We start from the raw sequence: 121141 nt of genomic DNA, 5'->3' as shown, positions 1-121141 counted from the left end.
TACATCTCCTGGCCTGTGCCTCCCCTGGGGCACAGAGCCATGTGTTCAGCTCCCAACGCTGACAGATGAAGGTAAACACTTCAGGATAAGCAAGTCTAATACTCCTTATTTGCACACCTAGGGAAAAATCAAAGTCAGCCATTCATCTCTCCTGTTCAGTAAACACAGAAGCTAACTACGCTGCACTGCATGTGGTTCCCCAGGGGATTGTTTTCATAAGACTTCATGTGAGGATTTTTGTTGCCGATTTTGAAAACATTTTGAGGTCGGATTGCAAATGTGATGTCCTCATTTACAGCCTTTCCTGAACCATAAATCAAAGGATATGTAATTAAATGAAACAGATAGTCAAAACCTTGACTAAGCTGTTTATTGAGCCTGGAAGGGAAAGGGATTCTGTGGTTTCAGAAAGATCTAATATAAAGATCTACTTCTAAAATGCAGTTGTTGGGGCTCAGGTATGGTGGCATTAATGCATGATAGTAGCTAGCACTGTATGCTGCTACTAAAGAAACCCATTTGCCAAGTCAAAAAATGGGCTGTAGGACACTGCAATAAGAAATGAGAGCTGTTCAACTCAAATAACTTGCTTAGGCCTGTGAATTATTTGTTTGGGTTTTTTCCTTGAACCAAAACCAAAATCTGTTTTGCCTGCCCTCTCCCCCAGCGTTTTTTCTAACATTAATTGTAAAAGGGGAGGTTATTTTTTTTAGAATCAAATGATGTGTTGCATCTTCTAAGATGCTTTAAGATTTAATTTTATGAAATAAAATTACCTTTCAAGCAAAGTGCTGTTTCTAGTTGTCAGTCTTCTTGCTAGAAAAATTTTCCAAATAGATGTTCGTGAAATGTTTCTGTTGGAACAATGCTGCATTTTGAGATTTTGACAAAAAGTTTCTGTGAAAAAAACCTCCATCATTCCCAAGGAGCAAAAAGTAGATGAGATTCTTGATTTTCATTTCTTATTTCTGAGTTAGTTTATATGAACTGGATACGTTTCCCTTCTTTCCCTCCATCTGCTCCTCCCTCCTGTAACATAATTTGGGCAACCCCAAACACCATGGTAATGATGGTCACTATTACAATGGTTTGAGTTGTTTTTTTAAGGGCTTATTCTATGATGGTGTTTAGAACATAAGGTGAGAGGTCAGGAAGTCGCCATCCTCCATGTTTTAACTGATGGGGCACTTTGTTGGGTCTCTGCATTGTAGCCCATGGCTCTGTGGAGAAGTGAGTGCCACTGTAAGTCCTGGGAGTGCTGGGGCTGGCTTTCTTAGTTTTCCTAGCTGCTGGAAACATCCCATTACAGACAGACTGATGGGCCCAGAGAGTACACAGGGAGTCAGCAGAGCCATGTTAGAAATCAAGTCTGGATACTCTTTAACATACTTTCCTATGTTATCTGCTAGTGCTTGATCAACTGTGTAATGCACTTGAATGCCACTTCATTGTTTTCACCATACATTTTTATATATATGTAGATATACATATACATGTTTGTTATATTTATTAAACAATTATTCATGTAAGCAAATAGGGTTTCCTGTGCTTATTCTTAGTTCTGCCTCGGAGTACTTTTTAACTTTAACCAATCCAGCCTTGTCAGGTCCAAATTGTGTTCTTCACCTACTTTAGAAATATATTGTGAGCAAAATTCCTTAAAATCCTGGCAGTGCATCATCCCAGGATAGGTATCTTTCCCTTTCTTTGGTCCCCTTATATTCTTGGACCACACGCACCTCATTATTGTTTCTTGGAATCTGCATGTAAGCAGTAAGTCACTGCAGTTTTCTTCACCACTGCCTTCTATTCGCTGCTTCTTGCTGGCAAATGAAAAAATCCTTAAAGGACCACACATAGCAGCTGATGCATTCTGGATTGTCCCTGCTGGGGACATTTCCCCATGTCCTGGCCATCTGACAGTATTGTCAGCTGTGAACAGTTGAAAAATCAAAGTAACCCTGGTGTCAGGGGGTGTGCTCTCTTTTGCATCTCAGGAAATCCACACTTTCATAGCTGCTGGTGCCACTGAGCTCCTCTTTTCTATAGCTGCTCAAGCCTCTCCATAGCTATGGATCTACAGATCTCTCTAATATTGTGGAGAAGTTTTGAACAGCTGCAACTTTTACTAAGGTGACCAATCCAAAGTCCTGTATGGATTTGGGATTATTTATTTATTTACTTATTTATTTCAGTCGCAAGAATTTCCAGATGCAAGATTGAACCTGAAATGGTTCCACCTCTCAAGGTCAGGTAGCTGATCTCTCAAGATCAGCTTTTCCAGAGATCACAGCAGGGATGTAGTTGGTGCGGGGGGGTAGGAAGATTGGATGTGTGCGCACAATGATTCCTCTTCTAAAGAAATGGCAGCAATGAAGGCAAACTCTTGCTCAGTATCTCCAGGAGGGTCAAGATTCAACAGTTGCTACTAGCAATGAACTCAAGGTATGTTTGGAGGGGTTATATTTTATCATTTGTTCCCTCCACAAACAGTGATATGTGGCTGGAGGGTGAATGCAAGTTGTCAGGATTGAGGTTGTATGGGAGGGTGTGGGAGAGCTGGAGGCTAAGCATGGAAGTGGCAGCAGTGAGTTGCAAGGACAAACGGTTCATTTTCCACTGATTTTTAAATTTGCAATGGATTGTAGAACACATATTTAAATAGAGAGAGTGCTTAAACTATCTTCCTACTGATCAATAGGATCTTTTAAACTTTATCTGATTATTAATGAAAGTTACCAGTCCCATCTCTTCAGAACTCCAGCCTGAGAAGCATGTAAGAATCATAAAGTTAAAATTCCACACACAAAATGGGTCTAGTTGGTAGCAACCAGAATTATGCATGACTTAAGACTTGGGGAAGAGGTTTTTTCTAAGTACTGATTAAAGATGAGATATTGTCAGCAAGTTTTTTCTAAAACTGAGTGCAGCAAAAAGCTCCTTCCAAGATGGAGATTTTGCAGTGATTCTATCCTGCTTATCTGTTGGTCTGTGATTAATTAGGATCTACTAGGCTACATGCTGCCTGACAGAATACACTGTTTATCTGTGCATACAAACAGAATTATAGACCAGATAATAACTGATGTTTAAAATACAGATAATATTATTGGGTCTGATAAAAGGATTTTGTTATAAGTTTAATTTATTAGAGATAGTTAGATTACTAACCCATGGGTCTTCATGGGATTTATACATGCAAATTATTTCTTAGAAATGATGGAAGTTAGTTTTCATTTCCCCAGCAGTGCAATTTTATAAAAGAATGAAACTGCATATACACTACCTTTTTCACATACAAGTGACAAAGGCTAATGTAAAATCTGAGTGCTACACAAAAGGCTGTCTTGAGGGTCTTCCCATTCCAGAAAATCATATTGAAATATATTTTGAGTTCACTTTTCTAAAGAGAACAGTATGCTTGCAAATTGATAGGACTACTTGCTCAAAGAAATCAAGCAAGTCTTTGCTAGGGGCAAAAATCATTTCAAGCTGTGCATCATGTAAGGTTGAGACAGCAGTAAGCCCCCAAGCCCTGTACTTCATCAGGTACCAGATATCAGACCATGCACTTCACAGAACTCTATGTACATGTCTGGCAGGGAGTGACTTGTTTCACTTCATGCATTTGCAATGTGTGTGTGGCACTGCAAAGTGTCAGAGGCTTAATGCTCTTGCTGTGATGCTGACAGACAGGTAGGCAAAAGGGCAGCATTCACTGGCTGTGCCTCAGTTGGAGCTGAAAATCCAGCTAAGACTAAAAGAACTGGTACGCAAAGCTCTGCAAGGGCATGTTCTGACTTGCTGCTTCTTTTTAAATGTTGCCTTAAATCTAGATGGCACAGCTGATGTATATGTCTTGTGGAGGGCTGGAGTATTACCAGTAAAGCTCTGGTGTGAAATGAATCACCCTGAATAACCAGGAGCTGCACTAGAAAAGTCCATATCGCAGAGACTGTACAAACAGTACTGGAGGCAGGCCCCATTCCAGCAGTCCTTTTGTGCTCTGCAAAGGTTTTGAGTGAATACTTACAATTAAGCATATGTTGACAAGTTTTGCTGAACAGAGATTGATTTAAGTAATACATGTAAATGTTCTGTGAAACTTGAGCCTCTGTTCCAGGCTGTACATGATCAAAATAACAATAATTTTAAAAAATACACTGAGAAGCTGGCTTAAAGAATATTATGAAGGGTGTGAGAAGGGCATCTACAGGTAGAAATTCTCACTGATCTGGGGAGGAATTATTATGCCATGTAAATGTATAAATATCTTAGAAACAGAGTGAGGGTTGGGATTATTGACCTCTAAGTATCAGTAGGATGTCAGCTATCAAATGAGAGAGCGTGCACCTGGATTAGAAAGGAAGAGCTATTTGGCTCTACAGTAGTTCTTTGAAAAAAGGTCAGGAAGGTTTCATTGTGTGAGGCTTCTTCAAATGTTTTATAGGGGAAGATAAATGAAATATCTAGTGTGTCATCTTCATCTCCTGAGTTCTCTAATGTTTGTCACACTGGAACACCTCAGGCTAGTGATTTGTTATCTTTGAAAAGCATCTTAATAATGTAGGTGACCGCTAGGAAACTGTGTGCAGCCTACCCAGCTTTTCCGTTTTCTTTTAGCTCACAGGAGAGGAGGAGTCAAGCTACCCAAAGCCTTAAGTGCATCATTGTACTTCACCAGCAGCATATATGTAGTGTCCCTGGAACTGGCTCTTGGACTCCACTGGGGTCACATCAGTTTTACACCAGCCTGAAATGGGAATCAGACTGTACAGCCCAGCATTAGTCATTTCAGCTTGGGTCTGTCCTTTTTGTTTCATAATTCTGCCCAAAGCAACTAAGCCAAAAAGCTATTAGAAAAATATGTGACCAACCAAATTTATTTTGTATTAATTTTGTGTATGTGGGGGTTTCTGTGGTTTACCTTTTTTGTAGGTGGCAAGGAGCAGGAAGCACATGGATTTCTGGCACCATATTCACATCAAGGGAGGGAAATGCCATAGATGGAGGGAGCAGGTCAGGAAGGGTGGGGGGAGAAGCAAACTACATTCTGAACATCCACTGCCCAGAGGCCATGCAGTAAAATGGTGCAAATAATATTTGTTTGTTTGAAATGTCTTAATCTGGCTGAAAGTATGTAACCCTTAAGGTAATTTTGAAAAATAACACTTTCAAAAGTGAAAAATAAGAATTTTGTTTTTTAAGTCAAATCCAAAATGTTTCAAATGTCTTGAATTTTTTTTCATCTATACCTAATTCAGACTAAACATATTGCTGAATTTAATCTAAATTGTCAAATTTGGTCTTGTTAGTAGAAGTCCCTTCACATATCTCTTTGTGGTAGTTAATAGGATCCCTGACCTGAAATTTTCACATGATTCCAGTTCATCACAGAACAGAGCATAACATCTTTGGACCCTCCTGACCTCTAAGAAAACCACAGGATAAACACTAGATTCCTGGTTTAGCTCTATTTCCCCCTGCAGAACCTAACCATTTTCACTGATAGCTATTATCATTAGCTGTCAGTAAATAGCTTATTTATTGAACCCTTCAAGATCAATGTTAGGGCCTTTAAGTGGGTCCATGTTGCACCAATATATAGCAAGAAGCCCCAGTGCAATGTGTTGTCATCTGTCTTTCCTTTACCATGAAAAAGGCAAGTTGCTATGCGTTGTTGATTCAGCTGGAGCTCCTGGGTGGCCTGTGTGCAGTTGGTCACAGGTAGATGTATTGCAGCAGTGCAGACAAAATCCTGGATTATTGTGCTATGACTGGTTCCAGGAAGAAAGGTATAGCCTACCAGCCAGCTCATGATATATAAAAAGTCTTCTTGGCCATTGGTACTGTTTTGGCACCTACAAATGGGAGAGGAGACCAAGAGAATGCTGAAGTGGCAATACTTAAACAGAGAGGAATGTCTCTGCAGCTATTCCCCAAGTCTTTTTCTATTTTGCTTCTATCCTGGCTTGATCCAACTGCTTTTTATCCAAGAGTTGATTTTTATCAATTGATGATATCACAGTTTAATAGCATCAGATGTGCTGCATATGAATGGACCAGGATAGGGCTATTGTTCTTAACTTACTGCTTGCAGCAAAATCCACTGGCCTCTGCTTTTATGTATACAATATATGTAGATGGTGGATAAAGGCCAATCCCCACCTCTCTGGTGAGTAAGGCACATTATACACTTCACTCTTCTGGTACCTAATCTACTCTAGTTTACCCAAGAAGCCACCATCACTATTGGACTTTAGGTTTGCATCACAGTACTATGTAAAAAGCCTTGCTAAACTGAGGTCCCCAGACTCTTTCAAAAGGTATCTGAGCTGGAACAATCTCAGGCTGTGTCAAGAACCAGATGCAGCTCTATAAATTGCAAACTTTTGACCTGGCATATTGTCTGAAAGCTATTTCCAGGGTATACTCAAACACTTGTGGGCAGCAGGTAACACCTTGTCCTTCAGTTTATCAGGGGATGCATCAACTCACATGGTGTCAGTTTTCTTTCACTGTATCTGAGATGAACAGATACCACCTCTATAGACACTCAGATCATGCATTCCCAAACATATAGAATGATACATTGACGTGGATCTCTGTGTCCACACAGTATTCTGTATACCTACATATTCTTTAGGCTGAGTGCCATCCTTCAGAGCTTAGCTTCTGGCATTTTCCTATAAGGAAAGGAAAGGGAGTCCTCATCTCTATAGCATCCCACTTTAGGAAGGCCAGAATATAGGTGGGCTGTGGAATCTCACTGCAAGCTCACTGTCCAATACTGAAGATATGTTTTAAAACATTCTTTGAAAGGAATGGCAAGATATTTTTTTTTCCAGTTTCCACAAGAGACTTTTCCACTTTGTTTATTTCTCCAGCTGAAGAAGTAACGAATCCAAACAAAACTAGTACATCAGAGAAATAGAATATAAAGGATCCCACGTAGAACTTTGACACTGGAAGCATTTCCTCTCTTTTATGTACTGAAGTTCACTCACCTTGTTGCTTTTATGGATCAAATGCAATGCACCAAGGAGGAGCTCCTTGCAAGCCCTTTCTGTGTCACCCTCTTCCAGCTTTCTTACATTGCTAGGCACAGCAGTAAATCACGGTGTCCTGGTTTCAGCTGGGATATAATTAATTTTCTTCTCAGTAGCTGGTACAGTGTATTTTGGATTTAGTGTGAGAATAATGTTGATAACACACTGATGTTTTACATGTTGCTAAGTAGCGCTTATCCCAAGTTAAGGCTTTTTCAGTTTCCCATGCTCTGCCAGCAAGCAGGTGTACAAGAAGCTGGAAGGGCTCATAGCCAGGACAGCTGACCCGAACTAGCCAAAGGGATATTCCATACCATAGAATGTCATGCTTAGTATATGAACTGGTGGGAGTTGGCTGGGAGGGGTGGATTGCTGCTTGGGCATCGGTCAGCGGGTGGTGAGCAATTGCATTGTGCATCACTTGTTTTTTTCTTGGTTTGTTTTTTGTTGCTGTTGTTATATTCCTTTTCATTATAATGATAATTATAATTTATTATTATTGTTAGTATTACATTGTATTTTACTTTAGTTATTAAAGCGTTCTTATCTCAACCCACGAGTTTTACTTTTTTTCCGTGTCTCCTCCCTAACCCACTGGGAGTGGGGAGGAGTGAGCAAGCAGCTGCCTGGTTCTTAGTTGCTGGCTGGGGTTAAGCCACGACACACAGTCCTAGGGGCAAAGCAAAGTTCATTTGGCCAAACATGTGGCCTTTAAGTTGAAGAGTGATTAGCTGGAGAAGTATGCTGATGTAGTAGCAGTGATCTCTGAGCTGCCTCTGCAGTAGCTGGTTACATAACCTCCCCTCCTATATAACTATAAAATGTTTGTGCTTGCAACATATTTAGATTTCTTTGCAGCTTTCCACAAAGCACAGGTCCTTCCCTGCAGAAAGACATCCCATGGTCAGTAAAACACTTGCAGAACCTGGTCTCATTGTGTGGCACATGTTCATTGTGAAGCTGTTCCATCCTTTAGAGGTGATGAGCACCTCTAGGTTGATACCTGTCAGCTGTTATCTAGAATATGAGGCACTTGGATGTTACAGGATTCACTTGCAGGTTAGAGCACTAAGAGAGAAAAACACTTTTTCTTACTCTATTAACTCATTGTGTAAGGAGTTAATATTCAACAGAAATCAGTGCTTAGTTACAGCCTTTGGATACTAATAGTCCAGATAGTCTAGAACAATAGAACGATGCAGCTGTCAAAAGGAGTGACTGAGGTACTTCATTCTGAAAATACTACTTTGTGCCTACCAAGATAGGAATCCCAACCTTCTCTTTCCTTCTTAGCCGGTAAAACAGCTCCCTCTACTGCAGCTATGTCAGAAATCTCGTCTATAACAACCTGTGCTTCAGGTTCTTTGCCAACAGCATATTTATGAGCTGCTTTCAAAGAGCAAAATAGGTGTTTTCAAGGACAGGTGAGATGGTGAACAGGTAAGGGGAGGACTTTTTGTCTTTCCACTTGCATCATATCCCAGCGGCTGTCAGGGGTGGCACAAGTCACCATGATCATTCTCTTATACAAGAAAATCTCAGTGTCTCAATGCTTTGATCACAATAATTAACAAAAAGCAGACAAATGTTTTCACCTACATACTGAAGAGATTTCTAAATTTTGTTTTTATATGTGGATAAAATATGTGAGATAAAGAATTTCAGAAGCTGAAACCATTCAAAATAGAAAGGAAAGAATTATGAATGGAGTCTGGCCTTGCATTCCAGAGAACAGAAATTCAATTTCTGACCATAGGCTGATTCCTTCATGTCTCTGGGATGGCAAACAGGGACAGTATGAGAATAAGTCCTAATGACTGTAGACTGCTCAGAAGCATTAGTAAATGTGATTTTGAGAAAAAGCAGGCCCACAACAACCCAATCTGGTGCCTCAGTGGTAAAACGTTGATGACAAGTATTGGCTTAGTCCATTAAAAAACCCCAAAGCCTAACCCTACTGTTGCTTTAATATGACTGGATTTTTCAAGAGCATTCACTGAAAAAATATGCAGACAGGAGTTTATACTTTACCTAATCAGCATGCTAATTCTCTGCAATATAAATATACACATTAGTTTTCAAACTGTCTTTAACCCACAATGTGAATCTCCTCGGTCAAATTTATAGAAGGACTTAAAAGAGAGAAGAAACGTGTCCTGTGTATGGTTATTCCCTCCCTTTAGTCACAATGCCTTGTTACAAAAACTAGCTGAAAAGGTTATCATTTAATTTCATTGCAAAGTGAAATAAAAAGCTGAAAAAAAATACACTGCATTATGACAATTCTGAAAAAAAAATTTGGAACTGTCTTTGTTGCAATCAAAACATTTCAACATTCAGAAATTAAAACATTCCATGTTTTTCTCTGCCTGATCTTATCTGAAACACTTTGTTGAAATTAGATAGAAAATGGGATCTGGAATACAAAGATACATATAACCATATGATGGCAGATAAGTGCTTTGAAATGTTTTGAGGCAGTTCAACAAAATGAAATAGTCTGTACTTTTTGCAGAACAAACTCAAAAAACTGATTTTACTTTTCCTGACTCGAAGCTGATCACTTTTTAAAGACTTTTCAAAATATTGTTATGGAGTAGACCTTGTCTTACGCTTTCTGGCTGGGTCTAGCAAGCAGAGAAGCCAGATCACTCTCTTCCTGCTACCCTACCACAACTTGTATCAGTTATAATACTAGGCTTACAATTGGCTTATACTTATGCAGACTGGCAGCTGACCCAGGGGAACCTCAGTGTGCAGATGTGTTGGAGAGTGTTGCGAGAGCAGAGCCTTTGAAAAGAAGGGATGGAAAGCCTTAGATGAAATTCTGTGACTTCAGTTGTTTGTGGGGTGGGAGAGGTTCATGACAGAGACTGATAAAAGAGAAATAAACAAAAACCATGTGGCTGCCTTGCTATGTCTCTTTCCATCAGCAGAGATTCTGTGGGGATTGAGAACTAAGCATGATGCCAACTCCTTGTGTCAGTTCTGGAAGGAGCTGAAAACAAGTGTGTATCTAGAAGTTGGGACATCTTGTGTTCCTCACCTTTTAGTCTGTCTAGGTGAAAAGTATCACATGTAGCTCTGGGCCTCATTTACAAATAGTTCCAAATCATTTTTTTGCAGGAAATGGCCCCACAAGTGCAGAGCATAGAAGGAAAAAGAGTGTAAGGAGGGCAGCTGTACTGGTTCCTCTTCCAGCCTGGCAACCTATTGTAGAGATCCTTTCCCAAACACTTCTGAGGGAGGAAGAGATTGGATACAGCAGTGGCTCCTCATCACTCAAGCACAATCACTGGGCCCAGGGCAGAACAGACCCAGAATGAGGGGAGAAGCATAGAGATTTCACCAAGGATTCTTGGACAGAGACATCTATAATGTTATGTGAGTGTCTGAGAGGAAAAAAAGAAAAGATGGTTGCAACCCCAGCAACTAATGAGGCTTTGGAAAGAACAGATGTGAGCTGTCAGTGCAGAGCTGGTGGGAAGAGAAGAAAAATGCTGTTACTAAAGAAGTTTAGGAGAGAAGACAGGCAATGGGGAGGAAGGGAAGGTCTTTAAGTGGGAGGAAGGAAAAGGAGACAAGAAAGAAAGACTCCACATGGGAAGAAGAGGAGTAGGGACTCTGAGAGGTTGAGCGAGAAAGAGATGAAAAAGGGGGATTCGTTGCAGAAAGAGCTGTGTGACTATGCAATGCAGTCTTCTGATATGATCTCCAGAGCAACTGAGTTTCCATGCCAGTTCCAACTAGCTGACTAAGTGCAAATTATGTGATTAGCTGATCCCCTCTGGGACCTTCCTAATAAATCGGCGATCCTCAGTCAGGCCTGTTAGCTTAAGCTGATAACTCCACAAAATTGCTGTGCAGATGCAAGTCCAGTGTGGGGCAACTGTGAATAAAAGTCTGAATTAAGTCTACAGTGAAGATTTATTGTGTGCATTTTCAGACCATTTACTGCAATGTGACAATGATCTCAACTGGAACTATGGGCTCCTAATGTAGTACAGATAACATTTAAAGGAGAAAAATTAATGTTAGAGAGGGAGGAGGAATGAAGTTATGCTATTGTGGTCCCTGCAGCAAATAAATGGGTAATAAGCCTTGTACTTCTTGTGCTACTGGTTTTGACATGGAGAGTGCCTAATGAAGCCTTATTTTCTGCTTGAATGCAAGAAACAGACGCTGTTGGGCTTGCAGAAGGTCATTCAGTGATGCTGGTGATTCATGGTAGCAGGACAGTGATCTCCTGAGAGCAGTCATGAAATCTGAATTTGCTAACTGGAAATAATGATATTGTGGTGGAAGTCTCTCATCTGTTGCCAGAGACTCTTAGCGGAAGCTTGTTCCAAACCATGTTTACCACAGATGTCTCCTTTCCTTTCTCTCACCAAGATCCTTTCCTGGCACATAAAGATGAGAAGGATCATGCAATTTGCCACTTCTCTTGTCCAAACAACAAAAATTTTGGAAATTCTGATTTTACCCAGAAGAGGCTTTAGGAGAAACAAATTAGCTGTGTTCACCTCAGTAGTGATTAAATGTCAATAAAAGTTTTATTATGTGAAATAGAACTTACTGACAGCTAGACCCGTACTTGAACTTCTCCAACCTCTGCTGGAGTCCGTGAGAGTTGAACTCAGGCTCCTTGTTCCTGCAGAGGCTGGGAGGTTGTGGAGACATTGTTTGTGACAGACTGTGGGGACAGAACACAATTAGGGACTTGGAGGGCAGTGCAGGAGGAATGTGAGACTGAACGACAGGCTTTTTTTCTCTGCAACTTTTATAAGATGTTCTAGTATTTTACTGGATTTACTTAAGTGGAGTCAAATTCACGGTGCAAAACCTTCAAATGCTTTGAAATGGAAACTGCTCACAATGTCCCATTTAGCTTGTTTTGATCACAGTTGAAACCTAGCAAGAGGTTGCTGCCTCTGAAGTTCAAAGTGATTCAGAACAGAACCTGAGAAATATTCCAAATATTAAAAACAACCTCCTTTTGTTTTGTTGGTGCTTACTAATGCTTGCCATGGAAAAGCCTGCAAGCCTTACTCTTGATATTGCATGTCGGCAGCTAGCATCTTTATGACAGTCCAGTTCTTATAAAAAATCACTTTATTACTCTTATCTCCTTTAGCAGTTATACAGACTTCAAGAGTTTTGTTTCTGTTGTGGTTTGTTCTGGGGTTTTGGGGTGGTTTTTTTTTTCCATGGGAAATGAGAGGAACGGTTGGACAAAACTTGTACTTTAAGGTCAAAAGAAGGAAGCTGGCTTTGTAAAGCAATGAGTTAGTACCCAGAAGAGCAGATTTTTTGTCGCAGGTCTGCCAGATCCTTCTTCTCAGTGACCTATAGCAAAGTACATGGTGTTCTGAGTCATAGATGTAGGCTACAGAGATTATCACCTGCTTCTGTCTGCTTCACTTCTCTCTCTTGGAGACTCCTTACCCCCTGGAGAGTCCTTACACCACTATATGACTAGCTTAGCTGATCCTGAAACATGTGCTGTATTGTTGCAAGTTAGTGTGATATGCTGAGGTAAACCAAAATTTCTGTTAGTTTCCTTGATACACCAAGCTACAATTTGTGGTGGTGCAGGATGCTCATTTCTATCAGCTTAGCTGTCCATAGTGTACATATGTCTGAGAAACAAATAAGTTGGACAACTCTGCCTCTTATTTTAATCTGTCTGTATGTTTGTGAGTCAAGACCATCAGCAGGAATCCTCCCATCTTTCTAGGGCTGATTAAAAGTCAATATTCTTCAGTCTATATATGACTGAATTTGAGTGAATTTTTTTTTACTCAACTCTTTCACAAAAATACTGATTTTCAAGAATCCCACGGAAATCCAGAAGCAATGTTGCCTCTGTCAATGCAGAGTGTGTTACACTTGTTTTACTTCAATCTCCCTGTATGACAGTCTGATCTGCTGGTAGCTGAGAAACTGACACTGAAGCCTTAGTCCTGTTTCATCATATCTCAGTAGGTAACAGAGAGTAGCTGTACTTGTGTTCTCCCAAGTACAGAAATAACAGGAAATTTTGCTCTTCTATTGCACAAGAAAACTGGGTATTTCCTATTATTTTCTCATCTTACTGGAATGAAAAGGTGAAATCCAGAAAATTGGTAGTGGAAATAGAAAAAAATAAGATTGAGTTTCTTGAAATGTTGTTTCAGTTGTTTCAGTAGTTTAAAAACATTGCTTCACTTTGATCTTTTAAAATGCCTGCACATTGTACATAGAAATTAAATTTCAAAACAAAATTTCTCATTGAGAAGAAAAATAAAATTAGAAAAAACTAGTCACCCTTGCACATATTTTGAGGTTCCCCCCTTTGAAGCACTGTTGTTTTCCAGCAAAGCTGCTTCATGAAGAAAATACAAACAACCTTTAGACCTGTTTTGTCCTTAGGATTGGAAGAGGATGCCAAGGCTAATCACAGTATATTCTCCTCCTCCATTGTACGCTAGTGTCTTCTCTTCAACTATGGCCCTGGAAAATCAGACTGAAGCCTACGTAAACCATCCGGCAGAAGGCTGGGTGCTGTAGAGGGTGTGGTATCCTGCAGGGTTCAGAAAATTATCAGCTCATGTCCCAAAGCATGAAATTTGATTAACCTCTTTTTCTCAGACCACATCACTGTGGTTACGTCTAGCCGTTTAAAAACACTGTCTCAGTGCTTAGCTCTGTGCCCCCGCAGCAGTGAACACTGCCATCTGACTATGCATTGCATACAATAATCTCTCTTTAGATTTATGTCACAAGCCATTGAATTTCATTGACAGCCCCAGTTCACATCTCATGAAACATGAAAGGATGGCAGGATAGCAGGTTAATTTTCTTCTCCTCTGTAACAGATTATTATTTTTTTTTTAGAGTAATGCTCGCCTTTTCGAGAATAAGTAAGCAGAACCATGCTTTTTCAGTTTTCAACCCATATATGGACTGGATTTACCAAACAGCAGCTTACAGGGAAAAGTGAGAAGGCGAGTGAGGCATGGGAAAACAGCTATCAATTTCCTCTAGCTGTGTATGTATCAGTTCACTGAGGTCTGTGGAGCTGTTTATCTTTTACAAACAGAGGACCTACCCAGGACTTTGTAGAAGGCAACATGAGATGATGATAACCATGCTGCTTTGGAAAAAATCCAAGAGAACTTCATGTAGGAGTAAGTCAGCATCTGAGTGACATTAGCAAAGACACGTCCAGTTGCCAGTTGGAGAAGAACATGTGTTAGCCATAGCTTATAAAGAAAGAAATCCCAGATGCAAGTGAAACAGATCAGGGCTTGCAAAACAAAGCTAAGAGGAAGGAGCATGAAAAAGGAAGCCATGGCAGGAGTGTGTTATAATCTACCACCTGAATGTCCGGCTGCCTTCAATTACATAAACCCTTTGACAAGAATGGAAAGTGCTTTTGAACACCAGCAAAACAACCACAAAGATTTCCAGGCAGATGTTAATGAACTTTGTACTGAAAGCAGTGAATGGAAGTACTAGGGGATGTGGAGAAATGAAAAGCAGGGACACTGGAAAAAACAATTCTGCCTTCTGTTCTGCCAGCATATACCTTACATGCTGGTAAATCACTAGTAATTTTTCAATACGGTTGCCAGCTTTTGAAGGTATTTGTACAGCTCCATTGCCCTGCAGCATAACCATCTCACAATTTTTAATGCTTTGTTCTTTCACATGAAGTTGGGTAATACTATAATGCTATGTAATACTGCACAAATTCTGATTGTACAGAGAACTGATACTTTAAGCTGCAACCCAAGCATAATGTAGCTAAGACTCAGTGTTACAATGTCTAACTTAGATGCTAGGTCATAAAATGGAGTTACAGTCCTGAATTAGGTGATGACTCCCTACACAATGCAAATCAAGCTAGATGCCTAAAAGTGTGTTTTCTGTTCTCCTGTCAGATACTCAGCAGAACCTGTTAAGCTGCACAGTAACACAAAGGCAGGAGAAAGGTCAAAACTGTGCTTTCTAAAGAGGGTTAAACAGCTAAGTGTGAACTGGATTGAGGCACTGCTGGCATATTGCGCAGCCAATATCCATCTATTTCCTTGCTGTGATATTCCACCACGCAGGTTGGAGAATGCCTAAGTGGTGAATCCTACAGTTGTGCCAGATTGTGCAACAGTACCATAACAACATCCACTTTACTGAGAGAAAAGCTGTATCATGCTGTTTGAAAAGCTTGTTCAAATTCTAGTTCATACTTTCCATGTTATTTTTCTTAATTTTCCTGGTAACCTCCATTTTTCTACATTATTCTTTTTTTTTTAAAGTTCATTTAAAAATAACTATGAAACTCTCAAATATACCTACCTATATGTATTTTTTAATTTTAATTTTAATTTTTAAAGATAGAAAAGGCTTCAAAAGCTGTTTTAGTACAATGTACATATATGGATTCAGATTATTTAGGAGACTAATGAAAGCATTTCAACTAGGCTTTAAGAGTGTCCGTGATACGTGTATAGAGCTGATTAGTACTTTATGACTAGCAAACTAACACCTCGTCAGTACCACCTTTCTTTGTGGCTGCATTACAGAATAAAAGGTTAAAAGAAAGGTTAGGTTTCAGCTTCTCAAGGGATACACATTTATATTCTTTAGCAGCATTGGAAAGATTCATATTTGTTCTTACTGGAATGAGAGTTAAATATAAGTGGACTGTGTTGCTTTCAGAAAAGACAGACTTTGTGTATCAGTTCAGCACTACATGAGAATAAATACCAAAAAACAATTCTCAAATAGAAGCCAGAAGACTGGCAGAACATGTTGTTTGGTCCTCTCTGAAGATCTGGAAAACCTGAGCACTCTACTATTGCTCTAGCTTTTGGCTGCAGTGGAGGTGATTGTTAATTTCAAATAGTTTGTATGTATTAGGAAATAGGTTGGCAACAGAAATATTCCACAATCCCTCCTAATTTACATCCTACTACTCTGGTTCCATAGCCCACTGTCTATTCCTTCATAACGATCTTTCTTTTCCTCCTCTTATCAGGTTTTAAATTTTCATACTCCGCTAGCATGATATGAAAAATCAGGTCTTTGATATCTGGCATCTGGCATTTAAAAAAAAAAAAAACATCAAGGTTACCTTGCCACTGTTTTGATAGTTTTAACAAGGGGGAAAAAAGCGCCCTACTTCCTGTGTTTCTATCCTCCATCCAGTGCTACAATGCTATTAGCATTTCTGTGTTCCTGCTTAAAATGTCTTGACATTTTTTCTTTATATGTTTCTGAGATAGGTAGTAATTCTCTCTCCAGAGGCATCACACAAAATCTCTCATTTATTTTTTCATTGTAGGGTCTGCAATCCTCATAGATTTTACAGGTTGTGCTTATTAGGAGGTATGGTCTGTCTGCATAAAAGCCCAGTGACTTTGCTTTATTTTTCAACACATTTCTTTTGGCATAATATCCCCTAAAGATGGGTTATATGTCTTCTTGTTCTCACAAGCCAAAAGTATTTCTAGTCTATCCACTTGGACAGCTTGCTTATGGTCTGCTTTTTTCCTATGTGCAGATTTCCAAAAACACTTTTCAATACAAAGGAAGAGAAGGAATAATGTTTTCAAATGGATCAGCCCTCCTTTTCTATGGAGGCTAGTGAAATCTGTGTGTTTTTAAACCGTTTTACATGTTGATCTCAGTGTAACGCTCAAGTTCATATACACAGAGGTACAGGACAAGTTAGTAAATACTAAGGAGATGCACAGTTCTTTTTAAAATGTGTCTAGACAGCCACAGCAGGCGGGTCCTGTTACTGCCCCTCCAGTATGTAAAATGGGTTGTGTGTGCTTCTGAAGCAAATCAAAATGATGCCAGAACAAAAGGGTCCTGAAAGAGAAGTCAGTTTGAGTTTGTTCTTATCGAATTAAAAGTGAAACAGAGAGTTGGGGAGGTGTAAATTGGGTTATATTCAGGGTGTGTGCTGTAATGGGGCAGCACTGGCAAACTGTTCTCTCATCCTTTGCCCTCTTATGACCCGTCATTATGAGAGACTGACTGTATTGCATAAAACAGTATTACTTGGGAAAAAAAAAGTCTATCCCACAGTTCTGTTTCAGCAACAGAAGATTCTGGACATGGTGGTCTGTTGGGGAGAGTAAAAGCAGGCTTCAGCAGTAGCATGTGTGTGTCTTATGACAAAGAACAAACTTGAATATTATGTTGTTCATCATGATCAGTAAACAAGAAATTTGTTGTTAAGAAACTGCTTACCAGAACCTAAGCAGCACTCTGTAAATTTCAAGGAAATCATTGACCGCACCAGCTCAACTTTTTCTAGGCTTTATGGGGTTAGGTTACAAGCATGGAAACTTTCATGCGTTGAGTATGCAATGGGAGAACTTTCTTATTGTTCCTGGAACACAGCAGAAAAGCATGCTGAGAACTGGAAGAACAACTTAGCAATAAAAAAGGTGAATACAACAAATAGTTCCCAGGGTATGAGCTTTCAGGCAATGCAAATTAATTCCTCATCCCATCTGGTCTGCAAGTAATGGGTGAACCTCTAAATAACCAGAGTTTGGTTAAGAATTCAAAAACTGGAATCTCCCTGCAGTCACAATCATATGACTCTGCTTTATCTCCAAAACACCCATTCTCACAAAACCCAAGCAGCAGAGCCCTCGTTAGTATATTGTATTAGATTTGTTCCTGAAACTAGAAGGACAACAATTACCACAAAAAAATTAGCACCATCTGCTGCAGTCTCCAGGTTGTCTTTGAACATTTCCTCTAGCATGCTGAACGAGGTCATGGTAATATTTGCTCATGAAGTCCGGTTAGACTCTATTCCAGCGTGGAAGGCTGGCTTGGAGCAGGTATCACATTTAGACTTGATCCTGGAATTATATCAGAATGCATCACGGGCAGAAACTGTTTGCTGCAGAAGGTACACCGGCTAAGCAAAGACATCCTGGCATAAACAAGTGAAAAATCAGTATTACTGACCAGAATTATGTTTATGAGTTAGCAGGCTGGAAAAGCCTGACATTTTTCTGGGCATGTCTAACTGGCATGTTTGCTGCAGATAACCCAAGCTGCCACTGACTTGGCCAGAGAACACAAGACTAATATTTTCCTTTGTATAAACTGTTCCTGAGCTTTTTTCCCCAAAGTATTGGAACATGCTTTTCATCAATATAGGTTGGCATGACTTCTTTTTCTATCCAGTAGGGGAGGGGGGCAAGATGGAATTGATATTTTCATTTCTAAAAATAAATATCCCAGTTACACAGCAAAAAAATTGGAAACTTTCACTCAACAATAGTATTTAGAGTTTCCATTTGCTTTGGCTTCCTCCTCTAGATTCCAGTGTTGTGGAAGAATATTTGCTATATGAGCAGTACAGATTTGCATGAACAAAAGCTTATCATGCCAGTCCAGCTAGTCAGCAGAGTATGGCACCCCCTGATGAGAACAAGATCCATTAGTTTAAAGAATGAAGTGGGGTAGGAGGGACTGCTCTTCTTAGGGCATTGAAAATCACAAGGTGGATAATCCAAAGAGAAGCAGATCCCCAGGGCAGCCCCTGTAGGTCATCACAGATGTCTCCTCCTTGCTTGTGCTTGATTTTTTCATATAAAGGCTGCTGCTTTGGCAAGTGTAGGGAATGGGATGATTGGTGGCACAATGACAATTGCAGTTGTGGGCGCTATCATCTGCCACCTACTGAACAGTAATTAATAAGGTCTGCCCTGAACAATACCGCTGGCTTGTCGAATGCTGACATGTGCAATGAATTCTAAAGGGAAGAGACACTCGGTCTGGGGTCCCACCCATCCACTTTGCCTCCTCTTCCTCATCTTCTCACCCTACTTAGAAGCATTCTTTTTTTTTTCTTTTTTTTTTCTTTCTTCTTCTTTTTTGGTGTGTGTGTGGGTGTTGGATTTTTTTCACAGCAAAGGTTACAGTGTATAAAAAATGACTGCAAAACATTTTGTCTCTTTGGTCTATGTTTCCAACGTCATGGACTTCACTGGTGTGGTATAATTAGAGCTCCATTCTGAATTCACGAAGAACAGGATTTATTTCTTTATGTTGATGCTTTGCAGCTATGAGGGTTCTGTATGTTGCTGAAAATCACTTGTTGCTTCACTTTCTAAGTGCAGCTTTCTTTGCTCAGTAATCACCCTCTCTGTATTTTGTCACATAGTTTTCAAGTTTCATTTTACTACAGTTCTTCAAGAGACATTATCAGCCAGAGCTAAAGGAAAATATTTCTTCTCTTTAATCTGAGGGAATCATTGTACTGCTGCTGGGTTAAAACATTCAGAGACACACTATTTTTAAGTAGCGATCCATTAAATTGCTGTCACATTTTCAAGGTAACTGCTGTACAACACTGCCAGATCTGCATGTGGTTTAATTAATGCTCATCACATAGTGGGGTAAATCAGGTGGAACTCCCCTGAGCTTGGTGTGGTTATCATTTTCAGAGAGCCTAAACTGATATTTGTACAACTGAACATGATATTCAAATTCTGAGTTCTGCTACAGTATGTAAATCTAGATTAAATTAATCACTTATTAACATCTAACATCCCAAATAGACAAAGATTTTTATTGCTTTACAGATGTGAAACTCAGAACAGCATTAAGTGTGTATTTATCTCGCACAGTACTGTGCTACTCTCCTATACAGATACCCTGAGCTAGCAACATTTGAGCAAGCTGCAGGGACCAGAAGCAATAAAGCCATGTAAAAGTGGCACTCAGTTAAACTGTCTTGCCAAGTGATAGTCTGCATAGCCAAAGTACAGTCCAATATCAGCCTATGTTAATGCAAGTATTACACTGCATCATTTAGAAGCACTGGCTTGCATGGTGGTAGCTGCATTTTATGATGTAAACATCCCCAGGGTTATACAGGCTACTGCTAGACTGCCTGACAAAATGCAGACGAGCAAGCATGTTAAATCATAGCAATCTCCTTGACCTGACCACATTATATGCACTGCTAAGACCTAGGGTGCTTGTAGTTCAGTTCAGTGTGACATAGACACAAAGCAGGTCAAACCTTGGCTGTCTACCTGCTCCATTATCCCTTAGCAAACACAGTGATGATGCTTTTCTAGGCAGAATATAGTGACTAACTTATCTTCTTAATGTGAAGCATACTTGGGCCCATGCTGAGGATTAATGTAGTGCTAAATTTGTTCCCTCATCATAGAGTAGCCTTACTACAACAATATGCCCGAATACTTTGAAGAGAAAGTGAATTTAGGCTTTAATACAGGAAATTGTCCATGTAGCTATCTATAAAGGCAAAAGTGGGTGTGACTAGAATTAAATTTACATCTATTCTTAATCATGCTGCAATCATTGCTTTCCATTATCAGATGTATCAGGTGTAATTTTATCAGATGAGTCCCATGAAATTGTAGACAATGTGCATTATTCCATGGCTGCTTGGTAGGATTTGGAAACAGATGCTATTGACCCACCTCTGTGGAATACAAAACTGGATGAGAAGGAGGAGATTCTGCCCTTCTCCCCCCCCCGAATTTAGACAGGAATTAACTGTCCTGAATTTGGCTACTTTCAATAAAAGTGAGAAAGTACGGAGTATGTTCTATATACATGCACACATATACATTTTCTTTTTTAGCAGTAGTGACTCATGACAACTGGAAACCCGGCACCTTTCCTTATCCCAGGTCTGGCGTTGAGCCCACTCTGTATATAAAAGGAGTGAAAAGCTTTTCAGTTTCTCCCATCCAATTCATTATTCAGGAGTGCACAAGTTGCCACATGTGTGCTGTTAGGAAGTCCCAGCGCAGATGGAAATAGATCTTGTCACAAAATATAGGCATTCATCACTGGTGATGCTGAGCTTCCCCACTTAGAGAATGATTAGCTGTCTTGAAGTTCATTTACAAACTGATCAAAGGCGTGAAATGGGGCTGTCTGGCTAATGCCTGTTTATTCCCTTATGCCATTTGAAACAAATTGGAGGAAGACCAAAGGGTGAAGATTTTTGAATACCACAGGTAAGAAAGGCCTCCTACTCTGAGATTTGTAAATCCGCTTTTCACTAGAATAAAAGGCAACTTTTTTACAATTACATTTTGGATTCACATGGTGTATGGATTCAGCATAGCAAAAAAAATCCCCAAACCTGGGGTTAAATAATATATGATCAGGCACTACTCAGAGCAGCCACTGACTGTATAAAATGTGTGAGAAATCCTTACAAATTGGTTATTTCTCATGATATGTAGAATAGTACAAATAGCTGGACTGGTTCTTTGTTTCTTTTTCTGATCTGGACAGTGCTAAGGACTTGAAACTTCCCTGGAGTTCACTAAGGTGCTAATGGAATATAGGCAGGATTGAAATCTCTGGTTTGAATTTATGAGGTTTGAGATTTATAATAATTCATCACTGAAGACTATGTGTCCAGGAGAACAGGGAATGGAGAAATTGAAACCTTCACAAAAAAGGGTTGCAGTGTCACTTAGAGTACTAACTGGCAATCTCTCTGTTAATAACAAGAAGGATTATGCTGAGTGAAGCCACCTCCTCAAATGTGAGTTAAACGTTAGTGGTGTTTCCTAACCGTCTTTTGGATTTGGTTGTTCTTAGATTCAAAGTAGGAGATAATTTTACTATAACCTTAATAAGTGTTTGGAACCAGGGTTTTGGTATTGGATGTATCTTCAGTGCAAACATCCATAAAATTGGATGTCTTATGATGTTTTATATATTAATTTTAGAAGGCATGGACTGCACAGCACCCATTGCAATGGAGTCCCAATCCTGATGGGAGACAATTTGCACAGTGCAATCAAATAATTGTTGTGATAGCAGACAGAATAATACATGCAGCAGAGATTCTAGAAACCTTTTCATACTAAGAAGATATCAGTGCCTTTCCCTATTTGATAGTGCCATGACACAGCAATATACCACCTGCCTGCATTTCACCCAAATGGATACAGACTCCAGTTTTCCAGTTCTGTTTTGCTTGAAACAGTGTCTGCTCAAACGGATTCTGTGGTTCATCTTGGCAGCTTGGAAAAGCTTCGTTCAAAGGGTCCCTTTTTTGTTAATAGTGATTCTTTTTCATGGCTGTCTCTATGGCCCCTAGTTCCAGCTGGAGTCTGAAATGGAAGTACTGTGTTAACGCTCCACAGCATAGGCTGGGGTTTTCCAGCCCAGCCAGATGCTGGAAGTCCTGGAAATCTTGCAAAAGAGCCTCCATATATCTGCCAGCTCAGTTGTTGCCTGGTTGTCTACAGCTGTGAAGGGCTGGCTTTGATTGTCTGGATGCCCCCTACCATGCCTGTGTTCACACGTTCAGATTAAGATGGTTTGGTTGTGATCTAGAGAGACAGACAGACAACTTTTTTAGATAATTTCCCAATTTTTACCCTACCCTCTCCACTTAAGATTAGTACTGGCAGGTTGCAGTGTATCTTGAGAATGGTAAGGCACAAAGCTGTAAAGGCTAAGGCTGGAAGCAGATTGTCACTTGAAGGGGAAACAGTAGCTGTGCATTATTCTCTTTTAGACTAAAATCATATTAAAGTTTACCAACCATTTTTTTCTGGGTAGCTTTTTCTTGTGCCAGATCCTTTATGCTGGTCAATGTACTGAGGAGGCAGAACTCTTCATCTTTTCCACACCTGGCCTTTTATACTTGTAAGGAGAGGGCTAATGATAACTCTGCATTGAGAGTTCAAGGAACTTTAAGTGCTCTATTTATCCCCACTGTTCTGAACAATTGCACAGATCAGTACACTGGCTTGTAATATTAGCTTGGTACACAAAATGCTACTCTCATTTCTTTATTCTAACATTTTTTTGCATCTTTTATCCAGCAGCATGTCAAGTGTCAGGCCACTGCTGCCTGTAAGGTGAAAAGAGTGTAACTGCTGATTTGTTGGATAACACCAGGGATGAGTGAGTATGGGCTAACAGCCATAGACATCAGTAGTGCTAAATTCTGTTATACTTGTTAGGTGTACAACTTAGAGGAGAAAGGAAAAAAAGGAAGCAAACAACATAACCCAAGCCTAGGTGGGAACAGGGAAAAATTGTTTGTGCCAACCCTCCTCGTCTCTCCCACTTTCCTCCCACCATTTTAGTACCAAATACAACCCAAACCTTTGGAGTGTCTGAGCTATTAGAATAAGATGTTGTTTTGTGTCTGGTTTCCATCTGGGTCTGGAGGCAGAAATGCCATAATACCACAAGACAAGCCTCTTGCATGCTACTTCTGATCATGGACAGGAATCTGGCCTGCCCCCCAGAAGGGCCTAGATGTGTTACAGGATTAGGAGGCATCCCCCAGAGCTCTGGGAAGTAATGCAGTGTCAGGCCGTCAGCTCCTTAGACTGTACTTTCCTGGTTACTGGGCACGCAAAAACTTTCCCAAGCAAATCTATGCAGCACATTAGGCTTTCCAAACGCAGAACCAGGCCAGCTCGTGGCAACTTCTCTGAGTGGATCATGAAAAGTATTGCCCAAAATGCTTAATAAAGGTGTGTAGATCTTGGCTGTTTTCAACTGTCTTCCAATTTATAGCTCTCCCTGTATGTTGTTGTTAAAGTCACAGACAAGTATATTAATATATGAAAGAGGACCCTTGCATGGAAATAAAAATGGCATTTCTGAAAACACGTGCAAATCAGTGCAAGTTTCATGGAGTATGCAGATAAGAAGTAAGAATGTGTCATGATGTTGGTTACGTTTGTTAGTTTAAGAGCATTCTTTGGGCTTCTGTATATAGCAGCAAAATCCTTCTTTATATCTTCCCTTACCCTGACAAAGTGCCCTCATTAAGGGATTAAAGATGTTACTGCAATACTATTCATAATGTATACAGTTTGCAGCCCCTCACATCTGTTTTCTGCACTATTTATCTAATCATCAAGACCCTTATTCATATTTGCCTTGGAGATAACAGGGCAGGATACCAAAGGATTCCTGGGCTGAGAGGAAATGACAGAGGGTTGGTGTAATGGACTAATTAAAGACTTCAAGGTCAGACTAGAGAAATCCAGAATTCTGTGGTGTGGAGAGACTCACAGGATACACAGCACTATCCCATTTTTAATGGCACAGGCGCGATCAAAGCCACCTGGTTGTTACATCCTTTAGGAACATGCCTCTGCCAGATCACCCAGCTTCTGATAAGTGGCTGATGTTCTCAGCCACACATTAAGAGAGATGACAGGCTTTACTTTGCATGTGAGGAATTATGAGGAAGCCAGGCAGCTTGTGAGAGCTGAGAGCTTGCTCTCAGTAAGGCACTAACAGGCCACATGTGAGTGAGTCAGACTTTGCTGTCTTCTTGCTGACCTGTCAGTTGTTTGACTGTCTTGGGTCGAAGAGCTCTGATGGCAGAGTAAAATACAGTATGAAGATGAAGTCTGTATTCTTTTCAGTATGTACTTTCAGATATGCCTTCCTGTATCACTTCTACTGCTAATATGTAGAGTAGAAGAATGTTCACATATATGATTTGTGATAGAACTGGGCTCAGTGGCCTAGATCTCTGGGTGGTATTTACGTTTCATTTCAAAAATTCCCAGAGAATGAGAATTATAGAAAATTTCACTGCATAACAGTAAACATACATTATGAAGACAACACTTTCAAATTATTTCATGTATCTGTTCACCCAGACATGTGTATGTGCTGCATAAGATGGATGAAATTAATACAAATTATCAAGTCAAAACTCATTAATTTAGAAGTTGGAATTATGGAATAAGATTTCCCCCCCTGAATACTTTTCAGGTGTTATTTACTTTGTTGAAGTCAGTAGATAACAATGAAACTCTTCCACTGGAAATGCTGCAAGTTGTTCTATATGGCATCTAAATACCATTTGTGAAGTAAGAGTTAAGTGAAACACAAGGAAAGATATACAAGGTGATATTTAAACAATAAGGATCTGTGTAATAAACAGTAGTTACAGAATGCTGGCTATTTTTGTGGCCAGTGTGACAAGCAATTTGATCATCAAAAATAAAAGCTTCTGAGCTGCTAGGCTTAATGAATTAGAGTCATACTCAGAAGGGAGGGCTTGTAGCAAACTCAGACTCTTTGTGAACTGACAGTGGGATACTTAAAACAAGTGCGAGGACATTTCAGCTGTCTAAACATTGCCCAATGTTTTGTAGAGATCTTTATGGAAAAGAGTTTTAAAGAGACATTTGAAGAATTTTAAGTTCACATGCTCTTTTTCTTCATCTGGCTAGTGTCACTAGCGAATCAATTCTAAACAAATGACTGTTTAAGTGTGTATTTAGAGAATTGAGAAGACTTGCCAAAATCAAAGAGATCCAAAGTTTAGAACAAGATGGAGCTTCAGCCTGCAAGAGCAGTTTATCCAGCCTGCAGGCTACTGCAACTTGTCTTTTTCCTGGGCATGTCTCAGCTGTAGAGATAGTGCTGAGATAGACTAAATGAATTGTTTTGGCAGTCAATTGTTTTCTTCTGTTACAGACCAAAAGAATATCTTACTGAAGGGCATGTGATGGGTCCCCTTGAAAGTCATATCCTATAGTACGCTAAGTTCTGCTATGAGACTGGAGACGCATATTGCATGACTAGAATTCTCACATGCTCTGCAATGTTACTGACTGTGCTTATTTGGAGGATACCGGCCTCTGCTCGCTCGATGGACGTAGTTGCAGTTACCCAACAGACCTTGCTTCCATAACTGGCTATGAAGCTTGTCTGCTTGGAAAGTTCCCATCTCTGCTTTAGAGCACTCAGAACATAAATCCATTTAGGCCTACTGCAAGCTTCTGTTACTGTATCAACAGCTCAGTTTCCTTATGGATTTAGGGGGAACTGGTAACATGATCATAGACTCCTCTGACTTGGAAATATAGTAGGAACAACTGGAACTGGCTACACCCTAAGCTTCAATGGAAAATCCCTTTTGACTTTGCTCTAAAGTTCTGCCTTCTTTCAACTTCTCCCCACACTATATCTCCTTTATTTACAGTTGTATGAATCAAATGTCCTTTTCTGAACTCTGCTGAACTAACAGAAGTTTGATAGTACAGATTCTCATCAACTATTCAGACACATTCCTGTTTTCTGATCTGGGTATTAAGAAGTGTTTGTCTGCCACTGTTTTCCCTCAGAAAGTGAACTGGCATAGTGGCATGCTGAAAATTACCTTAAGGCCAGGATATAGAATGAGCTTATTTTAGCCAGAACTGGCTATTGTCCCAGACTAGAGCTTCTGAATTTTGGGGGGGGTGGGGGGGTGGACAAAAGAGACCCAGGGCTGGAACCCAGAGATGGGCTAGCAAATGGTCCCACTGCAGTAGGTATTGCAGCTATTTATCTACTTCTAAATCTCCTGTATGCTTCCTGTCATCCATGCACAGAACCTCTGGAGATGGTTTACTTATGATATCATTGTGGAAGAACATGTTACACTAATTCTAGTCTGATTTTGATTGTCACAAAAGTAAAGCACACTGGGATTTGTACAGTTCTCAATGTGCCAAATGGTGGGGCCAGTATCTGAAAAGAGCTCAATTCTGCACCTGCTTTTTTCCTTGCTTCCCAGGTGATCAAGAGAAAGTCAGTTTATGAATTTGGATCTCCTTTGTAAAACACTTTAAAATCTGTGGATGAGAAGTATAAGATACTGGTTCACAGTGGTGAGAATATGGAGTATTATATTAGTAGCAAAGGTGACTTTTGTGCAGTCTTCTGTATCTGGACTGAAGATTAGGACCTGATCAGAGATGTGATTGGTTAGGTTTTCACAACCTGGCTAAGTCTCTGTCCATCATGCCCTGACAGACCCAAGGCATCATTGAAGGGCAGAAGGCAGCTTCCTTACGTTCTGTTACTATCTAGTGATCTGAGGAGAGATGGTGGCTGGCGTGAATGGCCATGATGAGCAGCACACCCTGCTGTCTGTCACAGTCACATGTTAATCAGGGTACAGTAATTTGTGAGAGCACTAATAAATACAAATCACTCTCTAGAGGACTGCAATACATTATTTTACCTCTCAACAATAACAGACCTTATTATCTTGCAGGGAGAAGCTCCTGTCAGGGCAATCAAGGATGGCCACTTTTAATGAAGACAAATGATCTCCTTCAAAGGAGCGGCAAGCCTTGATTTGGCTTAATGGCTCACTAGTACGAAGCATGGATTTAATCAGAGCTCCAGCTTCTGTCACGCAGGGGCCTTGAAGTCAGGTAATTGGAGGCAGGTGCTAAGTACAATTTAAATGAAATGTCTAGTTAATAAGGACAGTTTGAAGCAAGCAATTTATACCCCGCCCCCAAGCACTAGCCCTGTCAGGGATGTGAAGGCAGCCAGCTGTGCTCAGGAACCAAATGACTTAATTTCTCAGCATTGCCTTTCTCCCAACACTGTGCTGCTACTTTTAGCTTGCCAGATGTCCCAATTGGAGTGATCCTCTTTCAGACAAGATGGGCAACTGAGGGACTGTCAAGCTCAGTATGCTTTGTTTTGTGCTGGAAGAGGCAGCTGAACCAAAATCTGGACAGAGATGTGGTCCATAACATTCTGGCTTTTAAGGATCCCAAAGTCCAGGGAGGGAATGAGAAGGAACAGAGTAGCAGTGTTTCCCTAAAATGTGTATCATTGTTCACCCCAAAACTGTGGATGTGAATGAGGGGATCTGACTCTCCAGGAGGTATTGTGCAGGTCATTTTAGATGGTCACAACTGCTATGTTGAAATTGGAGTATGTATGACCCACAATGCCTCTCATAATCCAAATTGAGGAGCCTTCTCAAGAACACTGTGGCCCCTTTCCTACCTGCTAACCTGTTATGTTTCCTTCCAAGAACATCATCACAGTTCATATTTATATTTATATCTTTTTCCTTTTTGGTCATGATGGGGCAGGGAGGAGAGCAGATCCTCTGAACTTGTGGGTGCCAGCAAGAAACTTTGTACAATTCATGACATGTACGGTTCCATTTGGAACCACGTAGGAATTGTCAGCATCCCGAAGTCTTGTGCTTTAAAGGAAAGTCTTACAACATTTGTGGGTGTTTTTTTTTTTTTTTTCCTTGAAAACCCAGCTCACAGAGTCGTGTGCTTATGAAGTAAAAAATGCTTGTGGCTAGGGAAGAAAATCTGAACATGTTGTCTAAACAACTGCAACACCAACCCAACACCTCACTGAAAAAGAAATACTTACTTTTAAATGAATCTTACAGTTTTGAAGAAAGGCCTCTTATTTTCAGGCATTTGATGCCAGCAACGCTGAACCTTAAAGAGAATATAGGGAATTATAGGAAGTGCAGTGAATTATCACTAATAAATTTGTCATATTCTAGATTTTTCAGACATGAATCAATAGGAAACAAAACTGGGTTTTAAACGCTAATTATCAGTTACTTAAAAGCAGAGTCTAACAGGCAAAAGCATAGTAAGAGCAGCACTATAGGTACTACGAGATCTCCCTTGACCCTTTTAGGTCTTTCTGCCATCCCTTGAAACTAACAGTTAAAAGGTAGTGCATTCATAACAAAAACAAGATTTTACTTCTGAGGGAGAAAGTAATTAGCCACTGGGTGTGGAATTATTTTCCATTACCAATTTTTTAAACACAGGCTGGAATGCAACTATGCCTGTAGGGACTACATGACTGGGAGAAACCACAAAATTTTACTATAGGGAGATTTCTATGATCAACTTCTGTGAGACTCATTTCTTAGTCAAGGAAGTACACACAGGCAAGCAAGGACCATTGATGCAATTAAGGACCCAGATATCTCTACGTGCTTTCTCAGGATGCCATGTGCTGTTTTGCTTTGCAGTAGGGCCAGGCAACATGTGGGGCTGCCTCTCTGTAGCAGGAACAAAGTTACTAAACCTGAGCCATGGTAGGTGCACCTATTTCTGGGAGCATGACATAGCAGTGATATTGGAAATTGATTTCTCTCCATTGATATTTTATTATAGCAGGACTGTTCAAGATTAGTTGCCCTCTAAGGAATCTTTTTTAGAGAAGAATTGAAGTAATCCCTGGCTCAACTTGCTTATTGAACTGCTTGGAAACAAGAAGTCTTCCTGGGGGCCTCTGCAGTTTTGTCTAGATTTCGGGAAACCAAAGAGGTTTTGGCTTTTCAGATACATTTTGAAATTCATTGTTGATTTCTTTTTTCATTCTTTTCCCTTCATCTGTTTTTTTAATTGGGAAAAAAATGATGAGCTATAATTAACAGATGAGAAATAGAACAATCCTGAGAAGGCAAATGGATCAAGAAAAGAGTCAGAAGTAAAATACAGGCCTTTTAGATTAGACGTTACTGTTGAGCTGATCAGAGTCCTGCTACCCTTCTGCTTTATGGCTTGAATTCCTTCCAATAGCCCCAAAGATGGAAAATTTCCCACTAGTTACAAAACAACAGGCAAAATGTTCAGATGACCTTTCAAATTTACAGCAACATTGAGGTCATGGATGTGATTGCAACTCAGGTAGCTGCAAAAGAGCTGCCAGCTATTAGAATTACTAAGTCTAGCTAAGTTGAGTACCAGAAGCAGTGGACGTTCAACAGCACGGGCTGCACCGCAAGCTGAACAAGGCTGGCTGGTGTGTGAGCAAATGCACTGTGTCAGTTGTGATCATGTCTGTCTGTAGTGGAGGAGAGAAGCAGCATTCTGTAAGTGGCAGAGGTTTGTGCTTCCAATCCCATAGTCAATTCCTATTCATGTGTGTGTATAAGTAGGGTTTGTCATGGGTATGCACGATAATGAATGCTGATGGGAGGGACAAAAGAAGGGTAATTTGATTCTGTACCAAAAGGGGAGGGGTTACAATGTCCACCTTGCCTTTTGAATGTTGGTTGGTTTTGTGTACCTGTCAAAGCAAGATGTTTATGGCAGGAAGAGAAACTACTATTCTGTCAGAAAATGAAGCATTGGAAATGTTATGATACTGTGTTTAGTCATTGGCCAAGTTGAGGAAAAAGAGAAGTTCCCAGAAGAGGAGTTTGTGATATAGAGCACTTTCGTTATGTGGGGAAAAACAGTGGAGAAAAAGCCCAGGCTGGGATTATAGTTCCCCTGCCCTCCTTGGGAAGCAGAATTGGGACCATGTAATCATGGAGCAGTGAATGGTTTGTGTGTGTTCTGTCTGCAGTCATGAACTACTTCAAAAAGATGTACACAACTCTTAGAGACAACTAACACCTTAACAATAAGGATATTCCAGTTCTAGATTGGAAGCTATTTTGGTAGGCCAGGAGGAGAACGTAACACTGATAGCTTCAGTTGGCAGGAGACAAGACTAGGGTTACCTGCTGAGTCACATAAATAACGCATAAGACTGACTCCTGAGCTGAATCACCCTGAGACTGTTGTCAGCTTGTCAGGGCACCAAAGAGTAAGGTCAAACATGTTCGTTCTTCTGCGTGCCCTTGGCTGCTGTGTACAATGTGCACTCTATCCCCAGCTACACAGGACAAACCAGCTTTGCTATTCTTATGGACAAGGATCTTTTCATTACAATGTCATTTGTGAGAGCTGGCGCAACAGAAACTAACTGCCATGCTTCCCTAGGAGTGAGGTTGCAGAAATAAGGCACTAGGCCAGAGGTTCATTGATACTGATCAGGATTCACTTTCCTAGCTCTGGGAGTTGCTCACTGTGAGGCCAAGTCATTTTGTCTCAGTGCGTACTTCAGTGTCTGTAAAAAGCCCAGAATAATGCTACCAGCCTCTCAGAAGTGAAATGATTTGAAGCCCTCTGTGAAAGGTGCTATACAAGCCCAAGCTGCCATAGTCAAGCCAGCCCCAACAATACCTCATGGAATGTGTGCCTTTCATATTTGTTCTGGGGCCCTGGAGAACAATGCCATTTCAGGACAATAGGTGTCTGTGATTCATGGTGAATTTCCTTCCCTTCTCTCATTAAAATCCATTCATTTCCAGTTCAGCCTCTTCATTCTCAAACATACATCTTGGATATTTGTCAACTTCTATTCATTTTACTTAGTCTGTGCATCTAATCTCTTTGAGACTAAACATTTCCTCTCGTGGCAGAGCCTTAAGAGTGCTATTCTGCCAATTGGGATGCATTGAGGAGTGCCTCTTGGCAAGCTGGCTCATTCTTGGGGAACACACATATTTGAGTAGTGAGACCTCAGGCATTTATGCTGTGCAAGACACCACAATGCTCAGCACTCAGTAAAATTCAGAAAAGAACCACTACCTTGAAAAGCAAGATGCTTACTGGCAAGTGTTTTTCAAGATGGGTTTGGAAAGCTGGCTTCAGTGCCCAGTTTAGCTCACAACTCCCTGTGCAGTTTCAGGCAGGCCACTTCATCTCAGAGTCCATAGCCTGTAAAGCAGTAACACAAACTTCCTTCTTGTGCATGTTATTGTACCTCCTGCCTGCTCTGCTGGGTGTTTCAGGTAGAGGAGAGCAGAACTGTGATGGTAGCGTTCCCTAGTAGGAAGTGAAGGGGGATTGACTCCTTTCAGATTAAACTATCTATCAGCAGTGAAATCATAGCAGCTTTGGCTCAGCAGCGATTCAGCAGTGTTTCATCTACTGACACAAGGAAAGGCTCTGTCCTCAGCTCCTCACGTTTGCTGTTTTACCCTGTTCTCTTTGAAAGGGAAAGCTAGTGTATGTGACTGGTACTCAAGGAGGAGGTTTCTGCTGCCCTGACTCCAGAGATCCTTAAGAGCTTGGTGACATCTGGTGGGAACTGAAAGGATAACAAGCCTTTTGTGATTTCACTCCCAAGTAATTTATGAAAACAAATCTTAAAAATATTCCCGCAAAAACAAGCCACAAAAATTTCTATTGATTTTATGCTCAGAATCACAAGAGTACAAAATCAAAACATGATGCTATAATGATGCAAACTGAGCACTATCAAAGGGCTTGATATACTGATGGGACATAACAGAGCTGAAATATGAGGAATTTGGCATTGGATTTTTGCAGGCATGTAAATGCCATCTTTTTATCAGCCTGATCAGAATATCAGTATAAAAAGCAAATGATGCAGGTCACATTTCTTCATCATGCAGTGCCAGCCCCTGTGATATAACTAATCTCCATCGTATTTAAACTTTGCATGAAGCACATATATGCCTTAGCCTGGAAAGTACCATTGTGGGTATGTTCAGCAACCCACTTGTGAGCAGTTAGATATTTGTGCCCAGAGTTTGGATTAGGTGTGGGTCTGACAATGGGCACAAAACTTCAGTGAAGGGAAAGGTAATGAAGTTAATGTTATATTCAGGCTAATTCTGGTAAGGAAAGTGGAAATGGGTTGCCTGAAGTTCAAATTAATTATCCCATGTGATCTGCATGCAGGTGCATGTGAATGAGTTTTCCCATTTTTTTCTAGATCTTTTTAATCTTGTAAACATAAGCACTATTGCCTTTGCTCTCATTTTGCAAGTGCACTTTTTGGATCTAGCTGTGTACAGCATTTGTGCAGCTACACAAGGTGGAGCAAGTAGTAGTCAACAAAATTTTCTCCCAGTGTTTTTTAGATATTGGAACAGTATGTCCCGTGAAAGAGGATACCCTGAATTTGCCAAGGGTTTTGTGAGGCCTTTGATAAAGCGAGAAGAGTCTGAAATGTTACCAGTCGATCTCCTTTTCTCCTTCATCCCTTTTTAGGATTTGTAATGGGAAAGAATGGATACAGAAGGAGGAAATCAGTAAAATGATGGTCTAAGTTTTCAGAAGTGATCGTGAAGGCTATACCACAGATCCAGCTACTACTGAGAATCCAGAATGTGGATACAGAGCACTTCCTGAAATTCAACCCTCCTTGAAGAAATCTGAACTGGAACCTTAAAATCACTGGTAAGTTTAAACAATCACAGCCTGTTGCTGCAGCCGATTTATCTTTTCATCCTTCAGTAAGAAAGAGTTAGGTTAGAGGACAAAGCAGGGTGAATTTTCAGGCTGAAATCCATCAGGTCCAAAGCAGATATCCTCTTAGCTACTTAGGAGAAAGATTTTCACTCTAAGGATTCAGGTTGCCTGCCTTGAGCTTCTCAGACCTCTGCCTCCCTTCCCATGCCAGCTCGTCTCTGCAGTGATGTCATGACATGTAGTATCACTGCTGGTAACCTTATTAGAAGAGCCAGTTGTCCAAAGACCTTCATATAAGAGGCTGCTTGCCATTGTATGAGCTCTGGCCCTATTGTTTATGACAGCACTAGGTGACCTAATTCACTCCAGTGGGTCCATCACACATATCCTCACAGGGTGATTTTCCCATCTGACAGGCCATTGTCACCATCCCTCCTGCTAGTACTCTGCTAGCCCTAACCTCATAGTCATGCAAGCACAAAACTACACACAGATGGGGCCCTTACTGAAAGCTCATCTAGTTAGTGGATATGTACATGGGCATAGTGGGCACAGGGTGTGAGCTTAAAGCTACTTGGACAGACCTTAGGCCTTTAACATAGCAGACTGTGTGGAGTCTTTGGAGTTGAGTGTTGGGTAAGCCCATTATTTTATCTTCCCTGATCAGCACCAGGGCAGGAAACTGTTCTGCTGATACTGAGGTGTTCATGGTGTTATTATGACATAGTGATAAGCTGTTAAGTCTATACCCAGAAAGACAGCCATGTTCACCACCACACTATACACGTGGCATCTTTTGAGGCAAAAAGATTCTCTTGCACAGAGCACAGACAGGAATGAAGGCAAAATCCCCACTGACAAAATTTCTAGTAGCTGTACAGGGGCACTTAGTTGAATGTTTTTGATTCTGTTCTGTAGAGAGCAGCATTACATACATGCATACTTGTGCACTCACACACAAACGCACACATTACTGTGTCTTAGGTTGAGAAGTGAATGAATGTCTTATTTTATTGTAGTTTATTCTGTGATTTGGTGGAGGGTGAGAACAAAGAAAAGAGGACATTACTCCAAGGAGCTAAAGAAAGGTGGGAATTCTTCCTGCCTTCCTCATTTCCTGCGTAATTTGTTGGCAGCCTGCATCCATCATCAGCCTGCTCCCATGGCATTGTAGGCTGGTGAATGCATCCACACTAATGCGGATGCCTGTTCCAATCCTGCGAGTTTTCTCCCAGACCAGTAGAGATCATGTGTGTTTGTGATATGAGATGGATTGGGAATGGGTATATTCTACCTCTTGCAGAAGCCAAGGCAATTGCAATATACAGACTTGGTACCCCCACCTGTCGAAGAAGTAGCTGAGAATTAAAAGCAGATCGATCACATCCCGGTCAGTGTTCAAAGAACAGCCTGATAGGAAGAGAAATGCTGGAGTTTTGGAGGGAAACCTCAAAGGGAATTGAACATGTGTAAACGCTGTGGCTGAAAGCTGTGGAGAGGACAGGGTGTCCTCACTTTGGTGGACAGGGAGAAGAGCAGCCAGAACACATCTCATAAACACATTAGTCACAGATCATTTTGGTGTAAATGGTGGAAAAGAAGGGATGAGGGTGTGATTAAACTTTACCAACCTTGCATTGATAAGGAGCGGACAAGTGAATGGGATCAAATGTGCTTTGATTAAGGACCAGCCTTGTTGGTCAGCAGCAGTATGGTACAGGTCCTAGAAAAGCTAAGTGGTAACCTAGACTGTGGTAAGAAACTTCATTGTCTGTTCCGAGTCCTGTATATGGATTGGTTTTGAAGACTTCTCAGGGAGCTGATCTGTGTAATGATTTTGAAGCAATTTGGACTGAAGCTACAAAGAGCAGCAGCTTTGATAAAATGTTCTCTTCCCTGCCCAAGGCTGTAATCACTTCAGCTGGCTACAGGTCACTGGCCAGTGCAGTCCTGACCACCTGGAGGTAGCCTAGCTGCACTTTGGATTCCTCAAGGACTTTACAAAAAACTGGGAGTCAAGATGCACAATCAGAAGTGGGGTGTGCAAACCTGTTGCCCTATTAACTGAACAACTAAGAGGGGAGACTATTGACAAAAGGGAAGGAAGGAAAGTTTTATTTAATCAATGTTTTTAACATATTTACTTGTTGGTGGTGCTCCCACCTTATTCTGTGTCCTTCTCAGGGCTCTAAGGAGATAATTGAGTTTCACCAGATGCTTTGATGGAGCTCAGCCCTGTCTCATGTAAGTCCCCAGGAGAACTCCTTGGATAAATGAACCTGGCCTTTTGAGTCGCTGACAAAGTCTAGCAGAAGAACATAACCCAGCAGCCACCCACACTCTTAGCTAGGGATCTAACTGAATGTTGATGAGGAGGGGAGTAGGTGGAGGAGGCTCCATGAGATTGAAAATCTCAGCAGGAGCTGGCATGGGGTGCTCTGGAAGGAGCTGCTGTTGCCTGGAGCAATGTTGCTCTGAAGGAATTGAGCATTTCTATTGAGCTGAGAGGCGTGGTCATCCCACTGCTGCTGGCATCCCAGGCTTTGTCCAGATTCTGATTATGGGAACAGTTTTAGATCTTTTGATCTAAAATTGCTGTCAAGCAAAAGGAATGATGTTCAGTCCCTGCTAAGTGGCTTAAGTTAGGTGATACTAATAGAATTTCTCGCTGTTCAGATGGTACATTAGCAGAATCCTCCTCTTTCCAGGGGCCAGGCACATGCGATGGAAATAGCTCACAGTCACGTGAAATGTTTCCCTTAATGAAGCAGAAAAAATTTCCTAATGATAGAGACGGATGTTTGCTATGTGTACCCTAACTTACACACAGCAGTGGAGGGGAATGTGTGGTAACTGAAAAGTGCAAGCGTGAAGAATATTCTATGCTTTGTATTGTCTTTTCCTTGAGTACTTCATCAACACTTCACAAGCCTTAGCCATGACTCCTGCATCTCCTCTAAGATGGCAAAACAGTAGACAAGGAATGAGGCATGATACTGTTAAGGAACTTGTCTTACAATTAATTATAGATATGATGAAGAGAGGAACCCAGGAGTTCTGGAGGAATATGTGTAGTGCTATACCAAGTTAAATAAACTAATTTCTAATGTCTTTAATCTTTAATTAAAATCTTTAATTTTGGAAGTTGAAATTCCCCAAGAGTCATTCAATTATTTCAGCTTAGGATTCCAAAAAAAGTCAGAAAGCACTGTCTGCATTCCTGTTGAATACACAAGTACAAGTTTTGCCTGGTTTCAGTGTGTAAAATAGGTTTGAGGTGGAGGCAGGATAGTTTAGTGAGAGACCAAGGTTCAGTTCCTGCCTCTGGAACGATGACAGCCTCCTGATCACTGACAGTGTTACCAGTAGATGGTTCCTTTGATGACATGGTGCTAAACTTGCAGTAAAATCTGGAGCCAGCTGAGTGAGGTTTGGGATTTCCTTGCAAAGACTCCACAGTTTTGGATTTGTTGTTTCACCCAATATTTCAAAAAGTGTGTGAGCTAAGTTTCTGTCTGCTATAGGTGTGCTTTTGCGTGTGTTACTGGTTGTGGCAAGACTGCAGGCCAGGCATGCTCTCTCCTGATGCTGTAGCCCAAGTTCCTGCTTTATCAGCACTTGTACCTATACAATAACAGGAGTTTCCTTGCACTCATGGTGGGGATTTGCTTTGTGAATACTAGTGTTGCTATAGTTACATCTCCCTAATGTTCATTATTTCCCATAGTGTCCTTGTCACTTATCCAAGGATGCTGGCATTAAGCATTAAGCAAGCTCACAGCATGTCATTTCTGCCTTGGGAGTTATTGGTAGGTGTATTGAATGGGCTCAGATGTACTGCAGCTGGTGCTTTGCCTCAGCTGAATCTACTTCAACCATGAACAAAATGGTCAGGGAAACAGGAGCTTTTTTACAGCAGTGCGATGGGAAAGGAAAGCCTACAATCACTAGCATGCCTTTCCAAGAGGGTTGAACAAGAAGGAGGAGAAGGAATTGTCATCTGTCAAGAGAACAAATGAAGGGAGGGGAGGGAGCACAGGCAACTTCAGTTCATTGCTAGGTTGTGTAATGAGCTGGGGTGCTGGACAGCTACTGTACAGTCCCCATTGTGTCTGTCGCCTGGTTGGGGGTGTACTGCTCTCGGGCATTTTAGCTGGGTTTTGTTTTTTGTTTTTGAATGATTTAATGAGCAAGCTTAATAGCTGTAACACTCAGAGCAGGATCTCAAAAAGTTCACTGTCCCTCAGGCATGCATGTATATCTGGTGCTGTGTAGAAGGGGCAATGAATTCTGAACAGCCACACGCTTCCTATGGGAGGGAGCTATGTACAGAACTCAGTTACACAAAGACAGTCACCAAAGAGTTAAGAGTAGCTAAGAAGTAGAGCTGGTCACTGGCAGATCTTGCAGACTGACATGGAAGAGATACTCCAGACTCTGCATCTTTTCTTAAACTCCCATATTGGCTTCTCAGGCCTTGATCAGTGTGTAAGTGGTATTAAACCAGCAACTCTCTCATGCTAGTAGGCACGAAAAAACTGTATCACCTAATTTCAGTAGACATGCAGCTGTTGGATGGAATCTTGTCCTGTCTCTGAATCAGTATTGGCATGTTAAGGCCACTGAGATAATTAAGAAATAGGAATATCTGTCATATAAGGAGAAGCTGAGAGAGCTGTTGTTGTTTAGTGAGGAGAAGAGAATGCTCGGGGGGATCTTATCAATATGTACAAATTCCTAGATGGGAGGGAGTAAAGTAAAGAAGGCAGAAACAGACTCCTCTTAGTGGTATCCAGTGACAGGACAAGATGCAATGGGCACAAATTGAAATACAGGTAGTACCATTTAAACACCAGAAAAAACTTTTTTACTCTAAGGATGGTCAAGTATCAGAACAGGTTGCCTCAGCAGGTCAAGGAGTCTCCATTCTTGGAGATATTAAAAACTCAGCTGAACACAGTCCTGAGCTCTAGATGACACTGCTCTGAGTTGGGGAGTTTAGACTAGATGCTCTCCAGAGGTTCCTTCCAATCTCAACTATTTTGTGGTTTTGTGGTTCAGTGTTAATTGTTCCATGGTATTGGGCCTGGAGAACCATGAATGAAGTATGAGGTTCTGTTATTCCTGGTGTGCCTTAAGTAATTGACCGAGACAAGAAAGATGGTACCTGAATGGCACTACAGAACACTCTTCTGGTTTCACAAGCTTATTTTTAAACCTACAGAGCTACACCAGTGCAAGATTATGTGCAAATCACACTTTACTGTTACACATATCTTTATAAGTGCCGTGCCCTTCCATCACTCACATTACTGGACATTTAAAAGATCAATCTCATAGTGGACTGTCACCCCCAGTCTGCTTAGACTGCAAGGGTGAGGTCTCTTTTCAGTGTAGAGATCTCAGCTGGCAGACTCTGTCCGTGGAAAGGTTGCCCCGTTTTGGTCTTTTGAACTATTATATGATTTTCTCACAAGAAAACAACTCCATTCAGCATTTCTATTGTCCAACAGAAAGAAGGTTCACCTCAGAACTTTTTGCTGCACTTTTATGTAAAAGCAAGAACTTGCAGGTGGCATAATCACCAGTAGAAAGTGGGAGCTGCCTACAGGCTCTCTTTTGCAATTAGCTGGCTATGTTTGTTCTGCAGCTAAGAGATATTCACAGCACAACACAGGCCTGAAGGCTAAGCTGTATGTGCAGCACAGCACAGCACAGGCTTGGGCCTACTCAGATTAACTGTTTTGTGGATCACATTCCTTGATGTGCAATGATCAGGATCATTACATGGAGATATGTGACACTGTCTCCAGTCCTCCTTCTGCAGATGAATTTGCAACATACTTGACAAAAGAAACCAGTTTACAGGGATTATCTTACCCTAAATATACCCCAACCCAATTAAATTCAGCTGCTCACAGTGTTTCATAAAACCAGTTCTTGTAAAACTCCAGGAGGATTTCCCATTACTCATAATTTTCAGTAAATGAAGAGCGAGCTTCATTCCAAAAGCACCCCTGCTTTAAGGTCAAGAGCAAGTTTATTCATAAGTTAGGCTCTCATCAGATTTGGACAGATCCTGTCAGATTTCTAGATACCCCTTCCTGAGGCTAACCAAGTACTTCATTATCATTACTTTAGGATCTATAGGACCACCAGCAGTATGGCTATATAGTTGTCAGCAGCATGCAGCACCTGCCTGGCCAGGCAGGCACTTGCCGGGCTGGAGCGAGAGCACTGCATCCTGCCAAGCCCGTCTTGGTACCACCTTTGAGTGAACCTCAGTGAAAGGTCATGGAGTGGTTCTTTGCCAACGGCTCGAGTGACTAATTGCGATTAATGCTGTCGCAGTAGCGATTTGCCCATAGATGGCAGTATTTGCCGTTCTTTTGCAATAGTGGCGGTATTTGCTTTTGCTGTATTTGTTCCATCAGGGAAGATTCTGTTGTTCAGTAAGGCCATAAACTCCAACCGAAAAGACAGTTAGAGAAAACATACTGACACATCTCAGGCTTTCTAAGAAAATTAAAAGGAAGCCTGATTATATTAGTGCAAGTTGTAAAAATACAAGTTGGTACTTTTTAAAGTCAGTTATTCAAACCTGACAATGTTCTTGTTGCCAATAGCACCCATTTCGGCATGTGTGGATATTTTAAGGTATCTTGCCATTGCAAATGGGGTATTAGAGTACACGGAGCCGTCAGCATGATGTAGTCCTGAGTCCATGGAACTCAGTGAAGATGTTAAAGAAAAGAGCGGGGATACTGTTTTTCCCCTACTCACATGATTTTGTAACTTAATAACTATGAGATGGTTCTCCTTGCTATACTTGCTTTTAAATTGAGATAAAATGGTAGACGTAGAAAACTTTGCAGCAGTCTCAATGGCAGTAAAACAGTCGCTTCCCCAGAGTAAGATGACAAGATGTGCTGTTCTGTGGACAGAGCTACTGTCTGAACATAGAGTATCACTGACAACGTTTTGTGCTAGAGTATGAGTCTGAGGACTAGCAGATGTTTACTTGTTTTGAGTGCTTGTTATGGCAGGCACTGCTTCCAATAAATGTGTCCTTTTTGTTTGCATTTGTACTGCAGCTTGTCCTGATTGGTTACTAGGTGGTAGGGTAACATGATTTAGAAATACAAATAGTGATCTCAGTGCCACTTGCTGAAGTAAGCAGTGTGACCACAGGCACAGATTGAGGTTCTGTACCATAATACATCTCTTGCCTGTTAGGATGCATGCAAGTTCCAGTCAGACCACTTTATATGCTAAGTAATATCTCATCAGAAATGGGCCAGAGCAGTATGATCCTATTTTCTGACTGAGGAAAGACACTTTTGTGTGTAGGCACAGAATCAGAGCTTATATCATCTGGGTTTAGTTCCCAAGTTTTCAAAAAACTCCCTAGACCTTGGACAAATCACCAACCCTTGCCTCACTTCCCTGTGACCAAAATGGGACAGTAGATCTTCCTTCCTTTCCAGTTTAGCCTGACTTGTCAAGTACCGCGAGCTCTTTAAGGAGTGCGTTATCTCTTGTTCCAAATGAATGTGTATCAATGAGCCTTGATGTCCATGGGAGTTTTGCATGAATGAAGAACACAGAAGTGGGACTCTCATTTGTGCTATGTACAGGGCAAAATGGTGTATGAGCTCCTGGATGTAGCCAGATTCTGCTATACTTAAAAGCTTCTTAACAGTCTTCTAACTGTTCTCAGTTTATCTACACTTTGAGCTCAGTGGCCCCATCTATAAAGGATATGAGTGTACCCCAGTAGTGCAGTGTAAAAGAAGAAACCTGTGAGGCACAGAGAATCCTGTTTAAGTAGTTTGGCTTATTCAGGGTCTGCAGCAGAGCTGGAAATTGAATCCCTGAATCCTACCTTTAAAGGGCAAGCTGAGAACAGATGGTTCCTTAGCATTTCCAAGACAGCATATACAGCAGCCACATCTGCTAAGCACTTTCTTGTGGTGACTCATTGTTTATTTCTCCAAACGGTGTCTATTGTAGGAAGAAGCTGTGTCTATCATTTCAGTGCTTCCCTCCTCAAAATTTATCTGCTGTCTAGGCTGACTGTCAGCAGTGGAGCTCATGAGCGGTACTAGTACTGAGGTAACCAGGCTTTAGCTTCAAACATGTGCAGAACCCTTGCAAGTCTGCAGTTTTCTTAAAATGTTTTCAGGTTGTGAGTCAAGAGACTTGCTCTGTAGGATCACTTCAGGACTGTAACAGATGGAGGGCCTGTCACCCAGCATGTGGTAAATTGGATCTATCTGGCTCTGCTCAAAGTTGGTTTGAGAGGCTCTGAGATTTTCTGTGGGTGAAAGTTTCTTTGTTATATAACAGAGTATGAAATATCTAGAGGGACATTTCTGTTTTATCTTACTCTGCTAGCAGTCTTAGAGGACTAGATCTGTGTAAAAGTATATGTCTCATCCAAAACAAAGTTCAGTCTGAGTAAGGATGTTGTTATGGGGATCATAACTATAGTATCTGTTTAAAAGCATTTAATTATTATATTCCTAAAGGATAAGAATATGGGATATGGCAGAGTGTCTCACAGGTCAGTAATACTTGCTTTAGGGGAACGTACGAAAGGTACCATCATGACAAAATCTGCCTTTAGAGGAAGTTTAAATATATGCCCCAGTTAATAAACTATTATTTTCCCTAGAGCTCTTACTGGTTAGTAGTTAAGTATTAAAGCTGCTTTTTCATAAAAAGAAATTAAAATGAAATGCAGTGTTTTCAGAAATCTTTTTAATATCCCTGTAAAACAGGAAAAACTTCTGTCAAACAGCAAAAACTTCTGTTGAACAGCTGCAAAGATGATGCACAAATGTGGAGGAACAAATAATGCCATGAAGATTGTCTTCTAAATCCAAAATGCTTGTTCTAAACCACAGAAAAAACACCTTTGCAAAAAGTACAGGAATATTTTCACTGAGAAGCTTTTCAAAGTTGTTGTGGTACAAAAAGTGATTTGTGCATTCGTGTGCAGTGTAGTGTATTCATTGCATAGTAGTACATGTGCAGTAATTAAAATCAAAGTGAAAGGCCAAATACCAAATGAAAGTAACAAAGCTATGAACAAAAATTTGGTTGATGACATTTGACAAAACTGTGCAAATAGTCCTTTATATGCAACATAAAGATAGTAAATGCAGAATGTATGGAGAGTAATGCTTCTGGGAAGGCTCAAATTCAATGACTTTAAGACCAAACATTGAATTCTGTTTATGTTTATACCAATATAAGTCCAGGGTTACTCCACTAATTTAGCATTACTCTGGATCTCTATCAATATTTTTGAAATTAGCATCTGGCTCACATCATAAATTCCATTTCTATCTTTTCCTGACTTCTAGCAGACTATCTGAGGGCAGAAAGAAAAAATGGCCCTTGACTTTAATTATGATTGTACTACAGTGGCTTTTTCTACAAGTCATAATTTTAATTTGTATTTAATCCCTCATTCTTTCTGAACCATAAACCTCTCATTCATAATGAAAATAAACAGCTATTTTATTGTCTTGTTTCTACTGCAGTCTTATTTATATTCAAATGCCGCTTAATATTTTCTCCTTTCCTGAAATCAAAGAATTTTTAAAAATATGTACAATTCAGTTAAATAAGTGCTGTTATAATTTCCTATGTTTAAAAGTTACTCTTCCAATGCACATCTAATAACTTCACTTCCATATATATCACCTTCTAGGTAAAGGACTTAGAAGTAGTACTATAGAAAGAAGTACAATCTTACAAACTTGAACAGCAGATTTCTGCTCAAATCCACTCAAACTCACACTAACAGGAACACTTTTAACAAGAGAAATACACTGTACAGAGAGTTATTTACTCTAATTTAAAGATCTGATTCAGCCCCTACTAAAACCAGTGGGACTTCCCATAGATTGGTTCAGATCCTAGATAAGAATTACAACATAGTTAATCAATGGAAAGGATCAGGGGAAGATGAAACGTATATGCATGTCACAATGCACACACAGTCATTCCATCTGGCTTAGTACTGCATTCCTTTTTACATGGATGCAGAATGAAAGAATACTTATGCTATCTACAGCTGTTCATATTGCTGGGAAAAAGTAATATTCCATCCAATTATTACACAACACTCTTCCTGCTTTGAAGAGAACCAGCTAGGGTTCAAAGGCATCCTATTTTTCTGTCAGTTTCTTGATTTAAGATGTCTAGTGATGGTGGTATAAATTCCTGGGCTGGAGTGATGACTCGAAATGGTTCTACATTGTTCAAGCAACGAAGGGTAAACAAACTGAGTCCTTCCACACAAAAGCATAACTAATCTTCCACCAAAACCAGCAGAATCTTAGATCTTTATAGTTGCCCTCTGGAAAGTAAAGTTAATTCCAAAGGCTGCTATCTCCTTGTCACACTCCCAAAATATTTTCCTAACAATTAATATGTTATTACACAGAACACGCAAGTTGTCCATGGCAATTTAACAGCAGTGTTGCAGTGCTGGCTGGCTGTTTCTCCAAACTGTGAGCCAAGATTTAAATGACTTACCCAGGACATGTTAAGCAAGGTTTTGAAATGCCTTAGAAATCAGAGTAATCTAACAAAGCATGTAATATAACACTTGTCTGTGCTGGCTTGACATCTCTTTAAAGCAATTGTTGAGTGGTCCCTGGAGTCCAAAGGGAATAGCAACAGGGAAGAGTCATACTGCAGTCAGTAGGAATGCATTGCTTGAAGGTTCTGAAGGACTTCCAGCACAACTTCATAACAGAATAAATACTCATCCTGTACGCAGAGACACCAATGTGAAACACCTGGTTACATTCAACATAAATTCCAGAGAAAGAAGGATGGACTGGCTGAAGTGCTGTTTATAACATCAGCATCTTTGTAACATGGATACAAAAACTTAGATATTTAAGAGCATTCTTGTTCTTTTTGTAAAAGTTCAGGAATGCCTTCTTATTCAATGCAGTACCTGTAAGCATGTGCTCAAGTCTCATTTAAGTCAGTGAAGGTTATCTGTTTGCTTAAGTTTAGTCACATGCTCAATCATTATCCTGAAGTAAAATATATCAAAGCATGTGCTAAAATATTTGCCTATAGGAAGAATTTATCCTAGTCTTGTCTTGCTTTTCTTCCCACCACCTGTTTGCTATAAATTGAGTTAGCTGCATCTTGTCTTTTCCTGTGTGAAAACTCTTTTCAGGGGTAGGTTTAACTCAGTAGTAGATGGGTTTACTGAGGTGATGATAACAGCAATAGCAAGAATTCAGCTGAAAGCCGGAATTTTGCAGGGTAAGGTTTATGGTATCTCACCGGTTTTGTTGGTATACCTGCTTTTCTTTTTGCTTAAATAAAGGGGGCAGGGAGGTGTCTGGTATCTGTACTATATTGGTTCTTTGCTTTTATTTCAATTAGTTAGTAAGGGACAGACCTTTCATATTTAAATCTAGACACCACTTGCCTGGAAGGCTGTTATTTTCCTCAAATGAGAGGGCTAAAATTATGCATTAAGCCCCAGATTTATCAAAGCATATGGATATGTACCACTAATTGAGGCTTTTAAAAATCATAATCTAGTTGAATATTGAGAACTTACCTTAGTTTGGATCATGCCAAAACGCTGATTTCTCAAATCTCTCACTATCTGCTTGATGCTGAACTATCAGAAGAGAACAGTTTTTATTTTGTTGACATGCAAGTTATAAAGAAAGATTTAAGCATGTTCAGATGGGGAAGCTGTGACTCAGTTCTTCTACAAATAGTATATTTGTAGTTATTATCTTTGTTGTTTAAAACAACAAAAGCTGGGTTTATTCCATTTTGTTAGGATGAATTCTACCAGGAATTACTCTGGTCTAAGATACCCCCACGTGTTGTTGACATCCATACCGGTTTGTAATACTTAACGATGATCTGTTTGATACTTACACATAAATCTTTTTCTATATAGCTGAGCAGAACTTCAACACACAGCAAAATTCCACTTCTTCCAATGCCAGTGCTGCAGTGAGCAACAATAGGTCCTGTACTGTGAACTTTTCTCATGTAACAAATAAATTTTACAAGCTGCTCAGCCAGTTTGGGAGTATTGTGGTCTGGCCAAGTGGTAAACTGCAAATGACTTATAGTGCGCTTCTCTTCTGTCTGGAAGAGAAAGACCAGAAATGTTAAAAATGATCAGTCCTAAGACTGATTTTCAAGGAATTCCTCTGATAAATTTTCCTTCAGCCTCATTCTTAGTCAATTGTTTGTCTATCCTACAATTCTTCAGCTTTTCATACTTGACCCTATTAAAGTTTATTTTAGGTTTTCAGAAATGCTTTGAGAAGACAGAGGCCTAGGAAATTTACTTCATATAGTTTTGATAAGAGACTGAAGTTACTCTGTTGCCCCAAAAGGATGTAGTTGTCTTTGTTGGTTAGAAAGGAAAAACAAAACATTTGTTAAATTAGAACATTCTGGTACTGTTTACTAAAATTGTTTTTGTAACTGAACTAAGCAATGCTAATAGAAGAGTCGTAATATGATAGCCACTATAGTGAGATCGTAAATGATGTTCTGGCTATCAGATATAAAAGAAGAATTTGTGATTAGATACCCTACCATACAAACCAAATCAACTAAAAAAATTATTACAAGAATAATCATAATGTAGATAAAATAAAGAGTGTTCTTAATTGAATGGTCCTGGGACAATACTTCTTGTTGCCAGCTTGCCAAAACACATTAAGCTGAATGCAAAAACTACCTAGATTTTTACCATCCAAAGAATTTGGATGGATTTCTGCTAAAGTAAACCTGTGGCTTTCTGTAGTAATTTGATACTGGTCCAAGACAAACATAGCAAACATTACATGTTCATTGAAACAATCACATATAATGTCCCATCTTCCCATCTTAATAATCTTTTGGGAAGACTCATACCAAATGCATTACTATGCTTCACACTCAGTGACATAAGGTGAATTGTGTTTTCTTCATATAAAGAAATTGTTTTCTTGATGGAAAAAGACACCAAGTTAGTCTGGCACAAGTATTAATCTTTTAATTATTCCATTAATTAATATGTCCTGCAGAAATTTTTGCAATTAATTAATATGTCCTGCAGAAATTTTTGCAAATTTGCCCCAATTTCCATGTTCTTACACCTGGATTCTGTATTTGTTAGCTTTCTAAAAATTTGCTGCTAGATTTGTAGTTTCATGTGTATTCATGTCTTTTCATCAATGAAAGAAGTATCATTTGTTCTAAATTCTAGGATGAAAACCACCTTCTTCCCCTCCTTCCTTCCAGCCACCATTACAGAATATGAATACATTCTGGCAGCTGTTACTGATTTGATTTGATGAGAACACTAAGCAATTCTGCAAAACACTGAAAACACCAGCTCTATGACTATTAAAGGACTAATTTTTGGACATTCTTATCCAAATGTATGTAATGTTGGATCCATTGCTTGTGCAACGAGCAAAGAAGCATCATCTTGTTAACCCTAATTTCATGCCTGTTATTCAGATTTTTCTGTTCCTAAAAAATACTGAGCAAACATTAAGAAGAATCAAACAATAATACTAGTATTTACTCATGTAAAATATCTGATCAGTTTCATCATACATGAAAGCATTAAGCCTACTCAACTTACCTGCTTGTTGATAATTTCTATTATTCTAATTACGAAGTATTCCACAATCTGGTAATTGTCTAGCCTGAGATGGAAATTAGCCAGGTCTATAGCGTCATGGGGAGGTTCAGGCCAGTATCGATGACATTGGACTTGCCCTAGCTCCACTTCTTTTGTCATCATGGCAATCAGATCTGATTCACTCTCCCAGACCATTTGCCAGAAATCAGCCATAGTGGATGGCAGAGGCCCTTGGGTTATAATATAGAAATGTTCCTCTTCTCCAACTTTCATTGTAATGTAACTTGCATTAATGTAGCCATTCTTTTCTCCCAGAGGAACTCGTGTCTTATCATCTGTACAGAAACAGAAAGTTGCTATTTCAGCTGTAGATCTGAAACAGAGTTCTACCATCTCTAGCACTCAGGAGATGGGGAACCTCAGCCTCTAGCAGTAAAGTATGCCTCTGGATTTTAGAATACATTTGGCTAGTAACACTAATATTAATCACTGCTAATAGGAATTCCCACAGATAAATTGTATGGTTCGCTGCAGCTTTATTTCTCTTAAGATAATTGCATAACACTGGCAAGCCCCCTAATTACCAAAGAATTGTTTGGCAGCAATTCAAAATAGTGTATCCAACACTGCTTTTAATGTATGGCACAGGAACATTGTCACTGGATATTTGTGTTATAAAACAGGAAACTTCTGAGAATGTATACTGTATCACTAATATAGAGAGGTAACTGTGCTACAAATTTTGCATGTGCTGTCCTGCTGCTGCAGTTTAAACAAGACATTGAGGGTCCAGAAAGTGTTCTCCTTCTGTTGTGATACCTCTCAGGAAATCATTGGGCAGTACATTATTTTTTGGAAGTCCTTGTTAACTGCGGTCATTCAACTCCTGGACTCAAATCTTCCTCCTAAAATGACTTCTCATCAGTGATGAAACTTGTTTCTGACTCAGATCAGAGCTGAGCACCTGAAAGCTCTGGTTGGATATTATGCTGTGTCACAAGCAGTAGACCTACCTGTACATTTAAATAGATTTAAAGAACTGCTATTTTAGTTCAAGTTACACTTGCCCACAGAAATGTAGATCAATATCTCTGAGAAAGAGAGAAGGAAACACCAAGACAGCTGGCTCCCTACCAGACCAAGTCCTGCCTTGTGGAAGACAATACTTCAGAAGATTACATACCGTGCAAAGCAGGCATCCTTACGTGAACTCTACCTCTTTTGAGAAAATCTCAACACATTTCATTATTGCTGGAGCTCTCTGTGACTAAGAATGTGGTGGGATTTGCACCTCCTACATCTCAGTGTTATAACTGTTTTTCTGTTTTCTGATGTCTTTGTTCACTGAATGTATGTTCTCATTAGTGTGCATACTTACATGGAAGAATATCTCGGTATCTGTTTTTATCCTGGTTTTCTGGTGCTTTGCCAGTTGTGCAGTCATCTGTTGGTTTCACACATTCTAAAGCCTAGATCAAAGAGAAATAGTCAATCCATGTTGTTCACATCCTTTATAGACAACCTTTACAGAGTCGATGTGAGCAAACTTTACTGCTATATGTGACCCAAGACTGGCAAATAGACTTCTTACAGAAGAGAATCAGTACATCATTCTCTAAACTTCTAGGCAAGGAATTAAAATTGCTTTGTATTTTCTTCAGCCTGAACAAAATTTCTGGGATTTTCAAGCGAGATTTCCAACCCACATCCCCAGCCCCTGTCATTACAAATCCCTGTTGTATATTGCTGTAAAAAAGATGTTTGCCACTCTACAGTGTATATGGACTGAAAATACACATTCAGTTCTTTAACATCTTCATGAGTTACTACAGCTTTTACTCAGATAAAATATCCAATGGCTTTGGTAACCAGTGCTTTCCTTATTAGATCTTTATGTTTTCTGTGCAGACGCTTGACTCAGCTCATAGTGTGTTATGCCTACATCACTAACAGAATGGAATGAATGGAAATTAATACATGCCCTTGAGCCTTCAGGGAAAGTCAGCAAATCCTACACACTTGAGCCTGTGGGATTTTGTACCCAGAAAGTCAGAGATATAAAGGCAAGTGAAAGAAACTGATAACGTTGTATGGAAAAGTGGTAGCAATCTGCTTCACTGGTGATGAGTACATCCTTTAAAGGAAATTCCAGTACTGTGTTGAAGAGTTATGAAATAATCTGTTCTTTGGGAATTTGCTGATAACTGAGTACTCTATTTATATACTGAAACAAGAGTTTTTATATGCCTTCCTAATTTTACACTTTTTCATGATTTATGTGCCATCAGATGTAATTATGTGTTTTCATTATCTATGGAGGTACATTACTTTTTAATTTCACAAAGTTCCTGACATTAATAGCGTCTTGTGGCAGTGAGTTCCATGTATCACTGGAGCACTGTGTGAAACATTTTCCTTTCATCAGCTAAGTGTTTCAACACTAGTGAATCCCTAGCAGCATGGATTTCTTGCTTTAGTGCAGCCTCTAGAATAGTTCTTAGGCAGATGTTCACCAGAGCTGATGGGGTAATAGGAAGAAGTCAGTCTAGGAAAAAGTGATTCATACTCTACTTTTGTGTATGATTTATTTTTCATTCCAGGTAGGCAGTATCTTTGGACAGCTAACAGTGTAAGCCTGACCTGCGTGGAAAGAGAGAGGTCCAAATACTGTAGCATCACCCAAACAGCAGAGTAGAAGCTCCATTCTGGCTGGAATAATTCTCTGCGAAAGTGGAGTCAGTAAACATATACAAGTAGATCTCCCATACAGTATGCAGAAGGCTGCTAAAAGTCACTTTCTTAGCTCTGCTAACACTCAGATCTTAAAAAGGAATCACACTTTACCATAAACTCCTTTAACACCTCTTGATTTTCAATCCGCAACTGAAGGCCTCGAATAAGACCTGTGATGCCAGTCCTTGGACCTACTCCAGTCAGTGATGGTTTAAAGTTAATTAACTGTGTCAGTTCATCTCCGGAAGCAAAGGTTCTGCCTATATATCAACAAAAAGACAAAGGAGTTTTTGATTATTGTTGTTCATAGTGCAAAGTCTTGGCTTTAAAAACTAGGGGGCTGCAGTACGTAAGTACATTTTGATGCTTATACTGTGGAAGTGAAATGTGAAAAAATATTTTTGGCTTACTTATGTTCACAGCAGAAGGAAGAATAAGTCAGCACTATGGATATAACCAGCACCACATTACATGTAATTTGGAAGCAGATCCAACTATTGCAACTTATTGCCTCATACAGTTTCTAAATACAGTCTGTTCTAAATAATCTGTTCTTGCAGAATTGTAAACTTTAATGCTAGTATATATTGGTATAGGAGACTCTGGCCACATCTTCACAGGGAATCATCTTCATATTTCCAACGCTTTCCTGAAAATTAGTATTGCCACACCGCACTGCTAGGAATAATCACTGCATATTCTTCATCCCTGAAGTAAGAAAATATATTCTGTTCTTTTCATCTTACCTCACACTCCCCTTCAAGAACAAGATTTGAAGTATCTGATGCACCAAAATCAGAATTCAGTTTTACTAATTAGTTGATCCTTAAGTTGATGTGTTCTGATCCAAAACTTGACAGATTAAGAAGATGGATAAACATTTATATCTCCAGAAATATCACTACTCTACTGGAGCAATTGAAAAACTTTTGTTACCACATAGAGTAAAACCAGCAGCTTGTTCCATAAAAAATAGTGGTTTGAGGCAGAGGAATTATGCAATTTGTCCTTTTAGTCATAGGCTACTGTTGGCAAGGAATAACTTGCCAGCTGTCTCAAAGAAAACCTGGTGATCTATTCCACAGGTTTGCTGTAGGCTGAAGACAAGGAGCAATGCTCTGTTTTCCTCTTGTAAGATGTCATTGCTACTCTTAACTAATCTCTGTTTACAAAGTGTTGTGCTTGCTATGCTTTCATCTGGGCTGCAACTTGCACCTGCCTTGCCTGAGCTTCTAAGACACTTTCTGTTCACTTTCTGTTCTCTAACCCTCACAGATGCAAGGGTGTTTCTATTAACTGGTTGAGAGTGCCAGTGAAGACAGATCCCTCTCCAGACAGAGCATGCTATTTCCCATATACCTCTCTTTCCTTCCAGATCAAGTGGAATAAAAACCCCAAACTTTGAGCAGGCAGTAGAGGATAGATTGGTTATAATTTTCTGTTTGCTAGCCAGCACAGCTTGGTAGTGTGAGGGAGATAACTGTGGTTTACTTCTGTTAAGAGCCGTCAGCAATTCATTGCTGCCACAGGGCAAGAAGAAGCAGGGAGAGACCTGTATTTGAGAATCTATGGGATACTGCAGCATCCTCAGTATGATTCCTTTCACAAATTATTCTTGTTTGGGGTAGAAGCAGCTTAATTTCCTATAGGAACAACAAGGCAGATTCCTTCTGTAACCTGTCCTCTGGTATCAGGGAGGCTTAGCACCTGAGCTGTGAAAGTGCTTCAGTATGTGTTTAAGCACATCAGTTCTAGAGGTTTTAATGAAGTTGTTACATGAAGTGAAATTCAGTGACTCTGGGAACAAAGTCTTGAGATAGAATTTGACCCTTCATTCTACATTTTTGTGTAAGCCCTTCAATAACTTTTTTGAGGAGGTGTATGGGAACAGTGTGGGAGAGAGGAGAATGATTTAAAAAACCTATTGCATCCAGTGATATCAAGTACATTTTGTGGTATGTTCCTAGAATTTGTTCCATTAATTCTCAAAGCCTTATTTGTCATTGCTTTTCATATGTGAAAAAGGCCATTTACTACATCCAGTCTGTTTACTGTATCTCTTGTAAGATAATCCATCTGCTTTTATTTTATTCATTTTGGGACAAACTAAGAATTTCAGTTTTTTAATTACGCACTGGGAAGTTCCCACAAATTTGCTTCTGACCCAAATTGCACTGTTCATTTTTTTGTTCAGCCACTGAGCCAATGTGTCATTTCTTTGCACTATCCAGTACTGGATGATTTGAACAAATGTCGTGATGTTGCTCAAATTAATTCAACAACTTTCTTTTCAACTTATTTGCTCAGTTTGTACACCTAATTGAGTATAATCAAGGTATTCAGAGATTTTCCTTTGGGGAAGGACATAATATATAACATTACAAACAAAAAAAAATCCCAACCAAAACCCAAAACAAAAGACACAAAAAATAAAAATAAAAAGTTGCTCATCCTTTTGAAACTGGAGTTCCAAAGCAGAGGTGCTCAGAGCAGTGGTGAGTGAGTGATGGCCAGCAGAGCTGCCATCCCTGGGTTCAGTTAACTACATTCAGACTCCTGTTCCTTCCTTCTAGCAGTTCTCCAAAAGAGTTGGAGAGCTCCTGATGTAGACTTTCTTCTTGTGGATGTTGCAAAGGTTTGATGGCCTTCATATATAGCAATGTTAAAAATTGTGTCCTGAGTGCCCTGGTCTTTGAGACACAAAGAGCAAATCCTTAGCTTGTATACAAGGGATTGGTATTGTTCTCACTGTACATATATGGGGGACCTGGCCTATAATGTTAAAGAAACAAGAGGAGTTTTTGCATGGTTACTTCTAGGTAGAATGGAAATCCTGTGGGGCGTATCATCACCTTCATTGTTCCAGCTGTCTGACTCAGACTGCTGATTCTCTCTTCTGCAGCCTTCACATTCTGCATATTTCTGTGACCTGTAAAACAGCATTAGTTAAATGGTCTTATGGAAGTGGCAGAAGCTTTGATAATCTGAACTGCACAAAGGTTTTGTTTTTAATCTATTTTTGATCACTTTTAACTTTTTGAGCAACTATTTTCAAGAATTAGTGTGAACCTTGAAGAACATAAACTGAAGGAGTAATAGTAGCATTTTGTCTGGAGTAGTGTTTGCAAATATAGCTAGTGAAAAAGACTTTTATCTGTATGCGGTACTTTAATTTTTCAAGGAGATAAGAACATACTTTGTATAAAAAGCTGCCCAAAAATTGATTGGAAGTAAGGTTTGTCACAGTCATAGACAGTTTTTCATGTATGACATTTTTCAGTTGTTAGGCAATCATAGCTAAATAGGCTTTGCTTGTTACTGTTTCCTAAAGTATTTAGAAAATTTTAGAGCACTTACTTAAATATGTTTTAGATAGAAGATATGCCTGCAATCCAGAATACAACTATAATGCATGCAGAATGGCTCAAATATTCCTCTTCTGGCTAACTCTGATACCCTCAGACCTAACACTTGGCTATGTTAGTAGGCTTAAGCATATCACAGTCTTACATTATCCTATCCTATGTATGATCATAATACATAATGTTAGAAATAGTAAAAGCTACACTTAAGAGGGAAAATAAGATAATAAGTAGCAGTTTTGCAAATATCAGTAACCATTGCAGGCTGTGCATGTTCAAGTTACACAAAGCTCTTGCAAGTAGGAAATAGAAATACCAGAAAACACTGGCAGTAAAAAGATTCAGATTACAGGACAGGGGCCAGAAAACCATCTTATTTGCAAAATGACCAGAAAAGATACTTGTTATTCCTATATATGATAACTTTGTATTAGCCATACTACACACATTATCAACACTCCATTATTCTTTGTTTTCCCATTGTACAGTAGATTTAAAATTTGAAGTAAAATTCTTCTCTTCTTGTACTATGTACTTTCTTTGGAGTAACGTCCTCAGATTCTCTTGATTCCCAGATGTCTGGAGTTCAACATCTGTATTGCTACAGCCATAGCACAGAGTCCAGCCCAGGCTGCAAGACCTGCTTGGAACACTTAGTAAAACCCATGGGGACCCTGCCCACACCAACATGACAGCACTACCACTGTTCTCCCTCCTCCTCAGCTAGAAAGGCTAAAGCTAGCTTATGCATGCCTGCATGAGCTGTTACACGTAGAAGCTTCTGTTTCATTTGTCTTCGTTGTGTGGAAGCTGTTTAGCAACTCTTACTGCAGATAAAGCTGCATTCCAATAGAACTGTATTTCTATAATTTGGGACACGAGTGTATTTGCATACCGTATTAGGACAGGTCTGGAAATATAAGAATAAATTATCCATACTATCTATTTGAATAGTTTTTACTGCATTTGAAAGACTTACCTGTCTGAAATGTTACTGATGATATCCTTACAGTCTTGTCCAGCCAGTCTTGTCTGACCTTGCAGAGGGGAATTGTGTGTATTTTCAGGATCCTGCAGGTTTAAAATAAGAAAGATCTGTGAAAAATCAGTACACAGAAACATCAAGAATATAGTTACTTTCATCAACATTCTTTCTTATATCTGAGAAAATGTGTCCTTCACTCAAGAAGGAAAGGAAAAATAGAATAGTTTCCACCTTCAGAAGAAGGTACGTAACTTTGATTCAGCATTGCAGTATCTACTAGGAGTAAAAAGCCACATCAGCTGTATTTGTGAGTTTCATAACAATAGTCTTCAGACATCTCTACAACTTAGCATGCATGACAACTTTGAAAAGGTTCATGTTAGTTATATCCTCTCTGATCTCATAAAGAAAATGCAATCACAGGAATCATGAGTCACACTCTACTTTTCACCTCCCAGCTCTTGGCAGCAGAAAGCACCAGTGTCTGAGATGGAACTGTTGGTAATAATTTCCTTTTTTTATCTCAGATACAACGATATCAGCTGTCAGAAGCAGGGTGCAGCTGCTCTACTGAAGAAGCACTCAACTAACAGAGAAGGCAGACCCTTGATCATCCTCCATATGCAGTAGAAGCAATAGTATTGGTGCCTGTTTTTCTGTCATGGAGAATGATAACTGGGTCCTGCATTTAAATAATGATGCAGGACATCTGCCGTTAGTATGTGGAAATGGCTGCTTCTCAGTTGTAATACTTGATAGATAATTATTTAAATTTTAGTTGAGAGTGGTGTTTCTTCTTCTTCCCCTGCTTAATATTCCAGATGAACTCAGAAACCACCCTGGCATGTTACACAGTATATACTACTGAATGTCCCACAAAATCTTAATGGGAGCTGCCACTTATACCTTATTTTCTTACTTTTATGCTTATATTTCCCTATTAGAATAGGGGAATTCATGGCTGCCTATTTAACCACTAATTCATTTAGCCAGTTTTGGCACTTACTGACTACACTGATTGATTGGAGAATGCTACGTGGATTTTTGGTTTCTATTTGCCAAGGAAAGGTATTTTATTGCTGCCTTTTTGCATGTTTTTTTCAGTAGCTTGTCATTTTCAAAGTCTACATCTCTGGAGTAGACGGCAGCTGTGCTCTATAAAGTAAAGCATAAATAGTTTCTATTCATAGGAGACAGCTAAAGGCAAGCTGGAAATAAGAAGAGAGAGTTAATGGAACCAATTCAGCAAAAAATTTTAGCATGTGCTTAAAGTTAGGCATGTGCTGTGCTGAACTAGATAGACTTAACCACGTGCTTAAAACTAAATCTATGGCTTAATACTTTGCTAACTCAGGGATCTAATAAGGAACCTGTAACCTTACTACTATCTCCTAATTCTCATTGATATTATTTCTTGTGTGTACTTCTTTGTCAGATCATAGACGTGACCTTGTTTTGATACTACATTTCACTGATGTCTAACAGTTTAGTTCCAACACGCATTCCAACAGTGTACTTAAAACTTCCTCAAACAAATTCCTCTTCAAGATTTTCTCAGCTTATTCACATCAAGAATTTCCTCCATTTGTCTTTTTCTAGTTTGATTATATTGGTTGAGGCAGGGTTTTGGTTTTTGATTTGTTCTGGAGGATAAGACGACCTGTATTTCTCACATTTTCTGAGGAGAGGTTTTACAGTTGTAAACTTAGAAATAATAGATGTTGTAAAATTTGATGTGGAATGTCTTGCAGTACTTACTAAGATTCAAAAACATAACCATGTTTGAAGAAGTTTGGGTGCCTTGGAGTTATGAATATTAATGGAAGACAGGTGAATAGAAATCTTTTAAAGTATATTGTTTTAAAATACTGAAAGGTGGGTAAAATTAATAAACCATTCATTCCAATATTATAAAGCACCAGAACTAGACTTGCATACGCAACCTTCCTTCCCCCCACCCTTTTAGCATATATATTATATGAATCATATGGTCTTATCTCAGTGGAATCCCATGACTCATTCAAATGTTAGCAGTTGCAGTCATTGCAGCACACTTCCCTCACATTAATCTTTTTTCATTAAGAAGGTGTGGTTCTTGCCTGCATTGCAGCAAACCCATTTTGTAAACAAACATGAGTACATTGCCTGATAACTTCTGGAAGCCTGATTCAGATTTACCTTGGTGCACATCTGGTTGAATTCTTCTTCTTCCTTGAAAGTGAAAACAGTCTGAGCTTGCAGGCTTCCCTCAGCACTGTCTGAATACCAGAAAACAAAATCAAAGTAAAATGCCTATAAAGCATGAAAATATAGTTCTATTTCTTCTGTGTCACCCACACCAGGGGAATTTGATCTTGGAAGAAGCATTGAGATACAGTGCCAGAAACTGGCATGGAATATCCCTTTCATGGATGCTCTGAGAGGGTTAGTACACCACAAATGCCATATATCACCACTGAAGAAGCCAGCATTATTCAGGTTGCCAGAAGATACAGTGAAGTAGACCCCTGTATCAATAGCAGTTATTAAAAAAACCTGAAACAGAATTTAAATCTGCCCTCCCTAACCCAGCCCATTCCTTTGAAGTGCTACGGGACAAATATCATAGATTAACTTTGATGCCAGTGCTTCTCTAATACCATTGGGTTTTGCTGGTCCAGGAAAACAGTTTAAACTTTCCAGCAACTGTGTAATTCATGTGAGATGCAAATAAATGTCCCTACAGCTAGTTCCTTGAATTTGAAGGGCTGGAGAAAAGGCTACTCTCACTGAAGTGAATGGGAATATTTCCACAGCCCTTAATAGAGCAAGAGCTTCAATCAGCCTTTTTATAACTGGCTGTCCTTCCATTTTTTTGCATCATTAACTGCTAAATTAAACTAGAATAGAGATGGGACAGTGAACACCCTTCTTCCAGGCCGGTGCTGAGCGTAGCTTTCTCATCCTTCTGGAAAACCTTTGCTCTTGAAACACACAGGGTAGCTTCCAGTAAGTGAAGGAGTGTCCAGAGCTTGTGATACACGCTAGGAGTTCAAGAGCATTACGTTCAGTCTAATAGATATTGAAAAAATTGAGATCTTTGAACCATAGAGGCAGCTGCTGCCTAACAGCAGAATTGCCTAAATTATCTATGCAGGTAAGTTTGCATCAGTAAAGCTGACTAGATGCATAAATGTTTGCTGTAAAATATGTCCAAAATCCACAGTGAGCTCTGCGTCTCTTCCTAGTCAGCTGGGGAGAAAGCAAATAGCAATGACAGTGGCTTTCTTGCCTGAGAAGATTTGAAACAAAGCCTCCAATTTGTAACCAGCAGGCCAGAAGGTATATTAAGGAAGTATTCTATATTATTCCTACTGAAATTTCTCCACATTATAGGAAACATTTCAGTGTTTAAAGAAATAGAAAGTTGAGGAATATAAACCCATAATCTATTGGTAATAGTATACCCTTGCTTCCACTCCCAGCTTTAATTAGTATTTAAATTTTGGGCATTCAGTAGAGCAGAGCCTGCAGCACAAGTTTCTTCCATTAGAGTTAGTCATCTCTCTGAGTACTACCCTATGCAGGTGGGTGTGCTCTCAAATTACTAGCAATCAACCTGGGACTAGAGGCTTCTGGATTTGAACACGAACAAGCTCAGAAGGGAGAGGAGCTGTCTGCTAGGCAGAACAGGAGGTGTAGTGCTTCCAAGAGATAAGGTAGGAGTGCTGGGATATGAAATTTGTGGGAAATGTATTTTCACAGCAGGGTCAATAATTGGCTGTGATTCTGTCAGTGAGTTGTATAAAATTGGGTAAAATCAGACTAAGAACCTTCATGACTTAAAAACATAAGCTGAGTTAAAGGATCTTTGGGGGTCTTGCAGCTTTGCTTCTACTATTCCTAGACTTAAAATCACACTTAGGCATTTCTTCCCTGTGGTCCTATGTCTTGAGTAGCTTAGCCAGAGCTGCAGGTCTACAGCTATGAATCAGGACTAACTGTAAAGTTAGTAATATTGAGTTGTTTTGCTAATAGGAAAGCTGAATTCAGGCAACACATAATCCCACCTTTATCATATACTGAGAGGATGTAGCTGCTTACCAGGCTCTGCTTTTGTGTTTGGGGGGGAAGGTATACCATTGCTCTGATTGCCTGAATAAGCCCAATGCAAAGCCATGCTTCGGCAGACAGTGAGTTGGACAGTGCCTTGAGCCTTGCGCAGCAAATCTATGACTGTTTGGCGTGGCAGTCCAGACACGAAAGTCTCATTCACCTGAAAAATACAATGATATGTACTTCCAGATTCCTGTAACAGAAAGCTTTTTTTAATTACATATCCCAGCACTGAGCAATCTTTATATAACTTCTCTGCACTTCATGTGTCCTCATCCCCTCCCATTTTAGTAACTTGCTTGATCCTTTCCTCTCTACTTCTTTATACCATGATTGCCAGCAGTATACCACAAAAAGTACAGTCTGCATCTCTTCCGAGACACTAAGAGGGCATTGTTTCCTCCACTCTTCAGATGGAAGATGGAGGAGAGATGTATGTAAATGAAAAATAGAAAAGCAAACAAAAATATTGAAACTCCTGGAGGGGGAAGAAAAAATAATTTGGGGTAAAAAAAAAAAAAAATATTATTTATGTTAAAATAGTAAGATACTAAGATAGAAAGATTTTAAATAAAGATTCAAAAGCTCTAATTCCAGTGCTTTTTGCTTGTCTTGATAATACCTAACTGGCACTGATGATAGGTTCCTCCCAGTATCCTGGTGAGCTGTTATATGCACACTTGGTCAGTTAACAGTCATTTCCCTGATTTTTCTTCATGCCACCTCCAGCTGTAGAGAGGCCCAGTCCCACAGGAAGCTGAACTCTAGGCAAGAGGTGGGGAGGCCCAGAACAGCCCTCTGACACCCAGGAGCTGAGCGATACCATCTTCTACATGTTAGTTACTGTGCCAAGGAGCCTCAGGTTTCCAATCTGCACAACCTTTATACTGAACAGAATGCTCATTATAAAGTAACTAGAGAAAATGTAGGCCAAAACAATGAAGAACAAGCATTACCTTAAGTAGGATGTCACCAACTTGAAGCCTCCCATCTAGATCTGCAATGCTGTCTGGGCTGATGGCTTTTATTAGGATAGCCCTGCCATTTCTTCCACCTACCAGTGCAAATCCTAGGCTTCCATTTTCTGCTTTTTCCAGCTCAATCTTAATGATGAAGTCCTACAATAGAAAAGGATGCAGTCTAAAGTGTAGTTTATTCAGGGCTGTGTTTTGTTTGCATTTTTAATACCAAAGAATCCCATTACGCTTCACAGTCCTCACTAGCTGATGTAGATTAAGGGATATATCCTTCTCTTGAAGAGGTGTATACAGCTTCCAGTGATTTAACATAGCAGCTGCATGTATGTATCAGAAGGAAAAATAGTACATACATCTTTCCATAATCTTTTTTAATAATTGCTGGAAGGAAAAATAACCTCTTAAGAGCAAGGAAACATGTACTTTTCTAATCCTTTAATAATATATCAAATACATCACCTTCATTAACAAACAAGTCGCTCGTCTCCAGCATGACAGTAATGCAGTACATACTCCATTCTTTTATTGTTCTATAATGAAAATCTTAACCTTGCAACTCCAACATACCCATATGTTTAGCCTTAGCACTTCATTCAGTTTTAAACTCAGCTGGTTTTTTTAGGGTCAAGTATTATGTCAGAAATAGCAGCAACCTAGAAATGTTTATGACTTGCAGCATGACTAGTTCCAATGTTGCAAATATCATCCTCAGAAATTATTTTAGCAAGTTGAACAGATAAACCATCATGGATTAAACGGTGCGGAACAAGCAGTAATAGTGATGACTTAATCAAAAGTGAGAAAATTGTTCCAATTTTTCTGCCAGGTTGGAGGCCTGATTTTAACCAGAGACAGCCCTTTTTTGCAAACCACACTCAAGAGAAATCTAGTAAATCTACTCTCATAAAATATCAGTCCCCATGTGGGTAATTTCAATTCCAAGTAACATTATTTTCTGCATGTTTGCACAAACAGAAGTGATGTTTGCGCTTGCAAGAATTTTGAAGCATTGTATGTTAAGCATGGAAATTACTTCTTTTTTTCAAAGAACACACCTGTGTATTTTAAGGATTCATCGTTTCAAAAATGTCATTATTCTTGCCAAATTCAAACCGTTATGGTTTATGTCAATGCTTCACAATTACGATTACACTTATTTTCCCCAAAATCTCATGCTGTGACATTCTGTATCTTTTTCCTGTGCTACTTTCTTTCTAAACTAAGGATTGATCTTGTAAGCTGCTAAGAGTACTATGAAAACCTAATGGAGGGACTAGATCATAAGAGTCACGCTTGTATTACCACGCTGGTAAAATAGTGATATTATACATTGAAAAACAGCAGTAGAAGAATCTGACTCCAGGAAATGCCCAGCGCATTCTAGTCCATGAATGCTGAAGCAATTCAACACTTCATAGGACACTCTCCAAATGCATTATATTCACATTTTAAAAGAAACTGGAGAGGAAACAAATACATTAAATACCACTGTTGAAAAAATCTCACTCCATATAGCTAACTTCACTTGATGGACCATGTCACGCTGGATAAAATTGTCATTTACCTTACATTCTGGAGAATCAGGAGTGTTTTGCTGAGCACCACAGTTTGTTTCCTCCAAATGTTTCTCTGTGAAAAAGCAGCAACAATTTTTATACAGTTGTACTGGTAAAACATTCTATAGTATAACACTAAAAATTGTATTCAGAGACATAATAAAACATTTTATATTTGACATGTAAAATACAAAAAAAATTCTTGTGGACTTATGTGGCCTTACGCTCCTGTAAACTGTAAACTGAGCCTTCTGCACATTATCCCTGTAGACTTTTTACCTCCCAGTGAGCAGGTTCCAAAGTTACAGGGTCAGAGACACCAGACAGACAACAGGTAATGTATAAATGTTCTCAGAAACTCTAAGGGAGGCAGTTTTGTTTATGAAGAACTAATCTTTCCAAGATGCTGCCAATGCCACCTACAGACTTATTTTCTTTCAAAGAGAGAGCACAAAATTTTACAAACCCTAATGAATAATACAAGTTCCTTACCATGTTGATGCAGCAGATGCTGTTCTTGGGAATTCAGGTTTCCATTTGAGAAAGAAATATTGGCTTTCTCTGTCTCAGCAGGTGGCCCTAAAAGCATACATGTAAGTTTGTTCTGACAGGCCTCCCTGCTAACCTTCATATACACAAGGGAATGTAAACTCTGTGCTTAGATTATTAAACAAAGCATCAATATCCAATATTGATACTATATGAGGCAGTTCGAGATGCTACTGCATGATTAAGTTTGCCAGTTTGCACAGTGATATAAATAATTTTGTCATGAATTGCAGAGATACTGCCTCTCAGTCATTGCTATTTTTAAAATTGTAACAACAATCACAAATCACTGAGTAATTCTAGACATGTGGCAATGATTAGGCAGAGAAAGAAGCAGGGTGTGTTAGTGTCTGCAGAGATGGATATGTAAGAAGACAATGTGCATTTCTTGATGGTCCCACTTCTACCCACCCACACCCAGTTTTGGGGTTTTGCTTTATCATATCTTGGTGATCTTAGTTGTCTTCCAAAAGTACTCTTAATGTATGAATTATAGAAAGTGATGAGTGTTCTGTTGGTTTAAAAAACCAACCAACTAACCAAAACAAAACCAAAAACCTCCCTGCTGCATTTGCAGTTTTAGTATGCATTTTTGTAACTAAGAGAGTCTATAAAATGAAGGCTTGATTCCTTAATAGGAAACTGTTATAGATTTATCTATAAATCTATCAGAGATAATAGCAAACAGAACACCAAATACCAAATTTCTATAGTTTTTAAGTGCCTTATAAAAGGCAAGAATCTTGTTTTATAAGAGAGGCAGGTAACTGTACCATTGTAGAGTTCATAAATCTGTATCAGAAGTGGATCAGATCTGGTAACCTACTTTGAAGGTGTCTTGAGAAATCTTGGAATCTGCAAAGCTCATCGAGCAAGGATGTGTAAGCAACGTCCTACCAGGATATGCATTTACCATGCTTTAGTTATATCACAGTAACTGAGAGTACACATAACTTTATCTGTGTCTTGTCATAAATTCAAAGCAGCTTGTTCTCCAGTAAGTGAAATAAAAACAAATACATGGCTAGCTGTTGTAGAGTAGGAACTCTGTAACTAGCTTGACTTGGAATAATTTCTTCAGGTAGCCATGTGCCAGTATTCAGATGACTGTAGACATATGAGCAATTCTGGTCCAGGGTTACATTTTCAGGTCATCTTTGCATGATTAAAAAAAGATTTGGATATCCAGTCAGGTAAATGAAACTGCGGGTTAGGCCTGACTTAACACTCCAGCCAAACGTACACTGAAAAGCATTACTTGCATAGCTAACACACTTTCTATGCAGTGATGTAGACATGATACCTATCCTTCCACCTGATGGTGCAGATGCAACCTCTGCTTGCTGATACTTCTACTGCTAGAGCAATTCTGGTCATTTCTTTGTAGGGCAGATGATCACTGAAGTTTTGTGTCAGTTATGGTATTAAAATCGTCCCCTGACAGGAATGCTCTTGTATTAACTAAGGGATATTGGTGCTGCCTGTTTCTGATTTTCTATAGATTTATTGACAACAGTTTAAAAAGTTGGTCTAGATGATGAAGTAGTGGGTCATATTAAATAGTGGCTCAAAAAGTGCTGAAAAAGCCCTTAGAGAATAGTTTCAATCAAAACAGATGTTAAAATATGACCACATAAAATTCCCATTTAATAACAACAAATTAAAAAAATAGAAACTGACTATGCAAAATGCAATAAATAATTTTTTTTACAGAGAACTATAAATTTTATTTCTATCTTTAAAGAGCTACCGAATTTTCTTCAGACCCTTAGAATGGCCATAACAGAAATACTGAATGCCAAGTTACAATCTGTTAATAACTTTTTAAATGCAATGAATCAATACCTTATGCTTGTGTCCAAAATCAGAAGCAAGTTTTGAAACAAAACCCCAAAATATTAGCCTTACTTACTATTTTCGTGCTCTATAGGAACCACTGGATTGCCATTTCTGGGGGCAGAAAAAGTGAAATATGTGAGCCATTAAGACCTGCATGCTTTGTAAAGCACATATGAAAAATATTTGTAGAAAGTCAGTTGTCTAAATTGTAGTTGTACTTCTATGATTTTATTAATGGTGCTTTCCTAAAGAGCATTTATATCAGTATATAAAATATTTGACTGTATTTAACAGTGAAACATTTTATTTAAATGGGTTGGGGAAAGAAAGCACATGTTAAACCATCTGACCCAATACAGAACTGCTTTGTGGTACATTTTGAATTAGGTTTCAGTTCCCTCTTTATAAAGTGGGAATGATCTTTTGTAATCTCCTTTACCCTATTTCTGTTTGTTTCCTTAGATTGTAAATTCTTACAATCAGGGTCTGTTGCCTATTAACTGCTTGTACAGCAAGAAGTATAATGAGGCTGCACTTTCTTCATCTGCTAGACCAGTGCAAGTTAATAAAACATTGGTAAAAGTTTGAACTACATTAAGATAGCTGCAACAGACATACTATCACTCACTCTGTGTAACTTAATTATTCACATACTTTTTGGTTACTATTTGACTGCTCCTCTGAGATCTTTGGAAGCTATTTCTGTATCAGTCCAGGACCTCTACTGGTACTATATCAGACTGTAGAACATGATAAATCTAAAGTGCAGCCAAGAACTGATGAGGGAAATTCTTAACTGCAGGTTATTGATCAAGCCTGGGATGACTTTTTGTTACAGGCTGCAGATTAAATGGTGCATTTTGAATACCTTTCTAAAATGTTTGTCTGTTGGAAGTAACTCACAGTTTCCCATCAGAGGTAGTTTCTTGCCTATAGTTGTGAACCTGAGCTTGTATGGAGAAGGTTGGCACTAGTGGTGAAAATACAAAGATTTTCCCTAGAGAACAGGATATCTGAAAATGATGGTCAGCCTCACAGTTAAAGGATTCACATTTGTGTTTGGACTATGAAGTTTGAAGAGGTTCAAAGAGTTCTCATTTGTGTTGTATGAGTCTACTTGTACTCACTGTGTTAGCTGTAATTACAAGGAGTTAAGATATCTTATGGATGTTATGTATCGGGTTGCAACATTCAGACCTTTGAGGTAAAGCATTTTTCTTGCAGTTTGTCTTGTTTTTATTGTTTGACTTGTTGATGTAAAATTTAGAAACCTGCTTCAACATTAGGATTGAGATCGAGTGTGTTCAGATTTACCTTGTGGCTTTGATTTGGACATTCTGGGTGGCAGCTTCACACACTCTCACTGCATCATCCAGGCTAATGCCCTCAGTCCACAGTCCACAGATGTAAACAATCTGATCTCGTGGCTGCAGACTGCCTTCCACACTGGCAGGAGAGCCAGGCACTATCTCTAGCACGTAAATACCTTGTAACTTGCTTCCAGCTCCTCCTGTCAGCTTCAAGCCTAGAATAATGCAGAGAAAGCATCTTTTGTGGCAGCGTGTTTTGAATTTCACTGTCAGTGATGTACAGCCTAATGGAATAGATGTGGGTCATTGAAAGATAGGCTGAACAAATCACCGACATTATAAATAACAGTCTTGCCCAGTTAGAAGGGGTGTAAGAGCTGGACTGGGAGAGTGAAATGCAATTAGATGTTAAAAAAGTATGGAAAAAACTTAAATGGTATTGTCCATCTCTACATTTCAGCTATTCCATGGTGCTTTATTTCATCTGATGTTGAATAGTCGTTTGAATAAGACACTTAGCTGCATAGCAGTAACTCCCTCATTACCAAAGTGCTTAAGCGCGTTGCAGTCTCTAGAGTGCCATAGGGTATGGAGGCATACAACAGCTAAAGAGATACCTATAAAGTACAAAACTGAATTGTGCAACGATATTCAAGCAATCTCCAAACAACCCAGTTTCTGAACTGGAAACAGGATGCTGTACCTGAGCAAATACAGCTATACCGTTTCCTAAGTCTACGGTTTTATCTATGTGCAATACTCACCATGTTCTGCAGAAATACCAAGATACTCACACTGTGGGGATTTCTTTTCTCACTTTCATTGCACAATTTAGATAAAGCCTTGTGTCTGTGGTGAATCAAGGATTTGAGTGGAGATTTTCTGAATAGCAAACTATTGCCCTAAACAGTGGCTCATCCTTCTCAAACTTTGCCTTTTTTTCCCCTTTTTTTTTTTCTTTCCCTCCAAATAGATCTTTATGTATCTCAGCAGGTAGTAGATATTATTATCTAACTACCATCAACTTCTGTATATCAGTAACATAAAAATATGAGACTGGAGATGTGCCAGAAACTTCAGCTGATTGGGTGATAATACAAAGATAATTTTTTCCAAGTATCTTCACTGGTCTTATAAGAGATATTAGTCCTCCCTTTAAGGCCTTGCCCAAAATAAAGCTCTCCATTCCTTGGTCATGGGTGATGGAGGAGAGCATAAAGGTGTCAAAGTCACTCAGGATCATATTGATCTAAGACCACAGTTGCTTACGATTGCTGTAATCCCTGTCCAAAACAGCATGCATAGTATTTACTACACACCTAGCTGTCCATTGGCACCTTTTGTGAGAGTAATTTCGGGAATCTCATCTGGCCTAATAGAGGGACGCGGATCACTGTCAGCACGACCAACCACAAGGTGCAGATCAGGAGGAGAGCTTTGCAGTAAAGTCAGGGCTTCATTGCATGGTAAAGATGTGACATCAATTCCATTCACCTAAATGACAAACCAGTAAAATGATGTCATAGATCTCATTGACCATCATGTACTTCTCCCTCCACTCTGAATTTTGCATATGAACTTAAATTAGTTTTCACTTCCATGTTACTGCTTTGCTGTGGTATTTAATATCAGTGAATGCAACAGTTAAGATTGCAGTAAGATTTCTTCTTTGAACTTTCACTTTTCTGAAAGCAGAGCTTTCAGAAAAATAGCTCTTATTTTCTTGAAACTCAAGGTCTTGTAGCAAAAACCAAGGAGGACAGACTAACGCAACAAACTGAAGATGAACCAGGCTGAAAACAGGCTTTATTCATGCATTACAAAGGTCATAACTCCTGCATCCTTTGTATGTCACCTATCTTATTACGTTAATTCAGTTTATGTCATTTAATTGGGAAGGCATTTAATGTCTCAGTTGTCTTGCATTGCTGCTAGATGATTCATGTTATTTGCCTGGTCACACAATCTATTCAGTCTGAAATTTGTCCTACTGAAGTCAGCAGGATTGCATTTATTATATGATTCATTTGCACTTGCATGCCTAAATATGTGATAAACTGGAACCTACGAAAGGAAGAATGCTGAAGCTAAATGGCATTGCTCTGCAAATATTTTCTCCTCTGTATAAACTCAGAGAATTACTGTACCATAATGATTCTGTCTCCCCTTCTTAGTCTTCCATCAGACAGGGCAGGCTCATTCAAGATTTCATCAACGTACAGGCACGTGTCCACTTTGTTAAGAACAACGGAGAATCCATAACCGTTGTTCTCCGACTTTGTCAAAGTCACAAAGATCTCTATTTCCTATTAAAATAAGCACAAGATATGTTTGATGTAGGCTTTTCTATTGCTTCATTAACACCTTCCATTATGTTTTATATGCAGATAGGAATCAGATCCTCAGATGGCATAAATAAGAGCATACATAGGGGTTTCTCTGATCTTTCACTGCCTTATTCCAGAATTAATTTTACTTCTTTTTACCTAGTGGAGCTTTATGGTGATTGATTGATAGGGCCTACTAAGGCAGAGAATGCCATCAGGGACTGGAGTTTTGACATCTGAAATGTGTAAAGAAAGGCTTGGAATCTTCTGAGCTGACAAGCATTACAATAGCAGGGTGCAGAGATTATTGTTGTTATTGCTATTGCTGTCCCACTGAAGGAAATGGCTGGAGCTAAATTGTGTCCTCAGTGCTCTCAAATTAGTAGGAATTCAGAGCTCATTAGTGTCAGCAGGAATGCAAGATGTTCAGCATTTGGCAGGACTGAGCCTTATATTTTGAATAGTAATTAGTTAGCACAAGGATCATACCTTCTTATCAGGACATTACAGTAGTATCACTGTAACAAAGTGATTTTCCACATGGGTCTAAAACACGACAGAAAAAAACCAAGTAGCTGACTCCAATTAATTTTAGAGGCTAGTAGAGGGCTTTTAGGCCTTTGTATACTGGGAATAATACTGCAGAATGCTGGAAAGTTGAAGAAATAGTAAGATGGCAAGAGCAAGGAGCTGGCCTTAAGGCAAATGGTGGAGAATTCTGGAGAGCTGGGCATAGTGGAAGGTCTGCTTTACTTGAAGATTGTGGACATTCAGGAAAGTAAAAACAGCCATGCAGAAATAGCATAGATAATGAGTTAAAATTAATATTTAAGAATGTTGCGTTCTTAATATTGTTTCTTTTCCCTTGTCATATTCTACCTGTTAATAATCTGGTGCCTATCACATACCCTAGTGTAATCTTCCTTTTCTTCCTTCTCTTCATCTAGTTCTTCCAAGTCTTCCCATTCATTCTCACTGTCATGTGTCTCTCTAGCAGGCAGGGATGATGAGAAGGGACCACAAACACGTGGTTCTGGGGTCACCATAGTTGTGGAGAGTGTCTCGGAGCTTCCTCCCCGTGAAAGTGACGTCACAGACATTGAGCTGGTAGTGAGATACTCTTCATCAATAGGGGTTAGAGAGAGAGTTTCAGGCATACATTTTGTGTTCAATAGGTCATCATCACTCTTATTAAATATGTAGCTGGAAAATAAAAAGATTGCAGTGCTGGGGTTTTCCTCCATATGCTTTATTAGGTGGCCACTGAAAAGTCTGCTGCTTATACATGACCTTATTTTAATTTTAACTGAAGTACTAGTTATGGTATTAAATTGCTGTCTGGGTCCTCCAGTGTTACTATAAAAATAAATAAGTAATCAATATTTTGCAAAGCTAGTTAAAAAATTAAAAGGCTTTCAGAATTTGAAAACAGCCTTTGCAAAATCTTGCACTCTTTTTTTTAAGGCATTAATTAGTACTTTGGTTGCTTCTTGAAAAGGCTAATAGGACAATTCCTAGACCATTAATTATTTCATCTGCCATAATTTAATTAACTTACCTGGTAAGTGGTATGCACATTACAATACTACTACAATTTTCATATTTGCATTTTTCTTGAGAAAGGAATGCCAGCCACATCCCTGGCTCTTACCCAGGTCTTTCCCTGGTAACTAGAGCACAGACAAGAAACATGAAATACAAAATGATTCCTGTCTCTCCATAAAAAGTACAAGTCCTGACTTGTCTTTGTAAGCTTGCTTTTATTCTTATGCTTGCCTTGAAGCGTAAGAGTTGTCCTACAGAAATCAATGGATTTGTTCAATTACTTGAATTAAAATTATTATTGATTTTATTCCACTATATTGGAGACACAGTATTCAGCACTTTCGATGTTCAAGTCCGGACTGTAATCATATGTGTCATCTTTAATATTGTTTTGGCTGTTATTAATGAACTCTAATAGACTACTATAGCAGTGTCTCCTATTAAATTTACCATTAAAGCTAATAGAAATGCTTGAAACACTTTTTTTTTTCAAAAGTACATGTTTTCTTCCTATCAATCTTTATTGAAATATTGCTAAACCTCATTCATCTTAAAAACATTTAAAATGGCATAGCTTTTATTAATGCTTCACATAGCAAAGAAGCCATGCCATTTCATATGTAACAGTTGCCTAGGATCTTTCACTCTCTGATAGAACTGAACTGTGTCTACCATCTCCCAAGCAAACATACACGACTAAAAGAAACACAAATTGTGTCTTCTATGAAATCACAGAAGTTCCCCAGTGTTAAGCTCTTGTTTCAAAATTTTTCTGTGGTCAGAAGGAAAATAGAAAGCACAGTAGCAAAACAGACATTTTGATTTGGATATACCTAGTAGCCTTCAATGTTATTTTTGAAATATTGACGAAAATAAAAACTTGTAGGCTCGTGCTGTGTGCCCTCAGTGAGGGCAGCAATCTAGTCTGTTAGTTTATATCTGTGCAGGGAGGAAATGAGAACCTGGCCATGTCCAGTATCCCAGCAAAGCTGAGAATGAAGCTGACAGTTTGTACTTTAATAGCTGGACAAAGATACTTACAATACTGTGGAAGAAGAATGGAATAATTAAAAGAAATGTTTAAGGATAACAGCAAATGCAGTCTGCTCCTTTCTTTTGCAGACAGGAAAGAAAAGAGTAAGTTCAATGGACATTGGTCAATGTGGGCGTCATAGAAGCTGTCACATGCTAGTGGAGTGCTGACTGACCTTCAAAGGGTGTGAAAGGTGTTTGGCAGAGCTACGCAAGCTCAAGGCAATGAGCCAGCAGTGGCTTAATCATAGCACAGCTTCTAGCCCATCTCCACATCACCATGGGAAATAACTTGAGTCTTGGTCCTGCAGGTGCATACATGACCTCCACTGACATGCTTGACTTTCTTTTGGAGTCTCATGATCCCTGCACCCCGACTTTATGGGTGAAAACTATGGGTTAAAGTTTTTCAAAGCAGCTTCTTCAAAGGTTCTTATTGGTGGTGTTAAGAAGAGGGAAAGGATTTTTCCATATGAAACCCTGAGCAGGGAACTTTTAAAATTCATATCAGAAGTTTTCTACGTTTGCATTAAAAGTTTTGAGCAATCTGAAGAAAAGAAATTTCTTCATTAATCAAAAAGAATTCTTTCATTAATGCCTATTTGCTTCTGGGGAGTTTTTGTATGTTTTTAGCTGGAAGGATCATTTAAACTAAGATTACATTTAAAATATTGTTTAAAATGCATGCTGTCTTAAACTGCTCTGGCTGCTTTTGAAAATGCAAAAGCTGAAACTAAATGATACTGAGAACGTACCAAACAAAAACATTTATTTCAGAACTTTCTTTTTGGGAAGATTCCAAAACTTTTCTTGAAATTGATATTTTCCAACAATAAACTTAGTTTTGTTGAAACTGAATCTCTTGGCAAATGTTTGCTACAGACATATTGCTGCTTATTTTATTCTCAACAGTAGAGAAGCATATATGTAAGCAGGAGCTTCACTCATGAATGCGAGTGAAGCTTCTTCTCTCAAGAGAGAGGAGCTAAAAGTATGAATTGCCATTATGGCCCCACTTGACTTTCAGTCAGCTAGTGCTGTGACTCCCCAGAGACTGGAACCTCTGACTGGTTCTGTGCTTGATGAATGTCAAGAGTAACAAAAGGATTTCAAGTCACTGTGTGGAAAAATAGAAATTAGTTTCCAGATAAAATTACTAAAGCTGTAAGTTAAAGGTCTCATAGAGACCTTTAACTTGTCTTTCCATCAATCCTTTCTGTTCTGATAATTTATATTCTTTTGCACTGGGACAGATGACTAAAATGGAATGGATCATCATCTGTGTGCCAGTGTCTGGTATATCCCAAAGAGTGTAAAAGGAGGCTGAGTCCGTTTGCACTGTATTTTATTGTATAACTCCTCTGGCTCAGGGCTTCTGTTGGCTTCTGAAGACTGGAAAATAACATATTTTTTTTTCTCCTTGATCACAGTTTGTCTTCTGAGTTTTTTTTATTTTCTCTGCAAAAATTTGAAATTAAAAGATCATACAATAAGAAAGAAATTTTTGGTGCCTATTTAAGTCAACTCTGAGAAAATTGAAGTTAAAAGATCATATAATAAATAAGGAAGTGGCTCCTATTTAAGCCAACAAGAGGCTATCCACTGTTTTCAAACTGCAGTCAGCTTCAGCTGGACAGCATAAATGATTGCAGTAGTGTGGCACTCATACATGGGTCTTCTAACGTAGACTTATGCAAAATTCTGATAAGATGAGAGTAAATAGAGACAGCAGATTAGGACAGTCAGAATAAGATGATAAAACAAACTCTTCAGTAATCAGCAGTGATTAGAAGCAGATAGCCCTGTACTTAAACCTAAGCAATTTACCCTCAAAATTCTAAAAGCCGAAGGAAAGGCTGCAGAGCAGGTTTCGGCATTTCCTACCTTTTGGCCCATCCAAATTCACATGATGAGCAGGAGTTCTGCTTCATTTCTTCCTCTAGGGAGTGGAAGACTTCAGAACTGGCAGCTTCTTGATGAAACTTCCAAAGACGCTTATAGAAACTTTCCCTGGGAGTCATAAGTTTCTGTATGGGCTTCTCTTGAAACTCAGCTTCCTGCTCTTCATAAGTTGAGCTGTCCTCTTCAGGAGGCTCACTGAAATCTGCTGCCACTGGAGAATCCAGGCAATCTTCGAGGTCTGGAGAGGTGCTACCTCCATCACTGGTAGACTGGTCCATGCTATTTCCTACCTCTGTACTGCCTGGCATTTCTGCCACAAACTCCTTAACTGGAGATGGTGCTGGCGTCTATCAAAATAATAGAAATGTTAGTGTAACTCCTTTTATCTCCCATCTGCTTTCCTTGAAGAACAAAATAATTTGAAGATGCAATATCAATAAGCATCTCAATGTGAAAAAATCAGATGGTAGCTGGAAGGGAGGGAACAAATAAAGGGAGGTACTCTTTCACTAAATAACTGATTTGTCTTTATGCTTATCTTCCACATTCTTCAGGAGTTCCAGCCAGGGAACTACTACACAAGTTCACTTTTCCCAATGAATTCTTTGCTAGAGGTGGCCCCTTTTTATTTCATTTCATTTCATATCATGCCTCAACTTTGTGTCTATTTCTCTTCATTGTGTAGAAGTGGCTTCCAGATCTGACTACTGTGTGACTGACCATAGAAATCAGCAAAGGGCGCATTGCAGGAGAGCAACAGGAGCCAGTTTATTATCGGGAGATGGTCCTGACAGTCATTTCTGTCTGCCCATGGACAGCTCTTATAGGGACAGGAACCATGAGTGGACAAGAGTAATGCAAATGCATGTTCATTGTAAGAGTGCTTGTGTATGTGTCCATGAGTTGTGTTCAGGAAGCAGCAATAATAATGCTAGCACACCTAATAGCACTGGTTTAGTCTCTGCAGTCTCTACTGTTGTTGGTTGGTTGGTTGGTTGGGTTTTTTTCCCCTGAAGATTCTGGTAACTGTCAATAAGAAGCTGAGTAGCCAGTTGAAACCATTATTTCATTTAGTTAAGTTTATTAAGAGCTAGCCTGGATAGGAAAAGTTCTTTATTTACGAGTTATAATAGCTGCAGGTGAGAATATCTGCAGTTTGTGGCTGAGGATCTAGTAGAGAATTTTTAGAAGCCTCACTAGAAGATCTGCTTGAGTATGTGCTGTCTCACTCCAATGACAGTACTGCAATTCAAAAGTTTTTTGATTGGGATAAACATGTTTCACATCTGTCAGATTTCTATTATTTTGGTTGCTAAGGAAGAATCAGTTGAACTCTAGGGGTTGAGTTGAGTCCAGGAAGGGAAGGAAATGGAATGGAATAGAGAGCCTTGGAGAAAAGGGAAGGTTGCCTTGTTCAAGACTGGATAGAAAACATAGTAGCATTTTTCCGGGTTTACAGAAGCAAGTTTACTCACAGAAGGTTTGCCTTACCAGAGCACTCTGCTCTATTTCTGGAAGAACACCTTTTGGTGGTCTGCAAAGCAGTAGTGTGACTTCCGGAGGAGCTCCTCTTAACAAGTGCAGGACATCCTAAGCAGGAAGAAGGAATATTAGATTTCTTACGGAACATGGTTTGTAGTGCATATCATTTTACCAACTGGGATGCAGACAATTTTTATTGTGAATGCCAAATCCCTGTTATTTGTGCCTCTCAGCAGTGTCTGGGGGCCAAAATTCACTACTGTATGATTTGTCTTATAAGTGGGCCATATTTTTTATGTGACTGTGTATCTAAAATAAAGTCAGTTCTGTTTACAAACTTTTGTTCCACCAACAGACACATAGGTTTAAATTAATTCTTTTTCTTTTCTTGAAGAAAACAGGATTTTCAGACAAATTCATTCAAACTGCATGTGGCAGGGACACATCTTCTGTCAATTATATCAACACAGCTCCACAGACTGCCGTATTGACATAACCAAAGGCAGACTTTCTCAAGCCCCTCCTTGACACATCTATTCAGTGGCATTCTGTTTTCAGCTACAGTGGGAGATGAAATACTTAATCTGGAGGTGGGGAGGAGAAATGCTGTAGGCCAAAACACCCTGTCTTGCCCCTCTGCACAAACTGAGTAAAAAGGCTGTAAGTCAGAGAGCAAGACAGTGCTGGAAAAGGACAAACTCCAGGTCAGAAAAAAAAATCTAGTAGAATTACAGCACCCCCCAGGTGTCTGACTTACAGCACCGTGTCTTTTGCCCTAGCTATCTAATGATACGAATGACCTGTCAGTGGGAAAATTGCATGATTTCATCATTTCTGTTTGTTACCAGTCTTACCTATTCAATGCATATTCATATACAAAACTCAGGGATTTTTCATAAGGTGAAAAGATTACAATGAAAAAAATAAATCCACATGTAGTCCTTTTTTACAATTTAATTTCTTCATGTGAGTATAGAATTTCTCATTCTAGGTAAAAAAGTTACACTGGATTTACCTCACCTGGTAGAGATTTGAATCTGGGGCATGGTATTTAGCATGACATTACAAAGCACAAATGACCACAGGGAAAAAATGTTCCAATTATGCATAACAGCAACAAAGATTCCAACTAATTAACAACTGGTGTGCATCTAACAACAGACTTTGTGCATCAGTAGTAGAAATTTATAAATTAAATAGTGGAAGAAATTCTCTGTAAGAATTCTATTAGGAAGGAAATTCTCCATAAGAATTCTAGAGAAGAATCCTACATAGAAATCAGATTCATTGTATTCAAATTCTGACTCCCTCTGGTGATAATTAAGTTTAAATGCAGTTTCATCCCATTGTCTTTATTAATGTTACCCATCCCGAGTCCCAGTGATAGTACTGCCTGGTACCTGATACAAGAGTCCTTGAATAGGTTTCCCATTCACAGCTAAAATGATGTCTCCAACTTCAATTTCACCATTCTCTTCAGCTGGCTGCCCTGGAAACAGTCTTTTGATCCTGACAATAGCTCCTCCAAGGTGTTTGCAATCATGTCCTTCCATCTGCAGGACACTAAAGCCGAGGCCTCCAGAATTCTTTGTCAATTTGACTTCAAATGTATTATCTGTTCAAAGCAGGGATTGGAAGAAGAGTGGGAGCCGTGACATATGTACCCACTAAGGAGCTAATGTAAATTATACCCTCAGCAGACCTTTTCTCTGTGTGCTACAGAGGTAGATCTACTGATACGAATGGCAAAAGAAGGGTTTGGTGTTCCTTTAACTTATGTGAACCCTTGAAATCGCACAGGCAGAATGGGGAGAACTGGATTCTATTCCACTGTGTGTTCACAGACTTTATGCCATCTGGTACAAGCCCATAAAGGAAGAAGCCTTTTGTACCAACATAAAAAGGTCCAAATGCTATCTTTTTCTGACATTCTTCTGTAAGCGTTGGGTAGATCTTAATATTCTGTAGCTGCCTGATGTTAGTTTGGGTCCTGCACTAACAAGCATAAGCTAGAATCAGAGCTACTGCTCTTTCCAGATGCAAACAAGAGACCAGCCCTTTCCCAAATACCATACTTGCAGCTGCACCCTATTCTGCTAGGGACAATGTAGAGGAGTAACTGCCCCATGGGAAAGTATGATTCAGACTTAGTGTTTATGAGGCAGCCTTACAGTACAAGATACAGCATTTATTTGTTGGCTAAATTCAGTGAAAGTGATCTCTGAATCTTCTGCTTTTAAGAAATGAAGTGAGGCAGTCTCCAGTCCTGGCCCTGGGGCAGCAGTTCACCCTAGCTTCATCACTGACACAGCATCAGCAGTTGTGCTGGCAGCACTCTCTTTAGGTAACAGACTGGCAACGTCAACTCAGCTGCTTCCTGCCTGAGACTGCTACAGAGTACAGACAGGGGTGTCTGCTGCCAGCCCCATCTCATGAAGGCTGGGAGATACAGTATTTATGCCTAGGATAAATCGACTATATCTAGCAACTGTAACTAATGTTTTGTTCAGAACTGATTTTTGATAATGCCGTTAATATTGCACATTATATTTTTATTACGTATGCAGTTTTCCTTCCAACCCACAGAAATTTCATAGAATTATTTTCATTCATTCCCTTCTTGCACATTGTAAGAAGTCACCCTGAGTTCCTTTTTTATCGCTCACCATCTGTCAAAAAGCAGTAGTCCTTGGTACCATCTGTGAAGGATGTTGCCACAGAAACAACTGCACATTGGTCCTCCTTTCTGTCATTAGCAGTCAGGCATGGCTCTGCCAATTGGTAGTTTCCCCTTTCTAGAACCAGCTTGGCAATCTAAAACAATGATGAACAGGTTCCGGTTACACAGTACACAGTGACCCCTAAGTCTTTCTACTTTTCTTTTTAGGAGAATGGGGTTGGATGTGCTGTGGGAGGGGGAAGTTTCTTTTGGCCCAGCTTTGCAACTGTACTTCATACTAAGTGCAGTTTATTCTACTGGGTATCTTATTGAGCTCTGCTGTTGTACAAACCTGGCAAGATTTCTTAAGGTGTTCCACAGCCTGTTTGTGGGTGATGCCACAGAGGCTGATGCCATCTACTTCCAGCAGACGATCACCTGAGGCAAAAGAAAACAGACAAACAAAAAAGGGTCAAGTTGCTTTGATGTTCAAGTTCAATAGGTATAAACCTTGAGGCTGCCCAGGTTGCAATAGATCTTCATGCTTACATGTGTCAAATTATACTACTTCATATGAAAGCAATACTGCTCGTTGTACAGCATTCTATAACTAGCACTTAAAACATACCAGGGTATTTCTGTAAGTAAATGCAGTGATAATATCTGGTTATCATAGCAACACTGAAAGTAGATGTCAGAGTCACTAGCCTGATGTGCAGCTACAGAGAGTAACTGTACAATGTTGGTATGAGACTCCTGGCTTTTCAGTGGGATATCTGCATGTAGTACAGGGACAGGCTGAGGAACGATGGACTGCATATTATATTTCACAGTTGCATGACCTCCAATCCCAAATGTGTTTCATTGTCCCTGTGGCAAGCATTCCACACTAACATTGAGTTCTGCAGCCCAGAGTTTTATTGCCAGACATGTTACCTATCTTTATTTGTCCGTCCTTATCTGCTGGTCCCCTGGGAATAATTGACTTCACATATATCCCACCGTGACGCACACTAGTGTTAATTCCACCCTGCAAAACATATGCCCATAAATTAGAGTGGAGTCTTCACATGTTCTTCCTGTGATAAAAATCAAAGCAACTTACACATGCATTGCAAAGCAACTGCTTCAGGAATTACGGTTTGGTGTTTTTTTTTTTAAAGGAAAAAAATGAAAGAGGATGTTACTCCAAAGTCCCTATTATATTAGTTGTAATATACTTCCCTAGGTAGTAATCTTGTTTTATTTTCTCAGGAAAATGCAATGCATTTCTATGTGGCTATATAAAAACATTTAGTAAATGTTCATAAATTTTTCCCTATGCTAACATAAAGATGGGGTTGCACCTTTCACTCAGTCTCTAGCCCAGCTTCCAGACTATGCAATAACCATTCAGCAATTATTAACCTTTCAGACAATATATAAAGCACGAACCTGAACTTGTGCAGCCACTTGAGAGCTTACAGCTCAGAGGAATTCCAGATTAACCTAAAAATCATGTTCTGTCCATCTACATCCCCTGGCCAAATTAAAATGAAAAAGCAGCCCTCAATTTCTTCTGCAGGCAATGAAATGGTGGTTGCTTCCCACTCTATTTCAGCAAAGACTGTAAAGATATCTCAGCCTGGAGGGGTAAATTCAACTTTGATATCCAGGACAAGGAATTATTATTCAAATGTGGCAGATAGAGTTCTCCATATATTTAGAGGACCAGAGGAGGCAGCAGTGAAAACTATTTCCTTATATTAGGAAATGAAATTGGCTAGGGCCCTTTCTCTGGCCTTCTGAGTAAGAAGCATGGCATATCTTGAGTCTACACAGCTAAACTTTCAGCCCCCCAGCATGGGATGGCTTCTGTTATACTGCTTGTTGAGGCACAGGCGAAAGCCGTATCGGGGACTGTCAACAACTACACAGTGCCTGTGGGCCACTGCTTGAGCCCATGCCATGGTCCTGTGCAATCTGGTTGTACAGACACAGCCTTTGAGTTCCAGGAGCTCTAGGGGAGCAGCAAAACCAGTCATGACTTGGAGAATTGTTTGTGTTGCTGCATTTTCTAGAGGCTCTAGCTATATCCCTCCCTGACCAAACTCTACATTCAATGGTAGGTCTTGTTCTCAAATTGAGTAAGGATGAAGAGGGCTTGTACTTCCACGTGCTTTATGCTGGCACGCTTCTTTCAAAGATTCTGCGGGCAAGAACTGGGGGATGAACAGAGCCAGTACTTCATGCTTTCTCTGTCAATCCATCAGACGCTTAGGTTTGAAATGTGCCATGCTAACAGTTTTTGTTATCAACCTTTTATCTTTGTTCCACATAAATACACTTCCCTATGTGTTTCTTGGTCGTGTAACAGTTCGACAGACACACGGAAAGATTAACAGTAACACTTGCAGTCACACTGATTCCAAAAGTCCCGTCTTCTTTAACAAGCTCCACAGTATAGATTTCCTTTGAGTTGGTTTCAGATAGAGATGGTAAATGCGAAGAATCAGCTTCCTGTCTCAAAAATATGAACACTAATGAGATTACAGCATCTCAGTAAAAAAAGGAGGGCGGGGGGAAGAGGATAAAAAAAGAAGAGAGAGTTTCCAGAAGATATAAAGGGTTTCAGCCTGCTGTCACTGTAAGCCTGGAGTGGTACCATTTATATCCTTGACATTATTTCAAGCTTACACTAATGTTACTCAAAATATAATCTGTCTAAATGTGCATAGGCTGAGTATAGGTAAGAATGCTCTCTAATAGTAGGAAATTAGACACAAAATGTTGCTGTTCTGTGTCTGGTTGAAAACTTAAGAGACTGCAAGAAAATAATCAAAATTTTGTACCACCACTGGAAAAGGGAGAATTTTTAATAATGTTTTGTGGAACGGTTTCCCCATTTTTCTAGACATATTCTAGACATGTCTATCATTTTGACCTTTCCAATGTAATTTAACAAGCAACATCTTCCAAGGTTTTCTTTCTCCTTTCCTAATTTTTTTAATTTCTCGGTTACTTTCCATTCTTAATATAGCTGGCATGTTGTTAAGACACATACATGCTGGGCATAATATTACTGAACAGCATCAAAATCTCAGTTACCTCCACATCCAGGCTATCAGCTGAAGGAACTGGAATCCTAGGGCCCAATTTTGGTGCTAAATTCCAGGAAAGAGCCTTCTCAAGTTCATCTACATTTATGTCCTGTTCTTTGGGGACAGCTGTATGACAATCCTGAATCTTTTTTCTCCCACTGTCTACACAAGAGATCTCAGATCCACTAGTGCTGTTTCCTCTTGATAGATTCTTTTCTTCATTTAATCCTTCTTCATACATGTCTGTAAAGCCATACCAAAATAAAACATTGCTGAATGCAAACAGTAAGTGAACTTGAAGGCAAATATTATTATACCTCAGCACAGGAAGAAAAAGTAACTTCCTACATCAACTGGTTGTGAAATCAGATCTATAAAATGAGTCAGTCATTGTAAAATGGAGCTCTGTTATTATAAGTGTGGAGAAATATGTTTGCTTCGTCACTGCAGAGGACTATGACTCTCTATCAGAGAAAGAAATGCCAAAATTCCCCTGGTGTTCAGCAGTGCAGCCCATAATAGATTTTTTCACACTGACTGTAGAACAGAAATCATATGATACCTACTAGAAGTTGACTACTTTCCCTGCTAGCCTATGGTTATTATAACTGGCACTGAGTAGCAAGAAAGTACTACTACATCTCACTGCCTAATAAATACCAGTGTCCTGAGTTAACTATTAGCATTTCATAGCCAGCAAAGGCATTTGCCTTTATACCTTTGGGTTGAGAGATGATGAGCTCCACTTCATCAGGAGAATTCTGTATGATTTTAACTGCAGTATTAAATGAAATACCCTCGAGACTAATATTATTCACAGAGATGAGTCGTCCTCCTTAAAAAATAAAGGATAAAAACAAGACAAAGCACATCTAAATAAGGAAATAAATCCAGAGTAGCTAACTTTAAACTATGAAAGTATCTTAATTCTAATTAAAAACTAAGGACAGTGACCTGGTTTGATATTTCCAGCTCTGTCTGCAGGTCCCCCAGGGATAATTGAAGCGATAAAGATACCGAGGTCTAATTTTCCTACATTTTCTCCTCCAATAATTACAAAACCTGCAAAAATGAGATAGTATGAGAATGCAGAGACACTGGCAGTATTAGAAAAGATGAACCTTAGGAGCACAAAAGGCTCTTACTCCAATGGCGTAAGTTTTATATGTGGTCTGGAGAATGGGGAGCTCTGATTTACGTGGCATCAAGGTCTTGATTTGGGAGAACTTTAAAGTCACGTTATAATTAAAGTGTGCTGGTGACTTTGGTGGCTATTTAAATGTAATTTCTCAATAAGAATACTTTCCTGGCTTGGGACTTGTAAAGATTCCAACTACTTTCTTACAAGAGTCATAAACTATGTGGACCTTAGTATTTAACACCTGCAGGAGGAAAATGGTATAAAAGCTCATAAGATAAATTCAAACATTGTTCTACATCATGCAGTCTAGGGCCCCTGAGGTGGGCCATGTAAACTTATAATGGATATGCAAGAGATGTCTAAGAAAATTATATCTATTGTCAAGTAGTTCAATTTCACTATCCTAGTTTAGAATATTCTGCCTATTGCAGAAAATATTCTTCTCACTGGTAGAATAGTTGAGTTTGGGATCAGGATATTCCACGCAGACCCGCACCATTTAGAAATCTGATGTTTAGTTGTATTAATGATCAGCTGTGAAACCTGATAGTCCTCTGAACTCATCCACGAGAACAGGATACAGCGCAATAGTGTATTATATAACAAAAATTTTATCGAAATAAGAATCCAGAGGTCAGGAAACATTTTGCACCCCCACAGGCAATACCTGAAAGGTTTGCAGAACTTCATCTCCCCCTGTGTAAGGTCTAAGATAAAATCACTGCGCATGTATTTCAGATACAGAACTAAATCCTTTTTCCTTTCATTCTACTCTTAGCACTTGGTCCCCTTGACCTCTGTGGCCTTAGTTAATCTTCTGAAGAAACTGTGGTCTTGATTTATGTGCTCAGTCCTTTTCAGTCTCAGAATTTCTAAGTCCTTCACAAAGATCAGTAGTCTTATTCCATAAGAAGAATAAATGAGTTGAAGAAGGTTACAGTCTTGCCCAGCTTGAGTCAGCAAGTATCAGTGTTAGCACCAGGATCTGATAGTCCCAGTAACAAACATAACATTCATGTTCCTTACTTACCAAATCCATTCTTAGCATCACGTTTTAGGCTGACACAAATGATTTCTCTTTCTAGACCACTTAGCAAAACTTCCTTTTGGATGGCTGGTGATGCAGGTGCTGCAGAAACAAAACAGCTAGAATAAATGCAGATTAATGCAGGGAGACAGTAGATTCATATAGTATGCAAAACTGGGTCTTCAAAAATTAGAAATATATTTTGTCCTTGTTTTCAACATTACCGTTGCTTCTGAATCAATATAATTCAGGAAGGAACCTCAAACAAGTGTTTGGAAATTTGCATTCTTTGGAAAAGTATATGTACAGTAGCTGTGTAAGCTCTTCCTATAATGTTCTTTCCTGGGAGACTATGCATTTATCTGCAACTTTTTTAAGATCAGGGTATCTAAAGTGTCAGGCATGTAGTGCCCATTGGACGTGAGAGTGATTTGGACACAAAATCTCCTATGGGTTCCTTTGGAAACTTTAGCCTTCGGCCCTGTGGGCCCTTTTGGCTCTGTAGGTGCAATCCCATCAGCACTGATTGTGATGGTGACTTCTGTAGTATTAACACTACTTAACGTTGTGCAAGTGCCACAGTGTGTTTAAAGTACAGTTCCAATTTTAAAATGGACTAACTAAATAATCATAGCTTCATATTCTATAGATCTGCTCACTGTGTGCATGCGATATGGCTTCTGTTAGAAAATTAGGTGTCCAGTTCTTATTCCAGTTAGTGTCATGCAAATGCAGGAATAGAGGAAGGACCTGGAGCCTATGTTGTCTCATTCATTATTTATTGAGTTGTAGATCTCAGTTGCAAACCAATTATGACCTCTGAACATAGGTATATTGCCCCATGCGAGAGTCCTGGGTGTACTGAACTATGTCTCTGAAGAGCATTAGGCACCATTGATAGAATAATTTTATCATGAAGTCCCTTACCACTGGTCCTGATGGAAAGCATGAGTGAAAGGGAAGAAAACAGCTTGTCTTGCTAAACTCTGGGTTAATTCCCAGGACTAGAAGTGCAAAAGGATATTCTTTAATCTGTAAGTAGAATATGTTTTGGTCTCCTGCTATTGAAACAATAAATATGGAAGGGTACTGTCTCTCTCTATGATTATTATACTCACCACTGATTGTGTTCTGAGTTGAATGGATAGAGAGGTAGTCATAACTCCTTTGCTTTCCATTCAAATTGATGTGCATTTCTGACTGGGATAGCCCTGACGTGGATCTGCACGGCAGGAAATGAAGACTGCATTACAATAACAAATCAGCAATGGTATTTAGCACTTTTCATTGTCATTAGTCTGTCAGAGCTAAGTTGGGAATGCACATGTTTATAGCCTTTCAATGAGTATTCTGATTTCTGGGCTACATTTCATTGTAGGGGAGAGGTAGTTTATCCTTGCCAGCATTTGCTTCCAAATAACAGCTGCCATTAGACCACTCACATCATGACTGATTTCCCCCTGTGTTTTTCTCTGAGCTAAGTGCAGGCATCAGGAAAACACAGCATAGCCTCAGCATGATTCATTTAGCCCTGCTGTCCATTTAGACAAAACCACATCTGAAAGTTTTTCTGGTAGTTCATGTTCTTCTTAGCTCTATTCTAACTCTTGGTATTCTAAAAGGCACTAGAATTCATCAAAGGCCTTGAGACTGCATGCAGCTATAGTAACCACCTACACTGGTGAATGTACCAATGCAAATGAAAAGGGAAAAGTTCTTACACTGTTCTCTATGATTTGCACCTTTAGACATGGAGGAATCAATTAGGTAAGACCTGCTCAAAACCAGCTTCCACTGTGCATTCAGTTCACATACTGCCATTTCCAGAGAAGATACACAGACATTAAAGATTTTACTTTTATTCTCCATTATTTTTATCCTTCTCCATAACCCAGTAAGTGGTTCATTCCTGAGTCTGGTACAAATTTAAATGTCACTCTTTTTCGAGTTCTTATCTGTTAGACTGTTAGCTTCCTGCCTGTGTTTGCACTACTACTGGCACCGTGGAGCCCCCAGGCCAATAAAGACTGAAAAAACAAAAAGTCTGCCTCACAGTTTACCATAGAGGTTTTCAAGGATATAGTCTATGACTGAGTATTCTTACACACGTTTAAACCTACCTGCCAAGATTGCTTTTGTCTCTAGTCCTGTTGTTGGTTTCCACACTGAGGTTATCACAAGATTTGCTCATCATCCCAGCAGAAAGGTTTTCCAGGTTTGCTCCATAGAGCACATTCTCTGAACGAGACAGTCTCTGAATCAGGGCAAGGTGTTCACGCTGAGCTGCATATGCAGAGTTTGGTTTGTCTATTTCCACAAATTTACTCTCCTCTGAATAAGAAGGGAGAGAAGGGGAGGAAGGAAAAATAAATCCACTGATATTATCCCATCTTTTTAAGCTCAAAGGTGCTTCCTGTCAAACCTTTTGAAAATGCCAGCAAAAAAGATTGACATCACAGATTCATTTGTTCTGGTATCCTTGAGGATATCTAGGCCTTGGAGTGAGTGGAAAGGGTTTCCAATCCATTTCTTTCATAGAAAGCATACACTGTATTTAGATTTAATTTCTCTGAATTATACTGCAAATTCACTTTCCACAAAGACATGTACAATTCCACGAAATGTACAATTCTGTATAATTTAAACCTGAGTATCTCTGTAAAGTATATTTTGTAAGCATTTGGTGTATGAGAAATATCTGTCTGTCAGAGACTGAATTAGCCAGGCTGGTGGTTTTCCATCCTTCACAGGCCCACCACTCCAATATACATATATCTAAGAAGACAGGAGCTCTGCTAACACATGGTCTCTTAAGTTCAGAGAGAGGCCAAGGAGCTGGCTGTTTGCTCTGAGTGATTTGCACAAGTGAAGTTGAATAGGGGACCATCTTGGTGGCAATGCTTGCCATCCAATTTTCCACCTCTGTGTGAAATCTACTACTTGATTAATGACATCTGGGCTCTGCTATATATGAATCTATCCTCTCAAAAATTTTTATTTCCCTGAAACAAGATAGTGCTGGAGGAGGCATTGTTAATTTATTTAGGTTCTCAACTGGTGGGCTGGAGAGGGGATTTGAAGGAGAGAGGGACTGCAGGCAACTGGAGACACTTCGGAAAGTGAAACAAGAACTCTGCTTGGTACAGGCTAGCACAAATATGGGCTTTAATTCTGTTTGTACGTGACAGCTGACCTCCCATGTTTTTTCCTAACAAATAGTAGCCTGAATGCAACTTTCTAGAACACTACTCTGCAGCATTAAACCTAGGCTCCTCTTTCCTCAGTGACTTCGATCAGCGGCATTTGTTAAGGTATCAGAAGGCTTAAGTGTCCACAGTATTAGCACTGTCTAAGAGTTGCCATGGTGATTTCAAGGTAGGGGGTTGCTAGCAAGTTTTGAAGAGATGGTGACTTATACATCTGAACAGTACAGCAGAAGCAAGAGTTTCCTTCATGCAGAAAGAGCCTTATAATCTCTTACAGCCTCACTGTGGTGGCAAAGGCAGAATTTTGAACTACTGTAGGTCATTGCCTTCACAAAGTCTTTTTTCTGGGACAGCAAGCACACACCGAACCTCAGAACCTGCAGTCACATGGTTTGTGTAAGTCTGGCTTGTTTCAGTGATTTGGGGTGCTTGTAATCAGGACTTGGGTTATAATTTTCTTAGCTCTCAATCTTTTTGTTCTTGTAGATATGGAATATAGTAATTTTTATTAAAATATATTACCACAAGCAACACAGGACACAGGAAACCTTAAGATTCACTATTAGCACTCATTTGTATGCCACAAATCACAGTCCCACTAAGTTATGTTTGAAGCTACAGGAGCCCAAGCCACAAAAGGTGCCTTGAACCTAAATGTCATCCTAGCACCTTTTTCCATGTAACAAATTTGTGCAGGTGGAATTTCACCTTTCATGAAATAATTTTAGTGGGAAAGAAGCAATATATCAATCATTCTGTTATATCCTATGATATAATTTGTTGCCAACATGCTAGCAGTTTTACTAGAGAAAGGAGTATCCCAGCAGATAAGGCATGACACTTGATTCTCCTGCTATGACTTACTGGGTCGAATACTCAGTGGTTGTAAATGGTCATGATTCTGTTCAAGGCAGTAGATGAGCTAGTGAAAACTCATGTTGCTCCACTGAAGTCAAGAGTGATGACAGTCATCAGCTTAGGCTGTTATTTCTTATGTGCCTTATTTTCCCCATAATGATCTTCACATATCTTTACAGAGCATGCTGAGAACTGTGGGTGAGAAGTGCTATGTAACTGCCCTGGGTTGAGCAGAACCTTGTCTTAGAAACTATGGAAAATCTGAAGTCTAAGGAGTTATTAGTCATATCTTCCACAGACATGGCAAAGTCTAAGATGATAGCAGCTAGCAGCTACATAGTTGAGTGGGCATGACTGATGTGCCTTTGGTTTAGTGGTTTTGTCCTGGGACTGAACTGTAGGGTTGAACCCCTGTCTTATGCAAAGATAACCAGTTAACTAAATTCAGCTCCAGCATATCTGGGCACTACTGTAGTTACTCTGTGTGTGGAACATTTCTCAGGTTACATTTAGGGTAAGTCTGATACATTTCTTCAGAATTCTCAGCAGGCTTCCTGAAGGGAAGTCTAATCATGGGGTTTTTTTTAAATCTGAGTTTAGCTACACAGTTGTGATCATCAGAGAACCCCTTTCCACCCCCTGCACGTGCCCACTCACATACACATGCTAAATTAGACTTACACACCTCTAACCTCCAGTGAAGTAGGAGACATTATTTTGTAGTCTGCAAATGAGGAACTGAAGCACAGTGAAACTGATGTGGCAGGTTCTGAGTCTCAGCTTCACTGAATGCACCTTTCCTAAAACCTAACCTTGTCCTATGGCCTGAACAACAAAAGTGCATTTATACCTCACCTGATGAAGTTTGCCGAAGTTGCCTAGAATTCATCTGTGCATTGAATTTGTGCTGGGCAGAGCAGAGGTCCAGTAGATATTTACATGTCTTTGCTGTATCAGTAATGAAGGTGTGTTTCTTGCCACTGAAGCTGCTTTCAATCATGAATTTTTTTCTCTAAAGGGAAAAAAAACCACAGCATGCTTCATATGTCAGTCATTACACTGAGGCACTGAAAGTTCATTTGTTTAATCTTGTTGGTTTGTCCAGTTGTATTTATGCCTGGCTGCATGCCTTCTGAGTGCAGTAAATGCCTATCTTAAATTCAACAGTTGTTAGTGAGGTGTTTGCCATTGGGATCATAACTGCCCTATGTCAAAAGTCAAGAGCCTTTGGACATTGACTGCATTGAGAGCAGGTTGATAGAACTGGAAAAATTTGACCCTACATGTGTTAAAAGGATTAAACCAATTTAATGTGAAAATGAAAATATCTTCAAGGGGCAGAAGGGCCATTTTGGGAGAGCAAACAGACTGGGAAATGTCTGATGCAGGTTGACACCTACACTGTATGATGGTAGATTGATATACCTCTGATGACAGGATACCATTTAGAAGGGGTCACAGTCTTGTCACCAATACTGGTTTGTTAACACACATCAATATACTAAGAGATGAGGATGGGAATAATGAGATCTGGAAAAAGGGAGACATGATCCCAGGACCTAATGTGGGTAGGAAAACAAAAGAAAAGAGAGAGAAGAAAAGATGAGAGAGGAATGGATATGGAATACGCCATAAAGAGGTTTGACATAGTCTCTGTAACAGTCAACACCAGATTATTCAATTTTATAGTAATTTGACTCCAGCCTTGGCAAAAAACCTCCAGAACTAAACCTCACTAAGAACTGAGTATCTTGGTATCCACATCCAGATCCAGCCTTGATTTTAGACTGTTTTCAAAAAGGACTTGTCTGTACAGAATGAGTCTAATTCTGGCTCTGAATGCAATAGATTTATCAAAGTACAGGCAGAAGGGGAGTAAAGTAGTAGAGTGGAGAAGAGATTCACTTGGTTCCAACTCACATGAGCTGAAATTCTCTCTGTTTCACGCCACTGGAATCTTAAACTGGCAATTCTTGTGTGATTTTTGACCTCATACACAATGATGCCTTTGGCACAAATTCCCAGGATGATGTCCCCTCCTGCTCCTTTCTTCTCTTGGGACACACGATAGAATAACACTCCATATTCAGGAAGTTGCTGAGTCACCTTGTAGAGAAAAAGTGCATTTACCATGCATTATTCAAAAAGAGCATAGGAAGAAAAGATAGGTAGATGGGGGAGGAAATGGTTTTGAGTCTACTGAATATTCTTTCACTCTGTCAAGAAACCTTTGAAAACCCTTACCAAATTTTCATACCTACTGCCTCACAGAATCATCACCTTACTTTGGTGTGTCATAGAACCATTCCATGCATTCATTTTCCATGTGTAAAATTGAAATAACACTTTCCCACATACCTCATTTGAAGAGGTAGGAGGATTATGTAGCTTTCTGCACAATAATCTAAACATTACAGTGGCACTGAGGTACTCAACAGTACTGCTACTTGGCACTTGTGTGCATTTCTGAATAGAAATCCATGCAGGATTAATGCTCCTTGACTACTGTTAAACATTGTTTCTTTCCATTTTCTTTTCTGTGTCTTTGTTTCCTTGAGCAAACTCAGAAAACACGAGGTACAGCAAATATGATGACCTTAGTAAAACTGCTAATACTTTGTTGCCAGGACTACTCTGACATTGTTATGGGCTTGTGTGGTTTCTTTTCTACAATAGCGATGACCAATTGGAAATATTACCTGCAGTGACACCACAGCTCCCAGCCTGCAATGAGCTCACTCAGGTACATACACCCATTCCTTCATGGCTATCTTCTTTTAAGAACAGACATTATAAATTCCCATTGCCAAGAATCTTAAGTTACAGGGTTTGCTAAATTGCACCTCAGAGTCTCTCACCTAAATATAGTGGTGACTTTTGAGGGAATTTCACTGTCCCAGAATTCCCTTCAGTGTCAGACTTTATAGTAACAGATCTTCAGTGTCTCTTCTTTCTTGCACAGTGCTCATTGCTGGGTGAAAAGTTAAATAGGATTATACTTCAAAGGACTGAGGAGCCAGCTTCTGCCCCTGCCATCTAACTGTGCAGAGGATACTCTAAGGAACTCACCCAGAGGTTCTGGGTGTTGTTCCTTGTCTTTCTACCTCCTGCACTTGGCCACAAAATGTTAAAATGTGACTCAAACCCTTTACAGAACTATGGAATATGAGGAAGGGTTTCTGTCCTCTTTTGTGATCTGCAGATCAATATAAGTTTATTCTAAAACTTTTTTTTCCCTGGGAAGCTAATGTAGAATCCTCAAATGACTTTTCAAACGTGAATGGAGATTTTCGGTGACCAAAATAAAACACTTTAAGAAGATCTGTTTTTCAGAAAGTATCCAGAGCACAAATGTTCAGGTCCTGAAAACTGGGGCATCTATAATCACTAGCTGAATGTGGGTTTTAATTTTTAATCCCTTTCATATTTGGAATTTGCATGTTCTTGCCATGGGGGCTATCTTTCTCACTTTGTATGATGTGTTGTCTCCTTCTACAGATTTATTCACTGAAACAGATACTAACAAAGCTGCTTTTCTTCATTGGATTTGCCATGCATGATGGGACTGTCATTAAGGCTAAGCTTCAATCTATTTCTTCAATTCCACTGACGGTGTTAGATGAGGAACTAACATAATTAAACAGCAGCTGAACTAAAATGATGCTATAAATAAAAGCATGTGGCACTGCAGCAAAATGGCTAGTGATATTTATCCATTATCTAATCCCTGGTATTTTTCATTTGATGGAAAGCAGAGAAGTTTGGGGGAGAAGGAGAAATTGGGGGGGGGGGGGGGGGGGGGGGAATCCCACATCATCATGACACTCTAGAGACCTAGAGAAATAGTCATGTGAAAAAATATATCAGATAACTCCTTCCTCACTTCCAGGGTTCACAGGTACTTTCAAACAAATAATGACTACATGTTTAGAAACTGGCTGAACAGATGCTGTAGTTTTCAGAAGTCAAGAAAGTGCTTATTCCTATGTTTTATAATAATCTCTAATACATTCAATAGGTGTATTTATAATCATAAGGAACCCAGCCATGTTGGTAACATGCTGAAAATTTGTATCAACCCTTAGGATGTTGAAAATACCCTGAAATGTGCATTAACCTTTTATAAACTATCAGTAAAAGGAAACTTACATGCAAATGTGGTGTAAGTTATTTAGAGTGACAGTATCTATAGCAGAATGAAATTGTGAGGTTTGTGTTGACTATTCAAATTTGTTCACCATATTTAAAATCCACTGTATCAGACAAGAGGGAAATAATAGACAATGGTAAACGGAGAGGGGCTTTCTATCTCAAAATAAATAAATAATGTTTGGGGTATGGCAAGTTACCTTTAAAAATTCTAGTTCAGCTTCATCCTCAAACAGGGAACGATTCATACGATGTAATTTAGCAAGCTCTCGCTGTACATACGTGAGGGTCATTTTCTCTATTCGGCTTGCTGGAATGTAGTCTTCAACACGAAAATAGCTCTTTCCATGCATCTTTAGGAGAAAAAAATTGAAAAAACAAGAGAGGAGCCTTTTGTTCTTTCTTGACTTTTCTTATTTGGTGCATTTCCATTTTCAGGGTGACCCGTATGCTGAAGTCACCCTATTGCCATTTCCTAAAAGAAGATGGGGAACAGCAGGTAGTGTCCTGATGGCCAAATGTGCTGCTTGCACCTGTGCTCAGCCAGGTGCTCAAAGCACACACTACTTCTCTGTGCAGAGCGGAGAAAAGAGCTGGGCCTACAGGCATTCCTGAAGTCTTACACGTAGAGCTGACAGCTACAGCTGCATCAGTACCACCTACAGTGGGGGACCCAATGCCGGGATGGATCTGACCAGATGGATCAGACCACTCAGAGTTCAATTAATGGAGCTACACTGACTTATATAACTGAATATATGGCAGAGAACATAAATGGGTATTTTCTGTACACTTCAAAACTAGGGTAACTAGTTCAGCTATATCATCAGCAGCCATCCTGTCTTTGCAGCTTGTGGATCTGAGCCTACACACAAAATAGCTGTGAATATTTATTTTTCTCTTCCATGTTTTCTAATCTCTTTAAGCCCCTCTGCATATCCAAGCTCTGCCTATGTTGGAAATTTTCTACAGATTTTCTGGAGTTTCTGGGCTGTGTTATCAATTATGAAAGACCAAGAGTCTTTCATCACTCTGCCATATTTCCTGCCAAATTCATCTGGCTCATTACTACTCCTTAATCAGGCAAATTTTGCAATTTTTTAAATTATAACTGAAATGTGATCACTGAAGCATTTAGCTGAAATTATGTGCTATTCACATTTCTTTATTAAACTCTGTGACAAACAAAAGCTGCAAAAGCTGTTGAGAGAGACCTCTGAGAAATATTGTATTATTTATCCACACCTCAGAAACATAATTGCCAAACTCTGCCTGTAAAGCCAAAGCGCCGAGTTTCAGGGCAGTCTCATCATTGCAATATAATCGCTCCTCCAAAATATCTTTACGAAGCTGCAGGTAAAACTGATGCCTTGTCAAGCCATGCCTGGAACACAAAAGGGTTTAGGAACACAGGAGGAGCCTTGAACAGTCACCCTAAATGCTACTGTTTTTCCTGCTGTCAGCAGAACCATGTACTTACTGGATAACATTAAAGTGGTTGACAAAGAATTTTATCCTTAGAAAGAGTGTGAAATTAATGATGGATGTTTTCTTCTTGGGTTGGTCATTCCAGCCATCTGGGGCTACTTTGTAGAGTTTGGTCTCCTCATCCAAAAAGAAGAATTCTTTACCTGAAATGAGAATTTGTGGTTCTGTGATAAGTCTGGAGATAGTTCAGTGGCTCAAAGCTCTGCTGTCTTCATTCAGTGCATCACTAGCCATAAAAAATAAAATGTATCATGGATGTCAGTTGAGATCTACTTCTCTGTGTCATGGTTTAACGTATTGCTTCTTTGATGGAGAACTTAGGATAATACTTAGTGTGCAGTTTAGGAGTACAATTGTTAGATGCTGGATTGGTGTGGTATCTATGGAATCCCTTAAGAATTGATGGGGCTTGCATTCTGCTCAGCATTCAGGTTCTGCACCCCATTGTAATCCTCACACTCTACACACAAGGTATGCTTCTTCCTAGTGCCTCAGCCGTGCTTGCCATCAGAAATGGGCTAGGGAGATGTGGGTCTTGTAGACAAAATAGCTGAGCCTGTACTCCAACTTATATCTAGGAACAAAGGCAGTCAGCCTTCCTCAGTACAGTGCTTCCTGGAATTTCTGCTGGGGCTACATGGCTCAGTATTATTCCAGTGCAAGGCTGGGACACAGCCTTTTCTGCATAGGAATATCAGCCAGTAACAGTATGGCTGTGCTGATGCACAGTCCTAGGGTAGATACACTTTACATCAGTGCAGTACAGTTTAAACCAATGTACCTTACTTTTGCTTAAGCTTTGGCTGTGCTTTCCTCTCAGGATCTTAAAGGAGCTTACTGGAATTCATTAATAAATTGACTATGGAGGCACTGAGGGAGACAACTGTTATTGTAGTTAGCTGTGTCTCATTACCTTTCAGGTAAGCCAAGCCAAAGTAGAAATGTTCCACCAAGTTTGCATACGCCACCACGGTATTGAAGACATCTCTTGCCTTGGACTTGATGTCACATTGTACCTCAAGGCACTGCCCGTTGAGTAGAATCACATTGAGATCCCTTTGGGACAAATAGGATTTCCCTTTTTTAGTCTAAGAACATGTAAAAAAGAATGAAGAATGAGTGTCAAATACAAGCAATGCAAGTTCCACAGCTTTTTATTACTGAGGCCCCCTAGTCTCCTGTCTCTGCATAACCTGATAGAATTGGTCACAAGACTATGCTGTTTCCTGCCTCCCTTCTCATAAATTAATATCCCAAACATTTCTAATTTTTAAAAACCCCAGCTAATCCCAACAAAACAGCTGAGCATACTCAGACTCTACAATCACCAGGGTTATTCTAGATTTGAGGGTAATTCCAAATTTTCTTTGCCCTCATTTTTACTGCTGTATGCTGTCAGCCTTTTACCTTATCTTAATGAAAGGTAGAGGATGTGCCTGCAAACTGGAGGAGTCCAAGACATTGGCACTAGATGTCACATTGCATATTTGCTGTATAATCTTCGTCTCAAAAGTCCTGTGCTAAAGTGAGCATTCTTAGCTGACAAGGATAAATTAAGCTATTTTCACACCAACAGAAATAACTACATAGCACTGAGAATTAAATGATCTCCTTTCAAGTCTCAATACCTCTGCAGGAATCCTAACTTAACCTGGGAGGAGGACATGGCAAGAATACTGGGTTGGGACTCAGATGCAACTTACAAAGAGCCCCAACTAAAAGGTCACTAGATTAGTTCTAATTTCTATATGTTCATACTTACCACAATTGATCCAGGCAGCTGTAAGGTCACTGGTGGTTCACTAGACAAAATAATAAATTCTGGACCTGAAAACTGTAAGGACGCAATTTAGAAATTTAATAAATGTCTCCTTAAAGTAATGAAGATCTCAAACACCAGTACCAATGAAACCCATTTCTGTTGATCTGTACGCTGTAGCTAATTGACTTCAGTGTCTAATAAGGTGCAAATGCTGATTGAAGACTTCTCTCTGGGGTCTCTCCTGTGTGGACTCTCTGGGGTCTAATTTAGGGGTAAGCTCATGCTGAAGCCTTTTCTTCTAAAGGCACTTAACCAAGATCCATATCCTTTGCAAGGCACCTATTTTCATAACACTTACAGAAACTTAATTTCTTCTGAGACCTTTTCCCATTTGATTCCCAAATTACTATGAGGACAGTCACAGACATGTACACACATACATACACACCACTGTGATTTCATAAGCCTAGCTTCCATAGGGAACCAGACTAAAATGCAGAGCTGCTTTCTTCCTTGTAATGAAGGTTGACTGATATTTCTTATTAGCAGACATTGTATTCTTTTGCTTTAACTTCAACAAACTTTAACAGCACAAGATGCTTTTCTTCTTGCTGAGCATCCACCTCAAAAGATTTTGCGTATTGGTTTTTTTTTTTTTCAGATTCACCTATGCTTTTAGATCCTTGAAGAAGACAGAAATAACTAAATGTTTGCAAGTGGTAAGATGTGCATCCTGCCAATCATTCTCCATGACTTAGTACCTTGACCCATTTAGATCTTTTTTTGAGAAAATTTATGGGTTTTTTCATAATACTAGTATTGTCCTGCCAACAGACAATGCAGTTTTGTATCACATATAAAGAGGGACTAGCACTTTGTTGTAACAGTTGCTGGACTCTTTCTGAGGAACTTAATTATTATCCCAGCAAAAATCATATTAACAAAATTTAAAGCTCAATTTATATATAAAAAGATAATTTTCTGAAGTATCTAACTGAAACTCTTGATTGAAGTTCTACAACTGGTCAGTCTTGAGCTTTTGAACTGGGAACAGGCGAAAGGACTCACCAGCCTGAAACCTATCCCTTTAACTTCCACAGCAGAAAGCTCCATGAGCAGCAGCATTGTGGAGTTTTCTGTGATTCAGTTATTTCTGGATTTTTGTGATCCAACTGCCAAAAAAACATTATCCTTCCCATTTAAGAGAATCCTACAACAAATCAACAACTAGAAATAGACCCTTAGGTGAACTATTGGTTTGGCACACTCGCTGCTAACCTATGCTTTCTTTCCAGGTATACACTGTAAAAAAAAAAAAATTAACTAAGTCCTTTGAGCACCGTTGACCAGCAAGTCTTTGGGTTCAGTGTCTCTGTAAATGTTTTTGCTGTTCTGAAACTCCTGACAAAGTGGTTGATGAAAACAGTCTATGTGGTGTTTCATGCTTGCAGAAATCACACATGTAGGTCAGAGAGGGTTTGGTTATAAGCTTTTGCTTAGTCTTTATGGACAAGAGCTTTCACTGCCTTCAGTTCTGAGTTTTCACACTGGATCATGCCTAATTTGGAGTCTGTCAATTTAGAATACTCATCTAATGAGACGACTCAGTAGCTAATACACATGTCACTGGTGAACGACAACTGGATGCAAGGTTTCTCTTTAGTGACATTTACATTTTTAAATCAGCTTATATGTTTTTCATTAGTCACCTTTTCCTTCCTGTGGAACAAACATTTCTGTGATGCAGCAGCTGCTGTGTAGTCCTTTGTAGACACAGAGAAGGTGGAACCTAAACTTAGCAGGTTCTGTCTGCTGTTCTTCTGAGTTCCACCAGGGATTTCTTCTACAGCACTGACCGACCTTCAAAGAAAATGTCATGGTGAGCAATATATATAGCATGCAATCAAACCAACACAGACTTGAGGACAAAGAGCTTAAGGTACATTGACTGGCAGAATATTATGAAATCCAGGGCAATGTCAGTTATCAGTTATTATATGTTTCTTTACAGAAAAAGAAAAACAATTTAACAGGGATAATATTACTGAAACTCTTTATAAATAAATCTAAACTCTGCTTTAATTCAATAACAGTCTTTTTTTTTTTTTTCATTTGGTGAGCCAGATCTAGCTGGTTTATGTCTGGTGAAGCCAACAGGCAAAGAATTTAGCCCCGCACCTTTCTGGGAATTCTACAGGATGAAGTGAACTCCTCATTTCTTACTTTCTGAAGCAAAAAAGCGTTTGTTGTTATGTTATTCAGAATTTTCCAGGAATGGGAACTAAATTATTTGAATAATAACTCATTAGAATAAATTAATGTCTTAGGGAACTGAGGGAATTTTGAATTTAATTAAGAGAAAGATGTGTGAAATCTCAGATCAGAAAGCTCTCTTTATACTATACTTTTAACCCATAAAGTAAGGGTGTTTTCCACACAAGAAGAAACATGTATGCTTAGAATAAACTTAAAATATAATATATACTCTTATCAATGAGGAAAAAATTATTATGTGGTACAGAAGGAAAGGTTTTGTTGAGGTGGATATTTGTTAATTACATTTTTAACAAATGCCAAAGTCACACGGAAGCTTTTTTGTTATCCCAAAGTTTTATCCTTTTCTTTTGCATCTTGCAGAGTTGCTTCAGGGAACTATTCAGGGAGTTTCAAAAGGTTTTTAACAAAGTTACTGGGGTAGTTGCTGATCTCTTCTCCCTGGTATCCAGTGACAGGACACGTGGGAATGGTTCAAAGCTGTGTCGGGGAGGTTCAGACTTGATATTAGGAAGCATTTCTTTACTGAGAGGGTGGCCAAAGACTGACACAGTCTCCCTAGAGAGGTGGTCGATGCCCCAAGCCTTTCAGTGTTTAAGAGGAATTTGGACATGCCCTTAATAACATGCTTTAACTTTTGCTCAGCCCTGAAGTAGTCAGGCAGTTGGACTAGATGATTGTTTCAGGTCTCTTCCAACTGAACTATTCTGTTCTGTTCTATTTTATTCTATTCTATTGTATTCTATCCTAGTTTACATCCTTCTGTCTAAAGAATATCTGGATATTTTTGCTTCTATCAATGCAGCCTCATAAAGATCAACATTTAACTAAGAAATATGCCTAAAAATTACCTGAAATTACTTTTCTGGATATAAAAGTACTACTATCTCAAAACCCAAGATGCTTTATTAAGAAGACTTTCTTTTCCTGTGGAAAACATTTCCTGTTATTAGTCCTGTGAGGTGAGAGATGTCAGACTTGACAGCTGTGTCTTCTTTATATGTAGGCCATAGCCCTGCATATACTTACAAGCTTAACTTTATGAGACGTAAATTATGTCATTTGGACTGCTTACAGAAGTGAGCATGATTATATTAGTAAGCTTTATAGATAGTAAACCCATCACTAAGTTTTGTGTTGGTTGTCCTCCTATATGGGAAATTGGTGGTTTCCAAAATAATTATTTCCGACTCCACGGTTTTCATGGTACTTATAATAGGATGGTAACCTTGGTAGAAATTCAGTTGCAGATGCTTACAACCAAAAGTGGGGTTTACAGTCCTGAAGTTCTATGGGAAACAGCTTGCTGGAAATCTGGAGAAGAGAGTTCATCTTTCAGCGAAGGAGGGGAACAGTTTCTTGGCAGCAGGATTTTAGATCAAGGATATCAAGATGATACCCAGGTTGGTGGTCAGACGTGTGGCATTTTTTCCAAAATACTCAGGAAATAAATATTCTGTTACTGGTATCATTGCCAGGTGTGTGATGCATATATATACACACGCATATATATGTATGTGTGTGTAGTTAGACAGGTAGACAGAGACTTCTTTCTTCACGAAAGCTGCCACTATCCTGTAACCTGTTTGTAGTTCTGTCTTACTGCAGGTTTATAAGTGTACTGGGGTATATCACATCGCTCAGATTATCATGGCTGATTTACCAGGAAGTTCAAACTGTTTACTTGGGATACATTTAATTGGAAGTTGATCTAAATGCAGCATTTCCTGTGGGCCTGAATTGCTCATGTCATGGTTAAAAGAAGAAACTCCTGTTTAACTGGGTCAAGAACTCAATTTAAATGGGATGTCTGTAGGGATTACATGGTGCTTAAGTATGGGATTCTGGTCCTTGTGGTGCCTAGAGGCTAACAGTACTTAGATCTCTTCTTCATTTGGAAACAGCCATGACTACAGCTCCACTATGCTAACACCCAGTCTAGAAAAATTTTGTTTGGCAGCAGTGGTGTTTCCCTAGCTTTTGAAAAGGAGTTAGTATCAGTTGTACAATTCTCAGCTTTCCTTGTCTATGTCTACAGGGCTGCTGTACATGCCATGGCTGAAATGAGGCTAATCCTCATGACAGAGCAGAGGTCTTTACTGCTTGTGTTGTGTCCCTGGGTTACCTATGACTCTTCAGTAAAGTGGCAGTGCAGGGCTGGATATGGCTGACACGAGTGAGACAAATCAGTCTAAGAACTGAGATGGAAATGCAAATAATCCACTGAAAATGATGGATCATATACATGGTCTGTCATAACCACTCCAGAACACATCAGGCCTCTGCTAATGTGACAGCAAGGCCAGACCAGATCCAAAATCTGAATGTAGACAAATACAGACTCTGCAGAATGCGTTGCCAGTGAAAGCAATGACTGTTCATACCTTCTCAAGAGGTTTTTCCCTTCTACACTCTCTGTGGAGCTGCTTCCCAGTTGTTTCAGTCACAGCGAGCTATTGCTGCTTACCTGTCTGATTCTGATGGAGACACACTAGGGGCAGCTGTTCCAGGAGGCCAGTGACATCTGGCAGGACACAGTGGTAAAGAGTGAAGGTGGAAAACTTCAATGTGCTTGTTTTGTATAGATTGTTCAGGGCCCAAGCTCCGTTTCACTAGTGTATTTGGACTGTTTCCCTTGGAGCCAAACCGAGTTTAGGTGCACTTTAATTCTACATAAACAGTATCTATTACCAAAACAGGTTCAGATGGTGATCCAGGCATTCTCTGATAATGACATTGCCACACTAGTTGTCTGCTTCACTTGGCAATAAAACAGCTTCCATCTTTTAGGAATATGAGTTTTGATTACCTGTTTATGAAGAGCTTGTAGCTACTTTGTGTCCTTGACCCACTAAGGGTGGGGTCCCATGACCTGTGTGTTTGTGGAACTCTCCCTGAAATGAATAAAGGAAATTTCACAATTGAAGCAACTGTAGCAGCTCTCAGCATCAGATCTTGGGGCAATTACAACAAGAAATTTAGATTGGCTACTTCCTCTCTTGTGTCCTTGCTTGGGCATGATAAATGGCTATTTGATAAGGCTAAGCGTATACCACGCCAGTAGTTTTCCCAGTTCTCTAGTTATTGTTACTTCCTCTTCATAACCCTTCATGTGAATGTAATTTGGAAAATAGCTGTGTAGGTACAATGGCTGTTATTTCCATATGTATGGGGGTTATTTGTGAAACAGCTTTTGCTCTTCAGAAATTACCTCTAGTACTCTTTGTTCTTCTATTTCCAGGCTTAAAATCGGGGGGGAAGCCATGAAACTTCTCTGGCTTAATCAGAGTAGGATAAAAAAATCACTGAAATTAAAACTGTTTGTAAATATTCCACTGGTTATTTGCTACACTGAATATATTGTGAATGTTTTTACATCATAAAAATCTGGTGGGAATATAGGATGGTTTGTGAGTCATTAGCAAATAAGATTTGTACAATTTTTCACCTTCAGTCATCTCTGCTGCTACAGAAATGATAGGCATTGCTTTGTCCAAATATATGAAGGCTGAAATTTAGAGATAGAACCAGAAAGGGTTATGCAATTTGTAGTTCCATAAACTTTTCTTCTCAGAAATGTTTTAAATCCTTTAGGGAAGGGTGGGAAGGTTAAATTTTTCTTCACTTGGATCATTTCATTGATCTTATTTGAAGAATTGCATATCAAACTATTACATAGGCAGAATGATAAAGGTGATAAGCTGAACTATGTGGAAGCAATCATTTAGGTCAGCTTTTTCTCCAGATAAAATATCCACGAACTACAACCTGACACCTCACTTTGAATTCCAACATGAAAACATGAAATTGAATTCTAGTGTACCAACCACCAACTGAAATTTTAAAAACTAAAAAATCTACAGTCACATTGCTAAAATATGCACAAACATATTTTTTCAAGCTGCAGATGGTAGTGAAAAATGTGAGATTTGAGATAAGCCAAATACTCAGGGCTAGTTACTAGAAATTCAGTCCTGTGTTCTGAAATGACATGCTTTTTAATGAGAAAGCCTTGCAAAATTCTCTGCTTACACTATAGGTTTCACATAATTGTATAAATATACTTGGACAAGCACAGAAAATTCCCCTTAGTTTTTCTGTGTCAGCTGTTATGGCAGTGGGACAAGTCGGCTAGTTTCAGTGGCCAGACTGCCATGCTTTGATCACAAATCCAACACATTCCTGATGTTTAAGTAACATGTGGCCTTCAAAGAAGTTGATCCTGTAGATGATTAATTTATTATATGTTAAATGAGCTTCTAAAGTACAGTCTGGATAGAGATATTGATCTCCCTTGATAATGGCGCTCTACTAGATGGTAGTATTTCTTTTCAGAGAATGCATTTTTCTAATGCATTATCTCATGAAAGAATGTCTGCGGCAAACAAGCTCTCACATTCTATGTTTTCTCCTGTATTTTTAGAGTTTTGTCTTACCAAATCCTGTGTACGAACAGCTACCAATGTTTCAGTGGAGACTGAGACATGCACAAATTCACTGGAATGAGCCTTTGTCAAGTTTATGACCAAAATTTTTTTTAAAACGATTTACAAAATAGGCTCCTGAGTTTAACTTCACTATGTGCCACTAGGTATGTGACTGACACCTATGTGTCACATAGGGAGCAGCTTCAGTCTCAGGTTTTTATTGCTGCTGATATTGATTGCAAGTCCGGAGCTTCAGAAAAGCGCCTTTCAGGAGGAGAGTATCAAAAGCAGTTGTATGAGAAACCTCGCCTTCCTCATCTTTGGGGCTAAGGCTTGGGGCTGAGAGGCTATTACATGTTTGGGTTTTTTTCCCGGGATACATTCACTTTCTCTCTGTGAATTATCTCCTGGCAGACTTGTGATAATACAGTGGGCACCCATTTTTTTTTCTGCCATTCTTCCTAGGGAAATTAGTCCCTTGAGATCATGCTCTATGCCTTTTATTTTTGCCTAGTAAAGTTTCAACCTTTCAAATTTGGAAGAGTGTGGATAATATGTTCCTATGAATTTCATGACAGTGAGCAGCTGGATATCATAAACCCAAATTAATGCTCCCCAGTGAAAAAAAGCAAGGACTACTCAGCAGTTTTCTGTTATTTATGGCATCAGTGATCTAACTAGTTGGAGTGCATACCTTGTTGCATCCTAACTGATGTAGTGGACACTAGGGTTATTGCCTCTAGGGAAGAAATTTCTGGGATAAAAAACCCACACATGCTTACAGAGCACATTTGAATCCATGCCATGGGAGGACCTAGTACTTCATTTCTCATGGAGGCTTATAGAGGGAGGAAGTAAACTCCAAAGTACAGAAGTAAACTTCCACCTCTGGGTCTGGAAGCTCAGGAGAAGTGCCCCAGGCAGGATGGAAAAAAAGGTTGAAAGCAGATGGGAGGGTGGGTGACTGTGGAATGGAGAACAGAAATGAGCAGGAGTCTGAGAATGAGGAGCTGGCATGGTAAGCTTGGTTTTTTAGGAGATGCTGATGACATTTGGCAACAGGAACTTTTTGCTCTTAGGCAGTGTGAACGTCCTGCCTAGGTGTCCCTAGCTCAGATTCCAGTTTAAACATGAAGATACATATGCACAGCAGTACTCCCCTTCCTGCTGAATTCCCATCTTTGCCTCATAGTATCCCCCTACACTGTGATTTAAGTGGTTTGGGAGGGACTCTGATGTCTACCAGAGTGTCTTCACTGAATCAGTCCTCTCCCAAACAGTTTCTTTCATGCTGTTCCTGCCATAGAAGGATTGAAAGTGGAGCTAAAATTCCAACTCTGGTATCTGCAGACAAAGTAAATCAGAAGAGCAGCATTGCAACCTGGAATTTAGCACAATGAAAACAACACACTGAGCAGGAAATGCACAATGGCTTTAGGACAAAAATGAAAAGAAAACAAAGGGTTGTTTGGTTGTTTTTTTTCCTCTAGATTTTAAAATTAGTCCCTTTGTTTTTGAATGGGCTTGAAGAAACATGAATCCCCACCATTCAAGTCTTGGGTATTATTCATAGATTCAACTGATTTCAGTGCTGTCATATTGTCATTGCCTATCATATGCATCTGTGGGGTAGCTCCACTGTTTCTCATCTGTTTCAAGACCCCATGTGCTAGAAACATGCTGTCAGGCTTTGTCTGTGATCTGCTGAACAGCTTCACCTGGCAAAGGGGGCATAAAGAAAGAGGTGATGCTGCTGCATGGTAACCAAGGAATATATAGCTTTACAGTAGGACACAAGTAAAAAGGAATCAAGTATAAAAGGATCTTTCTTCTCTGCAGCTTAGCACAACTATACCTCCCTAGTCACATAACCATAAGTGCATGGGAGCACCTATCACCTGACCATACATGGGTAGTCTCATAATTCATAAACATAATCTTTCAGGAAAATCTTACCTCTCCTGTGTCCTCGGTTAGACAGTATCAAAGACGTACTTTCAGAAATACTATTAGAGTCACTGTAGTCCACAGAGAGTTGTCTGTAATCTTCTGTTGACCGACTGTAATTCATTAATCTGGACCCTTTGTCTGAAAACAGAAAGAAAACATGTTGAATCACATACTTCAATTATAAATCATTGTATCTGCGTGATAACGTAAATACCATTTGGCTTGACTAATTTTTATATAGTCCATGTCTGTCTGTCTGTCTTCTAACCCTGACTTTGATTCCTTAAGGACTGAGGAAATCTTGGTAACTTCATTCTATTACTTTCATAATCTTATTCTGACACAAAATAGTTCTCATAGTTGTCCACAACCATTCCAAATAAACCAAATCTAATATATTAATTCTATTTTACATGTTTAACTGAAAGCTTGCAAAGTGCAGATAAGCTGCAAAGTTCTCCTTCCTTATATTCTGAGGCCCAAAACCTTCAGCTGTAAAGTATTCTTTCTGTGTGCAGGGTGGACAGTACCCAGCCACAATCCACTACTAGAGTCAGCTGCAGAAATTCCATTAAGGGGTTATCCTAAGTCATTAGGAAGTACATATTTCTGTTGCACCCTAACTTTACTTTGGTTGCTTTGTCTCCTGTCTTTTTCTAGAGGCTTTGAAGGTGATCATTTTTAATTAAAAAAAAAAGGAAAGAAATGAAATGCTGCCTTGAAAAGTGTGGCTCACATGTTCTTAATGTAATGAACACCCTGTTTCATTGAAGTCCTTCAGCAAGTATAAGCCATGTGACCTGAATCCCTAGAAAACACAGAGATCACCCCACATACATAATCACTAGATCCAGTAGAAGGGAAATGGCAGGAATTTGTGGCTAATACGGAGTTGAAGATGGGACCATCCCTTTTGGAAGCAGCATAGTTTTCACCAGCTTATGCAAGTGTGAATCTATAAGCTCAGTTTTTGAATAAGTGCGTGAGCCAACACAATTTGAGGGGTGGTTTTTCTGTATGTTTTCAAAAGAATCTCCTTTTCTTACGACCAGTAATACCTAATAGAAATATTCCACAGGTATTTAAGCATGTGTTTAATTCTAGCTGAAGTTAATGGAACGTATATGTGATTTGCTGAATAGGAATTGGATTGTTCATATGCCTAATGTTGAGCATATTCAAAAAAACCCTGCATAGCTTGGGCCAAACTTCCCCTTGCCCCAAAATCAGAGACTTCTGTTGAAGTGAACTGTACAATAAAGAGATTAGAAAAAAGAACTATCTGACCCTGAAGTCCACACTTAGTTACAGTCAGAGAATTACTCTGAGGGATAATAAAATCTTGATCTTAGTCAAAGGAAATGTGAAATTAGTGTATGCTGGTTTATTTATATAGTGAGCAGGATTTGGCCTTGTGTCTTGAAATCACTCCAGCAATCCATGTGTGAATTTATAAAACATCTCTTGAATAGAAAAACAAAACTAAAATAGAAAAGAAACCATAAAACTTTGCTTGAGTAATCAAATAGGAAGGATGAATATATATTCCTTAATGGCAAGAGGATAACTTCACAGAATCCCACTCTTTACCTTCAAAAATACACTGGAGTATACAAAGTACAAAAGCAGTTTTGAAAATTGTTTTTTTTTTTTTTTAATATGCACAGGTTTTATGCAAAGTGGTTGAAGAGTCAAATCTGTGCAAGCTGATTTGTTATCATTGCTTAACAGCCCTCAGACTACTGTCCTTTGAGGAAATAAGGAGCAGAAACCTTGCTGACTTGCCTGAGTCTTTCCATTATGAGGTCATTTATATGTAAAGCAGTAAATATCCTATCCAACACTACATGTAATCACTACAGCATGAAATTAAACAATTCACCTAGCTTGGGAAAGACTCAGAAAAGGCTGGCTGTATCCTTATGAGATAGTTCAGATTATAAGTCTTTCTTTACCTTGGTGAAAATTCATCTGGGAGGACAGCGGTGAGGTGTCCGATATTTTCTCATGCAGTCTTTTCCTTATCACGTGACTTCTGTTAAGCTGAGAGGCTGTGCTGTCTTCGGTGACTACCCGCTCTGCCTAGAAGACAGTAGTACTGCAAGTCAATGTCATATGATATGTGGACTTCAGACTCTCATACTGAAGTGACCCTTGCCCTCTGCTTGTCAGAGACTGCTGATTTGCTTGGTATAAGCAACTTCATCTTCTCAGATTAACACAAAGCAGGATTGAGTTTTGATGGCTTCATGCTCTCATGCTAGCAGTGTTTAAGAGGGGACACTGTTACAGTGGGAAATAGAATAACAGGGTGCAAGGGAAAAGGTCATCTAAAAATGGTAATGAATACTAGTTGAAAACAGAAAAAAGTATTTGCAGTGTGTTTTCTTCCAGTTTCATTCAACTTGTCAACAAAAAATGTTTGTTGATATTTCAAATCTTGAAAAAGACTCAGGTGCTCATGTATTAAAGACTTCACGTGGTCAGGCTTGATTGCACAGCAAATGTTCAGTTCCACTGAAGGACAATGAATGAAATTCTCAATATGATGTAAATGTGATTTCTTTGAATTTCACAAAGAAAGTCTGAAACCAGAGTGGCAATGGGGAAATCTTTTCTTTTGTGTAAAGTCCATTCCTTTGGCCAATATGAAGTCTCTGTAAAGGTTACAATTTTCAGTATTAACCAAAGAAATGAAGATACTGTAAGCGCAAAAGCTGGGTTTGTATAATTTCCCAGAAGTGGTGTGAGAGATGGCTTCATTGCCTCATTTGCTTGTACACATGCCCACTCAATTTCCTGCTTAGAAGTCTAGAACCAAATCTCACTTCCTTAATTCATACAAGCATTGATTTCAGGCAGTTGCTCACCTGTATCCCATGTTGCTGCTCCCCTTTCTCACCAAAGGAGATGATTAGAGTATGAAAGTAGTACCTACCTCACTGACACTTCCCACAGCAAACTGGACCATTTTCTTTATGTAGACATCTGCTGGTAAGGAAGCAGATTCCTTCTGATATGCCTCACATGCTTCCAGAATTGATTCAGGAGAAAGTCTTTTATGTGGCAGATCTTCACATAGTGTCAGCAAGAGAGTGTGTAGTTGGTCACTCAGCTGGAGAGACTGAGTCAAAATGGAGGTACTGTTAAATGACATCTCCCAGTGGTCTGAAATCCTGTATAAACTGGGACCAGGAATGTCTGTAAGCCTTTCACACTGGGTGAGAAATGGGCACTGAATACCTTTAGACTTTGGGAAAATTCCCTACAGGCAGCATAACAGCACTAAATAGAGTCTCTAATGGGATCCAGGATAGCCTTGGAGGGAACTGGCCCTTAAAGGAGGGTCATCAGCCTGTATAGGGGCTTCTTGGTGACAGACAATGGCTCAATCTGCTCCACAGCTTTGCTAATTAGACTGTGAATCTTAAAGATTCATGCAAGTAAGACATGTGGCAGCATTAGCTTCAAAAAGGTGAGGAGTTATAGCAGCCAAAACTGTTGCCATAGAGACCAGATACTTGAATTTTAGAGTCATTTAGCTTATAGAGCCTTTTCTCTTAGACCATGTATACCCATGAAAGGGGGGTTAAATCTACTAAAAGCTTGTGCTCTCCAAAAACATGCAATCAAAGGCATGGATATAGAAATGAAGCAAAATGTGTGCTACAAATCTTTGAAAGTATTCTGGGTAAGCAATAAATGCAAAATTTCAGCTAGCAGAGATGCTGGTAGAATTTGCTCAGAAGTAAGGAGAGTCATTTAGTTTTATTCCAGCATCCCATTCTTTGAAAAAGCACATAAATGTGCACAGCACCACGATCATGCCAACATGATGTTTTTCTTTTAGCCCTTCGTGTCTTAGAATCATACAATCATTTAGGTTGGAAAAGACCTTTAAGATCATCGAGTCCAACCGTAAACCTAACACTGCCAAGTCCACCACTAAACCATGTCCCTAAGTGCCACATCTACATGTCAGGAATGGTGACTCAACCCCTTCCCTGGGCAGCCTGTTCCTTATTACAGTCTTGGATTAAATAATCTTCACTCTTAAAAGCAAGGTACAATTCATCTTAATGGGAACAATTCTGGGTTTTGAAGAAAAAGAAAAAAAAAAAAAGAAAAAAAAAAGGGAAGTAAAGATGAGGCCTAACTAAATTCCTCATTTGGATGAACTGGTATTTTTGGTGAAGTCTGGACCTTGACACAAGCTTTCCAATTCTTTCTAGTGGTCCAAAACATAAAGCCCCTCTTACTGAGACTTCAGATTATGCCTCTCTGTCTTTGAACCTACCAATATAAGACAGAATGAAAGAAACGAAAAATGTTTGTGTTACTGGCCTGGTTTGGAGGAACCTGGTAGTCTGCTGACCAATAGAGGGTCATTCCTAAGGAATACACCAACATCTGTCAAAACAGAAGAGGAAACCCTTTATGAAGTCAACATTAAATACAGAAAAGCCTCATACTAGAGACACCATCTTTTTGTGTCTTTGGTCACAAAATGGCAGAAGCCAAACAGGTCATTTTTCTAAAAACTAGACAAGAGGAAACATATATAAAAATACAACAGTGACTCTTGGCTTATTGACTAGATGGCATGCAATGAGTATTGTTCAGCTTGAGGGGCTGAGCCAGACTGCCTTCTATCCAATGATGCCATGAGTAGGAAAAGAAATTTGAGCTCCTTTCTTAGTTTTGAAGCTTTCCCATTGGCAATTAAAGGTCTCCCCTGCCTGTGGGACTGACTAGCAGTCGCGTCCAGGAAGAGGATTACTGGAGTAAGGGCCATCCATTCCAAGGCTTCATATTTCTGCATAGCGTCTAAGTGATCAGTTATGTGGGAGTCTGAAACCACTGTGTTCTGCCTAAGGGAAGTATGCACTGATGTGGTCCTGGTGGTATTTAAAACTTTTAGGTACCTGAGTGTTGTATCTTACTCTCTTGCCAGACAGACTTATTTGGCAGGGAGAAGAAAAGTAAATTGTTAACAAAGCTGAACATATTTCTGATTTCCTGGGAGTGCTTCCACTCTCTGATTGTATAGATACTGCAGTTCTGCTGCTTCTGGGACTACAATTACCATATCGGGTCAAACACCATGTTCATAGAAATATTTTTCCTTTCTGTGGGCCTTTACAAAAATACATTTTTGCAGACCTTGCAGACTGATGTTCAAAACTGATTTTGATGTTGACATGCATGCTAATCTAATGGCAAGCTGCAAGACACATGTAAATCTTCCTAACTGTAGCCTAATTTGTTTAGTGTTATTAGAAATGGAGTTTGACAGTAGATACCTGATATGCTGCATTAAAACCCACAAGTTTGTCTTCATGAGGTACTGTCGAGATTTATTTTGTAATATACCTCACCTTTGTTAGTCCGATGCGCTGGTTTTTACTTTGCCTGTGGAGCAATTCTGGTGCACTGAAAGGGACAGCTTCCACCTGAGATGCATTGTTTTGGAAGGACAAATTTCCTTCAGTAGACAGTAGTACTGACCATGGACAAATCATACAGATGGCAGGGTCTGAAAAATGTTGAAGAAGATAATGGAGTTCTTAATGTTGAATTCACTGTGCTCAGAAAATCATATTGCTGGCATCTCACCGGCATAGCCAAACCCATCACAGAAGTTTCCTGGAGATGTACCCAGAAGTCAGTGGAATCATACTCATTTATGCCTGGCTGATTTTGTCAGCTGGAATTCAGTGATGGTTAAAGACTTGATTTCCTTCTCACATAATTTCACACATATAAACAATATATTGATTCCAGTGGATTTCTGAAGCCTAAGGCAAGACAGCATTACATACCATGTGCAGATTCTGGAGATCTTGACATTTTTGGTAGATCTTTTTAAGCAGAACACAAGAGAACATCAGAAGAGTAGAACACTCCTTCCAATAAAGCATGAATACTTTGAAGCTGGCATTTGCAAAAGACTTTAAGTTAGCTTCCATTAAGTTACATGTCCATGGTACAAATCTCTTCTCTGTGGCAGTATTTTTTTGTTCTTCCTGCTGCTTATGGTCAGTCAGCTCTGCATTTTAGTAACCTCTCTTTCTCTGTATTCTATCTAGCAAAGCCAAGTTACTTTGCCAGAAAGTCAGTGCCAGGAGTCAGTATCTTTTTATTTCCATTGTACAGATGAAGAAACTGATGCAGAGCCCGGCTTTGATGACTACACTGTGTCAGTCAACAGAAACTGAGGTAGCAGTAGAAACAAACTTCCCAAGTCCCAGTGCTATAACCTACGAAGCTTTTAAGTGGAAGCATCATTTCCAACTAACCTGAACTTTTGGGTTTTTTTTTACCAGAATGCAAATATGAAAACTATCCAAACTAAAACTTAGACTAGATTCTACCAGTAATGTGAACAGCCATGATATTTTAGCATTATTCACATTCAGTCTTTCTGTCTGCGTGTCATTTCTGTTAAAAGAGAGGCGATGTTTCAAACAAAAGTGGTTTAAAATGATAAATGTAGACTCCTAAACCTGACAAGGTCCTGAGGACACTACTAGGCCTTAATGGCCCTGACCAGCTTCACTTGGGACCTACCCCCTATCTCTGGCCATAATCCCAGGCTCCAGTTAAGCTCAGCCTGGGGCCTTGAGTCCCTGCCTAATGTATGGTGTAGGAGTGCCTGTCTCCAGCTCAGCCACAGCCATGCCTTGCCTGACTGTGGACCTCATTGATCCTGACACACAGACTGACTTCCCAGCCTGTCCTTAGACTTGCCTTGTCACTGTGGACTTGCCTGGTGATTGCTAGGCTGTCTGACCCTGGTTGCCCACACCAGACCTGATTCTGACACAGCTTCCCAGCTTGGCCTCAGACCTGCCTTGTCACCGCAAACTTGTGTGGTGGTCTGGATTCTCAGCTGTCAACCCCAGACCTGCCCTAATCGCCTTACTTGGGTACTGTGGGATAGGGCCCTGGCTGGCACAGCCCCTGCCCTGCCACCCTTGTAACCATGCTTGGATCTGGGCTCCCTGTCCCTTAGGGAACAGCTTGCCCTTGCTGTTCCCTGAAAAGTTGTATTTGAAGGTATGTCAGTAATGGACTGGATTCTTCTTGTAAAGGGCTGGGTGCTCTTAAAAAATACCACTGCAGAGATCCACTGAGGTCAGTCCCAGTGGTCCGAAGCAAGAGTGGAAGGATGAGGATGTGCAGTCTTCTGCAAACACACCGCACTTGCATACGTACGTTAAGTGAATTTCACCAAAGACATCCAAGTGATTTCATTAAAATATTCATTAAAAAGACATGACAAAAAGCATCTAAGATCAATCTGTTTACTTTAGAAAGAGGAAAAGCTGCATTAACTATGGCAATATTTAGATATAGGGTTCCTGGAAATATAGGTAATTTAAAAAAAAAAAAAAAGAAGTGTTGGCTGTTGAACCACTCTCTTCAGCCTAAACCATGAGAACAGAGACCATTCAGATCTTCATAGGAGAAGAGCTCAGAAACATGCCCTAAATGCTCTGGTATTTTAGCATTTAAAAATTATATATTAAAAAATGGCTACTTAGTTCTTATGCATGGTGACCTTTACCCCAGGAAAATGGATGGTAAAAATGGGTAAAATGTTAAGCTGGGAACTCATGTACACCTAGGAGGTTGGTACAGCCAGAGGACCCAGAGAATCAATACTCACTGGTATTTGCAACAGTTGTGGCATTTACTTCTTTACAAAATTAAAGGTCTTAAAATCATCAGCTAGCCTTCTCTTTTGCTCCTTCTCCATTTTCTCTAGTATTGTGAGCAAATACAACTAGCACATGCTTGGAAATTTTTCTGGTTTAGAAACAGGTAGCCAGCTTGTACTTTAGCCTCGACAAAGATTACCTGGCCTTCTGTAATGTTGGCCAGCCAACAGTGAGCATACCTGCCTAACCAGTCAGTGCGCAAAAACATTGGAAATATTGCTATAGCAAGTAGTGCTGACCATCACCAGTTCTAGCAGGATTTATTACATCAAGCACGGTGCAGCACAAACGCAGCAGTACTAGCCCTGAGAAGAGGTCGATTCCAGAAGCAATATAACTGTAATTAAGAGATGTGGAGCCAGAGATATGTCTTAGTCAACTGGGATGATGCTATGCAGAGGCAGTTCACCTTTGCTGCCCTCTAAGAAACTGGAGCACTGGGGATTCAGCTTCAGAATGAGTCCAACTTGGCATCACTTCCGGACTTGAGCTCTCTAAAGACATGTTTGAGCAGCCTTGCACTTGACCTATAGATCAGCTTGGTCCTACATCCCTACTTCCTCTTGTTTTACTCTTCATCTTCTGATCATAATACCGTAAATTTATCTGGTGCAGCATAGGGAATATAGGCTGATTATCTCAATTCAACAGGCATCCAACAAGTCTTGTCTTTTTTTTTTTTTTTTTTTTTTTTTTCCCCTTTTTAAACAAGAGATCGGGGGAGCGTAGTGTCAGCTTAGTGTCTGGCACTGAGTTAATAAGCTGAGCTGAATCTATCCAGGTGGGTATATCTGCGCTGCACTCCTTTGCACATTCCTGGTACCTGTCTTGTCTGAGCTGTTCTATCCTCTTGTTACACTAGATAATAGAGAACTGATGGTATAGTCAACCTGCTATAGTGTTCCAGTCCATTAAAAACTAGTTGGTAGTAAAAGTTTACCCCTCCAGCTATAGGAGAAGTTATATATCAATTGTTTTCAGTATTTTGTATTTTGATTCTACATGCTCATGAGGTAAGAACACATCTCATCCATTCTCCCCTCAAAAGGAATATCTGTTGTCATAAACAGTTCTCAAAATGTGACAGGTTGCTCAGCTGTGCTCTGTTGTACAGCTGGCCTGCTTGGCAGGCATTCATCATGATGGCTTGCCTAGCCATTATGATAAGTCACATTATTATCATCCAGGATAAAAGTCTCTTACTAGCTGAATGAGGAGCCATGTGGATTTGCCTGTCCTGCACTGTCAGTACATGAAGGACATGATCCTAGCTGGCACTGCACTTCTTGTGTGTATGTTATTCAGACTTTAGGAAGGACTCTTCTGTCCTGTTACACCAGGTATAGTTGTACGTAGATGAATTAAGATCTGATGTGTAATTTGGAAAAAAAAAAAAAGCCCTGTGTGAAGATCTCTTATGTAGGCAGAGCAGTCTGCATGTAATCCCAGCAGCACTGAAAGATTTCTCATTTTTATTAGCAATATGCTATTATTGCCATTAGTGCTTTTTGTCTCAAAAAAACCCCAAACCCTCAAAAGAGCTAAAATAACTCAAGATTTAATTTCCAACCGTAAGGACTATAAGAAGATACTTTTCACCTCACCTTTGTGAAGGTCCTCCAGAAGCTGCACTGTGGCCAGGTACAATAGTGCCCATATTTCTTCTTCCTCCAGAGGGCTTCCTTTTGCCCACAGGACCTCGGCCAGTGTCACACAAGAACTGCTCATGCCTGCTGCAGTAGAAACCAGATTTTGGACACTCTAAAGTAGACTGAATTGCTCAAAGCAAGCCATGCTAATTACAACTGTACCCTTCTCTCACAATAAGAAATATTTTATGAACCACCCTGCTTCTTTGTTCACAAAAGGTAGGTATCGTTCATCCCTATCTTAATCTGAGTAAGAGTAAATAAAGGGGACTGAACTAAGTGACTTCCTGTAATCTTTTTGAGCCCTTTTTCTCATCATTCGAAACCAATCACAAGATTCTGTGGGGAAAATAGTTTTTACTCAGGAGATTCTTCATTAATATGTACTGTTCAGACTTTGTGAGTGGTTATCTGAATGGTAGAGCATTGATTTTGCTGCTTAATTGGATGCTCTTCTTTATAAAAACATGACAGAGTTAATCTAAGAGAAAAAGAACAGCAAAACAAAAGAGATGCACTGTAACATGAAAGGTTTATAAACACAGTCCAACAGAGCAATTGAGTTTCATTCATTGCTCAGCAGATTGATCAGTAAAAGCTTTGTAGACTCTTACTGAATTCATTGATGAGAGATTTTTCTTGGTCAGATACCTGAGACTCAGAACCTGCAGTTCATCCATACCAATATACATATAAACTTGCTTTGTTTCACTAAACCAAATTAGAAGATGATTCCCTCTGTGAGCTGCTGAATAGCAATTTAGTGGCTCCCAGCACACTGTCTTATCTGACAGGTATGTAAGACCTGGCATACTGCAGAAGAATGTTGGTCCACACACTCCCTGTTTTGTCTCAGCTGCAGCGCAGCATCAGATCATTTAGAGAAAGGCATCCTGTAGTGAATCATAATTTAATGTTTTACCTATTGGAAAAGTACTTTCCTAATCCCAGCCAACTAGAAACTGACTTGTGACTTGAAGTATCAAGGTTTCTTTTTCTCCGAATGTTTTATCATACTAAATATTGTCAAAGAAGGATTTGTTCTTCATAAATGGGTCTGATTTTTCTATTTCACCAGTTTTACATTTCTGCAATTTGCTAATCTAGGCAGAGCTGCTCTAGGTCTACACATCTGTAAGGAAAACTTGAATCCAAGCTTAACATTTTCTAAAAATTTTTGAACTTAATTTACACTTTTGCTGTTACTACCCTGTAACAGTGAGCTCCATAGGTTCATTGTATGCTGTGTAAATAGGGGCATAATGAGAAAAGTTGGAAGTGATCCATCTATTGCTTTGAGGTTTTGACATTGTCTGTAGACCACCAAGTGAGGACACTAGACCCTAGGATGCTATTGTCATGTATAGGTTTATAAACGCCACTATAAAATGACTTCACTTACAGCCCGAAAACAGATCTTCCCCTCTAACCATTTCTTCACCCTCTGTGCACAGCCCACTTAATGCTACCATTTGCTCTTTGCCTGCAATAGAATTTACTGTGTCTTACAGCTGATTTCTTTGCCAGCTTCCCGTTTATTATGCAGTCTTCAGGTCACTGCAAGAGCATTACGATGTTCTGCAGGCCCCACTTGTTGCTGATTAATAAACTACTCAGACTTTGATTCATGGGGTCTTGTCCTGGCTCACTAGCTTCCAAACAAGGAATCACAACATTGAAAGAATGATCCCTTGCTGCAATCCCTACGGGATTATGGACCGACCTAGTGACATTTTAAACAGAACCAGAGTCCTAATTTTAGTCTCTGTAGCTTCAAAGGATAGTAAAGCTTCTTAAGAACCTAACCTTAATTAGAAGAGACAGACAAATCTTCTTAATCTAAGCCATCACCATTTCTCTTAATAGTAAGTTACTGTGATAGCATTTCACTTAACCCTGTGGTACTGGGACTAAGCAATCAATTCACGTCCCCAGAGCTAGAATCTGTGTGACTTCTCCATATGGGTAATCCACCAGACTGTACTTAGTGCTGTTTTATTTGAGACTGTGCTGGAGGAAGGAGCGCTGCATCCTCTATTTTAGATAGAAGTGCTTATACCAAGTGATTTCAGTGCTGACATTTCTGACTAGCTTAAGTTACTCAATAAGCAACTATCCAGAGTGCAAGTGTTACAACTTTATAAAGCCAAAGTGAAATCAGCAGTTACACCAGAGCTGCTTAACATTTGTAGTGAATGTTTTTTCTAAGAGTAAAAGTAATGTCTCAGATCAATACTAAGTATGAATTAAATGAATTCTGCTAGCAATGATGTGCAAACTTCTTAAAAAAATTATTACATTGTATGGCCATGGAAATCATAATCTCTTTAAAGTGTAATAAATTATTGCTTTAATGCAATGTAGAGTTAAGCAATGTGTTATTTTACAAGCAAATTGTCAATTGATTTTTAAACACACTCAGAATGCCCTGTAATTTTGGGCTGTGTTTTTGACTTTTGGTTTTCAAGACCAACATGACATGATATTTGACAAAAATATAACTGTGAGTGCTTGGGGAAAAAAATACATTTCATTTCCACTTATAGCCAGGCTATGCTATGTATATGATATGAGAGTAAAAGTGATATAAAGATGTTGTTATCATTGTAGCACTGCACATATTCATAGTCCCTCAATTTAATAAAAGCTGTGATCCAGAACCAAACAGTTCTGACCTTCAAACAAGCTATAACTGATAAGGCAAAGCAGACAAACTAGGAGGCAAGGAGGAAAGTTAACAATAACCTTGCAAAAAGGGACTTGATTGTTCGCAGTAACACTACACATCAGGAAATGATGCTAGATCTAGTTGAGCCTGCAGGGAAAAATTAGAGCAGCGGAATGTAATCACCCACTTTGGAGTTCGGCCAGGATACAGAGGTTAACGTTTTTGTGCCCGGAAAAAGTAGCAATGGGCTTTCAGTGCCAATTCGTGCTCTGAGGTCAAAGACAAATCTTCTGCTGACTTCTGTGGAAGAAGGTAGTGCCATCCAAATAGGCAAATTAGCCTAAAATATCCTCCCCATTCTATCTTTGCAACATGTTCATTCATTACATGGACTGTCTCAAGCAAATAGATTTTCCCCTGGAAGAATTTAATCTACTCTTCTTGCATAGATATGAAAGGTACACTGAGGTGAGGATAAGCCATCATTTTGCCACAAATATCCACCTATTTATCACATTTCTTTCTAAATTATTTTATTCTATTTTGGTACATTTTGTTTTATCATATGTGCAAGCTTTCGTCCAAACAGTCATTGAAATCTAGGGTCAATGAAAGAAATTGAATTGATTGTAAAAGGTAATGAACTACAGCTTTGCATCTGAATTTAACACTTAATAACAACCACGCATTAGTAATTTCATATGCCAGGGTCACTTTACGTGCAGTTTGACTTTATTAGATTTGGCAATCTTATTTAGTAAAATGTAAGGGAGCAACTTGGCTTTTGTCAACCTTCATTTTTACTTTTGCTGCTTTGTTGACTGTATGAAGACAACAAAAGAGCTAAAAACTATTACTTTGTAGGGAAACTGACCTTCCCTTATCAAACACAGTCATGTGAATTAAAAATCCTCAAGAGGAACAGGGCATCTGGACTCCTAACTAAATGACAGCCCTTTTCATGCATGCCTATCAGAGGGAGTTTACTGGGGAGTTGGTTCAGCTGTAGAATCAGTTTCTATAGCATCAGTCTTAATCCATTGCCTGGATGATGCTGAAAAAACAGATTAAAAAGGGAGATCATAGGACACAGCAGCGAATAAGATGGTGAGGAAGGAGAAACCATGTTTAGGTTTTGAAAATATGGTGTCAAGTTTGTTTCTGGTCAACTTTTAAAGGCATGAAGCAAGAACAGATTTGCCCCATTTGGGCATCCTGAAGAACAACCGGAAATTAGAAATTTGGCAAAAAGTTTATTTAAAAACATAACAACAACAACAACAACAACAAAGGATTAACCTTGGGTAAGAACCAAGCATTCTGTGAACTGGAAAGGCTTCTGTCAAACCAGAAATGGCTTTCAATTTTTCCTGCCTGGAAGCTGTTCTTGCAGAGGTCTTGTCTTTCTTCTGACTGAACATCCAGTTCTGCTTCATTACTCTATCTGTATATTGCAAAATACCTAGCTGGAAACTTAACCAGCTTTTGAATTGCTGAAGGGTGTAAACAGACGTAGATTTTGTAAGCAGTTGCGTCTGAGAAAGGTGTATTGCCTCTTTATGGTTTGGACATAAATGCCCATCACAGCCCCTCTACTAGAGATGACTGATTTTGACATGAGTGAGTCAGAGAGAGGCAACACAAGTAGGTCCTCTGACAGATCTGAGAGGTTGCTAGCCTCAGCCACTAACCTCACTAGCAGAGTATGAGTGTAGGCTTGTACTGACAGGCAAGTGGGGGGGGGGGCTTGGAGTGTAACCTCTTCCATTTGCACCACTATATCCAGAAAAAGTTGTCTACTCATAACAGTACATATAAGCTGGTGTAAACCCACTGCACATGAAGACACATGAAGTTGGCTAATACTGATTTTGCTTAATTTAACCACTACACTGTGTGGAAGTATCTGAATCTCCATTGGTCACTTTCAAGGGCAACTTTAAGACCAGGAATTGTTTCTTCTAGTGCTGCATTGAAGGACACACCAATAAAACAACACACAAGTCTGTAAAAAGATGGTCTTTAGCCAACTTTCTCTAGATACAGTATTTTTCTTAGCCTTCTATCCCTTTCAGGTGTTGTACTCCAATTTCTTAGCTATGTCTAACAGTCCCCTATAGGCCTCAGGTGCTGCCTGATAGTCCTTTACCTCCTTTAAATAAATGACCAAAACCAAGGGTACCCAATCCTGCTTAAGTATAGCCAAAGGCAAAACTTCTTGTATCAGTGGCAGGAAGATGAACTGGGAGAAAAAAAACCTCTTTTGGAAGAAGGAACTTAGCCAGAGGACCTCAGGTGCTATTCTGCAAGATGTGAGCAGTCTGTTTTCAAATCTAGGCTGATCAAGTTCCAGGAAAGATAGGAAGTTGAAGGGACATTTTCCTAGGGTGTTGGAGGGCTAATAGACTGATTTTAAGGGCTGAAAAGGGATCCATAGCAGACAGATTAGCAAAACAGACTTGCTAATTCTTAAAGATCTTTTAGAATGAAAAGCAGCTGGAAAAATGTCAGTTTTGTCAGCATCCTTTTACTTGACATAAGGTGCTGGACAATGGGTTAATTAACATATCAAGTAATGTAATTTCTGAACACACCAAGGTGAGGACTTTGACCTAGATAAAATCAGTCTGTCTATCCTATCCCTTGATTTTCCTCTGTGGCTGCACCCGTCAATGATTAATAACATACAGTAACATGTTGCTTTGAAGTCCTTTATGTTTAAGAGTAGCCCAGTGATGAATTTGTATCTTTACATCATGTTGACACAAAAGTTCAGCAACTTCATCAAAAGGGACTGAAAATTCACTGAAGACTAGAAGTAAATTAAAACACAAATTATATCTGACTAAAGGCAAGACAAATGCTTTTTTAATATCAAGTATCCCAAATACCCTAAGAAAAGTTCTTGCAGTGTATCTCAGGACTTGCTGTGCAATAAATCAAACTTGGAATACAAAATTAGGGGGATTAAAAGTAGGGCCCATATTAACTTTTGGACTGAGGTACAGTTTTGAAATCATCAGTGATAATTCCAAAGTAAATTTACAGAATTTATAAAGAGTCTGTCCCAAGCCTAGCAGTACATTGATGTGACATGATGAAGGCAGAACACTTTCTGTAGTCACAGGTGGAGAAGGAACAGATGCAGCTAGCATCAATCTCACTGCCTCTGACCTCCCTGAGCCATGGTGGCAGGGACAGCAATTGGCATTAACCTGAACCAGGGCCAGAATCAACTCTCTGCGTTCTGCAGGTGGTATCTCCAGGAAGATACTTAACTGATCTCCTTTATGCATTTAAATATTATATAGTTATAAATGTGAACGTAGAGACGTTTTGAAATTGAAAATTATCCTAGTATGGATACAGATTAAATATTTGATGTACAGAATCATTTCTTAATTGAAATGGGAAGATAGGGCTTGCTTTTTATAGAGGCACAAGATTATTGCATAGTACATGCATATTAAACTGATTCTGGGTCTCTATAGACAGGTTGGGATCAGTGAAATAATTCTGCCTCAGTGAAGAGTGTCTACACTTAAATATTCTTAAATGAACAATTTTCACATGAGGATCACAATCTTTTGTTGCTCAACACTGCATGTTGTTTGCTTCTTTAAAAAAAAATCGTAGGACTAGGTAGTTAGGCGATACTGAAGAAGCACTGAAAGCTGGGACCAAACTGTCTGTCAGTGAGAACCCTAAACCTGTTTTGTTTTGCATCTGATTCATAACAGTCCACAAAACTGTAATATGAAATTGGCTACAGAGGAAAGAAGATGATCAGTCAGTAATTGTGAGCTTTGGATAGGGTCTGACTGCATCTGTTGTGTTGATGACAGTTCTGGTTTAATACTTCAGGTTTTATTTTATTTTTGAAGAACAGTACTCTTCCATAAGACAAATTAAGCTTATAAAAAATATAGTATAGAAATTATTTACTAAGAAATGACACCTAAATATATTGGCTTTATAGGCACTATTCATCTATAACATTTAAAATTGAAAACCCAAGTAAATTCTCAAACAGTAAATTCTCAAAATATATTAAAATGTAGTTAAAATTGAATTAAGGGAATGTTGTTGCTATCACCAAACTAATGACTGTTACTGATAATCTTAGGGGAAATACAGAACAAACTGTATTGAAAATAAATGTAATATAATATCTTAATCATAACTGTATGAATATTTTAGAGAAACGAAAAAGGAAAGTATCTGGGGAGATTAGGTGCCCACACCGTGTACTTTAGACTTTTTTAAATGTCTAAATTAAACTCTGAACTTCTTGTGTATATAATGCATCTTAGGGCCACTACCGTAACCCTTTAAAGTCAGTTCTTGATACATGCTATCATTCATGACAACATTTTTTTTACCTGGAAATACAAGCATAATAACTGGATAAAAAGCTGGATAATTACTAATTACTTTGCTTAAGTACAACCTACTATATTTCAGTGCTGCTTGTCCATAAAATACCAATAAATTTTAGCTACATGAAAAGTTGGAAGAGACTGAAAAGAGCATTTTTTTGAAAGATCTAGTTTTAAATTAATTTAAATCATAACCTGATTTATTTACATATATTCCATGTACAAATTTCATACTCTGACTCATTGTACACTTATTATAATTTTGGAGAGAATACACTGTATTCCTCATACCAGAGAGATGAATCTTATTAAGTATGAAATTCAACCCTCTGAAGTATGGGGTGGAAATTTATGGGTTTATAATTTGAATAAACACTTAAAATGATGTTAAAAAATTCTGTTCAAATAAAGTAGACAGGCAGAGCCAAATCTGTAAACACTGACAAGTCAATAAGGGAGTTGCCTTGTTGCTAAAGCATGACTTTTCCTTAGAAAGATTATGCCAGAGAAATTATAGCTGTAATGATACAGCCTTCATTATACAGTATTTTTCCACCTTCTTATGTAAATTATTTTATTTCCTTTCTAGAAACATGCACTTTAATCAATAGGAGAATTAACCAGATTATTGCAAAGTATTCAGAACTCAAGGGGGATAAAATTTCATTGCTGAAGAGAGCCATATTTCATTGCTAGGAAATCACAAACTTCTCATGGGTTGGGCCAGTTTTTAAAAAGTCCAGTCTTTGAAGGAGAGAGGTGAAATCTCATTCCTGAGCAGTGTGGTTATGTGCCTCTCTGTAGTGAATTTCATGAACTGAGTGGTAAGGCTGTTAAAAGGCGTGGCTTTATTACAAGGTCTATGGACATTGTTCCTCAAAGACACAAAATGTTATTGATGCCAAAAGAAAATGTAGAAGAACACAGCATCCTACAGAATCAGAATTACAGGGCTAAATTCCGATTTCCTCTTTACTTCAAGGGGAACCTACCTGTGAATTTCAGAGGAGAATATTACAGTCTGCAGTCAGGTTGCAAATATATGTTCTTTCAGTAGAAATGTATAAAAACTTCTCACTGGATAACTGCATTCAAAAGAAAGTGGTGCTATGTTTGTTCTTGCTAGGCTTATATGACCTATCACCTCCACCCTGGCTGATGTCAAACGCCAAGGACCTCATAGAATATCTATCTATGATAGACAGCTACTGCCATTCTTTTATTTTTCTCATGTACCTGTCATTAAAAGCTCATTGTACAAAAAAGCATAACGGGCTGGCGGCCTAGAACTGAATCTGATACATCTAATACACAATCTACATTCCAGTGCTTCAGAGATTGAAGCTTCAAAGACATGCTGTCTGCTGCTGCAGTGCCAGAAATAGTAGGACAGTAGAACTCAAGTACCATAGTAGTATTTCTCTTTTATTTTGATTGGCTTATCTCCTTTCTTAGGCATTATGTAATTCTCTGCAATGAGGCAGCCTTGTTCCAGACATAGGAGCTGGGAATGAAGAGTCAAATGATGTGCTGATGCTGAGGTTAAAAGGTAGCACCACAACACATGTAAAAGCACCGGAGCAGGCTTTACTCTAGCTTCTTCAGGTGCCAGAGAAAAATGAAGTTTTAGCCTATACTGTCCAGGTTTCCCAAAGCCTCTCCATAGCTTCTCAAGCAGCTAATCCTACTGTAGTCAATGCTGCTGTGGTTTGCCTGTTGTTAATATGTTAAACTGGTACACTAAAGCTAGAGTTTTTGAGTCCTGAAAGTGTCACGGTTATACCTTTGTTTGCAGTAGCAAGATATCCAAAGCTTCTGATCCTAATTCTGATGCTGACTGGCTCTATCACCTGAGAAGTTCTCAGTGCCTTCTTTCACCACATCACTGAGGATGATGTGGTTTGCTATCATCAGTGATCCACTTTAGATGTAAATAGTAAATTACCATTATTTGTTTTCCTCTGGAATTTCCATCTAAAAATTTCTAAATTACTAATGTTTACAAAGCATATGCCAAAACTTCCATAAAATACGGCTGCTTTTATTTTAGAAACTGCAAACTGTAATGCAGGGACTTGCCTAAAAACACAGTAGAGAGCAGTAGAGAAGAAATTAGGAAACCAATTTCTTAATTGAGAGTCTTTAGTCCCAGGTTGTAATCACTAGAGACATGTCTTTCTGGTGTTTGCAGTTCAGTGCTGTTTCCTAAATAATAGTACTCAGTATAAATCCATGAATTAATAATGTACTTAAACATGTTTTCCAGAATCATGTGAATGGTGTTATACAAATGAAGACTTATCCCTGCCATAAGAGCAGTAGCAATTTAGTGCCTTCTATTCCTTTGCCTTCAATAGAAAATAGAAATAGGCTGAGGTACTCTGAATTTTTATGTGTGAAATTCTGTCATAGGTGAATGTTACTAACCCCAGAAGAAGGCAGCCTTCTAATCAGGATTAGCTAATGACTTGAGAGAAATGAAATGAGCTTTAATGTAAAAAAACCCAGGGTAAATATTAGATACTGCTGTACAAAGCCAAGAAGATGAATGCTTTAATACTTATTTAATTGATAATGAGATTAAGAGAAATACGTAAGAACCTACCTGTACACGTTGGACAGATGCTGCATCCAGAATAGTCTGAAATCTTCTATATTTTTGCCCAATACTGATTGTTTAGATCATCATAGTTGTAAGTGTCACATTAAACATATTCAATACTTGCTTGGACTTCTCTTTCTTGTTTTTTTCTCTCTTTCTTTCCTTCTGTCTTCTCTCCTTCTCTGTCTTTCTCTTTCTTCCTTTCTCTCTTTCTACTGCTTTGTTTATGTCTCGTAACTAAGCACCGTGTGGTCTGGCAAGTGGCTAAGCAAGTAAACAGTAAGGTTCCTTCTCTTGCTTGCAAGCCAAGCCTAGCAGCCCCTGGTTTGAAGTTGAGGGCAACGTCATGTCTGCTGAGGCTGTTTACACTCCCTCCTTTTCTTTTTTTTTCCTTTTCTTCTTTTTTTCTTTTTTTTTTTTTTTTTTTAGTTCACCTGCCAGGTAATAAGAGTCAGCTTTTACGAAGTGGCTCAATATAAATCTCTGGGTCCGTCGACATATAAGAACTCAATTGGATTACCTGACGCACACAGGAGCATTAGATCTAAAGCCCTGTGGACTGATGTCACTTTCAGCCCCCTGCCAATCCAGAGAGAAGCAGTACACCAAAGCTGAGACTGATGGACTAAGGCAGTGAGTGTGTCTTTTATGAGCAGCAAAGTTCTTCAGACTCAATAAACAGTGTGGATGAGATTTTGATGGGTCTGTCTGGAAGAAAAAAGAACTGAAAGAAGGGAATTTGATTGGGTTTTTAATATTACTCAATCTCAAAAATTCTGGTTAATTATTGCAGGGTGTAGCTGTGCTCAGAGCAGGGCAAAGGGGGCTCATGGGATGCTGTAGGGCAACTGTGAGCTGGACATAAGAAAGTGAAGAAAAAAAAACACCTGAGCAAAACAAAAGAAAATTCTATTGGACTTATTCAATAAGCTCTTCACATTAATTGTTCCTCCATTATTCCCAGCTCTGTTTCTCTTGGCATTCTATTTTATTCCTTGCATCTTCAAAACAGCTTTCTTTGGGTTTGAGCTAAATTGAAGCCCCTTTGCCTCCAGAAAGTCTGAATTCATTCACTTCCAAGTGTTTAAAAAAAACCCAACAAAACAAATGGAAGAAATTATCAAAATGTATGTTATGTATTGCAATGGCAAATATCCACTTTTATGATAATGTTAGTATTCAGATAGAGCAGAGAAAATTTTATTTTTAAAGAAGACCCTCAAAAATTGGATGACACAACAGAAAATATGGTATCATACAGAAGGCCAAAAGCTAGAAGAAAATATTTATATCAGGCAAGCATCTCTTCTGCTGTCCATGCCTATGGTAGACACAAGTCAAGATTATTTTACTATCAGAAGCTGAAATCATCATTACTCTAGATCCTCATACTGTTTGATTTATCAGCTGACACTCCGCCATGTTCTTCTTTATGTCTTGTCCTTCCTTGTACTGTAGGACTGTCTCCACTCCTGATTCTTGTCCTCCATAAGTGCTCTTCTGGATAGCAGTTGGAGGATCCTTCATTTTCTCCCTCCAGCTTTGTATAAGCATTCCACAAAGCTGCATTTGTTTACTCTTTCTCCCTGTAATTTGTCCCTGAGCAATGTGGTTTGCAAACGCAATTTCAGCTACAATCTTTATGCCAATGCCTCATAGATGTCTCCATTGTAGATTTCTTTCCTGATGTCCAAATGAAAACCTTGGATTGTCCCTCTTTGCCTAACTTCATGCACCTAGTCATTTAAGTTCAACATGGCCCCCCCAAAGCCCTCTTATTTCCATATTTCTCACTTCTTTTTCCTTAGTCACATGCCACTGTTATCCCTAGCCCATACCCTGGGTTTCACATTCAGTTTGGTC

General features: G+C 39.3%; 1 protein-coding gene across 6 annotated transcripts; it reads right to left on the bottom strand.

Annotated features, from left to right (window-relative positions):
* Window positions 1-41638: 41638 nt before the first annotated feature.
* Window positions 41639-119732, bottom strand: FRMPD2 (FERM and PDZ domain containing 2). Of its 6 annotated transcripts, none has more exons than XM_030030467.2 (47): window positions 119282-119732; window positions 109585-109713; window positions 105635-105792; window positions 104601-104666; window positions 103195-103380; window positions 102212-102338; window positions 100263-100394; window positions 96689-96773; window positions 93315-93465; window positions 91606-91677; window positions 90757-90931; window positions 89836-89986; window positions 89601-89739; window positions 88556-88708; window positions 86127-86312; window positions 85062-85218; window positions 82263-82473; window positions 81261-81364; window positions 80146-80244; window positions 78929-79036; window positions 78693-78809; window positions 77982-78217; window positions 77289-77393; window positions 75831-75924; window positions 75247-75332; window positions 74902-75049; window positions 73636-73850; window positions 72245-72343; window positions 70736-71100; window positions 67183-67477; window positions 66095-66253; window positions 65267-65441; window positions 63952-64162; window positions 62711-62748; window positions 60742-60828; window positions 60258-60322; window positions 58673-58834; window positions 57705-57876; window positions 55800-55879; window positions 53616-53707; window positions 52088-52203; window positions 49386-49534; window positions 47920-48010; window positions 46542-46876; window positions 44828-45043; window positions 44496-44558; window positions 41639-43678 (listed from the first exon to the last, which is right to left on the bottom strand). In XM_030030467.2, the coding sequence occupies exons 2-47, from the start codon at window positions 109706-109708 to the stop codon at window positions 43607-43609; spliced, it is 6627 nt and encodes a 2208-aa protein (XP_029886327.1). In that variant the 5' UTR covers window positions 109709-109713; window positions 119282-119732; the 3' UTR covers window positions 41639-43606. The 6 variants fall into 6 exon arrangements, with proteins under 6 accessions (XP_029886327.1, XP_029886331.1, XP_029886330.1 ...); XM_030030471.2 differs by having other exon boundaries at window positions 44496-44553; XM_030030470.2 differs by having other exon boundaries at window positions 57756-57876.
* Window positions 119733-121141: the final 1409 nt, after the last annotated feature.

This window comes from Aquila chrysaetos, chromosome 11, assembly GCF_900496995.4.
Source record: "Aquila chrysaetos chrysaetos chromosome 11, bAquChr1.4, whole genome shotgun sequence".
NCBI classification, from domain to species: Eukaryota; Metazoa; Chordata; class Aves; order Accipitriformes; family Accipitridae; genus Aquila; species Aquila chrysaetos.
This window is presented reverse-complemented; position numbering and strand designations above follow the sequence as displayed.

Bases quoted from the DNA above. Each gene is read 5' to 3' on its own strand.
- FRMPD2 (XM_030030467.2), bottom strand. From the start codon at position 109,708: ATGAGCAGTTCTTGTGTGACACTGGCCGAGGTCCTGTGGGCAAAAGGA. The intron at 104,667-105,634 runs GTGAGGTATATT...CTGTTTTGACAG, and splicing joins AGCGCATCGGACTAACAAAG to ATGTTGGTGTATTCCTTAGG. The intron at 57,877-58,672 runs GTAATGCTTGTT...TGTATTTTTCAG, and splicing joins TTGGTGACATCCTACTTAAG to GTGAATGAGACTTTCGTGTC.